The following is a 144,179-nucleotide window of genomic DNA, read 5'->3' as shown; positions in this document are numbered from 1 at the left end:
GGTGACCATCCCTTACCCTTTCCTGAAAGCAAGACGGACCATAGATACCCACAGGCTTTTGATCAATAAAGTCTTATTTTATTATAGCAGCAGATAAAATGACTTTTAGATAGAAACACCCAAATGCACTGCGTGAGGTGAACAAAGTGGAGATGCTTGCACACAAATACCATGTTTTCGTGAAGGAAGAGTGTGAGACAGAAAAATATGTATTTTTTTCCTGCAGCCTTGCCTGCTAGTCCAGCAACTGTGAGCATTGAAGAAACCCCACAAAATCTCCTCTGGGTCGCTAGGAAACTCTCTTCCTTCAGCATCTTGGAGGCTTTGCATTAGGTCTGCTCCAACTGGAAAAAAGCTGCTGTATTTCTCAAGGTGCCACAGTCACCACCTGTGCTATCAACGCCTCCATCCCTGCCTCCTGGGCTGCACACCCAGAGCATCTCTCACAAGCAGCTGCTTTTTACCCAAGCAGATCTCCCTCCATCCCGCAGTGCCCACCTTGCTGCAATGCTGTGGCCAGGAGGACACAAGCAGGTGCGTTTCCTGGCCACTGCCAAGTCACACCTTGAAAAAAAGTTCCACTTTTGTATAGAAAACCAAGCAAAGCAAATGTCCATCACAAGGAGATTGGCAAAAAAAATCTGCAAAAATCATCAGGTGAGGAAAGACAGACTTACCTGCTCTGTGACGGAAGGGGTGGTATTTTCATCTGGGTGGGAGGTGGGGAGAAGGGAACTGTTTCTATCAACTCAAACTGATTTGCTGAAAATGCAAAGTAGCTAATAAATCCTGAGATAAAACACTCCTGGTAACAGGGGGTGTGTTTGGACACCCACGAGCAGGGCAAGGCGGTCCCTGCGAGAGTGTCTGCATGTGCCCCACTGTTCCAGAACCCCGTTTGCAGGATCAAAGATGAAAGGCATGTTTCAGCTAAACAGAAGAGGACATACATCAGCAGTGATGACTAACCTTTTTAAAGCTAACAAAACACTAGCTAACACAACACATTGGATCTTGCCTTATGACATGAGTATTTTCAGAGTTTTTGCAAAGTTAACCAGAAACAGCTAGATACAGGCCTGTGCCAAACAGGGTTGTGAACAGCTAATAGCCGTGAGCCATGTGAAAAAGGGGCTAAAGCTCTGCTATTCAGGTAGAGCAAGACAAAGGCAGATCCTCTGCAGGACTATCAAGCCATGCAATACAGCTCCTGGACCACATTCAACAGCAATATGTAAGCAAATACTGTCAAAAGCTTTTCACTTCCCTTCCTCCCAACGTCTGTAAGATTTGCTGCTCTCCCCGTCTAACTGTATGGGCTGGGGCAACAGGTCTAGGAGGAGTTTACGCAGGAACGGGCTGAAAGAGCAAAGATGGGGGTGAAGGAAAGTAAGGGCTAAGTTGGCATGGAAATGAAAGCTGGACCGCTATCCTGTGTGCCCAGGGGCACTTCCACCAACCCACTGACCTCCCCTCACCCAGCTGCTTCCCATACCCAGAGCCAGGCCACTCCAGCCAGCCATTCGCCCTAGGAGAAAATCCGCATTGCCCGAGTCCCTTTACAGCAATCCCCAGGCTTTAACTAGTCTTTCCCGCATTTGTAAGACAAGATGTTTCTACTTTTGGAATGCAAAAGAAAGCCTATTGCCTTTAAGATAAAAAGTCTGACCTGCATCTTTCTTTTGCTCAGTACCTCCCATACTGGTAGGGATGGAGCAGGATAACATTTTGAGTCTGTGTAAATACTCTGCTACCAGCAGCTCCCCAAACCTATCTGCTTCCTATCAGCACTTTTTAGCTAAAGAGTAACTGTCTGCCTGAAAAAAACCATTGTCCCTCACCGCTATATAAAAAGCAAGCTTGCTTGTGTTTACCTTGTGGCAAGTGCCCCCTAGTTCTGTTAGTTCTGGGAGACAACATCTCTGTAAATAGTTTAACCCCTTCTCAAGCCAATTAAAACCATGAATGAGATGACAAGTTTTCACAGCCAGTCTCACAAAGCAGGCTGACATCTTGTTAACCAGCACAGTATATGCAGTGGCTCCAGAAGGTGCTGGGAGACCTAAGGAAGCTCTGCGGCAACTCCTGTTGCATCCTTTCACAAATCCCCTGTGGCCCAGCTTCCCAGGCTGTCCCCCAGTCCCCGAGGCTCGGACTAAATATTTTTGCTCCCTCACGAAGCTGTTGTTGGGATGAAATGTGATGAGGTATGCTGAAATCTCATGGAAAGAGCTGCAGATTTGTAAAATCTTAGTTTGTATTTGTGACTCTGGCTTATGTAAATATATAACTGCAATTAAGTAACACAGTCAACCATAAACTTTACCTCTGAATCAGCGCATGGGCTATGACCCACAAATTCCACACAGTGATTACAAAATATCTAATGAACTTCATCTAATAAACAAGTGTTAAGTAATTTACTAAATGTCTGATAATATAAGAGTAGGATTAGGAGGGGCCTTGGCAGAAATTCCAATGGCTTTGCCTCCTTCACTGCTTCCCATCACTTCAGAGATAAAGATTATGGTTTCTAGGGTAACTAGACACACACAAAAAAAGAACACATTGTCTAATTTGGTTTCCTGAGACTGTCAGAGCATTGTTGAGCCAGAAACATAGCCTAAACATGATTATGAAAGAGATTTGTAATTTATTTAACCACTTGTTTTAATTCACAGTCATGCCTTATGTACATTTTTAGTTTTAAGGGTAATTCTCATATTTAAATGTACAGTTTCTAACAAATAGTGACACTTTAAAATGCACAGACCATTATTAAAGACACATAGAGGACAGATGGTCCTGTTGTGTATGTGCATATGTTACCACTGGGGGAGTTTGTACTTTGCTTCATGCCACACCCACACATAAATGTAAAGATCTGAATAAACATATAATTTTCCTATTATATTTATGTTTCTGTATGGTTTACGTGCATACACATACACAGATGATAGACCAGATTACCATTTCAGATCGCAGCCTTTCACACTATGGAGGGGAGTAAATCATGCAGGTCTTACAGAGGTGTAAGGGCCAAAAGTGATGATATGCCAGTAAAGTTGGGGACTAGTGACCCTTTAAAACAAGAAAGACTTAACTTTTTCTCATTTGGTATTTGCTAGCCAAGGGTATGGGCACATGTATGCATTCCCACATGGACATTGAACTGTCTCTTTGTGCACAGCTCCGCTCCATCTTCTTTTTTTGAAACCAGAAGGAGAAGACACCATGCTGCTGCTGCAAAGCCCGCAGGACACTGCCACCTTCTACCTTCAGGCACACCAACCGTTCTTCACCCACATGGGCACTCCTGGCCTCTTCTCTCTGCACTTCCAAAGCTTTGTGTCATGGCATCTGAAGAAGCAGTGTGTCTCCACCTCTTCAGGACCCATCTTTTCCACTTATCAAGGTCAGGGTGACTCAGAGACAGCATTCCTTCCTCCACCTTCAACAGCATTTAGGTTACTAATGCTGGGTCAGACAACTTCCACCCAGTTATCCAGGACCTACTCCAACATCCCAGCTGGGACGACAGAAATATATTAGACTGCACTCAGGAATGTTCCCAGGCACTGGAAGGTGATTGTCAGTTCTGCTAAATTGTTTGAGCAGCCCCGGCATGTTTTTGGCCCATGCAAACTTACACTCCTCTGGAGCATTCCTGGGCAGGGTTCAGGAGCCAGAGCACTTCAGCGGCCACCCCAAGCAGCTTGCGTGCAGCCACCCTGTCTTGTCAGGATGAGGGGCTGCTTGAAGAGCTCATGGCTGTTTCGTGCCAGCTGGCCTCAGTGCCAGAGACCGTTCCCAGGCATGTTCAATTTACTAGTACAGGCAGAGCCTTTGAGACTTTCCCAGGTCAGGGCTGATCACCCAGGTATGCTTCATGGAGCATACTCAATGCTAATGAGCTGATTCCTTTCTAATAATTCAAGGCATTTAGTATTCATACTTACCATGAACAGAGCCAATGCCTTGCAGGTGTCTATTTTACAGATTATCAGCTGTTTCAAATCTAAATTTAATTATCTATTTTAAATTCTTACCATAAATATCAGACCTCCAATATGAGAAGTCTTCCACATTCAGAGCCAAGCAAAGGAGTTTGAATCCATGACCAAATAAAAGTCATCCAATAAGTAACCTGATGCCCTAAAATGACACCAGTGAGTCACTCTACAGCAGTCTGTTCATGCCCAGTGCTGCTGCAAGCATCCCAGGCCCTGGTGAAATCCAAATAAAAAAAAACAACCCAGGTTACTGTCCAGCAAAGAGATTGCAATGAGCACTGTAACTCATTTAACCTGTGGGTCTGTGGGAAGGCTGATTTCTTCCAGTATCCTTCATATTTCAAGATTCTCTGAGATAAGCCTCCCACTCTCCCAGCCAAGACTGATTGCAAAGGCCTCAAACACAGCTTAACTGAACAGTGCTGAGGCCTGAAAGTCACTTAATACTGTGGCCCTGACTCTTTTGGGCAAATAAACACCCCGAAGAAACCTGTGACTTTCAGGGGGCAGCTGCAGGAATTTTAACAGAGGTAGATTAGGAGATTTCAGAAAACCTAATTCTTGAAGAAAGTGATACTTCTTGCTACTGCCTGGCCTTTCTATATCTCTGCTAAACAAACACCACAATTTCATTTCCAGGGCCAGGAAGCCAGGTGCTCGGTTACACAAGTCATGCTATACAGGCTACTGATGGCAACTGAAGCATCAGCATCCTCGCTGCACTGTGCTGACCTGTGGACACCCCTCTTTTACTTCCTCCTTGAGAGCTGTATAGGCAAAGGGGTGAGATGGTAGGTAGTAAAACAACCCAAGCAAGGAAGAAAGGTCCTGTTCCTTTGCTCGAAAGCAATGGATGCACACTTGAGGAAAATCTCTTCTAGGCAGGACAGCAGGTCAGTACTTAGCACACCTGAGCAACCGAACCTCCAAGGTGTGTGCATGAATGCCCCTGCATGATGTTATTTTAGACCTGGACAGTGGTCAGCAACACCATTAGGCCAGAGAGGTGCTAAGTCAACATAGAAAATCAATAGCATTTAAAAAAAAAAAAAAAAACCCACAAAACAACCAGCCTGTATACACGTAAGAATGTAAGTAAGCTTAAAAGATCAAAGAGTTTGGCTATATGTGTGCATTATATAGAACAACTGGAAAGTTTTAAACACAGCCAACATTTTTTGCCTTGAGAACAATTAGGAAGGATTTGAGATGCCTAATTCTGCTTCCAAGTCATATCAGGCACTAGCTAAACTGTACTGCAAGCACCAACAAACTTGCATTTCCTGTTCTTAAACGTTTTGAGGCTCTCCAGTTTTAACTGCTGAACTTTGAGATAGAGATCATAATAACAGCAGCAGAACAGAACAAAGAGAAGGGAAGTGCAACTGAAGCAGAAGCTTAAAGCAAAGCAGTAAACTGCATGTTGTCGATGTGCTTTTATTAAGAAGCCATGAAAAGGACATTATAAGGGATTCGAATCATTTGGGGGGGGGGGGGGGGGGAAGAGACAACACTTGAAATAAATGTTCCATGGAGAGAAAATCTCTAATAATTTATTGACCTTCGGTTTCACATTGTGGAAAAAAAAAAAAAGCAAGTTTTACAAAACCTTAAGATGTAGTGGCAAACAAAAAGACACAACATAGACAATTTTACTTCTTCACTTGCACAGTTTTCTTTTAGCACATGAACCACATCTTCAATAGCCAGGAAAGGGAACATTATTCTGCTCTAATCACTCTTATTCAGACAGGTCTCAGACCTAGAGAAAAGGGGCTGCACAATTATACCAGAAGAGGAAGGCTGTCCTTTGTTATATGTTTCTACAGCAACCAGCCTGCAAAATAAGAGGAACCTTCCTGTCTTATGCCAGGGTTTTTGTGTGCACTCCGCTGTGAACTGCATTTGCTTCAAAGTGTGGGGTGTTTCGCAGGACTGGAATGGTCAAGTAGCTAGCCAGGATTCCCACATCAATTCAAAGAGCAAAAGCCTAGCGTATTCCCTGCAGAGCCAGAGGCCCACCCTGACTTCAGCTTCCTTCAGCCTACACACAGGAATTAATCGAGGACTTGAAAGCAGACCACAACTTTGGAAACAGCTGCAGAAAATCCATCCCACTTTTGGAAGCTGCATGGCGCTACAAAACAGATTTCATAAGCTAAGTGGTTAGATGCCGTGCAGCTTCACGGCTAGACTCTAATCAGCTTCACAGAGAAAACAGGTCTCGAACCTGTATGCCCTTATTCAAACAAGGGGGACCTTGTTCTTCGCTTCCTTGTACCTCATGCAGTCACTAGTGCCTGGGGAGAGGTCATGCAAAGCACAGGGAGTCTGATTTTATGGCTCCCTTTGCACTCCTGGGAGTAATCCACAAGATGAAAGGCAACAGCAATCCAAGGCTGTTTGCTTCAACAGGGCAACCTGTGCAAGTACAGGGATATGGAAAGGAGACCTACCCTATCTAAGACATTTTCCTATTGCTTAAAAGCCATATAAGAGAAAAGAACCAATGCGGGGGGGGGGGGGGAGGCTATGGGTTTAAACACTTCTTTAATCTATCATTTCAAGAAATCAGTTTAACCAGAGGAACTATACCTGTTCACATCTAGCTGGGCCTCACCCTTTAAAAAACTGCTAATGCCATTGCTAATTAATCAGTGTTCTCTCAGTATTCACAGAACTCCATATACTCTATTTCTGAAATGTAAGGGTCTACTCCAAACAAGTCAAATGCAAGGCAGCACAGAGAAACTTCCAGTGACCAGTGTAAAAACTTTCAGATGACAAAGCTTTCACAAACACAGCTACATCACCGTCACACAGAGAAAGGCAAGCATCACCAATGTGACTATTTTTGTTTTGCATGCACGCATGCAGCTCTTTACTTATACTGCCACACACACCAACCATGACTGAATGTGCCAGTTAAGTTGGGCTCCAGAAACACTTAGGAAAAAACACAATACGATACGTGCTTCATGACAGGATCTGGCAAAGAAAGCACCTGTGAAACATAAGCTTCTGAAATCCAGAAGAAAAAGAGTAGCTTCATCTCCGTCTCAAGACCAGACTCATAAGAAACAAATTTATTTTAAAAAAAATAAATCAAAGTTCAGTTTATCAGGATTGTATCTGACGCTTCTGAGCAACCAAGTGTTTAAAGACACATCTGACTAAGGAAAATAAAAGGCAGCAGAGTTTGAGGGCTATTTTTAAGATTAAGAGGTTTGAAATTAATTTTCTATCCCCATAAGAATTTTGCTAAAGCACTTGGGTCTTTGACACCTGGGCACTCAGATGATCATCTGAAATCCAGATGGATGAGGCAATCCAGTCAGTGCAAAATTGCTGCTCTTCTTTTTTCTTTCTCTTTTTTTTTTTTAACACTTCATCAGTAACCTATCTTGAGGTTTTTTGTTTTTATTCTTGAATCACCATAGTCCACTCATTCAGGTCAATGCGGCTATATTGTAGGTACCCCCCCCCCCCCAACCCAATAAATAAATAAATAACTTTGGACAATGACTTCATCTGGGCTTGGTATCCAGAAGCTCTTCCACAGTATCTGCGTTGCAATCAGGAAGCTGCACAAAGAGAGAGCTGCAAGAGATTTTGGCTATTTCCAGATTAGAAACTGAAAGGCATGACCAACAAATGAAATGTAGCAAGGACACCATCTACAAGACACACCACATGCAACCTGGGGAGCTGGTGGCCTGAGAAAGTGACCTCCATGGCTTCTTCCTTTAGTACATGTGTAATTTAAGATCCTGCCTTGTAATCCTTCCATTTCTGACTGGGAAGCCACCCCTCCCTCCCACCTCCAACTGTTACCCAACAGTTTTCTTTCTTTGTGCAGCAGAGCAAGTCAGCAATCACAAAATGTGCAAAACATACAACAATTCACACAAGCCCTTGCAACATGAAGACAATTGCAGGCATTGTTTCAGCATGCAAGCACTGAACAATAAATAACTATATCTACAACAAGTAATGTAACAGGAATGGGACAGTTTGAATTACTTATAAATACAGGGAGGAAAGGGAACAAGGAGCATTTGGGGGATGTCATTCATTCCCCACTGTTGCAAAAACATTTAACCACTGGGCTGTTCCTTATCAAGCAGAAGGTCACTCACTGCACACAGGACAATGCAACGCAGGATCCAAGAGATGCTGTGGGCACTGCCCACAGACAAGCACGCTCCGCTTAGCAGAGTTCAGCAGCAATACCGCTGTATCTTCATTCACAGTGGCATCTCGCTGTTTCAGACCTGGCCTGCTTCCCCTGCAGCTGGCGCTGGAACTTCAAACCACCACAAAGAGAGGTGACAACCATTTCAAATTTCACATATGAACAGCGGAGTCCATGGAAATTGAGTGCTGTGTGCTGCACAGCTCAGAGAAGTTCTGTCTCTTCTTTTTCTCCTTTGAAGGACTGATTAATATTGCCATTAATCCGCAATTACTAGCACAAGGACCAGATCATAGGTTCATCCATTCATATTTAAACCATGTGCTGAAGCACTGAAGACAGGTTTTTTTCCTCCCATTCCTTCATGTCTAGGTTAGGTAATTTACAAGGTGCAGATGATCTTCTTCAAATGCAAGAGACGCTGAACAATTTTTCTTCATTAAAACCGTTTCTCCAGATCTGAGGTTCCAATTCTCTTCTCCAAACAAAGGAGTAAACTAAAAGTGGGGGTGGGGTGGGGGGGTTGGGGAGAAGAGAGAAAAGACTTAAAGGGGTTTGCTGAGACAATGAATGTACCATAAGGTTTTTGTTAGATGTCGAAGAAAAATCTAAAAGCTATGCTCAGGATACAATCCAGTTGATGGGCTTTCCCACCCCACCACCACCTCAGTGCTTCTGTGCGATAGCCAACTACTGATAAATAAGCCAGCCAAGAACATAATTATTTAGGGTCAGATTGTGCCTTTATTATTCTACTAGCCTTACTCTGCAAACCATCCTCTTGACCCCAGAAAGATTGTTTAATTTTTTGGCTATAAATTCAGTCATTTGAAACCTAAATCAAACTGGCCCAATACAGTTCAACATGACGGGCTCTGCATCCTGCATGTTTCAACATTTCTGTGTTCCCCCAAAATCTTAAAGTTTTGTGGATTTGTTTTAAGCAAGCATAATCTTGTGCAACTTCTCTTCCTCAAAAGCCCACATGAACACTTAGTGTGAAGAGTTTTTGCTACCCCCAGGCCAAGGCAAACCTGCTTGGAGTAAAGCAGAAGGGGAGGCGAAGGTGTCTCACCCCAATGCCTCCGTTCACCATGAAGAATTCTGAATTGAATTTATTCACAATATAGAAAGGGACATATAATCCCCTTACTTAAAACATATCTGCTATTCATTAGAGCAGAAGTCTGCCTCATTTCTTTTCACACAGCAATTCACCACGCATCAATAATTCCATCCTAGAGTCCTTTATAAGAATTGATTATTCAATGAGAAATTCAGCCTTTGGATACTGAGATTGTGCTTTGCTTTTTCACTATGAAGCTGTATTAAAATGCCAGTTTCCAAACCATCATCAGCTCATCGCAGTCATTTCTGACAGCACTGCTAGAATTTTAGGAGGCAAATCCTACATCATTACAATGCAAAGGAGCTTCAGTGAGCTCACAGTTCATTTGAACATAGCACATCTCTCTCAAGCTGTGATGTCTAAGAACAACAGGGAACACTCACAGGAAACACCACAGCCTACATAACAGCCCAGAGCATCAAGCCTCTTTGCAACTGTGGGCTTGAAACATACTATCTTCACTATGTCTAAGAAAAGGTCTCTGCACTTAGTGTTGATTAGTCTTTTCTAGCCATTCTTCAGTGTAGCATGCCATTCTTCCCACTGAAACACATTATCAACACTGAAGGCAAAACAATGTTCCCTGTCATGGGATGAACTTTAAAAAAAAATTATAAACAATTCCAAAATGGAGGAAAAAAGAAAAGTTTGAGGAACGGGACAAAGCAGCCTGAAGTCATCCTAAAAGCTGGGGGCCACACAGCACCATGAAAATAGAGGGTAATCAGAACTCATTTCCTTTTTGTCCCTCCTACCCACTGACAAAGCAGCAGGAGTCAGTAGAAAAAAAAACCCTACTTGCTGGATGAGCACACAGCATTGGAGATATTTCAGTCTATGGCTGCGTTCAGCCAGTTATCTTGTGTGTTAGTTAAGCCAGTTATCTTGTGTGTTAGTTAAGCTAAAATAATAGCTTTTAACAAGATACTGCAGAGCAAAGGAAAGCTTTTTGCACCGTTATATTCTGAGGACTCTTTTTCAAAATAAAACACTCCCTCTCATGTACTGTAAACTTCAGAACAATTAAGTCAGTCTCAGAAGACTGTCAATTGACATAAGTCAATATTTTTCTTGGCACAAACCTGAGTCCAGGCATTCAACACTGCTGCTCTGATAACACTGAGAACTGCTGAAAGTCAGTAATAATAGAAATTAACTATTATTTGAAGATGTCAAGACATTGTTCACAGCTAGGAAGGAAGGCACTGCACAGAAATCAGGGCTTCCATCTGCTGGCTGTCAGGGGGTGTGATTACTCCCAGCACCCAGGATCTGGTTAAGCCTCAGGGCTTTGCCCTGCTTTCCCAAGAGTAACTCTGGGAAAAACAAAGCAAGGAGAGGAGAGAGGGCAGTGTCTCCAAGACAAACAACCACCTGAGACAAGAGCAGCTGACAGCACAACACAGCCCAATTTCACACTAGATTTCCACACTGACCTGCTGCTTTGCACGGGCCCAACCTCATATTCTTTACTCAAAGCCCCCAGTTGGCTGAAAGACAACTACAAGATGAATCCTCAGTGTACCACAGAGAAAGGAATTTCATGACTACCCTACATTTCTAGGTATATACTTCTATCTACTCTGCTTCAAAGACATTTGGGTTTCCTGTTTACTGCAACAGTCAGGCAAATGTCTTCAGATGCAAAAGACACCAAAAAAAAAAAACAAACAACATGATCTGTCCCAAACGGAAGAACCTAGGGAAGTCTTTATACACAAGCTGTTCGTCCTATTTTCTGGAGAACCTCCATCATTCTGGACTTCTAAGTAACGTAGATGCAAAGGCAGACCTCGTTTAATTACTGCAACTGTACTTATTTGCCTTGTTCCTTCTAACCTGCCCACCTTCATGGTTACACTGTTCAAATCCAAAAAGAAACTACCACTCACAAGGCATGGATTATTTAGGATTAGGCATGCCACTATATTTGTTTGGTTGGCTGGTGGTAACTGTGATTCTGTACTGAGGTCTCAAGGGGAGAGTGGAGGAAGAGAGCAACACAACACCAAGGGGAGTCTGCCAGATTTGTTGCAAAATACACAGATTAATAGTTCTGGAAAGTGTCTGTGATTTATTTTAAGTGATGTAACTCTAGAAAAGATAAAAATAAGGAAAAACTAGTAATAGTTGAAGTAACAGTTAGTAGTAAGCATGAAAAAACAGATTTGAAAAATAATATGTGTAGGTACCCAGATTTTTTTAGTGGGTTTTCTTCATGAACCTTTTCTCCCCTCCTCCTAAAAATCAGAAATTCACAACAACCAAAACAAGCAAGGCCAAATTCAGACTTGCTTGTGAGAAGATACAATGCTGAAGTTGCACTTGGTAAGAGCTTGGCCCATTATATATAATTAAATTGTTTTGGAACAGTGTGTGCTATAGACTGGTAATTATTTCAGCCAGTAATATTAATTACATGTCTTCCCGACACTATATCTAGCCCAATATATATGACCATATTGAAAAATCTGTATTTTAAAGTATATCAATGGAGCAAATGCGACCCTAGTCCATATAGGTGCAACCATGATGTCTAGATGAGATGGAAAATTAGGCCTGAAGTGCCTGTAAAACACCTTTCATAAGATAGCAAGTTTTCCCCCAAGGCTGTCTGCATGGAGAAAGCATGCTGTCTGCCTGGAAATTCAAGTGAATTCACTATCAGGTTTCAGATCAGAATTTACAGTATCTTTTTTGGGCACTGTTACTGGATATACAGAGTGACCTGGCCTCTGTCATCAGGAAAATGGCACTGAATCCTTGTTTAGCATGCGTTTAGTACCTAAACACAGAGCAGGATTAGATTTCCAAATTATGTGTGCTTCCACACGAGTAAAGGACTGCACAAAAATAACACTTTCAACATTGAAATGATGCAGGAAAAGGCCCCGTAAAGAGAAGTGGCTGCAAGATAGGTGCAAACTACTTCCAGCGTCTGGCTTTGTCACAGACACGGTGCCTGCCTTACAACAACACATGAATATATGTTTCAGTTGCTTCAGCTGTAAAATTGAATTGCATATACTCACCCTCCTCAGAGCTGCTGCTGAAAACCTTTGTGAAAAGCATTATTACAGTGGAATTCAAAGGTGCCATTTCTTACCTGATAATTTGTAATTGCAACATACGCACAATTATGAGGGGAGGTGCTTCCATGTGCTGACAAATGCCGTGGGAATTAATGAATAGGGCACAGTTGTTATGCTGTTCCATACATCTAATGTGGGATCATAGCAGTCCAACGTTTTGCACCTCTGAATGCCAAAGTAGCCTCCAACCACGTACAATTTGTTTCCAGATGCCACTGCATGGCAGCTCATTCGCTTAGCTGTCACATCTCCCACCTTAGTCCACTGGTATGTCTCACTGTTGAATTTATAAGCGGAGCACGCAGAGAATTCGGTATCTCCGCCCATAATAAAAATCTGGTTACCCAGAACAGCTGCAGCTGTGTAGCGCCAGGGCTGGGGGCAGGTGGCTGGTACTGTCCATCTGTTTTCACACTGATCATAGCACTGAACTTTGGGCAGCTTGTCATGGCTAACGCTAGTACCTCCAAAAGCAAACAGCTTAAGCTTTGCGCTAACTACAGCTGCGTTGCTTACTCCCTCTCGTAGTGGGGCAACCATGGTCCATTTGTTGGTCACAGGGTCATATTGTTCTACTTGCTTTAAGGATACTGAAGGGGAAGCTGGAAGGCAACCAGTTGCTGCGGTATGTCCTCCTACTACATACAAACAGTGCTTAAGTTCGGCAGAGCCATGACCAAACCTAGCTACCAGCATGGGAGCAGCCTTTGACCACTCCTCGTGAAGGGTGTCATACACCCACACATCTTTGGAGACTCCGTTTTCCGACCCTCGTCCCCCGGTGATATACACTTTGCAGCCTATGGCACAAGCGCTGAACTCTTTCCGTGGACTTGGTATGTCGGCCTTTGGAATTATCTCCTTTGCTTTTTGGTCCACCAGGTACAGCTTGTCACACATAAAGGTTTGGCCACCCAAAAGAAAAAGTGAATGACCAGTTTTGCGGGGTCTGGCACACAAACTAGTGACCACTCCATCATTCTGTAAGATCTTTAACTTGCATCTTATTGATTCTTCTACAATCTCTTTGCTTTTCCTTTGCTTGGTGATAAGTTCTTCCATGGCCACATTCTCCATAAGGTATATGGCTGGCAAGAGGGCCAGTCTCACAGTCTGCAATAACTCGGGCAGATAACAGTGACGCTTACTAAGGTCATAGTTGACCCAGTTGATAGCCGATTCATATACCAGCCTTTCATCTTCAGTTTCTAATTCCTCACTGGAAAGGAGCTGCACTACTATGTCTTTCGGCAGCTGGAGGAAGTCTTCGCTTTTACTGATACTCTGGAAGTTGCTCAGGCACATCCTCCAAGAGAGTTCATACAGCTTAGTGCACTGGTGAGCATCCGACAGCAGCAGCATGCCAAGACAGTTGGTGGGATGAAGGTTTTTCTCCAGAAATTCTGCACAAGCATCCCGAATGTCCTGAAACTCCAGCATGTCACCAGCCTCCAGCAGCGACTCCGCGTTCTCCTCGTTGATGATAACCCTGGAAGAATATGCATAGTCCAGAAGAAGCTCCAAGACTTCTGGGTGAATCGAATTATGAAAGTTGACTTCACTGTCCTGGCTCTCCTTCAGTCCTCCGCTGAACATTGCTTCGAAATAGCGGCTACAAGCAGCTAGAACAGCTCTGTGGCAGGGGAATGACCTGTTCCCAGCATGGAGAAGTACATCTGTGAAGAGACGCTGCTGACGCAGAAGGTTCAGGTGAGTAAGGACACTATCAGCATAGGACGACTTGTGGAACAAGTATATGTTTATGGAGCCAGTACTGGCCCTAGATTTGCGATTTTCATGCATGCTGACTGACATTTTCTTTCACACCTATAAACAAAGAAAAAAATTAGTAAGATTAGTGAGACAGTTAAATTCTTTATTAGTTTTACATACCAAAAAGTGTATCTATTATTCACTATGAGATGGGGAAAAAAGTCTTAATTTATAGATGAGTGGACAGAGAATTGCATCTACCTTTGGCATGTGTTTATTTTTTTGTAAGTTGAGTTTCATAAATGACATACTCTAAATTTGTTGCCCAAGAGCAGGTTTATCTTGGGAAACCTGATCTCCAACTTTCATAGCAATACAGTAAGCAAGTAAGTCAGAGGAGAAAGAAAAGGAACCAGGACTGATTTTCTCACCCTTCCCCAACCTAGACCAGCTGATTCATTACATATGTACACATGCACATGCTTGAAACATTCTCCTGTACTGAATCATAGCAGGAAGAGCTACCACACAGAATACCTAAGGAATGTCAAAAGCTGCATGGGGAACAAAAACCTACTAATCCCATTAGGAAGCTTCCCTTTGGTATAATGATTCCATATGCAACAGCAGAGAATTAAAAAAGGTAACTTCAAAATAAAAACCTAGCAACTATCATAAATTTACACTTGCGAAACCTTTAAAAAAATATGATGACTGAATTTTAGAGATTACATCTTGAACTCTGCCAGCGGCCGCCTATTATAGTGATACAGCATATACATGGGCAGAGTCAGCAGAAAAATGTGTTTTGACTATCAACTGAAGTTACCGAGGCATCGCCTCTGAAGCTACCTCGAGAGTCAGGTACTCAGAATACAAGCCATTGGTTCATTTTGAGGTCTGGAGTAGACATACAACACGAGACACATCCTATCCTACCCTATTCCTAACAAACACAATGCTGTTCGGTCCCTGTTTGAAGGTCAATGCTACTGTTACCTGACATGATACGCAGGTCTATGTATGATTACAGCAGCAAGTTTCCAGTTTTAATTAAGAGTCAGGCCAAAACAGTATGGAGTATAAGGAAAAGGAGGAATATTGGCAGTCATATAAAGTTAATGGCCAAGAAGCCACAGTGCAAGTAATAGGAGATGAAGCATACAGAGCCCAGTACAAGCTGTGGCTGTGACCGCTACTGTAATAATCTCACTTCTCTCTCTCCAAACTGCAGAGGAAGCTTGGAGAAAGAAGAGAACCAAACTTCCCTAATTACTATGATATTCACATGCCCAGAGTCCCTTTTACTGCACCTTCAAATAAGTAACAGGGCAAAAGCCCACAGGGGAAGCACCCAATGCTCAAAGTCAGAGCACGACCTGGGGCCACTTGTGTAGGTTTTTAATGTGGATATACTTCCTTCTCTCACAGACTCTAACATTTTCATATTACTAAGCATGTTTAAGCAGTACAGAACTGTACAACTCTATTCCCACATTTCATGTTTCAAGATGACACAGAGCTTTACGAGCCTCAAAAAAAATTTTAAATAAATACATGTATTTTTCTAGATTCATATGACCAGAACCTTCAACAAAATCAAAACCATATATGATTAGTTCGGGCAGCGGACTCCATTTCAGAACAACCGATTTGTGCATACGGAATATACAACACCTGCAGATTAACCACAGCATAGTCAGTACCATCCAGCTCGCTAGCTGTGCTAACATACAGAATAATTGATTTGTCACATCAAACAGCAAGTTTGTGACACACATTTCCCTTCAGTCCCAGAAAAAAAGCCCCTCAAACCAACATCAATTAAGGAACAAAGAGACACCTTACTGCAAAAGTACTGTAGCCCATTTCCTTTAATCTGGAACATGACTTCCCGATGAAACTTAACTGGGATTGAAAAGAACAAGCAACACAGCTCAATATACAATGCTCGATCCAAAATCCTCCAAAACAGAGAGGAATCCTTCCCATCAGAGCCACAGGGCAGAGTATCTGTCTCACTCTACCATGCAAAAGTTTGTAAAGTTATTTTACCAATGCTCCCTAGACCAACCTGTTAAATGCACTAAGCACAGAACAACTTAAGGAGGCTGGTACATCTTCACACCACATATCCTTTTACAAGGAAAATTAAACTACCTTTAATGCAATTGTATTGTCTGGCAAATACTCAGATGGCATTCAAGGATCCTGAGCACTAATCTCAGACTAAAATTACCCACTTAATCTATAGCCAAAAAGATTATACTGACCATATACAGGTTGAAACCTGCTGGAACTAAGGGATTACAGAAAGGGTCATGGCTTGAAATACTACTGCATAAACAGTTTGGAGATGCAGATGGGAAGATGAACCCTTTACTGGCAAAGCACCCCCTGCAAAATTTTAAAACTTTTCCAGGCACTTTATCATTTTAAATGCTATTATGATGGCAGCACAAAGCATTCACTGGATCTCTACAGATTGGCTTTCCTCACAGAGGACCTACTCCTGCAAGGTTTCCTTGCCAGGGAGCAGGACAGGAGCTAAACACCCACTGATCAGAGACAACAGAGTCACCAGGATATGAAGATGCTCATTGGCCCCCTGCTCTCCACCCCAGTTAAGTGAATGCGTAAACACCACAGTCTAGGCATGTCAGGATCCCTATGGAAACACAGTTCCTCTCCTTTCTCCCCCACATATAGGGGGAATTCAGAGTATACTGAAAACTCTCTTTTATCATCCACACAGAGTTCAGAAACAGGGCAGGTAAAGTTCACATCAGAGGCTGCAAACATGGGCGTTCAGATCTTTCAGTGGGCTCTGTACTCCTGCGAGTGCCACTTGCTCAGCATCATTCAGAATGAACCCATAACCACAACAAAATAGAGGCAAACATAAAAACCCCACCCTGCAATTCTGTGTTCGTTGGAGGCTAGTGAGTTACAGACCATATGCAGAGGGGAGGAACATATCACTGCGTGTTGCCCAAGCCCACCCACAGCCATAGTAAAGAACACCGCTGTAAAAAAAAAAGTTTAAGAGCCACTCTCAAACAGCTACTGAATAAGGCACTCGGCATTTCACCCCACTAAAACAGAAGACTTGGGGCTTTCAGTGAGGAATGCCATTTCTTACAAAGCACTTGCAGATTTCATATATGCTGGTCTTTAACTGTTCTAGTAACATTGCCTTTATCACCACAATGTCATCTATTGAGAAGAATTCAAAGTATGCCAATTTAAGATAACCTAACATATTTCCCCAAACAGAACAAAGATATATATCTATACATATCTTTTTCCTCCACTGTGGTTGCTGAGATGAGTTCACACATGGACTAGTTGAACAAACACCCTTACAAGCTCTTATCATAATTTACTAACAAGCAGTGTTTCTGTAAACATGTCCTTTTGCAGTTTCTGACAATTAACTCAGTCCAGAATCTTACAAGACTATTAAGATGTATAAATGACATCTCTGATTTCTGTTTGGTGTTGGAAATTATGCAAGCCTCAAATACTTCAGCAGAGGTAATTTATAGTCAGTGAGCAAATGTTCATCTTGAATAATATGAGTCAACTCCCTTCAGGCATTTTTTTCCTTAGAAATAATAATATTTGTATGTAAAAGACAAGAAGTGGTCAGTAAATTACAGATATAGATTTTATCGAGGAACAGAGGTTGAACCAAGACTTTGATTTATAATTACACTTCAACAGGCTACTTGTCACAGCAGCCCAGTAGTAAACACTACTTTAAGACTAAACGACAGACTCCCTGCCCTACTTCTTACCATCTCTGCAGCATGCAGGTCTCTGCCTAAATCAAATGAAAAATTAAGTATTTTCAAATTAGTGACACATCTGAGCCCGATGTAGACTCATTTTAATACGACTCTGCAATTACATGATGGTAATTGCGTTTTTGTTTAGAATCAGTGAAACAGATGAAGGAAAGGAAATCTGCTGACCATCCCATCGATTTAACTAACACCACTTTCAATTGCTAGATCTGCAGCGATACTATCAGTTTTGCAGAGCCGAATCCTGACCCTAGCTGAAGTCCTCTAGCACAAACTCAGTGGCTTCCTAGGACCTGCAGCGAAATGGAAAGCAGAACACGCTGCTCCTGCTAGGAATGCACTACTGCTCACCACATGGAGACAAAGAAACCCAACTCTAAATTCCCCCCAGTTCACTCCATCATAACGCCTAAACAACTCCGTCTCTGAAAAGAAACTTGCTGGGTTTCCTCCCAACCTGATAAAGAAACAATATGAGGAGTTAAAATGCATTTGGTTTCCTTTACAGAGCAATAACCACGTGCAAAAGTGTTTGTACCAGCGCAGGGAGAGCAGCGTCGCAGGCAGCTCCCGGAGCAGCGAGGCGCTCCCTCATTCCCCTGCCCTTCCTCACGCCCGCCGAGGGATGCTCCGGCCCTCCCAGGGCCCCGAGCAGGAAGCCAAAGCCCACCGGGGAGGCTAGCAGCCTTCCTAACAGCAGCCGGCACTTTCCGAGAACAGCCGCATACCGGAGACACTTGAACAGCTACCGCGGATGTCTACCCACCGGCCGCCCAGCGCCCCGCTGCCTGCAGAAGGGGCGATGGTCCCTGGCGCTCCGGGCAAAGCGGAGGAGGGCCGGGCTCCGGTTGCGCCGGGGACCGGCAGGGCAGCCCGGCTCCAGCCGGAGCGGCACCGCAGCGCCCCGCGGGCGCGGACTTAGCCGCGCTGCAGGCAGCGCAGACCCATGCAGCGCCTGCCCCGAGCATGCGGCAGCTCTGCCGCCCAGCTTGGCCGCCGCCGCCCGACTCGCCGCCGTGCGCACGGCAAGCGGGGCCGCCCCGCTTACCCCGCGGACCCGCGCTGCCCACCCGCCTCCCCACCGCGGCCGGCGCTGCAACAGGTCGGCGGGCACCGACTTACAGCAGCGGCTCCCGGGCGAGCGCGGACGTTCGTGTGCCTCCGCGGGCCGCGCAGCGCCGCGCATGGGAGGGGAACGCGGCTGCCGGCTCGGCGCGGCGGTCCCGTGGCGCGGCGGTCCCGTAGAGCGGCGGCCGGGCGGGCTGCGCTGCCGGGAGCCGCGCAGCGCCGGGCGGAGGTGGTGCCGCTGGCGGGAGGCGGGTTGCGGAAGGAGGGCGGGAGGTAGGAAAGAGGGACGGAAGGAAGGGAAGAAGGCGGCGGCTGCTGCTAGCACCGCCGGCCGCAGCTCTGCCCCAGCGGCGGCGCGGAGAAGGGGTATATGGGCTGGGGGGCGGGGGGAGCCTTTATGCAAAGCGGGTGAGTGACAGGCGGGGGAGGGACGGGAGGACGCGGGCAGCGCTCTCACATGGGTTGCCGTCCCGGCCGGGGGCAGGGAGGCTGCGAAGGTGCCCCCGCGCCGCCCCGCCGTGGGCTGCAGGACGGCCTCCCTTGCCCGCGGGCCGCGCAGGGCCGGGCCGGGCCGAGCCGAGCCGAGCGGAGCCGAGCCAGGGCGGTGCGGTGCGGCGGCTCCGCGGGGTTAGCCGGGCAGTCTCCCGCTGTGCGAGGGAGCGCCGAGCTGCGCGCTCCCGGCGTCTGCACCCCGCGCCGTAAGGCGAGCGCTGCCGGCGGGCCGGCACTCCGCGGAGCGAGGGGGTGTTCCGCGGGGGACACCGGGCTGCCGACGCCCGCGGCGCTCGGAGTGAATGGAGGGTGCGCTCCGCTTTGCAGACGCCGAAATAACTGCACGGGGGGGGGAAGAGCCGCGCGGAGCGTGCGGAACCGCGCGGAGGGAGCCCGGGGAGGAGCCGGGCAAAGCAGCTGCTGGGGAGCCCCTCCGCAGCGCCCCGAGAGGGCCCGAGGGAGCCCGGGGCCCCGGGCATCGCGGGGGGCCGAGCACGGCTCCCGGGCGCTGCTCCTCCCCGGGGCCGCGAGGCGCTGCCAGCAGCGCCGCGGGGCTGCAGCGCACCACGCTTTCATTGCGCTCTCAGGGGGCCTTCACAGAGCTACCGCTTCATAGCTGCACGCTGGAGTGCTACAGCAGCACAAAGCTAAGCCTGGCTCTAATTATTTGCCAATTAACAAAGTATGCGAAAAACGCACTTGTGCGAAAGGCCGATTTAAAAAATAAACATCTAGACATAACAGCAGTGTTTACATAATGGTATTGTGCAGCTCTCTACAAGAAAAGTACAGGATACCATACTAAACATTGTACGTATTGCTGATTTTCCATTTGCTAATACCATTTAAAGCAATGGTACTAGTCTAAAGAGGCTTCAAGGAAGATAAGAACAATTATTTTACTCCCACCAGCAGGAAACTCCTAGCTGCATGTAATAGTTTGGAGAATTCATTCATTCCTTATAATGAAATGTCACCCAAATTTCTCCTGTCAGAAAATAGCCCTGCAAACAATTCAGTAACATGCAGAGCGTTACTTGTATTCCTGTTGCTGGACTCCAGAGTCTGTAGGTAAGCACACAGTCAGCATACAGCGGGACACATCTGAAATTCCAGAGCCTAGTGGCATACACAAGCCTGGAGGGCATGGCTGAACAGGGAGGAGTAATTGATGAAGAGTAATTTGTTTCATAGATTATTTCTTTTTACAATATAGTTCGATTATGACATGAAGTATTGCAGATTTCAAGGTCTAAAAGTGCTGCACATCTGTGTGTAATAAAGTGTCTTTCAAAGCTGTTTAGGTGTGAGAAGCTGTTGGAAATTGTAAACGACCTTATGCAAGGCATATTCACGGACACCATGGGGCTAATCCAGTGCTCACTGGGGTCATGTAGCTCTAGAGGATTTTGGATTAGACTGTGAATGTTCGAGCTTTGTTGCACATTGCATTGTTCACGTTATGATTCCAGGTTTTTCCTTTCATCATAACAGTTCCCATAAAATGCATTGATACTGTTTTCTCCCATTTTTCCCCAACAAAACCTGCAGAGATTCCACCCAAGTCCTGTCCCCTTAGAGCTAATTCCATTATGGTGAATCTTCCATAGTCTGGTGTCAGAAAGTCAGATTATATCATCCTATGCAACTAAAAACACAGGGATGCATCACTTCATACAGTGTCAGGACAAACTTCAAACAGGCAGAATTATCACCACGAGTGGAAAACAGAAATGGTAGAATGATATTACCTAATCTATTGCTCAGCAACATCTGAACCGTAAAACTGATTTTGAGCATGGCTATGAGGTCTGGTCAGTGAAAAATGAGGTCTGTAGAGAGGACAACATACAAGGCTTACATGGGTGCCCACAGCACACAGATTTGGGCAATACTCTGCATGAACAGAATGAGGCAATAATCCTGTAAGAGAGCGACCAGATGAAGTACCGATCTTCCTTGTCCTCCATAAAACGAGGAACCTGTTGGAAGTTAATCAGGGCAGAATGATTGGATGAAGCTATACATCATCTGTTGGGGAAACAACTACACAGCCAGACAGCCCCTTCTGTGTGCATGTAACTCAGCACATATGCACTGTGTAAAGCAGTGCTACTGGTGGGAGCAGAGAGAAAAAGTGAAGAAAAAGTAACTCCATAGTCCTCTGCCTGTAATTCCACACCTGGAACACTTACAAACCACACCAGCGGTTCTCTTGAACATGCTAACAGGAGCTCCTATTTATGCTTAGGTGACAAAGAGCATCCAAAGTGCCTCTGCTCCTTTCTGCACAGGAGTTAAAACTAGGTAGGTCTGGCTGAATACAGCTTAAAACCTATTAAGAATGAGAATGCTTGCATGGCTAGCATGGAAAAAACACTCAAGAAATTAACCTGGTCCAAAGCAAATCTTTGGCCTGGTTTATGTTGGTCTAAGAACCAAGGTCACATTTAAACACAGTTCTGGTTAAGCCAGTTTTGTAGATGGGCCAATCTGTATTTTGACACTGCTGAAAACAAAGCTGGCTTAGCCTATCCCAGGACATAGTTTAACATGCCCACTGAACTAGTTTGAACATGTTTCTCCTAGTATTTGTATGCCAGGATAGATAGGATCTTTGAAGTGTTGCTAAATATCAGGATTTTATCACAAATCACAAGATAATTGGCCCTTTTCTCAAAGCCCCAGCTTCTAGAGTCATGTGAAATTGATAATCTCTTAGGGTTGGTTTTGCTGTTTGTTCCTTTTAATAAGTCTGAAAAAAATGACTGTGAAATGGGAGTGTGGCCTTCAAAAACAGAAAGCATGTAAAACCCCAAATATTTTCAGTTTTCATCTCTGGAGTTGTAAGTGCCACATTTGACTCTGAAAAAATTGGGGTAGCAAAAACTTCTTTGTTCAACTCAAATCCAGCTTGCTATGCAGAGAAGCACTGCTCTTTTAACTAAATGAGTTTCACCTTGCACTTTATTTAAATTGGTTTGGCTTCTGTGTTGAGACAAGTTCTTGGATCCTTGAATGTATAGCAAACTTTATAATGTGGCTTTATTGACACTTAAATCGTATGCAGGGATACCTATGTAGCTAAACCATCTTCCAGACTGTTCTAGCAACACCAGCAAGAGTTCTAATGCTGGCAGAGCTGCACCAGCAATATAATCCATTTACCAGCACAGATTATTTCATTCAGAAGATGGTAATATATTTTTGTTTTGTTTTGTTAGTATCAGCTGCATCTACAGTAGCAGGGTTTGCCAGTACAGCTATCTTGGCAACCCTTTTAAATGCAAACAAGCAGTATGTGCCCGCAGCACAGGCTGAGATCTCATTTTTAATGCTATTAAACAGCTGTGTCTTGGGCTTTTGCCTTGTTAGACTCTTTTTAACCACATTATTTTGTTCAACTGCTAAATAAACAGCATGGGGTTAAATGTATTAGTGTAATTTATCTTCATTCCTTCCTAATTTACACTTCGAATGAATTAATTAGAATGATCTAATTAACACTGTACAATAGCAGTACCAGTGCCAGAGATCTCCCAGGGGGATGGGGCCAGGAACACCCCTCAGTGACCCACACCTGCTTTTCTTATCATTTGCCTTCAATGGGCTCCTCCAGCCTGGCCTGCAAACAGAGGTTTGGGTTGATACAGCCCAATGCGGTACAATGCTTGTTTAGTGCCAGAGACATATTTAAAGTGTTTGGCAGGAGGTCAACATTCAACAGTTCTTAGTAACAATTATGCCAGCTTGCCCACTAGTTCTGGGGGGAGAAATCCCTCTTTGCCCTGTTCTCCTTTTTTCACCTCTATGTATGTTTATTTTTCGAAAGGATTACATTCAGTCAGGCTGGCCCTTTAGATGTCATTCCTGCATGGCATGGCAGCTCAGGCCGAAAATAAAATACCTGCTAAAAAATAAAAACCTGTCTAAAAACTAGCAGCACTAAGGGACAATGTTGGTGTATGTGACATGTAACTGCTCCTCTCAAAGATATTTATGTTGCCTCGGTGTGACAAATAGTTGTGAGATGTAAGTCCCTTGGCACTTGTAAAGTATATGAACACTGGCCATTTGAAGTCAGTGAGTTGTGCCATCATCTTATGTGTAAGAGATAGGAAAAGTCAGGCCTTGGTTTCTATTTAAGGCTGAATATATTTTGTACAAAAGATTTTCAGCAGGGTCAATTTGGCTGTAAAATAACGTTATAGATGTGGATAATGTCTGGAGTGAGAAAGATTTTCAGCTGAGGTTTCAGTCCTTAAGGGAAACCCTTGGAAAAGCCTGACTATTGCGTCTAGTCCAGAATTCACAATTCTGCATTATTCCAGCAGTATGTGCTTATACAGAAAAGTAGTATTGAGAAAAAAATACGTCTCAGACTATAAGAAGAAGCCATCCACTTCTCTTTTGTACATAATTCCTCTGTCCATCTTATCATTTTCCAATTTGTTTTGCTTTCTAATTACTCCCAAAAAAGTCTCTGCTACTTTACTTTTTGCCTGTTCCATATTGCCTCTTCACCCTCTTAGCAAGAAAAGTCATTCCTGGTCAACAAAGACAACAGTGATTATGACCCACTTTCGACCGGGTTTGATTAGCAAAGGGTCCCAATTATTACTGGTATGCAAGCCACTTCCCACAGATATGTGGACCAGCACAGGATTGGGAGTACCACTGCAAAGAGTGGTTGGTGCCACTTCTGCCATCACTCATGGCATCACTCAGCAAAAGTCTTAGCATCTCATTCATATGTTCATTGTCAGAACATTTCAATTCCCTGTGCATACCTTTGCTGTCTATTCCCATCTCTGAACAGTGACTCCACACAGGGACACTTCCTTGCTTCTCTCCAGGAGCTATCCCCAGTCAGTGCAGACTCCAGGCCTTACAGTAACTTCCCTTTGCTTCTCTCTTGCTAAGTAGCAGTGGCCCCCAGTGGTGACAGCTAAGCTGGCTTCGAATTTCAAGTTTTCCCAGTCCGTAATGAAAAGCCTCCATACTGTAATAGAAACTTGGCCTAAGCACTTGTGAATTACCCACATCTTGCAGTTCTGCAGGGACCATGGGCCTGTTCCTCCTGACCCCTTCAAGCCCCTGCAGATCTAAGCTTGGAACCAACCAATGCTGATGAGCCTCTGAGAATAGGGCTGTAGCTTATATTATTCATTAAATGTTTAGTCTTTAAGAAGGGACTAGGTAATTTAAACAGAGGACAGTGTGTCATCCAGGGAGACCCCAAATGATCTTTCATGCTAGTATTGGAAGCAGGAAAACAAAAATGTATTCATGCAAAAAAATAGCTTTGGCTTTGTAAGTACAGGAATACATATCTAAGCAGCTATTCTTACATACATGAATAGCACTACACATTTAAATAGAAGGTATTTAAGGACTTTTAATACTTAAGGACTATTTAAGGACTTTTATTCAATGTATTTAAGGACAAGGATTTTTTACATGAGATGGGAATACTTTGAGTCACTCAAATCTGAAAACACAGACATGAACGTCTCAAAAAAATTTCTTTTAGCTTGGGGACTTGTTACACTGTTCCCCTCACTTAGATGCTATTTTGCCCTCAAGTCAGAAGGGAACTAGCTCTTCACCTCTTCAGGCCTGCTGAAGAGTCAAGCCATACACCAACAGATGCCAGAAATAAGAAGGCAATGCATAGGAGCTGAAATGCCCTGACTGCATCACATGCTTAGGAGAGAGCTTTGCATTTCTTCAGGTGGATAACTGCAAACATGAGAGAAAAACTTTTTTTGCTCCTTCTGTTTTGCAGTACGCAGGGGACATTGAGCTAATCTGTCCTTATGGATATATAGGTAGATCAGGACCTTGGGTGTAAGTCCAGGTTGCTCACTTGCCAAAAGTCTATGTCTCATGCTACTATCATCCACTGTACCAAACTGAAGTGACAGCCAACAGACGTCTTGTAGTCATGCTTTCCATCATCATATACATACATCTTAGAGGACTAATTTCCAAACTACAGGCCGTGAGGTCATGGAAAGTGGTCCACAGAACCAAAGTAGACTGTAAAGTTTATATTGTTTCCAATTCAAAAAGTTTGATGATAAGAACACATGAGAAATTTGGAAGCTTAACATGGTTTGTTGGGGACCACTGCTTTAAAGAGACAGAGAGTACAGAATTTCCTGATTTTTATGGGTTTAGGACAGATCCAGACAAGTATTTTAAAGCAAGCTTGTTTGTGTAAGTATGGCTTTATTAATTTTCCTGCTGAACAATTCACCACAAACATCTGGAACAGCATTATTAGTAGTTTTGAGGCCACATTAATTCTGGATGTTCTTAAATAGCATTTTTACAGATACTTAAGAACACTTAAGAAAGGAACACTTTTGAAGGCTCTTGGCAGAACATGAGAAGGTTAAAATAGAGTCTCAGTTACCTAGTCTTATTCTGTGAAGCTTGATGATTGTGAGGACTAAGTAATCTGATTCCAGACATTTTAACAGAATGAAATGTGTCCTATGGAGTTGGTATTTCTGTGGTTTCAATCTAACTTTTGAACATGTTGCCTACAGCAGGGGTTGTTTCCCAGGCGTTCTTATATGCACAAGTAGTCTCAGTATCCTCATCAGCCTATGTCTGTTTAATGAGAAGGACTTAAAAGGACACATTTGCTTGTTTTAAAAAACTTGTTTATGTACTCCCTCGAAGCCTTTATTTGAGACTTTATTGTTCTTGTGTACAAAGGAAACCAGTGAATTGGATCCTGCCACAGAGCCCGTGTATTATACAAAGGTTTAAACCCTTCATGGTGTTGGTTTGAATTTTTTACATCTTTTTATAAGCAAGCCTTTGTAGAAGATGAATTCACTGTTGGTGCAGTGCTGGTGCATTTAGATCTACAGCAAAACATTTTTTAAAGAGAAAAAACAGTTTATGAGTGAAGAAATGTCACATCATAATAGGCAAAACCTTGCAAGTTTCACGTTCAGCAGTGAGGGAAAACCACATTTCTTAGGTGAACTGTATTCCAAAAAGGCCGGTTACCTCTCTGTCTAAATGTTAATTTGGACGATTTAGTTAAGCCCAAGTTAAGTAGAATGCCTTAAACTTGGAAGAGTGTGTAGTGTGGGCAAAGCTTCAAAACTTTCTTAATACAGTCAATGTAGCATTTACTCTGGTTATTGATTTACATCTTCAAAGCTCTGCTTTATTTTAGGTTAATGGAGTTTAATTAGAGATCTGATTGCTGCTGAAAGTAGTAAAAATGAAACTGTTGATGCTTTATTTGAGCTAAACATTTTCTGGTGATTTTCCCAACCTCCAGGACATGTCTGAACATGTTTTTACTTTCCTATCTGAAGAAGGAGCCACTTGACATGTCAACATATGTATATTTTGGCTTAAAGAAAAGACAGTAGTTTGGAAATACAAAAGACAGCTTGTGTCTTTTGTAACAGGTCATGTGTTAAAATGCAAAAGAAGTAATACATTAAATTAGGAAGAATTTGAAGTGCATAGTTGGAAGATAGCTATCTGATCACTTAGGCTTTCTTAAAGAAATGCATTTAAGGTTTTAGTTAACAGGCAATTTCCTTTTCAGAATCTACTTTCATCTGTATGTAAACTTAGAATTTTTCTTAAATAGAATAACAAAGCCTCGTGACTCACCACATCCAAATAATTGATTGGAAGAAACATCGGGTTTTCCTTACAGGAGTAATGCACATTCAGCTGTGGAAGCAATCACATCCTGTGCTGGCTAAAAGATCAGAAGATTCCCACTAGACATCTTTGAAATTCATTGTTTATTGCAATAAAATGCACATATCACAAGTATTTGGGATAGAAAAAATACTTGCAAGGTTTGTCATATCACAATAAACAGATGGGGGCAGGAGCTGGCAGCCTTAGGACAGAGGCCCTCACATAGCAGTTGTCAAATGGATTTTGTAGTTCAAAAGTAATAGTTCACCAAAATATCTAAGCAGATATCTCTAAGTGCTCAGTAGCTTGTGTGAAATGCCAGTACACTTATGGCGCACACATACACACACTAGCCTAGCCTATGGTACACGCAAGCCCAGCCAGAGCTTGTGTTTGTACATGTGTAGTCTCATTTTCTCAGCTAGAAACAACAAAAAAAAAAGAAATTTATGGATGACCAATTATATGAAAATTAATCAGATTTGGAAATCTGGCTTAAAAAATTTCTCAAGCAAATTTTACATGTTCATTGTTCATATGAAGATTGAAAATACCTAAAAACCTCAGTAAGTGTTAATACAACTGCCAGATTTTCATGAAAGCTGCGTGCATATGCAAACAGAATCCTAAAATTTGCCTAGAGGATTACCTGAGCTCCTATGACTAAGATACTTTGGAAAGACCTTCTATTCTCTTCTGCTCAAGTACATTTCAAGAAGCTTTCCTTTTGCTGGAGTTCTTTGAGATTCCAGTATGTTAAATGGGGAGAAATCTTTGAGGTACAAAATATCTGACAAAATTCATAAGTGGCTTCATCAGATGCCGTTGATTTTCACAGCTTACAGTCAGATTAAAAAAAAAAAAGATTTTAAAAAACGAAGAAGCAACATAGAATTCTCCTGTACGATTGACACATCAGATTCCATACAGTTTTTAAAAAATCAATAAATAAAATTATTTTATGTTGCTTCTCTGAGCAGGTCTAGTGAAGATGTGTTTCTGCAAGAGAGTTGTGTTGTCTGAGAGCAAAAGAGTTTTAAATTTTCTAGAGTTCCTCCCTCTTATTTCCTACAAATAACATTAACGTGTGAACTTCTAAAATATGCATTAAGTAATGTGGTGTGGTTTAGCTTTTTCATGCTAATGCATCTCAATAAACAGACTATAGAAATGAAAATACATTTAAAACACAGGGATCCCAGCCCATCCAAGTATAAGGCATAAAATTTTGTCCATGATCTTCAGAGTAAATTTAAACAAGGACTAATCTTTAGACTCCTTAACTTGTCAAATTCTTCCTTTTAGTATATCCTAAATATTCTGAATATTTCAGCATACCCTGATATACTCCTGCATGAGAAACAAGCTCAAAAAATCCAGTCCATTGTTTCAAGGGACCAAAAGAAAAAGATCCTTTAATAATGTATTACTACAAGATTTTTAAGAAGAGGAAATCTCTTCAAACCTTCATTCTTCTTCTAGTGTTATAGTTACAGCACCGCAAGTATTATCGTGGAATTACCATCACATTCAACTGTTTACATGCTTTAGATGCCTGTTTTTAAACCATGACAGTCGTCAAGTCTGGGCTGAGTTCTGCAGCCATCTCTCCCCGCTCTCCCTCCCAGTGAGGTGGCAGATGCCTGCCCCAAGTCAGCACCTCTGCAGGCAGGGCAGGACACGACCACCCTCCCTGTCTCTGGCTGGGAGACAAGCACGTGGCAAGAAACTGCCCAAAGCTTGTGAGAAATGATGTTAAACTCACTGTTTAGGCAATCCTTTATCATGAACAAACATCAGACAACTGAAAAGGGATAGGGTGAATCTTGGCTTTGTTGAAGACAGTAGACAGATGATCGGAGACGTGGTTTTGTCTCACTAATTATTACAGAGCTAGGCAATTATGCTTAGTGAAACACACATGCATTTATATTACCTAGGCTCACAAATGTAAAACTAACTCCACCCTTCCCTCTCTAAATAAATCCCTCCTCCCTCCTTTATTATTACTTATGGTACAATTACTTATTCTTTATAAACACATTCTTAAGGAACTCATGACAATGGTATTTTTTCCTTTCTTGTTTTCTGCATATATTTATTTCTCTCTGCACATTCCTGTCTTGCTCCATCTTGGCATAGTGCATTCAGGCTGTGTCCTAACTATTAACAACATACATTTCTCTTAGCTGCCCTCCTAGCTTAGCAGTATTTGTCCATAAAGGTAAAAGGAGCTGCAGAGAAGGGAGCCTGCCAATTGCACAGCCAAAATATACTCAGTCACACCCTGGTAATGAACTGATTTTGGAAGGATTGCACAGATTCCACCCTGATAGGTTTTGGTACCACACCCCCTATCTGATCCACTTATTTCAGTAAATCCCACAACCATGAAAAGATAGGTCTGACCTGTTAATGCCGGCAGGCATAGTTGTCCACTCTACCCTGATCTGAACCAACAGATTAATTTGAAAGTTTCTGAAGTACATTTTCTCAACATAATTCATTTAAGAATAAAACCCAGCTCCTGTGAAGTCAATGGAGTTTTGCCAGTGAACGTCAACGCGTCTGCTATTTTATTCCTTGGCTTCCTAAACAGGAACTGCCAATCATGCTGTATTACACAGTAATTTCATTAGGCATCCAATCGTGCCTTCAGTGAAGTAGAGACAGGTTACCCTTTGCCTTTGCCGGCAACAGAATCAGGCGCCTTCAGCAAACCACCAAATTCTCTACATGTTTCTTGGGTTGGAAGACACAACTCTAAATGACTTCAAACAATTCTGACTTCAAACCATTCTGACTTCTGAACTGATAAACTAAAACATTATGCCATCACATATATGTAGTATCAAACTCCTGTCTGCGGGCCTATTTTCTGCCTTTTTTCCCCTCTTTCAGGACATAAGTATTTTCCCATTTCCTTCTGAATAGCAAAGCCTGTAAACCAGACATTGGTAGGTTCTATGTTATATCATTCTGCACAACTAATATGAAGTGTCACAAAACCAGAAGATAATAAAAAAATCCAAATCTAATTTTTCATCAGAAAATCAGCTTGAGCTTTATAAAAATGTGTAGTTACTACTTCAGACTCTTTGCCTAGAGGTATGTATTTTTGACTGAGGTGTCTTTTTGTCTGATTATTTTTTAAAAATAATAAATCTACATATGACAAAACATATGGCTAATGATATTAGGCAATCTTCTTAAAATATTGGCACCTTGGCACAGCAGCTCTTGGCAGAACTGAAAGCAGTAGACAGGTACAGCTTTAAACTGTCTTCCTTTCTTTGTTTCCCTTTCTCCAGTTCCAGCTACAGCCAAGGCAAAAAGCTACCTCCAAGCTTCTTTTCACAGTGTTTACATTCAATAGCCCTCGGGGAGGGAAAGTAAAACAATGGCAGTACATGTGTGCTACTTCAGGAACACAAAATGTGAGTAGCACAAATCTCTTCCATCCAGGGGTGTGCTTTAAAGCCATTTTGCACTATCAGCACTGGCAGACGCAGTTCTAAGCACAGTGTGCCATTTGACTGGACATTCCCTGTACCCACACAATTGACTTTAATGAAGCTGGATTTCTAAGCACTCTTCTAAGCTGACCAAACATAGTGTTGAAAATGATAATAATAAAAGGCATTATAGATTAGTATAGTCTATTTCTGATACCATTTATTCATAGCAGTACTATGAAGAACATTTACACAAAGTATCCCAGGTAATATGAGTAACTAATGACCACAAGAAGCAGGAGTTAAATAACATGATCTGACCACTTCTTCTGACAAATTAAACTGCAAATACAATACACAAGCCTTAGAGCTCACTGAACAAAAGAGATTACTTACAGACTGCCAAAAAAGAAAGCAACATCTGTTACTAGGGTCTATACAAAGAAAATATTATTGTTTAACTGCAATCAAAACCATTCTGCAGCTCTTAAAATCCACAGTTCACTTTAAATTTTTTTTTTTTTGAAACTTGATATTTTGTAAGGTTTTCTTTATCGCTTAAAAAAAGCTTTTCTCCAAAATATTTCACAATAAATCTTGAAATTCTTTTCAACAGGTCTTACTCAGTATACTGAGCAATCCTGCTTACAAATGCCTTTTAGTTATATTGTAGTAGCTCTTTGGATCATGAATCAGTGTTTAGTCATATCTTTCTTTGGGACTCTCCATAGTCATAGCTTTCAGATCACAACTCTCAGGCTTCACACTGTACTTGTAAGTGAAATTATCACAATAAATTAAATATTCACAGTAAAGATTAGGGGTTTGGGGATGTGTGTGTATCAATAACTACACTGATTATGTATTAAAGGATCGATGATTCATTCATTTTATGAATACACAGAAAGTTTAAAAAATTTCAAATCTGAAGTCTTTCTCATATACACAGCACTTTTAATTATAAACTCCATAAATTCCATAGAATTTACTCTGCACCTCCCCATTAAGTGATTAAATTAATTTTGAGAGCTGAGATTCCTCAACTGACTAAAGTATATCAGATTATCTTCTTTATTGTGTCAAAATCATAGAATATTGGTTGGAAAGGGTCTTTGGAGGTCTCTAGTCCAAAGGAGGGTTACTTTTGCAGTTAAATCAGGTTGCTCATGGCCCTTTTGAAAATCTCCAGGCATATTTTGAAAAATCTCCAAGAATGGCAGATACTAACTTCCCTCAACTAACTGATGATGATCTTGCTTATACTGCTTAGAATGCTGTTTGCCTTCATTGCTGCAAGGTCACACTGCTGACTCAGGTTCAACCTGCTGTCCACCAAGAGACCCAGTCCTTTTCTGCAAAGCTGGTCTCCCACCAGTCAGTGCCCACCTTGTACCAAGGCATGGGGTTTTTCTGCCTCGAGTGTAGGACTTCACACTTGTTGTTGAACTTGTTCCTGCTTGTTCTGTGGTTACAAGGTTCCATGGGTTTGTATTTGTCTGGCTTATTTAAGTATTTCCTAATTTGATCCTCCTCTACTGTGGGTAGTATCTCTCTCCTCCAAACTTTGCTAGTAGTCAGAGAAACCTTATTAGAATAGAACAGAACAGAATAGAATAGTTCAGTTGGAAGGGACCTACAATGATCATCTAGTCCAACTGCCTGACCAGTTCACGGCTGACCAGAAGTTAAAACATATTATTAAGGGCATTGTCCAAATGCCTCTTAAACACTGACAGGCTTGGGGCATCGGCCACCTCTCCAGGAAGCCAGCTGCAGTGTTTGACCACCCTCTCGGTAAATAAATGTTTCCTAATGTCAAATCTGAACTTCCCCTGGTGCAGCTTTGAACCATTCCCAGGCATCTTATCACTGGATCCCAGGGAGAAGAGCTCAGCACCTCCCTCTCCCTCTGGCCTTCACTACTGCACACCTCCTCAGGAAGCTGCAGAGAGTGATGAGGTCACCCCTGAGCCTCCTTTTCTCCAAAGCAGACAAACCCAGAGTCCTTAGCCACTCCTCATAGGACATTCCTTCCAGCCCTGTCACCAGCTTTGTTGCCCTCCTCTGGATGCATTCAAGGACCTTCACATCCTTCTTAAATGGTGGGGCCCAGAACTGCACACAGTACTCCAGGTGAGGCCTCACCAAAGCTGAATACAGCAGGATGATAACCTCTTTTGACCAGCTGGTTATACTGTGTTTGATGCACCCCAGGACGCGGTTTGCCCTTTTGGCTGCCAGGGCACACTGCTGACTCCTATTGAGCCTGCTGTTGACCAGCACCCCCACATCCCTTTCCGCAGGGCTGCTCTCCAGCCACTCCTCTCCCAATAGTACTTGTGTCCAGCATTGCTCTGCCCAGGTGCAGAATGCAGCATTTGTTCTTGTTAAATTTCATGCCATTGATGATTACCTAACGCTCCAGTCTATCCAGATCCCTCTGCAAGGCCTCTTGTCCCTCAAGAGAGTTAACAGCACCTCCCAGTTTAGTATCATCAAACTTACTAATGGTCCATTCAACTCCTGCATCCAGATCACTGATAACAAGATCGAACAGAATTGGCAGAACCTGGAAGGCTTAGCAGGAGATTATGCTAGTAAAGACTGAAATAGATAAAGCATTGGGTACCTCAGCCTCTTCCATGCCCTTCATTAGTAAATCACCTGCCTGATTCAGCAGCAGGTCCATGTTTTCCCTGGTCTTCCTTTTGCTGCCAATGTATCTGCAGAAGCCCTTCTTGTTGCACTTCACTTGCCTTATCTGCTTCAATACCAGCAAAACTCTGTTCTTGCTAATTCCATCCCTGCATGCCCAAGTGATGCTTCTATACCCCTCCTTGGTAGTACATCCTGTCTTCCACTTCCCATACACTTCCTTCTTGTGTTTGAGCTCAGTCAGATGGTCTCTGACCACACTGGTTTCCTGCAGTGCCTGCTGTATGTCTTGCATATTGGGGTAGCCTCACTGGCCAATAAAGATATCAGGCACAAGCAGATTGAGTCTACTTGAAAACAGGGGGGGGCAAATTTAAAAAAAAACCTGTTCCAGTTTGGGATTTGAGAGCACTCTAACATTTTGGCTTAGAATGATTTTTTTTTTCCTAATGGAACCACTTAATGTTGTCCCTCATATCTAAATTACACATTATGGCTGAGACATACTAGTGCCTTAGTCCCTCTGTCAGGGCTATAGATTATGAGTAAATCCATATGTGACAATTTACTTATTACTACAATCAAGGGGTTGACAGAAACACTGTTTGAGTCTTGGACTTGAATGTCAGGCCTTTTTCTCTAAGCCATGGTTTCCTTTTGCCTTCCTCAATCTCATTACTGAACAAAGCATGTATACCCACTCTGCTCATTACAGACTCAAAATCGGAAAAGGAGATGCAAATCCAGCGAGAGTTCTGAAAAGCTGAAGCTTGATGTTGAACCTGAATTCAAAGATGCCTGGCTGGAGGGATGGATGTAGAATATGAAAAAGTAATCTAAGCACAGTATTCTGGGTCTCCTGAAGCTTAAGAGTATAGGGATTTAGAAGAACTATAAAAGAAAGAGCTGAAATAGTTGAGACAGGAAATGATTCAAGAATGAATAAGATTTTCAGCAGAGGCAGAGCTGAAGCAAGGAAGAAGCTTGGCAGTGAGACTGTGAAAGGTCAGTGACATGCAAGCAAACCGTAAGGAGGGCAGCAGGCTGAAAAATCAGTTTGGGTTCAAGAACGGCTTCAAGATTTCTGGCCTTCACTACTGCAGAAGATAATTAAGCAAATTATTGCATTAGTTGAAGTCCTCTTACAAAGTTAAAAAAAAGATTTCATAGCTGCCAAGCCACCATCCCTGCAGGTTGTTCCTCCCTTTCAATAAAAGTTGAGAGAAGGTGGGATGCACTAGAACTGCACTGGTACTCTGGTACTGGCACCTGTCAAGGCTGGCCTCAGTGCACTTGCTTTAAAACAACCTATAACATATTTGGAAATACACATGTAGAGGATTTATTTGTTCGAGGAGATATTGCAGAGTAAAAAAAAAAAAACTAAAGAAGCTGTAAGAGAGATTTGACATTGATAGCTCTTCTACAGGTAATAATCATGGAAAAGGACATGGAACAGAAGGATTATAGCAAATGCAGAATATTGTAGGATCATCTCATGTAGACAGAGCTAAATGGGCTCAACAGAAATGGGAATGACAAATGAAAGAAAGTCATAGGTGCCATTCTTGAAAAAGCAGTGGAGATTCAGGCTGAAAATAGTAAAAACCTTAAACAAAGAAAAGGTGTAGAGGAGAGGACAGCTCAGTTACATGCTTTTCAGTGCTGTTTGGAAAGTAACAATGACAAAAGCAAGGTGGACAGGTTTCAGTGGAATCCCGTTTCCACCCAATAGATGTTCAGTTCACCTTACTTGAAAATGCTGTGCAAGACTGTAAAAATGAAGACTGTGCAGCTGGCGTTTATGCAAAGCTGTTGTCTTAATGAGAAAATGTGAAAGGCTGAAGGATAAACATAAAAGAATAATTATTTCATAGACCTGTAAATGTAACAGAACACAGTCCTAGAGAAGAAATAAACAACTCTTAGATCAAAGGATTCATAGATCACCTTCACTGGAGGAATCAGTAGAAATTTATTAGTTGCCTTTTTCTTTTTCTTTTTTTTTTTGAAGCCAGCTCACAATAAGTATACAGCTTAATTTCAACTTAAATTACATCTACAGTTTTCTGACAGATTAATTTGCTTTTTCAGGTTTATGTCTAACACACTGACAGTTTCTAATCAATAGGAGACAATTCCCTTTGAGAGTTATTAAAATATACCTTGCATTTAAATGCAATAAAAAGCATGACTGAACATGCCTCTGTTCCTCATAACACATAAATACCACATCTGGTCCATAAAAAACATGCATTATACAGAGGTTGTATGAATGCCAGATACATATTATTACATGGAACTGTTTTATCCATCTAGCCTAATTTCCAGATGTTTTATTACTTGTAGACAAGAGTATTGTCAAAATTGTTGCTGGAAGTCCATTTATTTCAAGAGGGCAAGGGACAGGGATAGCGAGTTAAGCTACAGGAAATGTTTGTGATATAGTTAATGGCAAGTCATGTGACTGAATCATCACTGCTATCATGTTTAAATAGATGCACTTAAAAATTCTATTTCAGACTAAAATTTCAGTTGACTGCATTTTAAATATGCACTTACTTATTCTTCCAGCAGTAAATGGCACATAATTGCAGGTAATATTTACAAAAAACAGAGCAAGCAACTAATTGAAATGAAATGGAAACCATTAGTACAAAAGTTGCTGGTAACTATAACCATATCCAAAAACATATCAAGCAGTTAGCTAAAAATTCTGAAGACATTGAAAACTGATATCCTTTAATTCCTCCAGTTTGGAATTGGGCTGTGGGATTTTTCTTGGTTTTTTTTCTCTGTAAGGAACAGAAGTGTGTTTTCAAACATTATTTGAAATGAAAGCAACAGTTCTCAAGGAGCCATATGACATCTGAAAAGCTTGTTTGGGTCCCCCACAAAAGCAAGGTTTCTAGTGCAATAGTAAAAGTATGAGGTAGAGGAGGGGATGAAAAGGCATGTAGGTGAGCGCATAGAGGAAAGGAAAAGCAGCAGACACTATGTCATAAAAATGGTGTTTCACCAAGATGTCAGAAGAGACAGGGCTAGGTTTAGTTTGAGCACAGCAAGGTAGAAATGAAGCAATTTTAAGAATGCCACTAGAAAGTAGGCACTAACGTAAGGGTTGGACAGTAGCCACTAGTTTTCCTCATAATGAAAGTACATTTCATTAAACGCAGGATTTGGTTCAGTGAAGTACAAGCTACACAGAGACGTGAAAATTAGCAAATGAAAATACACTGATTTTTAGAATATTTGGCATATCAGTGTGACATTTCTGATTTTATCCCTGAAAAAAACCTTAGAATTACTACAGTAAATTTACTTTACAATCCCATTCAAAATGGCATTATAACATGATCTCATAACTTCTGTTTCTAAGAAGTAACATTAACCCCAGGCTCTTTTCTGCCCTGTAACATTTCCTATACTGGCACTGAAAACCTAGAAGCTCCTCTCCTCAATTCATTGTGGGTCCTGTTTCAAATTACATACTACTTCTCACACCATACCTGCTTTTTTAGTAAATCCCGAGCAGGAGCACAGCCATTTAAAAAACCCCCAAACATCTCAATGATCAGGTAAAGGGAGGCTATCCTAATAGTGTCTCAGAGAAACCTGGAGGCTACAGTCTATGATTCTAAGGTCAACTTCCCAGTTAAGTGATTAATCTGACTGCCTCTCTTCAGATTTACTAAACACCAACACTTAAAACGGTTTACACTATATCCACTAAAAAGCCTAGAAAACATTTCCAAATTTTTTCAGATACATAATGGCTGGGAGGGTAAAATTAATTTCAGTGCTATGAATGCCACGACCCCATAACTTGTATTTACTTGAAACCCAACATAGACTGTAAACATGACCCAAGACTTAGACAGGACTCAAAAAATGGGAAAATATTCATCATCCTGTCCATGAAAAATATGATGGTTACTCCACCATCACTGATAGTTCCTCAGAAATCAAGTAAGGAAGATCATCAATAACATACCCTACTTCTCAGGTTAAGGCCTGTCCTGCTGCAGCCATTAGCCCTCCTCTCTGAAGACAGCTCCAGCGACTGACTCACCGATTAGCATTTCAGCAGGCCCCTTAAACCAGCCAGAAAACTTGTGGTTTAGTGTACTACCAGCTACAAGACCAGGACATCTAGAATTACAGATCGAGTAGCACAGCACAGGAGGTACTCCTTGGTAAACACAAGACCCCTTGGTGGAAGTGAATAGCCAGCTGAATGGCTTCTCAGTGTGGTCTGTGGCCAAAGCCAGGGGAGTTCTCACATCTCCTCTCAAAAGTTTTCTGTATAATGATTGAGATATCTGGGGTAAGACTAAGGAGGTAATTAATATTTCTCACTGTATGTATCAGCCTAATCACTAATGCATTCCCTCCCCTTTCTCTTTCAAACTCTTTATTCTCTTATTGTAAATGGAAAGCAATCTGGACAGAGAGCATGTCTGATTCTGCTTGTACAATGGATTGCTCAAGGAGGACAGAGTACACAGAAATATCCTGTGTACAAACACCACCAAGAAGAGAGACAATGCACTTGTGCAGTGCTGGAAGAAAAATATCCTGTACATTCTCTGCAATGTTTCTGTGTTGGAAACGTAAGTGAATTTTTCCTTTTTGGATCCCCCAAAGAAGCACTGGTTAAATTAATCTTGAGAATCTGCATGACTCCTGCTATTGAAAGTAAAAACAACTCAGCTTCTCTGCACTGCTAAATATCCTGACACCTCTAGGGATCCAGTCTGTCACTTAGAATATATCTATAACATATCTAACAGAATGAAATTAAACTTGACTGACTACAGCAATATAAACATATAATAGTAAGATAATTCAAAACAAGCAGCTTGTTACAAACATCACAAGACTTACACCTTTATGCTTAAAATGGATTTTTTTTCCAAAGCTAAGAACATAAGGACTATAAATACTAATAGTAGTGTTTATGTTAGGAGGTCTCCAAATACTTTGCAAAGGAGACACAGCTCTCCAAATACAATATGCTAGCCAAAAACATGCTAACAGAGCCAAAGAGATGGAACAATCCCAAGCTAAATCAGAACAGCTGCAAATTATATGGCAGGTAGAACTGGCCTCATCCTCAGTCTTCAGAGTAATGCATTCACCTGTGTCCCACTATCAATTTTTATTGAAAGCATCTGCAAGCTCTCACTACAACACTCTATTGTCTGAAAGACAAGTGTTGTTAAAAACAAAACAGTATCCTCAAAGTTTGCCCCTCTGGGGATTTTTCAGTATACTGTTACCTATATTATTGTCTAAAACATAGGTTATTCCTTTTGCAGTTCTCATTAAATCCAAGGAAAAAAGGATATCCCTCTATCTTTGATTTTCTGGACTAGAAAATGTGCCTGCCTTGTATGTACTCTGGGTCCTGTTTGCATACATGCTGTAATCCTAACACATGTTCTTGTTTCATTTTATAAGGACCAGTGGAAGAGTTTGTATCCACTGGCTTCTTTACTGCTCCATAAAGCATGCCTCTTCTGTAATCAAAGTTTGTGATAAAAATGAAATGAGCCTAAGGAGGCTAATTCATACCTCCTTCCTCCATATCCCCCATCCACTCCATCCTGTGTTAAGGAGTCCATATTTGACATTGCAAAAAAGGGGTTTAGGTTATTTCTTCTTAACAGACTACCCTGCATGCAGCTTGCTGCTTTTTGGGATCATAGTCCTGTTTTAAAATAATGGAAAATCAGTAACAATATGTCAGCAGTGAACAATACATCAGATCTAGTTTGGCAACACACTAGAACACGTTAGTGGTGGGCAACACTATCTGAGCTTTTGGACATAGAGATACCAAACAGATATCGTAACACAAGCATCCCAAACATTTTTGAAGCATCTCTGCCATTCACCTTTTGCTAACCCCTTTCTTGCTAGGTGATCTGACTGCTCTTGAGCAAGAACTTGACTTATGGGACTTTACCTCAATGGAAAACCTGGAGAACCAAGTGACACAGACACACTTTTTCTTCTCTTCTGCTCTCCCTACAAGACTTACTCCCCTTCCAGGACCACATAAGTGCAGCGGTAGCTCTGCTCCATGTCCAGGTCAGCTTTTCCTGTGCCCTACCTACCCCAGCACACCAAGGCACAGTCACAATGAAGCTGCAGGGTCTCTCTCTCCAGCTGCAGCGGCAAGAGGCACAGCATGGCCAGGTGGCATAGAGCAGCTGAACCTAGTTAAGGGTATCCAAGGAGGACAGAAGACAGTATCATTACGGTACTGTGCCTAATAACTTTGATGTCACACACATTTAACTCATTAATCAGTGCATATACTTAATTTAACTGTAGTGTATAGTACAGATCTACTGCAGCTGTCACTAAGCCACAGCAGCATTGATCAAAGATTATTGGCAGGAAAGGACTTCTGTGCAGAGTGGACTAACACCAACACCAGATGAGGTCAGCCACAGCTTTACTTGGCCAAGCTCAAAAGCCCCTATAGATGAAACAGTATGGCCTCTCCAGATAGCTTGTTCCAGTACTGCACCAAAGAAGTTACCAGGCTGTACTGATGCACAGGGCTATTCTACCCCTGCACACTTCTCGTCATTGAAGTTCATGAGTTTTCTGTTAGTCTGATCCTTAAGTTTCTCAAAGTCTCTCTGAACTGAAGTTCTACCTGTAGGCTTGTCATCCTCTCCTACTAAATTGTACTGTCCACAAATTGGACATCTCATCACAACAGACCCAGCATAACCCTCCCTAGAAAACTGGAACTCCACTTGAAACCACTGTGTGTGTTTGTTTAGTGGGGACTTAGTACAGAGTAAAATCATTAGGAGAAAGAGATCAAAACTTTTCCAAGGCCCCAGGAACTGAATTCATTCTAAGTTTAACATTTTCAGTGACAGCGAGGAGGGAGGCAGGAACAAAACAAGATCCACTCAGGTCCTGAGAAATAATGATTTTTGTTTCTTGCCTCTCTAAACATAGGTGATTTAGCTTTTTTGCTACTGGAAAATTCTTTTAGTGTCCTTAAAGGGCATGAGCTTACCTCTGCGCACTGAATTTTGCCCTGTCTCAGAAGCTGCAACAATTACACAATTAACTATTATCCTGCAATCTATAATCAGTAAATTTGAATGTTAACTACTTAGAATACTAGTAATGATGAAGTAGGCATCTGATTTGCATGGATTTCTTCAGTGACAAAATGCAATAATATTTAGTTTTCCATATATGCACAGCATGGTGGAGCTCAGCAAAAAACTATGCACGTGGAATCCCGGGGCGGTTTCTCGTCTGCACCAAAAGGCGCAGACGAGACCAATTGTTGTTTCCATCATGCCTGTAGTTCCACTTTCAGGGTGATGTCTCCAGCAATGAGCGCCAAACGCTGATTCAGTAAGAGCATAGCACCACCTGCTGCCGAAGACAAGGCTTCAGGGGAGGAAAAGGTTTTGCCATCTTTCCCCGGATTATTGCTAGGTTTAATTAATAAAAAAAGGAGAAGAAAGAAAGAAAAAAAAGAATTACCTCTCTATATAGACCTCATCCGCTTTGATTATTAAAGAAGTCTCCAACATATAAAACTTGCAAGGGTTCTGCACTTTGGACGTTGTGTGCAGACTCCTACTAGGTATTTCTGGGCCATTTCAATTATTCTATCATGTTCATATTCAGTGCTGACAAGGTGCTTCTCTAGAAAAGATCCCTTTTAGAGCTTGTACACACAGGCAGTTTGGTCTAGTATAAAGCAAGGGATGTAGAAGGATGTGTGTCTTCAATGTGTAATTTATTACAATGATGCAACAAATAAGTGACTAAGATGCTCTGACAGTAGTTTAACCTCAAACAAATGTACAGTAGTTATGTTTGTGTGGGTCTGCCTTTGGTTCATAATACATTAGCAGGTGTCTTCCTGTACAACACCTCTTCCTGACTCACCAGCCTGCTCATGTGGATGTGCTCTGCTCTCTTGAGATCTTAGAAGCCTGATGTCATCTCTCTGAAAAAATGCTGCTGTGCAGCCAGGCTTGGTCCACTTCCAGGAGACAGAGCATCTAACTAGCAAACTCGGTACCTACTCTATGTGCTATGCTGCCTTGTCATGTCACCAGCTAGAGCTATGCTGAGACCCTGGATTTTATTTCCCCCAGGAAGCAGCAAAGAGACAGGATGCTCTGAATGCTTAAGATCAGAAAACTTTTGAAGAAATTACTGTCTTGCACTGCTATCATAGCTATCTTGCACAGATGAACTAGTGGTCCTGTCTGAGTCCCCTCTCCCCATCTGAGTTGCACCGTCTCTATATATGGACAAAGAAGCTCTAACATGATTAGAACTTGTGCACTGAAAGACCTTTTAATAGCACATAGTTCCATGACTGAAGGAATGCAGTTGCAGGAAGCCAGACAGACAAGAGGCTGGAGACTATAGTGCATAATTGTGAGGAAGTCTGCCCAGAAGAAAGTCAAGAAGAACAACAATTTTTAAGGACAACTTTATTTAGCAGAAGGCCAGAACTACTTGAATGTTTGGACTGTAGTGGTAAAAGTTCTGGAGATCTTCAGGGAAGTGGTCGTAGAAGCATAAGAAATTCTCCTTCTACTTGAATAGTCCTTATTCCTCTGTGCTCAAAATAGTGACTCATTTGCTGACTACCTTGCCTCTAATCCAGTACAGCTCTACCATGTCCTAGAGTGCCAAACTGTGTGTGCAGTGATGGACAGTGGTCTGAGAAACCAGCAAGTCATGATCAGGCACAAATCATTACTCAAAACAGACTGTACAAGAGCCCTTACTCGCTTCAGCCTTTCCCCCGCTCTAATATCTCATTGCAGTCGCTGCAGACCAAAAAACCAGGGCTGATGAAACTAAAGACCCCAGAGCAATCTATTCGGGAGCAGCAGTTCTCCACCAGAATAGGAGACGCCATCAGTCTGAAGTCCCCAAACCCAGAGTCAGCACCGCTCCAGACCTCAGAATTCCCAGACAGCTGTGAAGCAAAAAGACAAATCAACAAAAGACCATGAGGAGTTTTATAGCCAGCCAGTAGACTGGAACATTTTCGCATCAGGCATATGCTGGTACTTTCTCCCAACATGTTTTTCACACCTTCTAGGGGCTTAAACACTGAAGCCACAGACTTGACTCAGTACCAGAATCATTCAGATTTTCTTGTATTCAAACGACGTAGCAAACACTGAAACACTAATCAGACAGTAATACACAGTGAGGCTGGCAGCCTAAACCACAATTCCCTTTACAAAACAATATGCGTATATTATATATGCTGTGTCCACAGTTTGCTTTGTAGCTGGTTCACATACTTACACTAATCACGTGTCTGGCATGTGCATCCATTCACAAACTGTTCTTGCTATTGTTTGAAGCAGTTTTGGCCCGTGAGTTTTCTTGAAGTTACATCAGTTAAACATCCTGTTTTGGTTAGTTCTCATCCCTAATTACTTACGTATGTCAACACCAATACCAGCATTCTCAGTGTGTAGCTCACACACAGCTCCTGTATAATCTTCTTCCATTTTGCAATTCTCCTCAGTCAACAAACAGACTTGAAGTCAGACAGTCCTAAGCCCATAATTCAAGCACTCAGTGGTCACACACAGGATTTCTAGGCCGTCAGGGGTTTCCAACCTTCCAGATCAAATAGGTGCCTGGATATCCCTGATATATAAAGGATGTCCTTAAAAATAAACCTGTACAAAGTTGCCAGGATAAAAGAGAAGATACGTCTGGCAAAACCTGGACATACAATCACCATACAGAAGACTGGGTATAAGCTAGGTTAGGAATTTACAGTGCAGCAAGTGACTCCCTGCTAGAAGTTTATTCCATTTCCAAACTGCAGGATCTTCACAACCTTTCCCTTTAGGAAATTAACGTGAGCAGCTACTTGTAGCATAAAATATCATCCACCTTACTCAGTCACAACACCTCCTTGTAGGCAAGCCCTTCAGCTGAGGTACCCTATGCCATTTACCTAGAGAGTAAGCTACTGCATATAAAGATTCAAGCTCATCTGCAAAGGATATGTACTACTCATACTCAAAGGATATGTTGCACTACTCATGTAGTGGAACAGCTGAACTGCTTACAACCACGGTGAAAATATTTACTTGTAATTTAAGTCAGTTTCAGTTAACTTGGGAATTTAGCTTAACTTGGAAGTGCAGCAAGTAAAGTATCACCTGGATTCCAAATAATGGGAAAGTCACACTTCTTGCTAACTCTGATAGATTTCTTTCAAAAATTAATGGACAGGCCTTTAACATACTCTAAAAATGTCTTCAAGAGACACCAGTGTGGAATTCCCAGTCTGGTGTCAATTCACACCCTAGTTTACTGGACAGGAACATCCCCATACATTGACCAGACTACAGTGGCCATAAAATATTACTCGGTGATAATAAGTCACTATTTCCTCTCTGCTGCTTTGTTATTTCTCAGGTAAGAAGGGGAGTCAACTGCAGAGACTATATGGTAAATTTCTTTGCACACCTGGAAACACTGCTGAGAGATCTCCAGTCACTTTGAAGTGACTGCTGTAGCCACAGAAGAATTGGAAGAACTGAGAGCCACCTTTACCACTTCCTCCTATAAAAGATACTGCTGTTCAGCCCTATTCCACCATTTTGGTTAGCAAGATGAACGTTTGAGACTCCTTAATGTCCAAAACTGCTTTTGTTTTTTCTCCTATTTAACACAGGGATGTGTGTGTGAAGGAATCTGTACAATTCTGTTGTAGAAGTCAAGCTCAGCTATATTCGTATCATGTTTTATTTTTCACTGTAGCAACCTTCTTCAGACCTCCCAGAAAAAAGGATTAGACTGTAACTAATTGACACGCAACTTTTACCTTAGAGAATGGAAAAGCCATCTCTGATAGAACCACAGGATGCAAGTTCCTTATCTGAATAATGATCCATGTTTGCACTTCTGAGTTTTTAAAAATTTCCACAAAAATGCAAAACAGTACTTCTAGTACTCATTCACCAGGTATGTATAAGCTATAAAGTTGTGTAAGTCTTTACAGGCATAGATAAGTGTACATTCCCATTCTACAGAGTTTACAATCTAAGCAAAAAGTCTACAATAAAAGAGGATCAAAATTCATTCCTCTCAGGAGCACGACATCAAATGTACAGAACAGGCTAAGGATAAAGCATGATAGATTTCCACATCCAAGACTTTGAGTTGATACTGGAGCACAGTGAGAAATACTCTCATTGCTTTCCTAGGTTGTCCTATGAATTAGAGGTATAAAGTAATAAACAATTCACAGATACTTTAAAATAGCATTTGCTAATCATAGTACAGTCTGGAAGCATAACCATATCTGTTATCATTAAAGTCTTAGCTATCATTTCATGTATCAGCCTACCTACAAATTTAAAAAAGAAAAACAAAATAGAATGATTCTTCCCCAAACTGTGACACTTCTTTAACCCACTGTCATGAATATCTAAAATAAGGTGTATCTCTTACCTGAAATCTACTTCCATTGTCAAAGCCTCCTTACATAAATGAGGTTAGAATGTCTCAGCTGAGTTGTTTTCTCCATCACTGTTCCCAACTGTTATGGCCCAATTTCCTTATTTCTACAGATAGCTGCAAAAGATTCCTTCCATCCTTCCTTCCTTCCTTCCCAGACTTCTGCTTCATCCACATTTATTCCATTTACTACAGCTCATCTTGCCTCTCTCCTCCAGTGCCAACATCCATATCTGATTCTCCTAAAAAGGCAAGTTAGAGACAACTTGTAATTCTGTAAAAGACAGAAAAGTTACTCAAGAACTAAATCCTACAGTGCATATTCTTCAGGTGAAGGAAATGACCATGCCACACCTTGCCACTTTCATGTTCTACTAATAACTTCCACTAAGAAAACCTTTATCTCCCAGACCCCTCCCCACAGACTAATAGGGAATAACACACCACATAAAATACCTTCTATTGGTGTCCTACTGTCCCCTGAGAACACCAGGAACCATTTGCCCTGCCAGTGCATGCAGATGTGTTTCCATCACTGACACCAGGGTTTGTCATTCATGTGGCAGAGGGGGGCATACCGTGTTTGTTTGGGAGGGGGAAATGGAAAAAAGCTCTTTAGGTAGTCATGGGGTATGGTTATGAGGTTCATAAGACAAGGTAACTAAAACATGCTGTCTGGCTAGGGAGCTTGTCATTTCCTTCTCTTTAATAATAATTTAAGTGTGGCTGTTTTCCCTGTACACTTCTCAATAAAGATTTTGTTTGGGGGACTAATTAATCTAAAGGAAGTTGCTTCATATTGACAACTGATTTATGCCACGCACATAATATTTTCTTTCTGCCTTGTTAGCTCTCTTTAAGGATCTGAAAGCATCAACTGTGTGTGCCTGGGATCCATTCAATCCTCCAGATCTTGTGTTCATTCCCTGTCAAGGAAGTACAGAGGAAAAGCACAGACACTCATCAGCCTCTTGCTGTCTAACCTCAGGCTCCATTCCACATCTCTGCAGTACTAGCCCAGTCTCTTTGTTGTTTCTAAATTTCCCCTTGATATGCTCCTTGAATCGACTAAGGGTTTTTTTGTTGTTTTTTTTTAAGAGCATTGTGCTGGTTTTGTCTGGGATAGAGCTAATTTTCTTCATAGTAGCTAGTGTGGGGCTATGTTTTGGATTTGTGCTGAAAACAGTGTTGAGAACACAGGGATGTTTTAGTTACTGCTGAGCAGTGCTTACACAGAGTCAAGGCCTTTTCTGCTCCTCACCCCACCCCACCAGCGAGTAGGCTGGGGGTGCACAAGGAGTTGGGAGGGGACACGGCTGGGACAGCTGACGCCAGCTGAGCAAAGGGCTATTCCATACCATATGATATCATGCTCAGCATATAAAGCTGGGGGAGAAGAAGGAAGGAGGGGACATTCAGAGTTATGGCATTTGTCTTCCCAAGTAACCATTATGTGTGATGGAGCCCTGCTTTCCTGGAGATGGCTGAACACCTGCCTGCCCATGGGAAGGAGTGAATGAATTCCTTGTTTTGCTTTGCTTGTGCACAGCTTTTGCTTTCCCTATTAAACTGTCTTTATCTCAACCTACGAGTTTTCTCACTTTTACCCTTCTGATTCTCTCTCCCATCCCATTGCAGGGGAGTGAGTGAGTGGCTGTGTGGGGCTTACTTGCCTGCCGGGGTTAAACCACAAGTATGAATCACACTGACATCTTCTCTCCTTGTGCACATGCTGGAAACAATTACAGTCCCAGCTCTGCAGTTTCATCAGTCTGCTATGCTCAGTGTAAACCCCACTGAAATTAGCAGGCCTCTGAAGACACCGATGTACTGGAGGACTGCAGCCTGCAGTCAAACATTCTTCAATTCTACGGCTCCCTGCTTATTCCTTACATCTTCCCTGTGAGCTTAGAACCAATCCCCGGATGTAATATAAAACAGGGTTACATTACAGCACTTCAGACATAATAGTGTCCAAAAATACCAATGCAAACTCAGATTGCTTGTGGTTATTAAAGACACTACAGTCAAGTTTCCTCAGAAAATGAGGATAGCACATTCACGTCTGCCTACTCCACCCTTCCACCCAGTAACTTTTAAATCCCAGTGGCCATTTTCAAGCAAAACTGGCAGAGAGGCAGATGTCTCAGAGATACCAGGTTCCTCCAAGTTTGTCCAATATACAAATGAGTTAAAGAAAGAAATTATACTCATGGACTTACACAAGGAAAGACTACCTGCTCTCTTTATTGATCATCAGAAAATCTACCCAGAGAAGAAAAAAGAAAGCAAAATTTATTTACATTAGTTTTCTGTGCACAGAATGGCTTATTTTAAAAGTAACAATAATAAATAAAAAGGTGGATATTTATTAGGTGACTAATAAATAGGTGTACTTAATTGGTATAGAACAGCCTTGCTCTACAGAAGCTACAACTACCAAAAACAGAACTGAAAGCAAAAATGCTAAGTCTGTCTATAGCCACCAGCTCTTTGGGATGGCCAGGCTGGTTAACACCTGTAAACAGCAGATTTAATTTAGTATCTTACAGCCCCCCAGCAACTTCAGTTACTCATCCTTGCCCTCTACTTCCCCAACAGAGTTTACTCATCTCTCAGTTGTGCCAAAGAAACCTATGAAATAATCCAGATTTTCTAAATATGCCTAAAAAGATGAACAGAGGTATGCGACATGAACAGCGGAGTCAGCACAGTTGAGGAGACAGTCACACCAGGCAAATGGAAGGGTGTATGTAACAGGCAACCCAAAACCTCTGCTGCCACTTGAACAGCGAAGTGTAACAATTGCCTCTGAGAGGGCCAGGAAAGATTGCAGTGCCATTTCCATATATCTCATGGCATGCTGGGGGGCGGGAGGGGAGATGGGCAGGCGTTATGGGCTGTGTGCCTGATTGGTATCACATAATAAAGAATTGCTTTTTACTTATAGCATGACAAGATTAAATAACATTCTGCTATGGATAGCCTGCATCAAACAGCTTCCATCAAGCCTTCACGGTCCAATTGCATGGATGGGCACAGCATACGACAAAACCAGGATGTTTTGTGATTTCATTCCCTTCAGATGGGGTTCACAGTCTAAACAGGCCTGGCATAGTCCCAGCCTTTCCCCTATCCTGCCATTTGTTTCCCCTCTTTCCAGTGTGCCATCACATTTTTTGGAGGGGGGCGAGATTAGATCAGCTCCCCAGACCTGCTGAGTGTGATCACGTAAATCTGACTGCGTGACCAGGAGATGCGCTGGGGACACCTGCAGCTGGCACTCACCTCCTCTTAAACTGCTGTGCGGCCCAGCCCTGCAGTGATTCACTAAGTGGGTGAGGCACCAGCGTTTCCCCGGGGAGCCTTCTGGACAGTCAGAAGAGCTTCTCCTCCAAACTTGCAAAGTGACATAGGCTGAAAGGGGAGCACAAACCCTACTCAAGAAGAGGGTTTTTGCTTCTTGGTAATTCTACAGCAAGACATCTGTGTTCTTTGCAAACAGATGTAACCTTCGTTATGAAGACACTCTTCTTTTTTTCTTTAAACTTAAGAGTCTATTTCATAACCCAGAGCATATGACTACAGAGTTAACCTTCCACACAAGGAAGATTGCCAAGGGACCAATGGCTGGCCGGCTCCCCAGTTACACTGCGATAACAGCATGCAGGTGTCAGCTCCCTCATCGCTATGGATTTAACTGGCGCATCAGCCAAAGCAACAGCGATGACACTTCAGTGTTTGCATTAACCATTCAATTAGAGGTGGCTTAAAACCTGAATTCCTCCCCACTGTGACTTCCAGCTTTCAAACGCTTGATTTGCCTTCTGAACACTTCACAACAACTTTCCAAAATTTGTACTGGGATCTGTCAAAACACCTAGTTTGTTTGGTTAAAGCTTGAAATACTTCAGTGCAACTCAGACTTCTGCTTATTCACAATATAGTTTGCAACGCAATCTGCAGAAAGTCTGTTAAAAAGTAATTTCTGCTGAGACTGAAATTGTTTTGTAGCGGTACAAGAGATGCGCTAGTCTTCCCGTTATAAAAATGTAACCCAAATCAAGACCTTTCCCTACGGAAATTAAACCGCTCAAAACTCCTGACCCAGCAACGCTCCCTTCTTATTCCTCCGAGCGGTTTCACGAGCAGGACGGCTCGGTAACACTGAAGGCGGAAAGCCCTCAGAGGAGCGCGGAGCGCCCTCCCGCTCTGGCGGGGGCCGTTTCCCTGCCCCCTCCCTGCCCGCGCAGCCGCGGGGGCCGTTGCGGGCTCTGGAAGGGCCGTTGAGTGGCCGCGAGGAGCCGTTGCCTCGGCAGCGCCGCGAGCGTGCTGCGCGGCGAGCGGGCACGCAGGCACTGAGGCGCGCTCCCGAGGCCCGCCCCCGCCGGTCCCGTGACGGCGGAGGCGGGGCCGGGCTGCTCTTCCGCGGGTCGCCGCGGGCTGACGGGGCTGCTGAAGCCGCCGCGCCATGAGCAGAGCTATGGGGCTGGCCGGGCTGCTGGTGGGGCTGTTCCTCGTACCCGCCGTGCTGGTGAGCACCAGCCTTCGCCACGGCGCCCCGCGAACCGAGCCCATGCCAGAGCCGTCGGAGTGGGAGCTGGCGTCGGGCGCCGTCCCCGAGGACTCGCTGTGGCCCCTGCCGCAGTGGCTCCGCACGTCCCCCCGCCAGCTGCAGCTGGCCCCCGCCCGCTTCCAGCTGGTGCACGGCGCCGGCTCCTCGGCGGGGCCGGCCTGCGGTCTGCTGCAGGACGCCTTCCGCAGGTGAGGGGCGGCGGGGCCGGGGGCGCGGAGGGGGCTGCAGGAGGCGGCCTGGTGGCGGGAGCGGTTACCTCAGGGCCCCGCCGGCGTCTGTGCTTCCCCGGCAGGTACTACGAGTACATGTTCGGGCAGTCCCGCCGGGGGAAGCGGGGCCGCCGGCCGCTCGGCGCCCGAGCGGAGCCCGAGCTGTCGCAGCTGCAGGTGGTGATCGAGTCCCGGGACCCCGGCTGTCACAGCTACCCGCACCTCGCCTCCAGCGAGGCCTGTGAGTACCGCGCATAGCTAGTCACCGCCTTCCTCTCTCCTTCCACAGCTTATACGGCATCGTTAGTGCTTGTTTTCCAGTCATGTGTCCAATGTGAAAGCCAGCAGATTTTTTTTAAGGAACTGGAAGTCATAGCTCACTGAGGCACTCGAGAACATTTCTCAACAGTGGCAACCAGCAGATAATTCTTGCTCTTAATGCTATGGGAAATCTCAGCCCACAGTGAATCATGAAGCTGGTTAGAAGTGTAGCCTATGATTTCTGCAGTTTAGCTAGCATTCAACTCATTTACCTGCTGCTATCCTTTCTAGTGGCTATCATTAAGAATCAGAGGTATTATGCTGTGCTGTACCCAATTATGTGTGGTGAGATCTGTGTATAGTCAAGAGATCATCCTTTCTTTCAGTACAGCATGTTGAGTTCGCTCAGCTGGCTTTGCTTATTCATCTGCTCTCTTTAGAAATAACTACATTTGAATTGAAGCTACCTACACTGGCTTATGTACATGGTATTTCAGGTTTTCCTGGAAAACCAGAAAGCGTTAGCTGAACTTCTTGTTATTCATCTTGCAGTATTGTAAATCCACTTTCTTTCTATCAGTAGATACAAAAAAGGATTAAAAACATGATGTTTATATTGGATTTGTTCTGCTATGCTTCTTTAGTTCTATGACTGAAGTCCAGGGTGGAGAAGTACTCTAAAATCAAGTCCTAATCATCAGAGAAGTTTCTTAACAGATATGAGTTGGTAGTATTGCTTTTTGTCTGGGCAGGTTAGCACAGAATTGAACATATTCAATTCATCTAATTCTGTATTGAGATAATCTTCTGTACTAGGCAAGGCAGTTGTTTGGTATCCAGGATACAGATCCTTAGAAAAAGATCCATTTAATCTTAAGTCATACGTCTGCAGCAGGATTAATTCCACCTGACTTGTGATAGAATGTACTGATTTTAACTTTACTCAATCTTCTTGGTACATTTAGCCAAGTAGTGCAATTTTTGTGTGCAAGTTTGCCATACATTTAAATGCAAATAAGGTATAGCAGCAAAATTGCTAATGCTTTAGAATTTTTCTGCCACAGTCAGGTTGTTATACTGCTTTAGTACTAGTTGAACTTTGAACTGGTTTGTGAACTTCAGATTGTAACCAAAGCTCGTTCTTCTCTTCTGTCAGGGAATCTGTCAGAACATGTTATTTTTAGATTGCACTGTTCAGAACAGTCAGAGTTTTTGCCTCTGCTGTAGGAAAGGAGTTTCCTGTTACAAATAACACAAAGTTTTCCTCATGTAGTAGGCTGAGCTCTCCTGAATTCAGCAAGGCTTTAATTTTCTACTTTTAATGGGATAGCTTGTCAAGGGAATGAATGCTGAAATATGTAGTTACTAGTCGCTTGCTGAGCAGATTGAGCAGTTTGGCTCCTTTTTTTTAATAGAGATAGGATAGTCACTGACTGATCCATACTATAGCAAGAGTATTGGATATGTAAGCAAAGTACAAGTTCTCTGCCCTTCTCCCTGCTAGCTTCTTGCCTGCTTGTGTAAAAGTTTCCAAATAGCCATACAAAACTTGTTGTTCTGTGTTCATTGAAGATATGATATATGTTCAGAAAAAAGCCTGCTGTCTTGGAATTAAATTCCTGACTGAACTACAATTTACCACAGAAAGACCCGCGGAGATTGCAGTAGTCTTCTAAGTTGTGTTTCTTACCCAGAACGTCCAGTATATGCAATCTGTGTTTAGGTTAAAATGGAAGCTTCAGGTACTTTCTTCATGTCTCTGAATGGCTTTTCTCTGGTAGTTTAGACAAATGTTTGAACTGTGTAACTTAAAACCAACCATTCTTTCATGCTGAGGCAGATCCAATAAATCATTATACAGCAATTTACCCCTCTGATTTTTTTTCTCTGCTGCTTCAAATGAGCGACTCTAGTCAGTTTATTATTGCTTTGATATTTAAATAATAATATAAATCTATAGATTTATAGATATAGTGTATTTTTATACATAGATGTGACTTTTTTTTTTAAATTAACATATTTAAAACATATTTGTTTCTTCACTAAAATTTACTCAATCACCTTAAATGGAAAAATGAAATTATTTTAGCTTTTTTTTTTTTAGTACTTTGTACTGTACTTCAGTAATCAAACTTAAGGGAGGATTGTTATGGATACTTTCAGATACCGTTCTTCATTTTACTTACCTTACTTCATCTCACTGCCCCCGTACATGTGCTCATTAGATGGTGGGGTCTGATTTTTTTTTTTTTTGTAATTAGATCTTTATAGTAAGCACCTAACAATATTATTGACAAGCTATATCTCTAAAAAAATATGTAAGTGTAATCTATATAAAAGGAAGGTAAAATGAGAAGTAAACTTCTGCTGTTAGGTCTGGCTTAGTTACCCCAACCCTTATCACCTGTGTCTTAAATGCAAAAATATCACTTGGTATGTTTTAAATCAGTTGGGTGATACTTGGCTGGTATTCTGGCCCATGTGCCATATTTAACATTGCCATTACTAAGCACCATATCTGTTTTATCATCTTAATGATTAACTGTTGACTCTCTGACTAGTAACTTGCATTATTTCAGGAGCATGTAAATGAAAAATAGCTGCATGGTATCACCGTTAAAGACAGCATTGGTTGGAATTTAAAAAACAAAGGGAGACACTTGAAGAATCTCTTTAATCCTGTTAGCATTGTCCTGTCAATCTGTGCTTCCTTGAGGAATAACTTTTTTTTCTTTTCTTTAGATCATTTGACTGTAACTGAGCCTGTGGCTATACTGAAAGCAGATGAGGTATGGGGTGCTTTGAGAGGTAAGCTGATACTTGCCCTATAGAGCTATTTGTTCTGGGCTTATACAAACTCCATGCTAGGCTAAGAACCAGCTGACCACTGAGCCTTGTCCTCATTCAGTCTTTCATGGGAAGTAAGCTTGAGCATAGAGGCCAGAAGGATACTCAAATGTGTGTTGATCAGACCCTCAGTCCAGATGCTCAGCATCTCAGATCCAGTAGCACACGATAAGTGCACTCTTGCTGTGCCTGAAATCTGTCAAGCCAACCACATCCTGGGTGCAAAAAAGCTCTCTGATGTACAGTGTGAACAAGTTACTCTCTGACTGAACCTAATAACTGAACGTGCTGGACACATCACCAGGAACATCATAATGCTGAAATTTCAGTCTGCTGTTCTTACTGGAATGTTAGTCAAAATTAGCAGATTTTTCATGTTGAATTGGAAACTTCACCAGTTCCAGAAATGACAGGAATAGATGCATGACAACACCAGAAATTCCTACCTTACTGTCAGTAACTTCCATACTATTCAAGGATTAATTTGGTACAGATGAGCTGTAGTGCTAATATTCAGTACTTGTGTATGATGGAGAGCTTGAATGGTTCTCTCTTAAGAACTGTGGTGCTTGAGCAATTAAGGAAACTGCGCTAAAGTGAAAAACTCAGCTATAATGCATTCTTTCTAACTACATGAACGCCTGTAAATAGTTATGGTGTTGTTTTTAACTAAACCTTTAAGGACAAGTACTGGGTTGTACTCCAGATCCCTTTCTTGGATTTTTTTTTTCAGGTTTGGAAACCTTCAGCCAGTTGGTTCATGAGGATGACTATGGAAGCGTAAGTATAGCTATTAACTAAAACCACAGTCCTGATAACAGACAACCATGTTCTTTATTAGGTGCTCTTCTAGAAGCAGCAAGTCTACTAGTTTCATTAAGTATTTTTTCAGAAAACGATCCTTGGAAAGCTGTTAAACTGAGAAGTGAGTACTTCCTGTTGAAATGATGAATATAAAATGTGAATTCTAATTTTTAAATCTCGTTCTCATAGTTTCTTGTTAATGAATCTGAAATCGATGACTTCCCAAGATTTGCTCATAGAGGAATCTTACTAGACACTTCGAGGCATTATTTACCATTGAAATCGCTTCTTATAAACCTGGTAAGTGGGCAGTTTTGTATCATTAATAACGAAGGCTTTTTGTTGTTGTGTTTTCCCCCCTGAAGTAGGTAGCAACTGGAGCTGGTATGAAAGGAGAACCCATCTCCTCTGGCTGACTTCTAAAAGGATAGAGTGAACTTTTCTAAGTGAAGGTCAGAACGCATACCGGAGAGGAATTGAGTGGGCAGACACAATGATTAGTGAATCTGTAAAGGAGGCTGGGATTTGTGGTACCTTGGGTTTTCTGTATTTTCTGTTGCCTAAACCAGCTCATGTATTTCTTGGAAGCATATTCTGAGACATCTGACAGTCACTGAGTGGTACAGGGTAGACCTTGCAAGTCCTGGCTTCAGTGCCAGTGGTTGCAGGAAAATTCCAGTCTTTTCAATAACCAGGCTTTGGTAGGCCTTTCTAAGGCTGCTAAGAGCAAGCCAGTAATGAAGTAGTACAGAGCAAGGGGGGAAATCAGAAATGTTCATTGGAAGCTAATGATTTCTTTCACTGTGTCCCTTCAAAAAGAAAAAACCCCACAAATAAAAAAAAAAAAACAAAGATTTCTCTGAAAGGCTTAAGTAAGCACACTAAGAATTGTATACTCCCACCCTGATGGGAAGGTGATGAATTTGTGTGATCATAGCAGCCAAAGCTGTGGGTTTTTCTGTTTCGTACTCCCCTTTTCTGCTGGTGAAATTCTTGTAGCAGGACTTACTTGGTGGGTTGAAATGGAGAGGAGTCTTTGAGTGGAGGAACATGAAGTTTCCTGTCTTGTCTCTGTCTTGCGTTTCCAAGATCTAATAGTGTTAGAAATTTCCCTTCCATGTTGCAGAACTTTGCAGAGCAGGCTTAAGATGGGCAGGAAGAGAGTGCAGGTAAAAACCAGTCTTAATTTCTGAGGTCATCCTTGAACTGTGTTCAGAACTTGCGCCTCCATGATTATTTACCACTTGTATTTACCTTTAAGATCAGTCCCTGTTCAGCAAGTAGTGTTTGTGTAGTGTTTCATTTACAACTGAGGGTGCTTCAAAAATTCAAGTAGTTACTTGTGTCAATATTTCCTGTCTTTTCTAAAAGACAACAATGTCCGAAGGGTAACTTGACTTTTGGGACTTGCATGTCTAACCATTTTTATGTTTCTGTAACTGTTGCTCTTCTGTTTTCTTTCCTTAAATTATGTCTGTGTCTCTGATGCTTTCCCAGAGCTACATTTTATGACACTTTGATGGTTTAAGAACAAGTGCGCTTTCCCTTCCACCTCTGTGCCTGCTTGAATCTGGACTAACCTAATAAAAAGCAGCAATAATCCCTTCACTGACATGTGGTAATTAGATGCTTAAGGCAGCAGTTCGAGTACATTTCTTGTGTTCAGCTACTGTACTGTATGTCCAGGAAGGGCATCGTCCTAGAGGAAGGAGTGGCTGATGTGAAAGTCAGGAGATATAATTTTCTATGTGGAAAGATGGTATTTGATAGAAATTTATCAAGACATGTGGTAATTAAAAATTCTGCTGTCTAATAAAACAGATGAGATAATTTTGGGGAATGGACAAGGTATAAATATTCCTTTGGATTTGGTGGGAGTTCCTGAAGAGATTTTGTCACTTCTTCAAACACAGCTTGTCGTAAAAAGAAAGGGGGAGGGGTGGAAATAATTGTATTGTGGAGAGGGATTGCAACACAGTTGCTTCCAATTACTCAGTCCCAAACAATATAGAGAATACTTATTCCCTCTGCTTGCAGCACACAGCACTTGTAGTGACTCTTAAACTTGCATAACTCAGGGTATGTGTGTAACTGCCCATCTGGACTCATAATTCTAAAATAAGTGTGTTAATCTTGATTGTCTTCAAGTTCAAAAAAGGGAAGTACTGACAGTGTAATGACTGAAAACATAAGGGGAACACTATCTTCTGTGGGGAAAATGCATGGTTTATTTTGCATGCATTTGAAATGGATTCTGCAGAAGTCACTAGCGAGTAGGAATGTACTGAACAGTAGGAAACTCTCTCACGCTGTTTAGTTTTCAAGTCCAAAGTATTTAGGTAGAAAAGTATAAGCTTTTCTGTTAGCTGAAATAGCTGATGGTGCATACAGAATTACCCCGATGTGTTCTGAAGTGGAAGAAATTAATAAGCATTTATAGCAGTTCCCCTGCTACCAAGCAGTGTAGCATGATCAGATCAAGAGCTTGTTGGCAAGAGTGGTGCAAATAGATGTCAGAGGAATGGAGCAGTAATATAAACAGGCTGGTGCATTTGAGTGTATGCTTCTAGGATTTGGTGAAAAATGGTATGCTTTTTTGGTTTTTTTTTTTTTCAGTTGTTACTTTAGGAATGCAGGATATACTGGGACAAGACCACCTTTTTTGCATAGGTTTTCTGTGAGAGTGACATGCTTAACTAGACTGTATTGCATTATTTGTTACAGGATGCCATGGCTTTTAACAAGTTCAATGTTCTCCACTGGCATATGGTAGATGATCAGTCATTCCCATACCAGAGTATGTATTTCCCTGAGTTAAGTGACAAGGTGAGTAAACATCGTTGGAGCAGGGTGGGAGGGCAGAAATCTGGCACATATTTCATGAAAATAAAATGCAGAGCCTACCAATGGTTGAATACATCCTCCTTGGCTGATTGTGAAACGGTACCAGAGGATCCTGGTAGGAGGATCCTACCACATTTAGGATCCTACCTGAGAGTTTATGTGGACCATGTTCAAGTCTTCCTTGGTGGATGCATGGTAAAATGACCTTCCTAACTCTTCTGTGCAAATTTGCTCGTGACAGTGATCCTCGGTGTCTGCAGGCCTTCAAGGAGTAATGGTGTGCAAATAACCTGTTGTGGTGAACACTGCTTAGATTTCTGTTGGTTTGTTTGTGTAACTGGTAGACTTCCTGCCACTCAAACAAATGTAAGAGTTTCCTGTCAGCTCTAGGTTTGGAACCACTGCAGTAGTACTTTTGCCCTTTCTGAGATCTAGTTAACTTTACAAAACACAACATGTCTATAAGGGGTCCAAAAGTGAGAGGTTGTTTTCTAAAACAAATACAGTGCAATGTATCTCTTATTTCCTGATTCACAGCAGATTTTGCTAATTAATGAAAGCCATCATGAGGTTCTTGCTCAATCACGGTACAGTAGTAGGCAAATCAAGCATGAATAATTAAGTAGACTGAGCCTAAGCACAAGATTTGTGATCGTGTTTTAAAATGCTTGCTAGAATCTGACCCTCATGAAAATTATGTAGGCAGTGCTTGAGCAGATGCCGTGAAGAATTTTATAATTCAAAAATTGTAGGTATTGGATGGTGCAGTCAGATTATTTTTCCTAGTAATGGCTGTGGAGTTCTGTCCAGTTCTCTACTGACAGCTGGAGAGAGGGTGATGGCCTTTGTCTCAATAGCCTTCCTTTTGAAAGGCTTCTTGTTTACCATTGTCTTTTTTGAGTAACTTAGCTGTGGAAACCGTTTCCAGATTAATAAAGCTTAAGGTGCTATTAATCATGAGGAGTCATGATGCTTTTCTTATGTAGTTTGTCTCCTTGGCAAGAATCTGTTTCACCAAACTGTAGCAGCCTGGGTCATTTGTCACATTTGTTGGCTGTATGGGAGTGGAATAACGCTCAAATTCAGCATCACAAAACAAACATGCCCTGATGCTAAATTGGGCATTGTATCAAAACTGACAAGCAGAGGTGTTGGAAGAAGATGCCATTCTTTCTCATTTGACAGAATTTTTCCATTAGTCTTGCATGTCTTGTTACAAGGGCCTTATGTTTCAGAACTAATGATGCAGAGGTGGAGAGGAAAACTAGCTTGCCTCTGTGCAGAAGAAATAAAAAATATATCTTTCAAAAAATCTTACGGAATAGAAACTAGCTTTTCTGTTTTCTTCAGTAACTGTGAGCTAAGGAGGAAAGGACGGTCTCCTCAGGAGATTTGTCTTGGCATGGGAAAAAGAGGTTAATTTTTGTTTGTGGTTTGGTTCCCCCTCTCACCCCCCGCCACTAGTCAACCAAAAAGTTCTGTCAGTGCAGTCACACTTATGATAAACCAGAAAAGGCCAACTTGTAAAACTGCTCTCCATTCTAAATTATAACACTAAGCCCAATTTTGTGAGCTGCTGGTATAACGTTTTGTAAACTGTCTCTAAATGTGAATACTTTACAGGGAGCATACTCCTATAAACACATCTATACTCCTACTGACGTCCATCTGGTGATTGAGTATGCCCGATTAAGAGGCATTAGAGTTATCCCAGAGTTCGATACCCCAGGACACACGCAGTCTTGGGGAAAAGGTATGTCCAAGAAAGTAGTAATGGTTAAAAGATTGTGGTAAGTAGGGTGTAGCAAGCAAATGAACTTGTTAAAAAGCAGCCTTTAAAGTGCTTTGAAAGGCCCTTGATAAGAGGTAAGCAAGGGGCAGACTTGGTGATGGTCATGTCCTTTACATGTTGGAGGAACTAAAGTGAACGGAGAAAGCTGACACTTCCTGTGCTGGATGTGTGTGCAAAGGCACAGATATATTCTGTCTGCCTTAGACTTCATGTTGTTGTTATCCCCCCATCCAGTACTCCTGAGTTTAAAGTAATAAGGCAGTGGCTAGAAATAGTGAGTTGCTGTCTCTAGAGTAGAGATTTCTGCTTTGGGAAGGTTCTTTCAAAGTAGTTGGTGTGTCTGTCTGTTAGTAAAGTGGTAATCTGCCAGTGTAGAAAACACAGCAAAGTTGGATGCTTCTTCACTCTCTATCTTCTGGGTGTCAGAGTAATACTTCTCTTAATAGAGAATGCTTGAATCCTGAGAGTGGTGGTGTTTACATGTACTCAAGGGCCAGGGAACCTTGTGCCTTAATTCAAAGCACACTGACTGAGATTTCACTGCAGTTAACATAAGATGGTTTTGACCAAACTGGAAATAGTAAAGATTTTTTTCTAGCACTTCATAACTTTAGCTTTAGCCATGGGACAAGTCTTGTGCTCATCCTGTGGGGATGTGGCCATAATGTCGGAAGATGCCTCAGGCTTTTTCTCACTAATTTAAAATGAGGAGGAAAGGAACAAGGCAAAAACTAAATTTGCTAAACAGTCTGTCTGAATCCTTCATCTCATGTGGTTGTTGCTGTTATGGAGCACTAATAAAAGCTAGTAGCTTGCCTGGTGATATGTGAGGTGGTCTACATTAATATTAAGAGCAAGGTTCAGCTCCCTTGCCTAAAATCAGTTGTTCCTGATAGCTTCTTGTATACTAGCTTTTTTTAATGTCATGCACAGGAGCCAGTCTTGGCTTTGCCTATGAACCTGGGTAACTATGCTTTGTTTGTGTTCAAATTAAAGACATTGGAGAGAAGTCTCAAGGCTTCTTGTTAGGAGGATAGTTGAAGTAATCTACCACTAGGGCCCTGTTTGGGGGAAACATGCTCAGAGTAGGAAACACACAGCCAGGAAGGTGCTGCTGCTGCAACCACAGTTTACCAAATAAACTGGACTTAGGAATCTCCAACCTATATATAATAACTTTTTCCTGTTTTGTTATCCTGGCTCATGTTGCCTCAGATATCTTGACTTAAGAACCAGTGCTTAGTTTTGATGTCTGTCTAGCCTTCCTTGCTTGTGTAGAGGTAAATTCCTAGCAGACTGAGGTAGGACATCTACCTTGAGCTGTATACCTCCCACCCACTTAGGTGTTAACAAAGCAGAGTAATAAAAAGAGAAAAGAGGCCTCTGAAGCACACTCATTATATTTGGCTTCCTTCCTAAATCCATTAAAGCTTTTTTATTCAAGTAGTCATCCAGAAGCTGTTTTTCAGGTATAGTGACATGTTCCATAAATTAGTGTGTGTTAAATCACAAATCTAAAAGTCAGAGTCCTGATTTCCAGTTAGAGGGTTCTTCAACCTTGGGCAAGTTGTTTTATTTCATCCTGTTTCCATTTGATTATACTTAGACCAGATGAGCACTTAAGTCATGAATATGAACCTTTTTAATATGGGTAACTGCCTCTTCCTGTTAGCATACCAACATGGAACTGAATATCCTCTATTAATTGTTTCTATTAGGTCAAAAAGATCTTCTCACCCCTTGTTACAGTGGAAAACAGCCAACTGGGTCCTTTGGACCTGTAAATCCCATTTTGAATACAACTTATGACTTCATGACTAAATTCTTCAAAGAGATCAGCAGTGTATTTCCAGATGCATACATTCATTTGGGAGGAGATGAAGTGAACTTCGATTGTTGGTATGGTGACAGTTCAAAGAATAAATATCTAGTGCCTCTTAAACTTGCCTAAATCCATCAATTCTGGAACTCAGTTGCATTAGACAGTTTTCACTGCTTAACCCAAAGATCTCCACTCCTACTTCTGTAACTATTTACAGGCACAGCATTTGTGATCCTCAACAAGCAAATGATGTTGTGCAGAATTTTGCTTTGACTAGTAGTTTCACAAATGTTCAGGTACTCTGAACGATTTATTTATGAAAATTAACCTGGCAGGAAGGAGAACTAGTGTGGTTGAAAAGTAGTATATAAGATACTTAATATTTAAATGCTTTGTGTTAAAGGAAAAGCAGTTCTTTCCATTGAGTTCTGCCTTTCAGAAAATCTGCTAACGTTAGCTATTACAGTACTGACTCTTGTGTGCTTGATTTAAAGTATGGCGTGTATTAATAGAGTTTTTCAATTGGTTGTGGATTTTGAATATTTTGGAGTCTCTGCTGGAGGAACTAATAATACAGAATTTGGAGCAGATCTAATTGGATGAGTATTCAAATCAATCTAGTTAGTATTTGTGTGTTCTCTTGAAACATAAAATCTGAACACTCAGGACTTGCTTTAATTTTTAAAAAGAAATAAAATTTCTGACAAATACTTTATCACAAAAGTGTTGGTTTGTTTTTGGGGTATTTTTTCCCAAATTCTTGTTGTCAGTCCTGCAGATCCCCTGGTACTGCTGGCAACCTTCCCACAAAGTCGCAGAGAAGCCAGGAACCCCAGAGCTCTTAGGAGCTTGAGGGAGCCTGCCAGAGACTGCTTCAGAACAGGGACTCCAGTAGTTCTACCAGACAAGTAGGACTATTGGCTTTATTTCAAATCAGGATGAAACTGTTTCAAAATACCTAAATCATGTTAGCCTGCCACTTCTGCTCTGTTGTGCATTCCATGCTATGGCGTGCCTAAGGCATCAGCTAGTGTGCTGTTGTGCATAGGTGGAAATGGTTGGGAAATCTGGTTTAAAACAAAATTATTTTTTTCTTTCACTTGTTTTGTTGTTATTTAAGGAAATCTAACCCTGAAGTGAAAGAGTTCATGAAGAAGCAAGGATTTGGCACTGACTATGCTAAACTGGAATCTTACTATATTCAGAAGTATGTTGTTTTTTTTAATTCTTGCTCAGCTTTTCACAGTCACTATCTGAGGGTGGTGTTGAGGTGCAGATACTGAAGCTGATTTAGATTAGCCTATATTGCTTTCAAAAATTGCCATGTATTGGGGACTACCCACTTTTATTTTAATACACTGAATGTAAAGTTCACAGCTTTAAAATGTGGGACACAACAAGGATGTAGGCTAGTTCTACACACACTCTGAATGTATTGGGTATCTTAAACTAGGTATCTGCTGTAATGTCAGCACACAGGGTGGGGAGGAAAAGTCCTAAGGTTTTTGCAGCCATTTGTCTCGTTCTTAAATAACATGGATTTAGACACCTGTGTGAGTTGCTGGTAGTTCTGAACATCAGTTTGTGTTATTGCATGTGCATATCCTTATATGTGGGAGAACATCCTCTTCGAGGCAGAGCACTGAAGGCCAAAACCAGAAAAACCTGGTTTTTCTTGGTCCCCTATGCAGTGCTGGGAAAGACCTGATGTGCCTTAGGGTAGAAAACATTGCTAATTCGTGTGCCTGTACTGATCTCATTCAAGTTCACAAGCGTGATCTTGTTTCTAAATTCTAGGATTTTGGACATTGTTTCCTCCTATAACAAAGGATACATGGTCTGGCAAGAAGTGTTTGATAACAAAGTGCAGGTAAGATGGGAAAATAAATAAGATACTCTTGCATAACAGCACAATATTGTGGGAGGCTTACAAAGTAGACTAAGTAGTTACATTTGTGTCTCTTAAGAGTTCAGGCAAGTCTGCTGACTTTAGCAAGTCTCCCCAGGTGCAGGGCCTGCCTTGAAATTATCACTTATTGAACATGTAAAATGGAACAGGAACACCAGCATTGAAGTGCTTTCTAAAGGGGAACACAGATAATATAAATGCTTTAGAGCATCAGAGTGAAGGGTAGGGAAGTTTCTATGGGTTTCAATATTTTTTCTTTCTCACATAACTGTGTGTCTGGTCTGGTAACACCACATGTTCAGCTTTTCAGAGCTGGTCAGTAGCTGGTGCATGTAGGAACCCTCTTAAGGCATTAACTGTCTATAGTAAACCTAGTCTTCACTCTAGTGTGAACTTGGTTTAAAACCAGCGAAGAGCTAATCAGCTTTAGGCTGGGGAGAGACGGGGGATGACAAAAGTAGCTTCCAAAATGTTCCACTTCAAAACAAAATACCCAGTTTTGAAATCCATCATCCTTTTTCCTGATAACAGCAGTTAATATTGTCTTTAATGGTTTTGGTTTGGTTTTGTTTTTCCCCCTTCTAGCTGAAACCAGACACTATAGTTCAAGTGTGGATGGAAAACAACTATGCTCATGAATTGAGCAGTGTTACTGGAGCTGGGTTCACTGCTATCCTGGCAGCTCCCTGGTACTTAGACTACATTAGTTATGGGCAAGACTGGAAGAAATACTACAGCGTTGAACCGCTTAACTTCCCTGGTTTGTTACTTTTTTTTATATGCAAGTTCTGTGCATGAAAGTCTTTGGTTCATAGTAAGGTGTAAATGGAAAGAATAAGGCTATTTAGAGTGGTCATGCAGTCACCATGATCTGATACACTTTAATCAAAGGACTTTAATGTCAACTAGAACTCTGGAAAATTCTCAAATAAAAAAAATGCAACTTTCCACTTCTCACAGGGAAAAGTGTTACCTTCCTCAAGCATCTGGCACTGGTGCTTGTGTGAGACAGGATGCTGGACTAGGTGGACAGATGCATCATGCATTAGGGGCAGAGTTGTGCAAAATGGCTGTTGGTAGACGGACATTGAATTCATATGTTAGCAAGCTTCTAGAGCATTAGACTGTTCTAGAAAAAGACATGTTCTCTCCCTCTGGCTGAAGATGATACAAACATCTTATGCTTTTCCTGGGGCTTTCATTTTGTGCAAGGAGGTGACTAGGGAGCATACCTGACTTTGTAGGTTTTTCAAGGAATGTTCTGTGTGTGATAGAATGAACACTTTCAATCAGGACTGAAATCTCTGAAGAATGTCAGAAGGCAGAGGAATGTCTTCAGAAGGTAAAAGGTAAAATCCTTTCTGACAGAGAAGGGAAATGGGTTCTCTGGGCAAATTGCCTGGTGGTTCTCACAATCAGACAACAAGACTACAAAGATGTTAAGCTAGTGCTCAGCATAGATATTTTATATGATAAAACAAACAACTGAACATCGATCCTTTCTCAGTATTGGAAAACAAAATTGTTGATGATGCCCATCTTCTGGGCAAATAGAAATTCTAACTTTCTGCTTTGAATGCAGGATCTGAAAAACAGAAAAAGCTTTTAATAGGTGGAGAAGCCTGCCTGTGGGGGGAATTTGTGGATGCAACTAACCTCACACCAAGATTATGGTATGAACTGCTTTATCATTATATTTTAGAAAGCCTGCTACAAGAAGCATTAATTAATCCAGCAAGACTGTATGTTTACTGGTACCAGTGCTCTGTGCAGTGCACTGAGCATCTATAAAAATTGATGCTTCTGGATATATAAGACCTGGTATTAAAAACTTTAATCCATTCTTGGTTAAAGACCATACCTACTCTAAAACTCCGTATACCTTTACAGGCCTCGAGCAAGTGCTGTAGGGGAAAGACTCTGGAGCAGCAGGAATGTGACCAACTTGCAGGATGCCTATAAAAGACTGACTAATCATCGATGCCGCATGCTCCGGTAAGATTAATAGCTATAGTAAAGCTTGGTTCTCATGCCTTATAACCAATGGAGTTCAAGTACAGGCCTGAACTGCTGGCCTGGAAATGAAGGGAGGAGAGCTAGCAGTCTAATCTGACTATGAAAATGTCATCCCATGTGTTTTTGTATCTACAGATAGATGAAGAACAGATACACTAAGACAGGAATCCTAGAGAGTTTTGCAACTAACATTTTCAGAACTCATTATCTTTCTTCAGTGAAATACTAGAACTCATGTATGTCTCTTTCCTTTAAAGGAAAAACTAACAGCATGATTAACTTTTTTCACACAAAAAGGATATTAAAGGGTATGTGGGAAGAGTACATAGACAGGAGGAAAAAGTAGACTTTTAAAAAAAAAGTTGCTAACTATTTATTACAAATAATGAACTGCAGCAGGCAATCGGGTGGAGCTGTTTGCATGAGAGGTGAGCTTGAGCAAGCTATTCTTTCAGCTAGTGCCTTAGTGTAGGGACTGAAAGGGGTGGATAAGAAGTCCCTGATAAATTTTAATTCATTTATGACTACTGTAAACAAAGTCAGTTCATAACATTCTTCTCTACAGTTCTTTCCTAAAAGGTACCTAGACAAGTTACTGGTTAATTATTGCTAGTGCTGTCTTTGTTTATCTGCAGTTGTAGAAATGAGTGATTTCTAGGCCTTAAGTTCCCAGTTTGACTCCACTTTTAAAAGTATACAGTCAGAGCCTTTGAGGTTTTCCCAAATGCTGCTGCAAAGTTGGACTGCAGAAAGAATGCAACATGCCATTTAATTTCTCTACAAAAGTTTATGACAAGTCATTGAAAATCCCAGCAGTGTGAAGAACTATTTCAAGGTAGATACAAACCAGCTTTTTAGAGAATAAGATGCAATGGCAGTTACAGTCAGCACTTAAGCACTCTGCTCATGCTCCTGTAGATGTCTTAGCATGATTATCTGTCAGAACCACTGACTTTCAGCTTACAGTATAAACTAGCTCTTCAATTAATCAAGTTGAGTGACTGAAAGACTCTTAAGTTTTGACTTGTGGGGTTTATTTAAAGCTGGCTTAAAATGATGCTATAGGAAAACAGCTATAGGTAAATTGTGTTATCTCCCTCAGTCATGAGATAAATAGATACATTAAGAGTTAACAGATACATGTTAAAAACAAGGTTAAAGGGTTTTAAACTTATGTCCTATCACTTAGCAGGATGGTGCATCTCTTGATGGGGCTCAGAACACACTGATTACAACTGAACAGTGAAGTGTACAGTGGCTGTACCTCTAGGATTAGGGTTTTACAGTGAACCAAGCCATGCTGCTCCTCAACCTGGTTAACTATTGCTGCACGTCCATCTTCTTCCTTAATGCTGGCACTTGTATTGCTGTATAGGGAGCCATTCTAGATGACTGCAGCTGCTCTGGTAGTGCTAGCATGAGAGATGCTGAATGCAGGGGCAGACTAAGGATGACTCCCTGTACTTGTTGCATACTTTTCCCTTAAACTAATAATGAACAATTCCTGTTATAAACAGACTACCTTAATAAAAGGACATGTCCTCCTGAAAATGATTCCTTTTATATAGGCTTTGAACCAGAAAAAACAGTAGAGAAACCATTCCCTTTCCACTGATGAAATGAGCAGTCCTTGGAGCTGCAGTTCTGTTGCCTTTTGTGTATACAGGGCTTCCTTAGCACTGTGTGTACTCAAAGAGCTGATTTAATCAGTCAGGCTGTTGTAAAGTCTTAGAGTGTGGGCAAAGGACTATGTCCCTACTAACATTTTTATACATGGTATATACAGACCATGGCAGTTGCAGCAGGCCAAGGAGCCTTTCCAAGTAAATGAACAGCTCTGGCTTGCTCTGCAGCTGCATACCAGGGAGTGAGGGAATGGGTAGGTAGAACTTTTTGTAACAGCTAGATCATGGTCACTGGAAGAGAACAGTAGCTCTGCCTATACAAGGCTCAGGCTACTGCTCTTGAAATAGTACCATGAAAGCAGTAGCTGCTCTTCAGAACCAAACTCAGCTTCCTGTAGGATACAACAGCCCAAATTGCAAAGAAATAGCAATGGGAGAGGGGAAACAAAAAAGTGGGTGTATATTCCAGAGACCTGGACAACAACCCTGTCTTTTATGAAGAGTAGGTCTTGCTTAGGGGCAAGCAATAGTTCAGCTGAGCTATTTCATTATTCAGTTTCTTCCATTGCAGCTCTTAAGTGCAATTTAAACACCAGTATATATTATCTTACAAATCACTGTAGCAGTACTATCTAGCTCTTAAATATCCAAGAAGTGGACTTTTGACTACAACTACTTTAATTCTGAAACATCTTTTTATATTATCTTACTGCACCATTATAAGCTACAGGGGTTTGTTTGTTTTTAAAGCCACATGAGAACAGACTATTTTATTGTAGTGTTGCTGGAAAAAATCATGTTTAGTAAAACTGGCTCCCCCCAAAAAGGAAGGAAAATTATATAATTAGAGCTACATATGAAGGAAACAGTGTACAAGTGTCAACTGAGTCATATTTTCACATTCTTATGACTTCTATCCAATAAAAGCAATAGATTTTGTAGAACATTGAGACAACTAGCCCCTGAATTTAAGCTTTTCAACCTGTTTTCTAATATCCTCATACATCTAATTGAAACAGAGAACTGTACTTACCTGAAGTACAATCAACAGTAGAATAGGACCCTTTTTTACTCCCTAAACAGGCCACCTGTTATTTCTTGGAAGTAGTCTTGTTTACACAAAGATTAAAATAAAGTGCCAGTATGCCTCTTCCTGCCTACACAACCAGCCAGTCATTTGATTATAATAATACAAATTCCACTTTATTTTAACAGCCGTGGCATAGCAGCTGAACCTGTGTTTGTTGGATACTGTGCCCATGAAGCAAGAGGGCAGTAACTGCTGCAAAGACTTCTAGTCAACAACCTGAAGTGCCTCTGGGGTATGAAAATATATATACATGCAGTTTGATATTTGAACCAAGACTTAAAATTTTCACATTTAAAAAAGTTATTTGACATTCCTCTTGGAGTAAAAATGATGGGTTTTAGCTTTCATTAGAAATAGGGATTTGTCACTGTGAAATCCTGAAACTTGATACCAGGGAGTTACCAATTTCAGTTTCCTTACATTCTAAAGCTGAGGGAAAATAAAACTAAGACACTTTTTAAATAAAGAGCAAACTATCTTTTTATTTCCAAGTATTTTATTATTTGCCACTTTTCTGTATAACCAGATAATTGCAAATCAGAACTGACTTAGCAAATCAGAACCATTACAGCTTAAATCACTCATTCCTACAGTGCAAAAAAAATCCTCCCTCAACATATTCCAAGGTGGTAGGTAGGGATCACTGTCCTGGGAGAACTCTGCCTTTCTTGGTTTTTTTGCACAGATCTTACTCAATTTGCAGAAGCATCATTCCACTTATTTGCTAAAGCAAACTCAGGTAGAAGTTACACCCAGTCCTGAACTCTGGTTCCAATTAGTATCTAAAAACATGGGAAGTAATACTTAGTTGTACAGTTTAGAAAGCTTATTAACCATATTCTTTTATTCAGCTGAAACCAAATCAAGATACAGACTGCCAAAACTGTAAAGGTATTTCATTTATAGACATAAACTTCACAAACTTTACTTACTAAAGTAAGAAGCAGTCCTAATGGCACATTAAGGTGCACTCTGTGCTCATTTCTATGAAGAGGATTTGCATCACTTATGGCAGACATCTGTAAGATAAGAATTTGCAAAGCAGCAAATTGTGGTTGCATCTCTGGCTCAGCTGCTTTGCAATGACAAGGCTGTGCCAGAAGAACACAGTCTCTTGAACATTCCCTTTGACAGTTAAAAGCACAGTCTGCTCATACAGCTGCTAATTCATCATTTACCATAACCAGTTGGTCCCAGAAGAACATACTGGTGTACATAAACAGGCTCCTGAAGATATTTAACAGGGAGGGTAGAAAATATCTGTATTGTTCTACAGCGTAAAGCAATCACACCAACCCCATCCTCCTCTGAAGAAGTGCATTTTGCTCTTGACTGTTCAGGGCTTGATAACTGGCAAGCTCCAAAGTGAAGGTTGCTGAGCCTGATGTTAGCGAACGCAAAACTGTTGAGTAACCCTGGATAAAGTGCAGAACACATGTCACTCAATTTAGGATAAAGGAAGATAAGTTAGCACAGAAACCAGCTTAGGTCACAGAGAGAGACAGTCAGAAGTATACTGCAACATACTAGTAAGTTAATTTTTTAATATTACTGTATTAAAAGTGCAATACATGCACAAGTCAACCTAATAATACTTTTAAAAAAACTATTCTCTGTAAAACCTGTTTTAGCAATATTTACTACTTCTCTGACTTTGTTCCAGTTGAAAACATGTTGGTTTAACAATCTGAATCGGTCACAAAAACACCACTAGATTTGTAGACATGTGCCTCAGACCTTCAATAATTGAAATACAGTAAAATACATCCATTCCAAACTTATTCATCCATAACAACAGGAAAAGTGAACTGAAGCCTAATAGTTTAAGTATATAAAAAAAAATCAAACGTGCATTTTACCATTAATAGGATTCACATACCATCATTTCTGCTAGTGGAACAGCAGCAACTACAACTCTGTTATCTTGACGACTCTGGATTTCCTGAATACTACCTCTCCGTTGTGCAAGGTCAGCAAGTGCTGCACTGAGATGATCTTCACTTACTGTGATTTCTAGGTTCATCAGGGGCTCCAGTATTTGTATACCAGCTTTCTTCAAAGCCTACATGGAAGGGAAGGAGAGTTATGTTGACTCTTGATGGTTTTTTTTTTTTTAGAAAATTGACATAGTAAGTACTTACATAACTCAAGCTAACACTGCCTCTCAAATTCTCTACTTCCAAAAGCTATTAAGTCCCCAATGAGGGCATTACACTGTCAGAGAAGAACAATTACCAGATATTGATACACATGTATTTTCCCAGTAGTGTATCATGCTACTGTGTTCTATGGCAGCTTACAGTTTCACTGTACCTTTTGCATGCAACGGGAGACACAGGCTGATACCATCGTGTGGGAAGTGTCAGGATGCACTGTCAGTGATTGCACTGTCACATCTATATCCTGAACTGGGAATCCAAGCAAAGGTCCTAAGAAAAAAAAAAAATTTAAAAAAGAAAAAGAAAAAAGCACATTTGTTTTTCACAATATTAAGACACATACAAAAAAGTTTCAGGATTAATTTGGAGCTTCTCACTTTCCCCTCTCCTCCTTCCTCCCTCCAGTAGTCATTACTGGTCTTGTTCCTCCTTTTGTGATTTGGGACCTAGCTTTGCCAAAAGAGACAAAGGAATGCAGACTCATACTTTCTTATTCTCTTTACCAAAAGCACAGATAATTTTCAGAACCAGAAGTTCCCAAGTGTGCTCATCCATACAACCGTTCCCCAAAATGAAGTTATTTATGAATACATTGTAATATCTAAAACTTGTCTATTGAAACAAGACCTCATTGAAAAAGTAGTGAAACTTTTTGTTTAAGCAGAAGCCAGGATAACTTTTATATTTTCCTTTTCAACACAATGCAATCACAGCAAAGCCTGATAGTAACCCACTACCAAATCTGCAGGGTTAACTCAATTCCATGAGGGATGAACCACGTCTAGTGTCCTACGTACATCATCTCCCTCCAACCCAGGACTCTCAACCAGACCAAAAACTGTATTAGACTGGGTGGGAGGCCTGAACCACATCTGAGAAAAACAAACACATAGCTTTTTTTTTCTACAGAGAACAGGGCCAGATCTTTTTTTTTTTTAAGCACTTAATGGCATGAATTTTAGGCTGGAGACAACACAGTTCTGAAGTGTCTTCAAGGAGCATGAAGAAAGCACACAGTTAAGACTCATTCCACAGCCAGAGATGAGAGATGCTTTCCAACTCAAGAAAGCAACATGGAAAAAAACACCTCATGCTGCTGCTTCTAGAGTAATTCTCATTTATCAATCCACTGCCTGTTAATTTTACTGTAAGGGAGAGTTCTTTGGCCACAAGACATTAAATACTTCCTATTTTTAATCAAACATAAAGGACGCTTTTAGTCCTTTAGAAAGCCTATCCTTTGCAGTTAGGTAAGGCTTTTTACTGTATACTGTCATGGATTTAACATATTCAAAAAAATAAAAAAAACCCATCAATAACTCTAATAGAAGTATGGTATGTACATGTTGGCCTCTGAAACCACTTCCGTCACATCACTGTGGTTTACAAGATGTCATCAAGTAAACACCTTATCTCTTATACCATATTGAAAAGCAAACCAAAGGAACCCCAAGCTCACTGTTGAGTGACTGAGAAGAAATCAACCTTGAAACTAAAGGCATGCTGACTTCCATTCCTGGCATAGGGAAAGGAGTGTTTGGCAATTTTTTTAGTTAAGGAAAATTTAAGAATTTTGCTTTGCGTCTAATGTTAATAGGTACTATCTTTTAATTTTCAAGCCACCAAGGAGTTTTTCCTCCTAGAAACATTTTAAATTGCTTCTTACAGAAATATTAGACCAGTATAGTTGTATAGCACTTCCTTTACCTTGAATGCATGAATTCATGATTCCATTTTCTATAGCTCCTTGGAGTTCTTTAGGTAGCACTTCAATGACACTCGCAGCATACTTGACGATGGGTTTTGTCATTGCTCTCTCCCCTAACCTAGGCCTCACCTCTAACTCTGCAGTTACAAAGTGTCGTTTATCTCCTACTGTTTTATCCAATATATCTGCAGGGGAGGGGGAAAAAAAAAGTGAAGCAACCATTTGGAAAAAACCCCAATACATAAAATTAATCTGAAAGTTACTCATAAGATCATTTAAAGTAAATCAAGCTACAAAACCAGAAACAAGATGTTCCTTCTATTCACTCATTTCACCTGTAGCTTGGGCAGCATTTAGGATGGTTTCTCTGTATGCTATTTGAAGAGGTCCCAAATAAGTCTCAATTCCATATTCACGTTTGATTCGGTCATGAATGATCTCTATGTGTAGTTCTCCCATGCCACAAAGAATAGTCTAGTAAGAAGAAAGTTAAGACAGAAGAGGAAAAACATGCAAAACTCAGGTTTTAATACAAACCATTTAAGCAAGAACTTGCGTGCTCTTAATAGTCTCTTAGAAATATTTCAAATTCTAAGGAGCCTAAAGAGAAAACAGGACTGCTTTAGGTCATCTGACATAAACACCATATAAATGAGAGGGTAATTACCACTACCATGACCACTATAAAAAAGGTCGTCTTACATTATCTTAAAGACTATGTAATTTAAACTTTTTAAAATACAGAACTGTCAAAAACATGCAGAGCACAGGATGACTTCCTCTACTCTGTAAAGCACAAGTGCACAAAGCTCCATTTTAGTTTGATGCACAGAACTTTGTACATATATGATATGAACATTTACAGAGTCTTTTTTATTCAAGAAAATCTCAATATGCAAATGAACTAACTGAAGGGTGGTCTTGACAGTTCTAAAATAAAACTTGATTATAAGGTGAGCAACAGAAGATTCATCTTACTTGTCCTGTGTCAGAATCTAGCTTCACTTTTAAACTTGGATCTTCACGGTGAAGGCAGCTCAATGCATTATCCAAGTCTGTACATAAATATCAAACATTGTATCTAAAGATACTTCAGTAATTTGAGAATCACTGTGAATGTCTAAACATCACTTTCCTCATAAGGTCAAATCTTATTCTCAGAAGGAATCAAAAGGACCCTAGAGAAGCACTGATTTTGGCAAATAAAGTCAACTCAAATTACAAGCAACTTGCAACTTCTGATTCTCTCCCACAAATTAACTGCATGGTACACAGTGCTTTAATTTAATTATTAAAAATACTATTTTCAGAGTGATATTTTGTACTTGTATGAAGACAGAATGGAACCTGTAAGTGCTTCATCAAGTCAGTATAAAGTACTGCTCCTTCTTTACAGATAAGAAGAATTGTCAACTAACACTTATATGATTTGCCTAAATATTTTAAGATGAGTTCAACAGGAAAAGGTTCAAATGCAAATTATTTTTTTCTGATTCCCCATTATCTTCAGTGTTGAGGAAAGCAGCTACAGGTAGATAAACTTTTTATCTCTCTTACAGTCTTTGGAAAAAAACCAAAAAAACAATACCCCACCCCCCCAACAAAACATCCAACCCCCCCCAAAATAGGAACACCTTACAACCCAGTGGCCCAGCCTGCAGACATATTGCTCCAAATCTGCATTCTACCTTGCTCCATTCCATCATACTACACTGGTACTTGTCCTTCCTCCCCTTCACACCCAACCAAGCTCAGCTTTGTTGAAATTAAGATACAGAGTTTAAAGTATGTATTTCCAAAAAGAGTCAAATGGAACCAAGTTCTCTGGTACAGATTCTTGGGAAACGCAGCAAGATTACAGGTCACACTGCATGGGTGAACCCTAACTAGACACACAGAAGCCTTTGTAAGCAAAGACTTTACACCACAGAGTAAAACTGAGGGTGCTGACTGAAAAAACAACATGTTTCAAGGTTATTTGTACTCAGGACACTATGTACAGCACACCAGCATGTCAGCAGCAAAACTAAGCATGACAGTAGGAAATTAAAGTGCCTCTATCTCTTCTTTCAAAATGAAGAACTACTACTTTTCTAGACACAAAAACTAGAAAAGTACTACTACTAGTACTGCTTGACATAGGAATAGCAAAGGATACTGACAACCACAATGGAAAATATATCATCTGTGCAAAACACCAAAAAGAGCCTTATTAGATCACTGATTGATAAATTTGTGCAACTCGCTCATGTTAACCAGGTGTGTGTGGATTGGGGACAGCATTGTTCCTTACATAGGAGAATATGGTTATGCTTGAATATCTCATTTGTAGAATATCTGATTTGTAGAATATCTTATCATATTCTTAGGTAGCTTTGTTGTACCTTGTTGTTTGGCCATTGAAGGAGGTTCAATTGTACAGAAGAAGACGGGGTCAGGGATCTCAACGCCTGCCAGCAGAAGGCTCTCTACGTCACTGGTAGACACCTTCTCTCTCCCAGCATCCCTTCCAGCTCGGCGTGCTGCAGCTACTGCTGAAGCTTTTGATGATACTAGAGTATCTCCAGTGGCACTCTATAGATCACCCAGTGACCCACAAGACACAGGAGGGGGAGAGGACAGGATATGAAAAAAAAAAACAAAAAATGAAACCAGAAACCCTGACCATGTCTCTTCTCAACACCTCTTGTGCTAAACTCCACTTATTTACTTATTTATAAACAATTACTGTAACTTCTCTCTTCAAATAACTAAAATGATCTGGAAAAATTGTACTCAAATTTAGCCTAACATTTCTTTGTCCAGTTCATTGCATTTTAAATCTAACGTACCAGTCAAGATATAAAGCCACAAAGAACAGTATTGGTAAATGAGAATTTGCTTATGCATGCCAAAGTTGATTACACTTTAGAAAATCTGTGCAAATGAGATCTATGCAGCCTGTTCAGACAATAAAACACTGAATTAGTAAACTAATAGAAGCGAGCATGAAACAAACTTACTTGAGCTTAAGTTAAACTGTTGCTTTTGGGTAACTTACTTGGAAGATCACCCTCTTTCCCCATGGCATTACATTGTATTTTAAGAGTTCCAATATATATACAAGCTCAGAACACTATACTAAAATACACCTTCAGTTTTCAGTCCTTTCCATGTAACCAGCACTGCATCTCCCAGTTCAATTACTGACATTTGTACATTGTAATATTTCATTTTAGGAGGAAGTACATGTACATATACTTCAAATAAAGCAAGTTTACATATGTTGCAACAATCAAGACTACGTCTGAGATACAATACCATAGAAGTAGAAAGCACACTAGTGAAACAAGCCCCCTTACAGAATCAGTATTTTCCATTACCTGTTTTAACCCAACAGTAAGAGCAATATTGCCAGGCATTAGTGATGGTATTTCAATTTGCTGATCAGCAAAGGGCAGGAGCAGCCGGCTCATTCTCTCCCTGAAAATGAAGTTCTTGAATTACTCAGGACTTTAACAGACATTCCAACACTACACTAAACCACACCTCTATCTTACTCACGTGCAACTTTTGTTAATATTATATACAGCTGATTGAGGTTTCAGTGAACCTGAGTAAACACGAACAAAAACTAGTGGTCCACGACATTTATCATGGAGAACTTTAAATGCTAGGGCACACAGGTCATCCTTGTACCATTGTCTGCAAAATAAAAAGCACAACAAAAAGCTTACTTGTAGGATTAATCCACTGAAACTCACATTTACCTGAATTTCCACTCATTTAAGAAGCAATATGTTTCTTATTGTAATATTAATGGAAGCAGATTTTTAAGAAACATAATTTATACCAAAAAATATTAACCTAAGCAGTTCCAGCTCCAGTAGGATATGTAAGACATCATGTGACTCAGCCAATACTAAAGATGATCCCTAGACCCTAATTTTGTAAAATGGCAATATCCTCAGATTAAAAATAGACTTTGAACTCTAAAGTGCAAGTTTGACAACTGGAGATAAATGCATACAATTCCAGTTGCACTGACCAAAGCAGGTTCAGTACTCAAGTGTATTTTTATGTCCGCACATCTCTACTGTTATTTAATACCTAAAAACAGTAAACATTTTTAAAGATATGAATGCTTTATTGATATTTTTCGTTTTCTCCTTTTATGCTTTCCTACTTATTTTTCCTTTTTCCTGACCCTCCTTTTCTCCTTGTACTTACAGAAACTCATATGAACGCTCATTAGGTGCAGGCAAGTACATTGTAATAGCATCCAGTAATGGCTGCACTCCTTTGTTCTTCAGTGCACTGCCACAGAGTACAGGTACTGCTTTCTGAGCTAGCGTGACTCTACGGATAGCTGACCGTAACTGCAAAAAAGAATTATTTTCTGTTAACATGTGAACTACAATTTAGCCTTAAATTGCATTCCAGCCATCAGATATTGCTAACAAATCCCCAAAAGTTAAGAAGTATGTTTGCAAATATAACATCACTCATCCAAACTCCTTTCACTGCTTTTAATGAGCCCCAAACCATAAAACCAAATGTTTAGATGATAAAACAGAAGACACTGCTTTTAAGATTTCTAAACATTTAATACAGATCTGCAGCTGTTCTTGTTCTTTTTCTAACAGTTCTTTAAATTCAGAATGTTGTGCCTCACCACTTTCAACAGGCAGTGTCTGAAGATCCAAGCAATTCATAGCAGTTGAGATGCTACTTTTGCTAGCAAGAATCAGCAGCTCAGACACAAACTGCACTGACTCTACCTGGAAATTCCATTCACCTTTCCCTAAATGCTTTTGCAGCAGCCTAGCTTTCAAAAAAATCCTTCCTGAACAAAGGTACCCTACTTTTCAAGTTGTGCCTGGCATGTCTGAGAATCATAGTTAGTGTGTTATCGTATAAAATTCATACTAAGCTTGAATATACTTTATTCAAGTACTGTAAATTCATAGTACTGTAATTCACAGTACTGTACATTCACAAAAAAAGCTGGTGTGATTTCTTTTGTTGATAAAATGCACATCTGCAAAATCATAATCTGCATGTGCCAAAGGAAAAAACCCCAGCCCTTCAGAATAACAGCTAGTAAAAACTTGTTTATAATTCATGAAATGTAAAAATTACCTTGTCAGCTGGTATTAAGTCAAAATTTTCACTATATTCTCCTAGAATCAGTTCAGCAAATTCATCATCCAGATCTGCAACCTTCAACAGAATAGTTCTTTATTATTTGACTATATAGCAGTTCCACAGATAAGTCATAAATCGTAGTTATTTAGGAAATATAGCTAAGCAGAGCAGGAACAAAACCTTTAAAGACATCAGAGATCATGAACTCAAGTCACAGAAAATTATGGGAATGGAGGTTTCAAGAAAGGATGGGGGGGGGGGATCAAGTCATAAAGCTGCTGTCAGGCAAAATATCAGTGGAGAGAGAATGCTTGTACTTCTCCCTGAAACAGAAAAAGCCTACAGCCGTACAGTGACAGCCATGAAGGGTATAACTGAATGTTTGAGATCTGCAAACAAGGCAAAGTCTGACGTAAGCAGCAAGTAACCTTTGCGAGCCAACAGATACACAGCTGGAAAAAACAGACAAGCCTTCAGGGCATTTTGACCTTCTTCATGACAAAGGTCTGTAGGTCCAAGAGCTCACCTGTGTTTTCAAACTGTACCACTTAGCTTGCCAAATAAATTAACTACTCTTTAAACCCCGTCTCACATACACCCTTGCACTGTCACAGACTCGGGACACCCGAAGTGCTGGAGGGCACTTTGCCCCCTCTAGTGGCTACGACAGCAATTGACCAAATACTGAAATGAATCATGGATAAGCAATCAGAAGACTAATCAAGCTAATAGTTAAAACATGAGAGATAAAGCAAAGCATTCATTTAATTCAGTGAAAGCAAAGTGTGCAAGATGGCTGGTATTCGAACTACTACATTTTACAGTGTTTCTGATAACGAGTATTAATAGGATAGAAAGCATATTAAAAAAATATTTTATGAATACAAGGTTATCTCAATTATCACGCTCCTGGTCCATGCCTTCCTGCTTCAGGAAGGGCCCAGAAACCATAGGAAAAAAATCCCAACACTGTTCTTACAAAGCTTTCTATCTGACAACACATTTCTTAAGAGGATGAGTAATAACATCCCCATTTAAAACCTGGAAATTTTGAAAGCCAGATTGTGCATGTGTTTTATTGAACTCAGAGCAATATAAAATGGTTCTCTTCAATTCTGATGTTTCAGAGGAAACTGAAAGCCTAGCATCATCTGTTTATGCACTTGCACAATGTTATTCGAAGTCGTATGGAGGTTATTCGAAGTTTCCCTTCCAGCAAAACGGATCGATATCCGAGATAAACATAGTTGTTAACCTCCCATATTTTTGCTTACAAAAGTATGCATTCAAATGTAATCACTACTATACTTTTAAGTTGTATAAAAGCAAATCGAATTTAAAACAAAAAAAACACCAAAACCAACTTTTTACTTGGAGAAAAGACTTGCTTAGAGTCTCTCAAGTACAACCAACTCTTCCAATATAATTATATAAATTACACAAAATAATGTGGGACCTTAAAATGCCAGCTGCGGGGAGAAGGCAAACACTCTGGACAAACTATTTCAAATGTTCTGCACTGCTCAACAGCCAAATTATTCTTTTACTTCCATTAATTCTTCCACACTTCACCCCTCCTAAACTGTCAACTCTGCAAAACCTGGTATCAAGTAGATCAAGTTTCTACTATCTTTCTTAGCTTCGCAGTATGACAATTGATGTTAAAGAAATATTTATACTGTTCTTTTCTCATCTCTCCCATGGACTTTTTGGATGTATCTGAAACAAGATTTAAGGTGGGATTCAACTGCCTCTAACATAGTATTTAGTGCCATTTTGACTAGCCTGCAACATCCCATCCAGCTTCTATCTGCCACTCCAGAAGGGTATGGATGTCCTGTAGGTTCTGGGTCATATCTGCCAGGCCTCGTGTGAATGTCCCAAGTATCTTTTGGCATCTAAGCCAGTAAAAGATGCCATGTTAGCCAACTGAATGCTAAATCTGGTGTCCGCTTTCTTCAGTACCCTATTTATAAAGCAGGGAGTATTTTCTATTTTACGCATGTATTGTACAGCCAGGGAGTCCAACTCTCTATATTCAGCATGTTTTGCCATCACATATTAACATTTCCAATGTGCATTAAGCATCTTTGACAGATGGTAAGGAAGTGAAGAAAACTTGAAATTAGTTCAATGAGGACAAATGCAGAATCTTGCACCTGGGACAAAATAAATCTGATACAGAGTGGGGATCAAGTAGCTAGGAAACAGCTCTGCAGAAGTCAACCTGAGGGTCCTGCTGGACAAGTGAGCATGACTCAGCAGCGTCCCCTTCCAGTGACAAAGGCTAACAGCGTACCGGACTGCATCAGCAAGAGCACAACCAGTGGATGAGGGCAAGTGATTAGTATCCTCTACCCTGCACTTGTGGAGCTGCATCTAAAACACTGTCTGCTTTTAGGTTCCCCAGCACAAAAGAGACTGACAAACTGTGAGAAGTCCAGTGGAAAACCACTAAGGTGGCTGGAGGGCAGCTGGAGGCCCAGAAAGATGGGTTTGTCTAACTTGGAGAGGCTAAGGGAGGATGCAAATGCTGTCTCTTACTACTTGAAATGGTGGTGGTGGTGGGCCTGTGTCAGGGGAAATAGCCAGATTGTTCCCAGAGGTACACAAGGAAATGACAAGCAGTGCTGTTGGAGGTTGCAACATGATAAATTCCCCTTGGACAAAAAGAAATAGTGTTTCACTACAAGGATGATCAAGCACTGGGACAGGCTGCCTAGACAGACTGTAATCTCCATCCTTAGAGGCTTCAAAACTCAACTGAACAAGGCCTGAGCCACCTAATCTAATGCTGAAGTTAGCCCTGCTTTGAGCAGGTCACTGCACCAGACACCTCCAGAGTCACCTCCACCTTTCAGCCTATTTTTTCTACTGTTCTAAATAACGGTTTTAAATATATTATGTATTTACTTTAGAACTTTACTTGTTCTATTAAGGTATTTCTGGCATCCTGGACTTCTTGGAACAGGTTGGGATCATCAGCCTCCAGCAGCAGCTTTTGCTCAAAATTTTTTCCATCATCCAAATCAGAAGTAGGTTTCCAAATTATTTGTTCCTTAGTCACAACATCAGCCAGTCCTCTGAAGGTCTTGGCTTCCCCAATGGGCAACTGCAAATAGAGTGGAGATTTTACACAGCTGCAAAAAATTAAGAAAGGAGTTCCATTTGAAAGAAAGCAAATAAACATTTAATTTCTAAGCTTACCTGTAAAAGCAAAGGTTTTGTCTTCAACTTTTGTTTGATACTCTCAACAGCGTATGTAAAACTATATAAAAAACCAGATACTAAGTTACACAAAACTTAATGACATAGTAAAATAGGTTTACCATTCCTTATTTACTGCAAAAATTACTCCTACAATTACACAAAAATATGCATCTGCATAATCAAAGATGTATATAGTAAGTATTAACATAATTGGCTTGCTCTACGCTTAACAGAAAAACTTCAACTTGATTAGATATATTCTCTTACAAGGTTTTTAGCAATGATTAAAATAACTGCCTAAACACCTTGCCCTGTTTTTGTCCATCTTGTTCAAAAAGCAAATTCGTGGTATCTGATGTTTGTCCGCTTGCCTCCACACTGTCAGAGTTTGGGCCTAAAACAAAAGACAAAATGGAAACATTAGTGCTGATAGCTGAACTACCCTCCCCAATACTGCAGAGGGATCAAGTTCAGAGTACAGAAGGGAACTGTGCTAATGCATTGCAACAATCCCATATCTAGCAGCACAGATGAACTCCACAAGCAGCTTTGTCTCATCTTATCTCTCAGCTGTTGTCATTCCCCCTCCTTCACTAAGGGCACACAGGCATATGGGCAAGGGAACGTGGAGAGAAACTAAGCATTACAGGGGATATGTATGGAAAAAAACTCAGTAATGTAGAGACATAAGACTTTATTGCCAAGTTACTTGAGCACACATGGGCACGGATTTCTGTGGCTACACATACACTATAAACTACTGTGGTTTTGCTAGTAATCTGTGTACTGCTGAGCCATTTATGATACACATTTTTATTTGAAAGTTAAAACAGGTATATATGAAAATCAGTTCAGATTCAGAAACAGTCTCTTACCAATATACGGAAATAATGCAAGAACTTCCTACACAGTTTTCGAAAAAAATACAAGCAGATCTAATTTTTTTGTTGTTGGGGGTGGGGGCTGTTGCTCCGTTCAGGTTCATATATGATGGCACCTAAATGCTTTCCAATAGCAAGTTAAATAATGTGACTCACACTGACCAAGAGTTCTCTCATCCCTCATCTAGGAAAAAGGTATATCCTGTGGAACACAGTGATTTCACAACATGTAACTTTTCTACAGGATTGAACTACTCAAACATCTCATGCTATACAGTAAAATTCCAGCCTGCCTCCACCTTTTCTGCACTATGCCCCAAAGAACATGTCAAATAGGCCACAGAGGAGGGAGAAATTCTGGCTCAAAATTACTCATTTTCTACATGAAATCTGAAAATGCAAAATGAACACATTTCTTTCCACTGGTGGAGCCAGCCAGAAGCATTCACCTCAATCAATGTTTGTAAAGGACAGCAACGAAACAACACACCCCCCCGCCAACTTTAATGGGAATCCCACTTATTTGCCCCTTACTACCATGGAAATTCCTGTACACTACAGGACTTGAAATTAAACGCTCAGCTTCCTGAAGGTGAATTTTGATCAAAGCATCAAAAGAGATAATACAGAGCAACATCTCTGTACTATTATTATTATCTCAGTCTGATTTAAGTCATTAGACAAATTTTTTTTTTAAAATTAAATTTTTTAATTTGTTATTTTTACCTCAACACCAGCTGAAGCATCAAACACTGCTACTGCTCCATCCAGGACTCTCAAGCAACGCTCAACTTCCACTGTAAAGTCCACATGACCTAAAAAACAATCTTCCTTTTATACCATCATAATTCAAACACACAACAAGTCATCACTTTTTTTTTTTTTCTTTCTAAAATCATGTCAAAACAACCTTGTCTTCACTTGCAGAGAAATACACCCATCAGTCCTTGAAACACTCAAGATTGTTACATCACAATCCCAGAACTGAGAGCAATTTTGTGTGGAAATGTCTGAGCTCACTTCAAACAAGGTAGATTAGGCACCAGCAAACAATACTTAGCCAAAGGTGAAGAGAGCTCAGTATAGGCCTTTTTACTGACGCAATTAAACCAATTAAATATTGCACCATATTTAAAACGAAGACTTAAATTCTACAACACCCCATCTCATCTACTCTCCCCTAATAATGCGAGTACTGCTGAAGCGCAGTACCTGGGGTGTCGATCAGATTGATTCTGTAGTCCTTCCAGTGAAACGTAACAGCAGCAGACTGAATGGTAATACCACGTTCTCGCTCTTGTACCATAAAATCTGTCACTGTGTCCCCATCATCAACATCTGTGAACAAGAAGCAGGATTACAGCTGGGTAGGTAAATAATTCAAAAGCTGGAATTGTCTTGGAATACAGATGCTGAGAGAGATTTGGAAATACTGTCCAGTTTTATGTATGTATAAGCTACGAAAAATAGCCTTTTTCAGAAAATGATAATGCCAGCTAATTTACCCAGGCTCCCTTTCCAGGGAACAAATGCTCTGTAAGTCAAAGACAAGCAATTCCAACAGCCTTTTCATTGTTCTTCATCCTAGTAACACCACGAGAAACTTAAAAACCAAAGCAAAGTTCAAAATCATGAATAAACTACAGTTTTAAAAAACCTGCCTGCACTCATTGTATGGAATGTGACTGACATTTTAAAGTTTAGTAATTAAAAGGTAATTAAGTTAAAACTAAACATAAAAAAACAACAAACCCCAAAACAAACAAACAAGAGGTTGGGTTTTGCTTGTGTTTTGTTTTTTAATTTTTAATAAAAAGAGAAGCATTTCCACACTTTTAAACATGCAGGCCATGAAGTTCAACCGCTCCACAAGCCCAACATCTTCTACCAATCTCATACACAGTAGAGAACAGGAAATTAAATTTAAAAGGTCAAAAACTAGGACAAATGGAGGCTGCTGTGACCCCTTCAATCCTGACGAATTCTATGAGAGTTGTTGAAGTAAGGAATCCTTCCTGTGCTATGGCTTTCAAAAGAAATGGTTATATTTTGTTAATCTGGTTTCTTTACAAGTCAAAAGAGAACTAAAAAAACAGCTTTACCAGAACGGCCAATAAGCAACAAGTAAAACAAGGAGAACTTCTAATTAAATGTTAAACAAAACATAACACACTAAAAGAAAAATATGAACCTATGATCTCTCAAAGTACAACTGCCTTAGAACGTAATGGAAAGTGCATTAAAATTTCATTATATTGCAGCACAACTTTGGAACAACTGGCTTCCACGCCAAGTATTCCACCCGCAACCTCTACCTGCATTGCATATTTTTGTATACTATTAAATGTCTCAAAGCTACTGAAATACAAAAAGTATTTCTAACCTCCAAGTGTTCTTATGTATCCAGAATAATACAGCATTCTCTCTGTTGTCGTAGTTTTCCCTGCATCAATGTGGGCCATAATGCCAATGTTTCGGATTCTGCATAAAGCAAAAACATTGCTTTTACTGTGGTAATTTTTTTATTCAGTGATATGGTTATTTGCATAAACAATTAATACTCACTGAGAATAGCATAACAGATGAGTAACGTTTTTCCTCTGTTGCTTATCTGATACAGCGTACATTCTGATACTGAAGTATATTAGTATTAAAATGGTGAATTTTTTTCAGATCAGTAGTACTCCAGAGTTTTGGAACAGCTTTCCGTGCTTCACTTCAGGGAAAGGCCACTTCTTGGCCTCATCCTCACCCATCTGCCCTCCACACAGACAGAAGGAGCCGCTCCACCCTCTTGTCCATCCGAATCCCTAACCCCTGGTGCCTGAAACCACCCATTGCATATATACCCTTTCTGCCCCAAATCTAGCATCCAAGTTCCCATGAAGTTGTCCTTGATTCTGTTCAGCCAAGTCTTCCTTTCTGAGGTACCTCACCAGTAGCTTCCAAAACTGCTTCACTAGCTCTGTGCATCACAGGCCTGTGATCAGCCCCCATATTCACCATTAACGCTAGCTGAATTGGCCCTCGGGACAGAAGTAATCTTCCAAGGAAACTTGTTCCCCAAGCCATTCCGTTGGCATCTCAGCCCCTAATTACCTTGTCCTCATTACTAAGGCCCTCATCTAACACAGCTGAGTACTCCCATGAACACAAAGTATACAGCCCTTCCCACAGCAGTGGTCTAGTTGCCAAGAAATCCCTTCCCCCTCATTCAGCTCCCAGTAACCACCACGGATTTGGAGCTTCCCTAAGAGCTCAGTTTTCGTTCTGATGATGTGAACAAGAGACAGTCCAAGACCTCTCTGACACCAAAACTGTTCTACGTTGAAATGTCAGAAGGGTAAAAGTAAGGAAATACTAACTTTGACTTAGAACATGCACATGAACTATGCATGTGACGGGCATAGCAACAACCCATGACTTTTTATCACATCAATTGCTCTGATTGTCGGTGACATCTGAAAAATAAGCTAGCATGACATACCTGGATATATGAGGATTAATGACAGAACGTAGAGACTTAACATCTCCTGGAGACAAACAAAACAAAACAACAATTTGTAACACTGACCCTAATGTAGAAATGATAGATTTTAACTAAATTAAATATACTTAAGAAATTCCTAAAAAGCTTATATAAAAAAAAAAAATTCAGAGCCACAACTCATGACAATCTGTAGTCTTTACCACCTCAAATTTCTAAAGACATGTACTTAATTATCAATAAATCTCTCTTTCTCTCTCTTAAAAAGAGAGAAACTCTTCAAAACACTTATAATTTAGAAACAATAGGAAAAAGCCAACACAGAAAAGTATCATCAGCACAGTAAAAGCTTACTCTGGAGAAGCAATAACAAAACATGCCACAGTTCAAGACAACTGTAATGCCGATAATCATCTGAACTGGCTATTAGATAACAAATTTCAAAAGTAATTTCTCCTTTAAACACTGAAGCTAAACAGCGTAATTCTGAGGGAGAAAATGTAAACTGACCTAGGTTAAGAAAACATGGGACTGAGGAATTTTAAATCCATATTTTCTTGAAAGATATTTCCTCTCTCACACCTATTTAGTTGGAAAATAAGCTGTCAAGCTAAATTTTTATGAAACTAATCCGTAATTCAGTTACTCAAGGCATTTAAGTTGTGTTTCAGGAACTCATTTTCCTAGTACTTTAGTTTATCTTTGATAGGCCAAACAGAATTCAACAATATTTAAACTAACATTCCTTCACCATCTACAGATCATCCCTCTTACCAGAGAGACATTAAAGAGGCATCTTACAGGTTAACATCTTGATGAGGAGAAAGATTGACCTTGGGAGAAGCAAGGGAACAGGCTGGAAATTCACCAACACCACACACACACATCCCCCCCCTGCTCCAAATAAAAACTCCAACTAACACTGCCTTTTTCCCTCCACAAAATAACACATTAGCATGTTTGAGATTTCTTGCTTGTCTAAGTCACAACATATTCTTGTGTATGGAATGAAGCTCTGCCTCCATGTGACACACTGAGGTCTTTAGCACAGCAAAACTGGGGACAAATACAGTAGCCAGCAAGGACATTGCATAGACAACTACAGAGAAACAGTGATACGTAGCAACAGAGACTGTAGTGACATTAGCAACTGAGAAGAGTAAGTCACCTTCTCAGGTACATGACTGCAGCTTAAAGACTTTTGCTAAGATTCACTGTGTAGTGCTGAATCCATTAATATTTTTTTTAAAGGAGTTTGTTACCCACCAGTTACCAATATTTTCTTCCCGTCTCCACCTTGATGTAGAAAAAGCGTCCCTGACTCCCAACACTACCTTATATCAATCAATTTCCATTCAATCTCAGTGCAGCTACTCAAAAACCAGCAAAAGTTCCTTTTAACTGAAATTTTATTTTCCAAGTGTCTTATTTTTACTCTCTTTTATCCTGAGTCTGCAAAGAAAATACACTAACGATAACTTAAAACTTCTATTTAATCAGATTCCTGTCTTTCACCCCTTGTCCAACATGCTAGCTATCATGAGTTACTTGATAACCAATTAATACTTCAGGCAACTGGACAGGGCTTCCAGCATGCTTCACAACTGACCTGACTCCTTATACATCTGTATCTTTTCTTTTTTTTATTTTCCAAAGGCTTTATACCATACATCTACTGAGAAAAAAGCAGCAATACAAAACACTTCTTCTCAGTCCTTGAACCTTTTAACTGCTCTGTTTGTACCTCATACACCAAATTCTACAAATAATGACCAAAAGAATACAATAAAACACAATTTAGAAAATATTCTTACTCATTTTTAGAGCAATCCCTACTATTAAGAAAACGATTTAAACTTATACCTGGTGGAGAACTGTAGTTTCTTAGACTGCAGTTTTGCTGTGTCACACTTATGACTCTCATTTTTGTATTCCTGAAATACACAAGCTTAAAAGGAAAAAAAAAAATTTGTATTATAAATAATTATATTATAAATAATTTTATATTTATATAAAAATTTTTTTATATATATTTATAAATAATTTTAAAGTATTATAAATAATTACTTTGTAGGTAGATTTTTGCCAGCTGTAGAAAACTAAACTCAAAAAAATATCTACAGGAACTGATACTGTTGTTAGATATTTATATAAGCTCAAGATACCAGCTACTTGGAAGCAGAAGCATGAAGATGGTAGCACCGAGGTTTAAACCAAGTCCAACCCCAATATTATTTGAAGTCCAGTAAAACTCTATGACAGCATCAAAACATGTTGTCGGTAGCCACAATATTTTAAATACATCTAATTATTTGTGTAAATAATATAAATTTAAGAATGACAAATGTTAGGTAATCAAAACCACAGATTTACATTTAATTTTTCTGTAAATCACATTTAATTTTTCTGTAAACTAAAAAAGTTTACAGAAAAATTACAAATTAAGCTTTCACATTCTGACTTATGTGAAGTCCCATGCCAACATGAAATTATGCATTCTGTTTAGATACCAATTTTTAAAGGAAAGACCAAGAAAAAAAACTTTACTCAGGGGTACCCGCTTATTTCTTTTGCTTACAGAGAAAGTATCAGAATTTGGGAAAAACTTTACCTTATTGCACAAACTTGATGACTTCAACGCATTCACTGAAAATTTTGTCATAATTCTCAACATTCTGGCTCTCGTCTCTAGAGCTGTTCCCTGCCAAGATAAGAAAACATGGTACAAAACGTTTATGACAGGAAACAGGTAACTATACTACTTCCACATAAATCGATCATGAAACGTAACTGTTTTTCAAGTTAGATCAGGTTACTGTTTTTCAGGTTACTGCTTTGCAGGTTAAATCGGTGTCAGATCTGTAAAAATAACATTATTAAGCCTTAAAAATGTAGCATAAATGCATGCCCATAAACACTAAACGTATTTCTCAAAGCAATTCGCAAACAGCAATAAAAGAAAATACTAAATGCTACGAGCTTTTAAGCATCGCCAAAACCACTGCGACACAAAGCCCCAGTGCGGAAGCTTCAAAGGCATTCCTCGCTGGCTGCTGCTTTTTTAAGGAGACACCAACATCCAGCTCCAGTGACTTTACGCTTCGTGGTAAGAGTTTCACGATAAAGGGCAAGAAGCTTGCACACAGGCCCACTTCCACCCCCTCATCTTACGAGCCAAACACCCGTCTTCTCGAGCCGCCGCTGCGCTTTGCTGAGCAGGACAGCGCGACGGGAGCGCTGCCCTCGCACTGCCCCCGCACTGCCCGTTACAAGCCCACCCAGCCGAGCCCCGCCAGCCGCCCAGGCGGCCGCTCCCCGCTGGCGCTCCGCACGCCGACGCTGCCCTGCCTGCCGTGTTACGAACCGCTGGGACGTTGCTCCGTCGGCCCCCGCGTTACCTTCTGCCTCCGGATGAAGAGCCTTAACAAGGCCAAGCCTGGGCTGGCGCCGCGGACCCGGGCCCGGCCGCTACAGCCGCCATACCGCCGGAAGGCGCGCTCCTTCTTCCTTTCCCCGCCAGCCCCGCCACCTAGCCGCCGTTCCGCCCCCCCGCCCCGACCTGACAGACCCAGGAGGCAAGAAGCGCTGCTCCAGCCTCTCCCCCTCCGTTTTCCCCCTCTTCCCGGCCCCGCCAAGCCGGCTGCGTAGCCCTCGGAGGAGGCGGGCGGCCGCCTCTCCGCCGGGAGGAACCAAAGCGCCGCGGGGGAGCGTTTCCAGCCGGGGCCGGTTCTCAGTCCGCCCCCCCTTTTGGCTGCGGCGAGGCTGCTGGGCGGAGGGCTCGGCGGAGCGCTGGGGGACGCCGCGGGGCCGCCGCCATGGTGAGAGCCGGGGCGGCGGGGCGGGATGGGGGCGACGGGGCGCGGGACGGGACGGGGGAGGGGTGAAGGCGGCCGAGCGGGCCCCGCCGCCCCGCAGTTGAGGGTGCCGCCGTCGGGCCGCGGCCTGCTCGGGCCCCCGCCGCGTGTCCCAGCGGCGCCGGGCCTCGGTGAGGGTGCAGCGCCGGCCCCGGCCGCCCGGGCCTCGGCCGGCGATACCCGCTCACCGCGCTGCCTTGCGCCCACAGCCGCAGAACGAGTACATCGAGCTGCACCGCAAGCGCTATGGCTACCGCCTGGACTACCACGAGAGGAGGAGGAAGAAGGAGGGCCGCGAGGCTCACGAGCGGTCGCGGAAGGCCAAGAAGATGATCGGGCTGAAGGCCAAGCTCTACCACAAGCAGCGGCACGCTGAGAAGATCCAGATGAAGAAGACGTGAGTACCCGCCGCTTCTCTGACGCCGTCCAGTCATCCTGACGTTTGAAGGATGAGATGAGACGTTAATATCGTTGCAAAGAACTACTTATTACTTGGATCATATGTTATACCTTTGAATAGGGCTCAGGTTGTAGGAGATAGTGGGTTTTGCCACAGTGAAGACATTTCTGATTTCCTGTCTTGTCAAAGGGTGTTAACGGTTCTGCTCCTAAAACCATTCCTTACGAAGAGTTTTAATTTGCAATAGCAGTAAGTAATGTAATTGATAAAAATATGAATGCATTTACTTAGGGCTTTTACATTAACTGCTGTATTAGTGTACCAAGAGGCAGCAGGCATTTTTTTAAGTGTTAATAGAAAAAGCACAGTAACGTACACAGTGTTTGAGTAGAACATAAGGCTTGTCTTCCAAGATAAAGTACAATATCAAGCACAGATAAACAAAAGCACTTTTCTGGAAATTTTTCCTGTTGTTCAGAAATTGAAATCAAAGCTGTTAACAGTATTCTTTGTTGCTAATGAACTTAATATCCGTTCACCATGTTGTTTTCCAAGTGTAGACAGTTATTTTTCTCCGCTACTTGTAAATGTATTGGCTTTGTTAACTAGTTTGTGGACTTTTTCTCCCCCCTAAATGGCCTCAAAATGAATGAAACATGACCCCTTTTACACACACACGCTCCTCAGATTGGTAAGCATTGCCATCAAACCTCAGAAGAGCAGTAGTATGTTATTTTTTGTCAGAGAGGAAGGCTACTATCTCTCAAAGTGCTTGGCTGCTTGTTTTAAGTCATTCAGAAATTCCTTAATAAGATGCATGTCTTGTGTTCCTGTCTTGATGGGAATTGACAAGATTTTATGCACTGTGCAGTCTGTCAGTTGTTACATTAAGTGAAATTACTAGCTTACATTGCAAATTACTTAGGATTATTCCTTAAATATAAATACATACTTGTTTACAAATATCTCTTTAAAGAAAATTTTGAGCAGGCACAAGTTAAGTTAAAAGGATATATCTAAAATAGAGCCCTTTTCTTTTCTACTCTTAATACTGGTTTTCTTTCTTTGCAGCATTAAAATGCATGAAAAGAGAAATACAAAGGAAAAGAATGATGAAAAAACACCTAAAGGAGCTGTACCAGCATACCTGCTGGACAGAGAGGGCCAGTCCCGGGCTAAGGTTCTCTCTAACATGATCAAGCAGAAAAGAAAAGAAAAAGCCGTAAGTAACTGTATAAAAATGGCTATAAACTCTACAGGAGGGATAGGCAAGGAAGGAGAGGCGGTGGGGTAGCCCTGTATGTTAGGGAGTGCTTGAATAGTTTAGAGCTTAATGATGGTGACGATAGTGTGGAGTGTCTATGGGTAAGAATCAGGGGGAAGGCCAACAAGGCAGATATCGTGGTGGGAGTCTGTTACAGACCACCCAACCAGGATGAGGAGACTGACGAACTATTCTGTAAGCAGCTGGGAGAAGCCTCACAATCGCTAACCCTTGTTCTTGTGGGGGACTTCAACCTACCAGATGTCTGCTGGAAATACAATATAGCAGAGGGGAAACAGTCTAGGAGGTTCCTGGAGTGTGTGGCAGATAACTTCCTGACACAGCTGGTGAGTGAGCCAACGAGGGAAGGTGCCCCACTGGCGCTGTTGTTTGTGAACAGAGAAGGACTTGTGAGCCATGTGATGGTTGGAGGCAATCTTGGGCAGAGTGATCATGAAATGACAGAGTTTTTGATTCTTGGAGAAGTGACGAGGAGAGTCAGCAGAACTGCCACCTTAGAATTCCGCAGGGCAGACTTTGGCCTATTTAGGAGACTGGTTGACAGAGTCCCCTGGGAGGCAGCCCTAAAGGGCAAAGGAGTCCAGGAAGGCTGGACATTCTTTCAGGAGGAAATCCTAAAGGCACAAGAGCAGGCTGTCCCCAGGTGCTGAAAGACGAGCTGGCAGGGAAGAAGATCAGCCTGGCTGAATAAAGAGCTTTGGCTAGAACTCAGGAAAAAGAGGAGCGTCTACGACCTCTGGAAGAAGGGGCAGGCAACTCAGGAGGACTACAAAGGTGTAGTGAGGTTGTGCAGGGGGAAAGCCGAGCTAGAGCTCAATCTGGCTGCTGCTGTAAAAGACAACAAAAAATACTTCTTCAGATACTTCAAAAGGAGAGCTAAGGAGAATCTCCAGCCCCTAGTAGACAGGGGAGGGAACACAGTGACCAAGGATGAGGAAAAGGCTGAGGTACTTAATGCCTTCTTTGCCTCAGTCTTTAATAGCAGGGCCAATTGTTCTCTGGGTACCCAGCCCCCTGAGTCGGAAGATAGGGACGGGGACCTGAATGGAGCCCCCATAATCCACAGGGAAATGGTTAGTGACCTGCTGCACCACTTAGACACTCACAGGTCTATGGGGCCTGATGAGATCCACCCGAGAGTACTGAAGGAACTGGCAGAAGTGCTCATGAAGCCCCTTTCCATCATGTACCAGCAGTCCTGGCTAACTGGGGAGGTCCCAGTTGACTGGAGATTAGCAAATGTGACGCCCATCTTCAAGAAGGGCCAGAAGGAGGACCCAGGGAACTACAGGCCTGTCAGCCTGACCTCGGTGCTGGGGAAGCTGATGGAGCAGATCATCCTGAGTGCCATCACACGGCATGTAGAGGATAACCAAGGGATCAAGCCCAGCCAGCATGGGTTTAGGAAAGGCAGGTCCTGCTTCACCAACCTGATCTCCTTCTGTGACGAGGTGACCCGCCTAATGGATGAGGGGAAGGCTGTGGATGCTGTCTATCTAGACTTCAGTAAAGCCTTTGACACGGTTTCCCACAGCATTCTCCTGGAGAAACTGGCTGCTCATGGCTTGGACGGGTGTACTCTTTGCTGGGTAAAGAACTGGCTGGATGGCCGGGCCCAAAGAGTGGTGGTGAATGCAGTTTACTCCAGTTGGCAGCCGGTCACAAGCGGTGTTCCCCAGGGCTCTGTGTTGGGGCCAGTCCTGTTTAATATCTTTATCAGTGATCTGGATGAAGGGATCGAGTGCACCCTCAGTAAGTTTGCAGACAACACCAAGTTGTGCGGGAGCGTTGATCTGCTTGAGGGGAGAAAGGCTCTACAGAGGGATCTGGACAGGCTGGATCAATGGGCTGGGGCCAATTGTATGAGGTTCAACAAGGACAAGTGCCGGGTCCTGCACTTGGGTCACAACAACCCCATGCAACGCTACAGGCTTGGAGAAGAGTGGCTGGAAAGCTGCCTGGCAGAAAAGGACCTGGGGGTGTTGGTCAATTGGGGGGTTGTGGGGGGGTTCAGCTGCCTGAATATGAGCCAGCAGTGTGCCCAGGTGGCCAAGAAAGCCAATGGCATCCTGGCTTGTATCAAAAATAGTGTGGCCAGCAGGACTAGGGAAGTGATCATCCCCCTGTACTTGGCACTGGTGAGGCCGCAGCTCGAATACTGTGTTCAGTGTTGGGCCCCTCGCTACAAGAGAGACATTGAGGTGCTGGATCATGTCCAGAGAAGGGCAATGAAGCTGGTGAAGGGTCTGGAGCACAAGTCTGATGAGGAGCGGCTGAGGGAACTGGGGTTGTTTAGTCTGGAGAAAAGGAGGCTGAGGGGAGACCTTATCGCTCTCTACGACTACCTCAAAGGAGGCTGTAGAGAGGTGGGGGTCGGTCTCTTCTCCCAGGTAACAAGTGATAGGACGAGAGGAAATGGCCTCAAGTTGCACCAGGGGAGGTTTAGACTGGATATTAGGAAATTTTACTTCACTGAAAGGGTTGTGAAGCATTGGAACAGGCTGCCCAGGGAAGTGGTTGAGTCGCCATCCCTGGAAGTATTTAAAAAATGTTTGGATGAGGTGCTTATGGACATGGTGTAGCGGTGGTCTTGGTAGTGTTAGGTTTATGGTTGGACTCGATGATCTTAAAGGTCTTTTCCAACCTATATGATTCTGTGATTCTGTGAAAATTCAGATACTTACAATTACTTGTGACAATTACTGCTTAGTGTTGCTGATGCTCAAGTGACTTACAGCCTACAAGCAAAGTCTAAATAAAACCTGAAACCTTGAGTAACTGAGCAATCTAGGACAAAGCAAGTATATGCAGTATCTTGATTTTTGTAACTTTAAATGATAATTAAAATAAGTAGCTACGAGTTGTATAAAAAGTATGGTCTACCACTACACTTTCGGGAATTTTTACTTTATGCTTTGGTTGTCCCGTTTCATTTAGCAATGCGGCATGTAAGACTTTTGACTTTTTTCCCCTCCCTTCCAGGGAAAATGGGAGGTTCCTGTGCCAAAGGTCCGTGCCCAAGGAGAAACAGAAGTTTTAAAAGTGATTCGTACAGGAAAGAGAAAGAAGAAGGCCTGGAAGAGAATGGTTACAAAAGTTTGTTTTGTTGGAGATGGCTTTACTAGGAAGCCTCCTAAATATGAGCGATTCATTCGACCAATGGTAATGTTCTTGAGTAATAATTCTTTTGACTTACTGCTTTGAGTTCCTGTGGTGAGGAAGCTTTCTTCTATGATAATGCACTTGATTACTAGTGATGTAGAACATTCCTATTAGTTTCCTTGCAGAAATCTAAACTTCAAATAGCCTGAGGGTGGAGAGACGCCCCTGCAGTCACAGTCTGTGTTGAAATATCTCTGCTCTTACCCCTGTAACTCAGATGATGCCAGTAAACTAAAGCTACAAGCTGTCAAATTAGCATGGGAGGGTCTTTAGCAAAGGCACTTTGAATAGCTTGTAAAGTTGGAGGCTTCTTTTTCAAGCTGCTGTGATTGTTAGCTGCAGAAGCCAACTCTGTCCTTCTGGCTCATTAAGTAAGCTTGAAGCACAGTCATGACCATATGCAGGGGAAATGCTGTGCCTCCAGCCTGACCTTTTCTTACACAGCTGCAGGACTGGGCTCTAGCAGCCTGGTAGCGCACAGGAGGAAAAACTAGATTCACTAAGACAGTGTAGTTTTTCTATAAATACCTGTTCCTGTTTCCTCACAGGAATCAACAATCACTGTGCAGGCTGCCTGTTGGATCGTACCTCATTACTGTTTTGATGATCATCTTACACAGAAGCCTTGGATAGATTTTTGACACAGAAAAGTTTGTGGTACTTAACAGTGAAGTACCCGTAACAAAGCACAGGTCACTAGATAGAAAGTGCTGTAAGAGATGGGTATTTAACATTTTACAATATGTGAAAGGTTTTTCAGTTTTATAAGAAAAAAGGAAAAATTTCTAGTCTTAAAAACCAGTAGCACTGTTAAATGGATTACCATAAATGTCTCATTTCTTCATGGAACAGAAGCCATCTGAGGTAGCAAGTATTATTCTTGTACTACTACTAAAAATCAATATCCTGAAAATATACATGGAAAGCTTTATCTTGTCATTAATTAGGTTTTTAAACAAATCTGGCGTTCTATAGTAGGCAGATAGCATTCTGTATTCTAAGTTGTTTCATTCTTCCCAGTCTCTCAAAACATATAAACCTGAGGACATAAGGCCAAAAGTGTTAAACTAGATTAGTTGTGAGGGTTTAAAGCAAATATTAACTCATTCTAACACTCCTTATGCAACAGGGCTTACGTTTCAAGAAGGCACACGTGACACATCCTGAACTTAAAGCTACTTTTTGCCTACCTATCCTTGGTGTAAAAAAGAATCCTTCTTCTCCTTTGTACACAACACTGGGTGTAATTACCAAGGGTACCGTCATTGAGGTGAATGTGAGTGAGCTTGGCCTTGTGACACAAGGGGGCAAAGTTATCTGGGGTAAGTAGTTAAGCTAGCTATACTGCAGAACTACTTTTAAAAGTTTTAAGTTTTCATTGCCTGAGGTATTGTTAAGACCACATCCTATAGTCATAATTGACCCATTGTTAAATGTTATGTTTGGGCTGTAGCAGAAGCAACTACTAGGCAACTCTAAAAATGCAAGCTTTGAGTTTAAATCTTAGGCTTTCCATTCACACTTTCAAAATCAAATTAGGTGAAGTTCAGAACAAAGACTCAACTTGCTTGCTTGTGTCTCACATTAAGCAATGCTACAAGTCTGTAAAGACCTAACCATGTGAACTATGAACAATTGTATTACGTTTGCAGTGGAAGTTCCATGTAGAAGTATCTTCATAGGATCAGGCTGACTTCTTTTAACAGAGGGGTTGACTTGGACAATAGCAGAACCTATGAATTTTTTTTTAAAATCTACCTAGAACTCTAAATGATCTATTTATAAAAAACAGACTGAATGTAATATTTAGAGAACCTAAGTTTGCAGCTCAGCAGAAGGTAAATTTAGACTTCAAAAATGCATTTCAACTTTTGGAACAGTCAGGAATTCCCCACCCTTTAAAGAGACTTGTGGACTGAACTTGCAAACATAGAAAAATCTAATTTATTATATGAACTACTTGAAGCTTTTGTAGATGTTTAATTCACTTTTCTTTTCTAGGGAAATATGCACAAGTAACAAACAATCCAGAAAATGATGGCTGTATTAATGCAGTTCTACTTGTTTAAGTTGTTTGATACTATGCATTGGTCATGGGCTCCTGCAGAATCAGTGCAGTTTCAACAAGTTTAAGATCTCTGGAACCTTCAACCATTCAAGAGCATTGACCCCACCAGCTGGTGAAGGAACTTAAGTGCCAGAAATGACTGCTTGGGTTTTTATATTTATTATGTTTGCTCAGCTGAACACTGTCCAAATAAAGTGATCCAATTTTAATGTTTTGTTAATGTGGTATGGATTTGATCTAAATCTTCTTGGTGTTTTTACAGTAGCAGTTTCCTGGCTTTGATATATTGTATAAGTACTTAATTCAGCTCACATTCCTAGCAATGGGAAATACAGCCACTTGTCTCCCATGAGGCCTACTGTAATAGCTAAAGGTACAGGAGAACATACTAACTTGTATTCTGTTTCTGGGAAAGCAGAAGAGATGGAAGAATGCAGCTAGAATCTTACTGCAGACTGACATCAGAAATTAAACACTGATACTTGCCCCTGCAGAAGCGTGGGCTTGAGAACACACTAGCAGCATGGAGATACAGGGCAGGGAAGATAACTAGGACAACAGCTCTTTCCACCCCACCATCACCTCATGTCTTTCTCCCCTTTGCCTCCATGACTGCATTAATGGAAAGAGTAAGGGCTGGAGAGTGTAGCACTGTAGTTCCAGACAAGTGAACAGTTTCAGAAGTTTAAATTTGTGAAGCTGTAGGGGTTTTAAGATGTGAAATTTGAGAACAGCATGACAACCCTGATACTACAACTACTTGTAGCTATTTTAGTGGCTTTAAGAAACATTCCAGAAAAACTAGTCACAAGCATCAACTGATCAATATATGCTTAGCTTGCATCCTCAAAATAGAAGAAACAAAAGCTGCTTCTAAACTGGAAGCTTTCAGCAATGTTGTATACAACTGCATCAGTAGTCTTCTAGTCAAGAATTTGGTGGTAAACTTAGCACTATCTATCACTACAAATAAACATACTCACTATTTTATATTCCTACTCTTAAAAGCTCCTTGGCTTGAAGTAAAGTAGTTTAACAAATTCCAAGCCAAATCCTTATAAGCTTTCTACAGTTTGAGGGCACTCTTATCCCTCACATTGTAAGAAGGAAGCTTTCAAAACAAAACTGGTATTTCAGAAGCCAGAACATGAATAGGTTTGCATTGGGGTTTTTTTGCATTAAAAAAGGTTTCAGGCTAGAGTACAAATGCAATAAGCAGGTTGAGTAGCAGATTATAGAATCACAGAGTAGTTATAGCTGGAAGGGACCTCTTGAGACTGTGTAGTGCAAGCCCCCTGCTTAAAGCAGTCAAATACAGCAGGTGTCCAAGGGCCACATGCAGTCAGGTTTTGAGTATCTCCAAGGATGGAGACTCCACCACCTCTCTGGGCAACCAGATCCAGTGTTTCACTTAGAGTTTAAAATGTTTTATCCTGTATTCCAGTTTGTGCCCACTGCCTCTTGTTCTGTCACTGGGCACCACTGAGAAGAGTCTTGCTCCATCTTCTTTATAATGCCCGCCCCCCCCCCAGTATTTGTACACAAGGTAAGATCCTCCCAAGCTTTCTCTTCTCCAGGCCGAACAACTGCAGCTCTCAGCTTCTTGTATGACAGATGCTCCAAACCCTTAATCATCTTCATGACCAGATCATGTTTCAGATCTGGAAATTTGGCCAGGAAGTCAAGCTAGCTGCTTTTGTACCAGCTTTCTAACTTCTCTTGCAGTACCTGATAGAGGCAGTACTTTAACTATACCAAAGTCTTCTCCTCTTACAGGCTATTTTGTTAGTTTAACACATTGCCCTAGTCTAGACTTAGTAGCTTCCTATGATTTTTACTTCTTTGTGTGGTGACAAGTGATTTGAAACTAAGAGAGGGTCACAAGCCAGTAAGTCATTTGCTTGGAGAGAGGGAATTTTGTCAAAACAGATAAACCTCCATTTAAGTTCTTGTTGCTTTACCCTTTACTGCACATTAACAAGTAACATGAACAGAATACTTTAATCTACATTTTGTGCTACAAATACATGACTTGTTAGCTGAGTAACACAGTTGTTGCACTTAAGACATTTTAATGTACCACACTGTAGGGAGTGCATTACAGCATTTCTAGTTTGCTTCTCTATAGCAAACTACGTTAATAACTGCTAAGTTTACATCATCTTGCATAGTTGGTATAAATAGCAGAATGCATGCTGTAACATTCAGAACAGCCTATTCTATAGATTTTTTTATAAAAGCCTGATGCATAAGCTAATTAAGTACAGGAAATTGTTTTAATTGATAGAAGATTTTTCAATTAATAATCTTGGAGCTTTCAAAGCTCCTTGGTAGCAGACAGATTGTAAAGTGATGCTAGTTCTAGTGAACTGAACCACTTTAAAACATGCCTCCTGTATAGTAGAAAGGACTCAAATACTAAAAACCAAGGAAAAAAATAAATCACAAAATATAAGTTTAATTACTACTTCAAAACATTTCAAAGGCAGCCAAGACAGTACCAAAAAAAGGAAAAATTAACACTGTAACAAGACTTAAGTACAATACTCTAGAATAGCAACACATCCTCCAATAAGATTTATAAACAGGGTATCACTAGTTTAGAAAACATTTAGCCACATTTGTGAAAATAAATTTGGAAGTGTATCCTCTTGGAAATAAAATTTTAGAATGGTCACTTAAAGCAGAGAAGCTGAAACTTAGCCCTATTTGTTGCTATGTTTAACTTAGTAGTGTTGATGACATTGTAAATGATCAATTTGATTACTGACATCTACAAATGAAGTGGTATAAAAAAAGCAACAGATCAAGGTCAGACATAATTTCAAATAAGTTAAAAGCACTTTTGAAATAAGACATGTATACATTTTCATGTAAAGGGCTATGAAACATGAGAACAGCAAACAAGAATTCTGCATGAAATGAAAATAGAACAAAAGAGAACGGGAGAAGCAAAGCAAATCCTGCTAAAAATTAAACAGGCAGTACAGAGACATTTGAACAAATGTTGGATTCCAATACAAAACCATTTACCATTTAAGTGCAGGGCTGAAGTCACAAATTAGTGTTCTTTAAACTCTATTCCTAGACTAAATAAAGCTCAAAAATAATACTGCTTGCTTTCACTGTACACATGTCATTCCACAGCATGTTATAATAGCATTTAGTACAAACCTGTATAAAGTTGATGTTTTAATCACTGGTTGCTAGTGCAATAAGGTCTTAAAAATTCTTTAAGAGTTTGATGGTAGTAAGACAGGCAGTTAACAGACCAAAAAAAATCATCCAAGCTTAAAAGCTCGTTTTCCCGAGGTAAAACCATTCAGTCAATACAGTTGTCAGATATGTTCCCTTGCATTAATATAACAGAAGGTATAGACTATTAAACTACTATTCCAATGGCACAATCAGTACAGCAATAAAAACTATTAAAGTCAATATTTTGACTTTGCTACTCTGTATTTACTGCAAGATGATTAATGCCAAAGAAGTTGTTGCAGAAGAAATATACTGCACCCTTTAGTTCAAAGTACTGCTGCCATCACAATTAGAACAATGTCCAGTTTTCAAGACTGTACTGGTTATCAGAATTGCTAATTGTACCCCAGCTGCCTGCATTCTGTATGTAACAGTCTGGCCATCAGCTACTATCTCAGATATCCCAGATTTACAGAGGTATCTACTCAAGAGTATACTTAAAGATGTGAATTTAAGTTCAGTATTTAAAACTAACTCACTGAAATGAGATCAGAATTATGATTGTTCTCAGTAGAAACCAAGACTGACCTAATCTAATAATCTTGTAATATTTACGTATTCAATATGCAAATATCTTAGATACTAAACAAAATTGGTTCCAGCTTAGCCATGAAAAGTAAAAGCCAGATGAGTGACATTACCTTCTCACAAACACTGTTTCCGGACCACACAGGGCATACAAGCAATAAACGTACATATCAAAAATCCACCCAGAAGTAATTGAAATAACTGGTATTTACTTTTCACAAGCAAAAGAATCCTTGACTTTTTGAAAGTGGATACATTTGTATCAATTGACATATTCGGAAGATTACTCTTTAGTAAAGCTTGTTCTAAAAAATGGAAGATGAGTCACAATATACTGTATACAACCACCGTTTAAGCCACCAGCTCTCTCAAATCCCAAATTTAGCAATGCAATAGATGTATTTTCTAGCCACTTTTTTTTTTACACAATAGATCTCAGCAGCAAAAGAGAAGCCACACAGATAACAGAAGTTTTGTCTCATGTGCTTTATAGAAAATGCTTGATTAGTTTTAGAAATGCTTAAGGTTCACTTGAATACGTTTACAAACAATCATGAAAGTTCTTGAACTTTTATCAGTCATAGGGTTCTTAAGGAGTACCTGTATGTGCACTGATAGGAAGTTACAGCTACATACAATAGTTCAAGAAACCTGGATTTAACTCTAATCCCATGCACTCCGAATCTAAAGTTTAGGTAATACACATTTCTTAAAAACAGCTTTTTTCCCCGCTGTAAGCTGCTCTTAACAGATTAAAAAGGAGCATGGTACTTCATCAGCTGAAAGAAATAGTATGAATGTATCTTATACCATTAAAATATCTTATAAATACAGTTAAGCTATATGAGCATAAAATCCAAAACAAGATTCTTACATTAGCTTCATAGAGGGATAAAAGTTAAGACAGCATTGCAACTATTCAAGTGAACCTTGTACTCAGAAGTCCTGAACAGCAATTTCTAGATACGTCTGTTTGAGACAGAGACTAGTTCATCCATTCTGGAAAAGGCATATAGCCAGACAAACAGTGGTGTGATTTCCTGTTCTTAGAACCATTGTTCTTTCTTATTCCCGAGTTTTTAACCCATTACAAGAGGAGCTTCATTTACTGAAACACACACATAGCAAACTAAGGAGTAACTTACTGTATGTCTGACAAATTAAGTTAAACATATGGTTTGCCAGGAGAACCTCTGAAAGGAAACATGTATGAAGCACCTGTTTTTATTTCTGTTTGCATACATACCAAAGTTTGGTTGCTGCTTTTAAGAAAAAAAGAACTGGGAAGCTATCATGCCAGGGATTACACCCAAATTAGAAAGAGTGGGAATCAGAAGGATTTGCAAGCAACCACCTGCTGACTCCTAAAGGCATAGAAGTTTGGCAAACAAGCATTTGCTGAAACACCCACTAATATTCACACTAATGAATGTCACAACCACCTGAAATGCCAGCACTCACAGAAGTCACACACCTGGCAGACACAACATTTTAATAGTTACCCCACAGCACCAGCCAAGTATTTGGAAAACACAAAGCACCACTTCCATCCAGACCAAAACAAGATCAAAAGTTGTCATATCCTTTTCCTGTAGTGTAACAGCTAATCAAGTATCCACTCAACACATGCAAGTAATAAGGAAGGCAGTTCAAACTGCTCCATACATGTACTGAGTCTACACTCCATACACTCTGGAAAAAAAAAAAAAAAACTTAGGCTTACTGAGATGCTCACTTTGGAAGCTACAAGTAGTTAATTGTGTAGGCATCTCTTCACATAAAGAACTTCATTATCAGCACGCACTATGGCGGATACTGCACTGTTTCTACTGACCAGCTGTTTCAAGTGATTCTCATGAAAGACAGATGCTGCTTATGTTATGATCTACTGAGTTATACCTTCTTGTGTATTTTGATACCTAGAATCACAGAATCTTACATTCTTTTAATCTCATCTGAGAAAATCTATGGGGAGGGAACAAGAAGCGAGGAAGGATTTTTCTTGTTCTGCTTCTCTCCACAGTAGAGAACACAAAGTTATTAAAAAAACCAAACGCTAGAGTGATGTCTGGCCTCATGGAAGCCTATGGGAATTTAAGGGACCTTGATAGCGCCAGGATTTTATGCTGCTTTTTTCCTCCATGACTGCCACCTCAAATATGCAAACTGTTCCCTTTGCTAGCACAACTGTATTTATTCAGCATGTATCCTTTATAAAAGGAGGAGCCTAGCTGTTTACTTTCATACTCTGATGCAGCTCAATGTCTACTGGTTAAAAATTCAAGAAAACTTGAGGAAAGGTGATGAATCCCAAGAGGAAGTCCAACCCAGAATTTTAAACATGTGTGTCCCATGTCCCATATGGTTTAGTTACACCCTAGAGTTTTACACAAAATAACTTTCTTATAAATAGATGAATTAACAATCAATATTTCATTTTTAAGCTGGCTTTCCTTTTTTCTTGGGTGGACCTTTGTAGCCTTTGGCCTTTCTTCGCAAGTTTCTCCGATCTACAATGGGTACCTCAATTTCTGCTTCCTCAGAGCTGCTGTCAGCAGCCCGCTCTGCTCCTGTCTGCGTGTACTGATCCACCTGCTCAGACTCTTCTGAGTGCTCTTCCAACTGGTTCTTCTGTCCTTCCTGTACAGAAGGCTGCTGAAAAGAAACACCCTCAAGTTGAACCACTATCAAAGAGCTCTGACTCAAGGCAACAGGGGCCTCCTGTGAGTTGTGCCCTGCTTCCTCATTTTGATCTTCCACTGAGGAAGCTGGTTTGGGCAATATGTTTTCAGAAACAGATTCTTCTGCTGTTTCAGTTACCATAGAGTTGGGCAGGCCATTGTCAGAGGGGTCTTCCTTCGATGCCGAAGCAGCTACATTTTCAATGGTCTTTTCAGATTCTTCTTCTTCAGTGCCCTCCTCCTCTACAGATGTATTTTCTTCAGTCAGCATTTCTGAATCATTTGCATTTAAAACCTGCCAGGGGAAGGGAAGGGTGCCAAAACAACCAAAGGGAGAATTAATTGAAGATACAAGAGGCTGAACAATGACTGCCCCTAGCTAGCAACCTCAGACGATATCTTGGCATTCAGCAGTTTTTAATACTACATGTACAGTCAAACCAGTCTTTTCCTCCTTTTTGCATGAGACTATTTTGTGAACTGCATTTGATATCCAGAGTTGCTTCTCCTATTTTTTAATTCAAATTATTCAAAGGATTATTCAGGTACAGTAAAAACATTCTGAAATTAATCCCAGGGAAAAAAATAAACTTTTTTTAGACATATACAATTATCATTTTGCTAGCATATAAAAGTCTGCTTTTGCACTATAAACAAAACCCAGTAAAATCTGTATTCTAGAAGGGTATTTTATCAGTAATTAATTGCTTGTACACTTCATCAGGGCAGAATTACTATACAAAATAGGGATGTGGCTTTTCACTCATATCCAACTAATATTTTAGTGAGAAAGAGCTGTTTCATTACTGCCAAAGCAAACTGGAGCAGCATATCTTTCTTTTTGGTATCAGGCACCTATATGTCCCACTTCTGCATATTAAAACAGAAATGTTAGTATATTCTGTTTATGGATTTACATCATCTGGCCTAATTACTTCTCCCAAGAATTTCATATGATGGTAGGGGCTACTTTCTGTTACTTAACAAAAGAAAAAGCAGCAAGTGTACGCTCTGAAGGAAAGATAACTTAACGTTTTGTTTCAATTCTCACCTTCTCTGATACAGTGTCTTCTGAAGGTTTTGCCGGAGACTCAAGGATTATGGGAACAAACAGCGTTACAGGTTCCTCTTCTTGACTCTCAGACTGCAATTTTGATTCACCACTTAGAACTTCATTTGCTGTTTCCTCTTCGGCCATAAGTGAGGTCTTACCAGTTTCTTCTGTTACCTCACCATTAAGAGGTTCTGATGGAGTTTCCTAAAAAAAATTATCACATTCCTAAGTCAAGATTATGCCCAGCCATTGCTCCCCAACACTAGTGGGTGTATCTGTGATGTAAATTTGCAGCTTAATGTGGGAAGCAGATAGTACACATTTCTAGGTACCTGAGCTAAGAAGGCAGAGCTTAGCACAGAGTAGCTAACTTAACCAACGTCTTAGCTTGGTGGTGTTGTCACCAGCACTAAATTTCTGAACATAGCTTACATTTAGGAGCCAAGCCAAGAAGTTTTTATGCATCTCAAGCATACATGCTACAGTCATTCCTTAAACCCAACATAGTGTAAGATCCACTTTTCACCAATCAGTAAGAACATAAAACCCTGGAGGCATTGCTAGGCACAAAGGGTACTCAGATTTAAATTCGAGCTGTTAACAGGTTGTAGATAAAAGTTGGATTTAAACAAAGCAGGCAAGCTTTATGTGGAGAAGTAAGAGCCAACAGTAGTCATTGAAGCATACCAGCTATTGGCTTCTTCAAAGAAATTTTTTAAAAAAATTAGAGATACTGGATCAGATCTTGACCTTATTCCAGTACTCCAGCATATGTTGTCCTGGTTTCAGCTGGGATAGAGTTAATTTTCTTCCTAGTAGCTGGTATAATGCTGTGTTTTGGATTTAGTATGAGAATAATGTTGATAACACTGATGTTTTAGTTGTTGCTCAGTAGTGCTTACACTAGTCAAGGACTTTTCAGCTTCCCATGCTCTGCCAGGTGCACAAGCAGCTGGGAGGGGGCACAGCCAGGACAGCTGACCTGAACTGGCCACAGGGCTATTCCATACCATAGGACATCATGCTCAGTATATAAACTGGGGGCAGTTGGCCAGGGGCAGCGATCACTGCTCGAGGACTGGCTGGGCATCAGTCAGCAGGTGATGAGCAATTCCTTTGTGCATCACTTGTTTTGTACATTATCATTATTATTTTCTCTTCCTCTGCTGTCCTATTAAACTGTCTTTATCTCAACCCATGGGTTTTACTTTTTTCCCCGATTCTCCGATCCCACAGGGCAGTGGGGGACGGTGAACAAGCAGCTTTGTGGTGCTTAGTTGCTGACTGGGTTTAAACCATGACATATGTGAGCAGGAAAAACCAATTAAGAAAATTAGGTTGGTAGACAAGCTAGAAATTCACCTTACTGAAGATCCCTCGCACTCTATTGTTCAAAATAAGTATAATGGAATATTCCCTGAAACTAATTCTATACTAGCCTTAGCTTCTTGAATATACTTCTCAATGAAGCATTGGTACAAAAAATCAGAGTCAAGAGTCACATGGATCAAGGCAGCAAGGACCATATTTAATAGAAACTGCAGTTGTATTCCAAAATTATCTGCTATCACTATCACATCCAGCTCACCTCCTTCTCACTCTGTTTCTCAGGGGGCGATACAGGTAGCTCCGCTTCTGGTACAGACTGGCCCTCATTTTCAACATTTGTTTCCTCATCCTTCTCAACAGTATGCTCCTCAGGTACTTCTACTAAGTCTTCAGAACTTTTAGATGTGTGGGCAGGAAGTCCCAGCCTGCAGCAGGTATTAAGATATATCCTTTAATCTTTTTGATTAATACATAATTTTGGTGATCTCAGCAGGGAGATTCTTTCATGACCAGTTATAAAGTGCTATACCACATGCTTGCCATAGGAAATAAGAATCCAGAAAACTAAATACATCTAAAAATGGCTAACTTCTCATTAGGAGAAAAAGCATTGACTAGGAAAAATTGCTTTGGCAATTATAAAAGGAAGGCATCTATCTCACCTCCATTTTATGGGAATGAAAGTCAGAAATTTAAGTTTGTTATTTTAAATTTAGAAAGCAGTAATCCATTACATATTTGGAAGCCACAAAGGAGTGAGAAAGGAAGCAACTTCTCCCACCCCCACTGTAGGAACAGTTTAAAATTATGGAGTTATAAAAGCAAATATGTTTGTATAATTGTTGAATATATATATTACAAAGACCATGACTGGAAAAGAATTCAAGGCAATAAACACATCATGGCTGAAGAAGGTTCAAATCAGCTAGAGATTAAGTTAGCAAATAGCTAAAGATGAAGCTCTGATGCATCCGATAGTGTTACTACCCATCTCAAACATTCAGTTCTCATTTTTGAGATAAAACTTAGATGAATTGGAAGTGTTAGATACAAGCAAAGAAAAAAGTACATGCAATAGATTTGCAGGAGGCTGCTTCATGATCTTATAGTAAAGGCAGTAGTGGAGGGTTTTATCCCAGGTGCCAGTCTTGAGATGAAGGCACTCCATAGGACAAAGTCCCTGACAGAAGACCCTGCTGCATTTGCTAATGTGCATGGAAGGAGAGAACCAAGCTGACATCCTGCCCTGTTGCCATCAGGATTCCTCTTAGCTCTGCTCACAAACACCTGCTACACATCTTGTTCAAAGGAGCAGTGGCACCTCGTTGACTTCACTTTGCAAGGCCCAAAATACTGACATTCAATAACAGGCTAGCCCTCTCACATACCAACTAGCCAATTATAAGTAATAACAGGGCAAAGAATTTCTCAACCTGTGGCAGTGTCAAATCATGCCATTTGGCCTGTCTGAACCAGCTTAGGGCAGCACACTGACAGTGCAGGACAGCAGTGCTGCATCTCTGTAGTTCCACAGAGCAATTTAAACACAAAAATTAGGCTGTATCTAGCTGAAGACCTCAGCTTCACATGAAAAAACCAACCAAACACAACTAATTTTGTTTAAAGAAACCTAATGGAACAAGTCTGAGGGATTTCCTAGAAAATAATCAGGTTATCTTCAGTTCTTCAAAAGATGTCTTTGGGGTTGCAGTGGGTTTTTTTGGATGAGAATGAGAGGAGACACACACACTGGGGGGCAGGAGGCAGTGTGTGTCTATGAGCATACATATACTCACACACAGTAAGGGGGAGGAAGGAGCAATTACTTATTTAAAATAGCTGCAGTTCTGCTTTCTGGATGGAAGGCAGTGCAAATTAGTACTTCGGGCCCTATCTTGTATGAATTGTTATGGCACACAAGTGGTACAATTCTTCACTTCCCCACTTGACAATTTACACAGGACAACACCCTTTAAACTGGAGACAACTCCCCCCTCCCCCCAGTGTAAGTTTGGATATGATGGTTTTAAATCAGAATTTGTCTAAACAAAGGGCTTTACTTTGAAGACAGGTTGCTACCTATAACTCTTTTGTTATTAAGTGACAAGCAGTAACCAGCTTCCAAACTAAACAGATTTTATTTTACTACGATATGCCACCATAACAAGATGTCAGGAAGGGACACCTCCCCAAAGATCACACATAGCATTGTGCATACATGTCCAATTATATTATCACAAGAAACTATGCTGTATGAATACAGATGTTTTTACCTTCATGCAGACTCAGTTATAACAGAACATGCTCAGCCCTCACTGTTTTCTTATTGTTATATCCAGTATCTGCTGAGCTTTCAGAGACACTACATTTTGGTGCAATCACTCTTCAGGTGATCTCGATTTTCTTTCTCACATTAGGCTTTATTTTTAGTAATTTTAAAATCAAGCAAGTAGGAAGAAAGGAGAAGAAATACTAAGTAGCGCACTGAGACACTGATGTAGTTTGTGACTGCCCAAGCAACAAAATAAGAAGTCAGTAAAATATGGGCTCCTCTACCTGCTTTCTGAGACATGAAGAGCATTTTCCTCATTTCCTTGGGAAGTTTCAGGTTCAGATTGTTGGCTTTTCTTTCCTATCCTGGGACGTTTTAAATGACTGCTTCGTACCCGAAGGTAAACGGAAGTTATGTTAGGGTCTTAGGGAAAAAAAACACCAAAACAACAAAATAAATGCAAGTGAACAAATGCAATCCAAGATCTACATATAATTATTCCCCCTAATAGTTCACTAAATAAACTGAGTGCAAGTAAAACAGCATTTCATTGTGGTACTTTTTTCTGAATACACATGCATGATATCTTTACCAAGACTCATAACAATTTTATCCAAAGACCTCTGAAAGTTTTATGAGGCAAGGCATGTTTTTATATACTTTGCAGATGAATACTCTAAGATTGAAAGTAGTAAAAGAGCTTGCTAACCTATTAATCCACAGTAATCACAACAGTGATAATCAAGGTTATTTTTACCTGCAGATGTGCTTGCATGGACATGTGTTGATTCTTTACGTTTTTGGGAGTCAGCCTGTAAAGCAAAAGCAGAGCTAATGTTATTCCAAAAACTTCTGAACTGAATGAAATACCTTCATCTCCCTATCTGTGGTGGCATCTTTCTAAAGCACTATTTCATAGTAATGATCCTATGGAAGAGCAACTACAACCATTCTTAAATTAAGATACTTACATGTATGCATCTTATCTCTCAGATTTTTTTTTATTAACTTTATTACAAGGATGAAGATTTTTTCTGCATTTTACTTCTGTTCTCAACACAGAAGATTAGATTTGAAAGTAACTGTCATTATAAACAACACTACCAAGTTTTTTTCCCAACCATTCCGTTTATAACAGGTGTCCACATAATTAAATGCTAGAAGTCTTTTTTTGTTGTTTCCCCTTTCTGTATAACCCAAGGGACTATACTAGCTACAAAATTTAACAGGAAAGTTTTATTTTTATATTTGTATTCTCTTTTGTAGTCTTATTTTTGTTGTGACATGCAACAGACTATGGCAGCCCATGTAAAAAAGAGATCAGACAAGAAAAAACAGAACTTGGTGATACAGCAGTAACACAGGTTACATGCACTGTCAGCACAAGAGGCTGCTTATGTCAGAGTTCCCTCTCCCTAGAGCTCTTTTGCCTCTTGTTCTTCCCCACCATCCCGATACTTCCATTTTTTCTGCAAGTTAGCCGAGGAATCAGCAGTCAAGAACACAAATGAGAGAGGAACAGCTTCATAATATTCAAAGACACAAATATATTCATGACCACATATGTATATGTCGCTGAAATCTGGCTGATATTTCAAATACACACAAAGAAACCTGCAGTCCTTCTATATGGACAATGTATAACTCTGAATGCAAACCAAACACCTTCTGTTGTATTGAACTGTGACGTGAGTGTACAATTCTATAAACACTTTTCCTCATTCTCTCCACTCTTACAATGACTATACTGTTCAACAGCCTTTCTAGACAGTTTAATCTTGGAGCCAGTTGAAATATTGTCCCTTCTCTAATCTGCTAGCAAACAGCTTAAATTAGAGCCTGAGAGCTGTGGCACCAACCCTCTACATTCATGGGGACACACCACTCCCACTGCCGCCCCCCCCCCCCCGCAAAAAAGACCCAAGTCTTTTTAGCCCCAGCTTAGTTATCAGTGTTACACTGGTGGGAAGCATAACATCCACCCAAAAAGTAACAAAAGCATTTGTCTTTTATACATAGTGCAGACTTAAGCCAATTCAATTATAATGAGATGGACAAAAAGCATTTCTCATACTTTGTTTTTAGTAACAAAGCAATCAAAAAAAGAGGTAACAGTATGTGTACCTACACCTACCTGTGTTTCTAGCTCAGTCTTCTGTCCACTTGCTTCAGATACTGCTGCAGACTGCAAAAAGTGATCCTCTGCTTGAACACTCTTATGTTGTTTCTGTGAGGCCTCTGCTGTTAAGATTTAAAAGAGGAAACAGGGAAACAGGAAATTATAGTGCCTTTATATAACAATTAACCATTCAAAATATGATCTCACAGATCTCAGGACAAACAGAAATCTTTCTGCTAGTTTCCATGGGCAGTGTTCACAGAAGTCACTGAGGTACTTGTAGAGTGTTTGTTCAACTTTGTAAAAGTTTCAGAAAACAACAAAACAAAACATCCATACCTGCAGTTTCCAGCTTTTCCCTTTGCAACAGAGACATAATAGATGTTCTCTGGAACCAATATCCTGGTCCCTCCACTTCCCACAAAAGGTTATGATCCCCAGGGTACTTCTCAAGATATTGCTTAGAAGCTGAACAAACATAAGAAAAACCATTATATTATATATACTAGACACTTGGCTGTACCTCAGTTTTTAAAGTTTATCTGAAATCAAATTGATGTGCAATCTTCCATCATACACAAACCACCACAGAAAGAATGGTTCAACAAAACAGTTGAGTGAAACATACATAATATTGCTTTACCCTACTTATCCTTCTCAATAAATCCTTTCTTCAGGTTTAAACACTTTCCATTATTATCTTAAACCGCAAACAAAGATGGATGGGGTTTTCTTCTCCTCTAAGCACCCACTTCAGTTTTACAACTTCACTGGTCACTGTCCCTGCCAATCACAAGAGGCAATCCAGGATGGAAGGGCTCTTAGGCAAAGGACATAGTCAAGTGATTTTTTGTCACCCCATGTTATTACAGGCACCTGTGAAAAGCACTCTTTGGGAAGGCAAACACATTACCATTGCATGGTTTATCATCCACTCACTTTTCACTTCTGGAATATTTTCCTCTCTGCTGTCCCTTCATCTCTTTTCTCCCAACAAACATACTAAACATCCATGTGGAAAGGCATGCTTTGACATTATTCTGTAGTAGCTACCAGGAAAACTACCGTTTTCCACCTGATTCACTATTGATGCATAATCTCAGTGGACAAGATCTTTGTCATATCATTCCTTGACCAGGGAAATGGACTGGTCATTAAATTCTGCTCAAGACAGTTTGCTGGTTGAAGTCTAACAAACTAGGTCTAGTCAGATCCAACAACAGACAGTGGTACTTGGAAAAGCAGAAAATTTCCAGTGGTTAAGAAGGCCAGATGAAAATGTTCATAGAAGGAAGCTTGGCAAGTGGCCTGAGAGTAGAACAAGCCTTGAGAAACAGGGCAAATGAAATGTGCTTCTTGCCTGAACACAGCCCCAAGCAACATCGTTTCCAGAATGTATGTAATTTCTTAGATGACTTAACCTTCTTGGGTTGCTAGTAGAAGAGCCATAAGTGTCTTCCTTGTACATTAGAACTCTGCCTTTTTATACCCAAGTTAAAACATAGCCTAGTATGTCCATTTGACCAGAAGTTCAGAGAAAACATGAATTAAATGACCTTGTGAGGCTTAGGTGTGAGAAAAAGGTGCTACAAGGAAGATAGACATTAGATCACACACAGAAACACCTCAGCCCATTCTGGAGGCTTCAGGGGGACACAGTGGTAAACTTCACAGCAGAAGAAAGCAAATGGAAATCAAATAATCTAATCTCATGTAGAGGATTAAAAAAAAAAATCTAATCAGGAACTACTTCACCATCTTAAACAAATCAGGATTTTTAGCCTTCACTGAAGAGCAGAACATTTAATACAGGAACTGAGGATGCAGCCACAAACATGGAGCTTGAATAACAGCGCTCATTTGGACATGTAGAGGAAGCACAAAGAACATCAGAAGAATAAATTAAAGAGCTTGCCTGCATATGTGAAGGATGACAGAGGGTATCGTAGGCCAAGACGGTCATCAGTAAAGGAATCCACAAAGTCTTCCAATATGATTAGCCCAGAGTCTTTCCCACGATGTTTCTTTCTTACAAATATTGTGTCTAGCACTGGCAGCCTATAATTTTGACCACGATAAGAGCTACAAACACTTCCTGAAATCATAGGAGGGTAAAAACTGTCCATCAGTACTTCAGCATTGACATGCTGCAGCATGGATTTTAGCATATTCAAATAAACATTTTTATAATTTATAAAAATTATACCAAACTACATAATTGTAAGACACACAACATTATATTAAAAATTATAAAAATATTTTATAACATTCATTAAAAATAAATAATTGCTATCAGCCATTTATTGGCTCTTTGGGCAAGCTTCATAATGTTGTCAAGATATATTAATAGATTAATACATTAGCAAAGGTTTGTAGTACCAGAAAAGAATAGTAGAGATAGAAAGAAACAGCTCACTTTGAAATCTCACTATACAATTCCATAGGAAAACTATACTAAAAGTGAAGCTGAAAGAGGAAGGATGGGAAAGGAGACAATAAAATTCTTGAATTGCACTTTTATGTAGATTACATCACTCCTCAGGACAAATATGAAGACTATAATTCAGCTCTTGCTTAAAGACTAGAACAATAATTCCAATTTTTTAAATTAAACCACAAAAAATCCTAGGACACATCACATTGGAATTCTCCCATAAACACCACATTATCCACAATTAAACAAAGATGAAACTGACTGTCACAACACACAGGTACTTCAATATCAGAGGATTTAAAGGGTAGCTATGGACTCAGTGGTGACAAAGGGATGCTATATAATGGCATTAAGATAGCCCACCAACTCTCCAATCCATTTTCAGGCCCTCATTTTGAGTCAGTGTGAACTATGCCAAAAAGTTGCCCTTTCCTCTAACAAGGCCAAAGAGAAGCATACAGTTGTCTATACAACATAGTCTTTGCAGCCTTGTACTTTTGAGACCAATGAACATATTTATCTTCATTTTTCAAAAAAGGAAGATGTGGGTGAGAGGTTAGATTACTTGGGTACTCTTCAGGATACCAGTCAAGCCCCACCACTCTTTCCTAACCATCTGTTTCCAGAGGTGTCTTTCTCCATGTAGACTACTCATTTGTAGAATACAACACACAATCAAACATGGGTGAAATATTGATAATGCCTAGAAAGATTACCCTTCAATGTCTGCTAACTCGGGACAAGTAGATGAGAGGGCATCATGAGAAATATAACAAGTAAGCATGAGTACAGCAAAACTTGCCACAGTGTCCCCGTTCTAGACTAAAAATAGAATCACTACTCTAATTTCCAGCTGTAGAAGGCCACAACAAAAACCACTGCAATGTAAACACTACTTTGTGACCACCACACTACAACAATTTTGACATTAAAAATACTGAGACTTATTATGCATTGCATAACTTGTATTTCTTAAAAAAAAGAAAAAGAGACAATGAAGACAATTAGAACAAATTAGCTGGTTGCTTTTCTATCTTGACTGCCAGACCAGAACAGGTCAGCGACTCAGACAGTTTACTATTTTATTTAACTTTGTTTGCAAAGTTGTATATGTATGTTAGATGGCGGAAGTTTCCAGCAAGCCTCCAGTACCACCATTAATCCTGAATTAGTTAACCCGCTCTAGAGATGAAACAATGCCAGACTATCTCCTTGATCCAAATATTGATATTCTACAAAGTGCTATCAATGTGCTAACCAGCCCACCCAAATACTAAATTTTATGCAGAAAAAAATGAGAAACAAATTCCAAAATAACTAAAGGGAAATTATATGTTCTAGAAAGAGAGAACAACAACACAGAAAGTCTGTAACATTAATAACATAAACCTGCCAGCTCAATTGTAATCTCTGAGGGAATGCATGTGTGGAAGGAAAGGGAATCTTTTGTTATCACCAGCTGTAGCTGAATCTTATGCCTGTGAGCAAAGTTTCTATGCTGTCATACTATAAAATGTTTAAGTGATAATGACATCTGATTCTACAATCATTTCAGACAAACAGGATCTCTGCATTCTGGAGATAGGTCAAAAAAAAACAAAACAAGAAAACCAAAACACCAAGCACAGCCCAATCCAACCATAAACAATTGTTCTACAGGAAAAAAATTTAAAAAGCTTTCAGGTATACCTCATTTCTACAGTTTTAAATATATTTTGTAGAATATGAAGAAATCCAAGAACTTGCTTAGATTGCTAAAGCATGTAAGCATTTAAGCTAGAAATTTTAACAGCAATCTGACCTCTTATGATTTCAGGAAAACACCAACTCATTAGGCCTGCAAGGCTCAAAGTCTACTAAATACAATATTCTTCAAATAAGCTCCCTATCTCCCCCCCCTCTACTCCCCCAAATCCCACAATACTCAAGTGTTTTACCTCTAGGTTTAACAGAATAGAATCCAATAGCCTCTCCTTTTTTCCACATGATCTTAGCATAGTCATTGCTACCATGACAGAGAAATGGGATCTCATTTATTTCCATTTCTTGTGTCCGATAGATAATTCGATTCAGAACATAGAGAACAATCCTCTCTCCAACAGACTTCACCTAAGGAAATACAGAAGAACATTTTAGAATAGCGGTCAGATTAGTTAATACTCACACATCAGGGACCTTATTTTTCAAAGTTGCCAGTTAACACAGCTGCAGATGGAGTCAAGAGAAGCTATAAGTGCTAAAGCAGGATGAAGGTCTGGGGTTTGAGGGCAAGGAGATGCTTGGAAGCCATGGCAATAGGTTATGTATAAAGCACTACCATAGACAGGATATTTCACAACTTCAATGTCACTCCTAATCAATAGGCAAAAGCTGACAGAAGTGCTGGGAGTGGGGCAGTGGGGGCAATGTTTTGATTTTAACTCAAAACTCTTTTTGGATTTAAAAAACATTCACCAAACACAATAGCAGTACACCAGCCTCAGACTTCCCAGGCTAACTGGTAACTGGAGTCCTACAAAGGACAAATGATGAGCCTCATGGATAGCAGGACTTGGCACACTCAATCAGTGCTGATTGAGTGGCAGAAAACAGGACAAGATGCAGTGGAAGAACTAGTTACAACAGTTTGAGGCATGAAACAAGGAACTCAATATCCTTTTCTTTGTCCTGCAGGGTTCCTTTAACATATGAAATTTAATTTCACCACTATCTTACCCACTGTGAAGGAAGAATGGGGGAACCATGCTCTCTTCCCAATGCCCAGAGTCTCAGCTGCCCTACCCGTAAAGGATTCCACTTTCCTGATTTAATCACCATCCTACCATTAAGAAGCACATGGAAAACAAGGCTACATGCCAAATTCTCTAGAGTAAATTAAAAAATACAAAATAAAAAATCAGTGCCCAGATTCCATGAGCAGATATAAATTACACGCCTGGAAAAATACAGATTGCTAGTTTTGGAAGAAAACAAAACTCCATGCTACACAGGTGTCAGTAATGGTAACAAAGGTCAATGATGAGCAATAAAGCAGATACCACTCAACTTACTTTCCCAGACCTTATGTATTGCCACTGCAAGCCACAAGCTCCAGCTCGCCTCTATCACACAGGTTCCAAACAATACTTTTAGCTTACTAGTCTCCTGATAAGACCAATAGGTACAATGCTATGGTACATGCATTGGTACCAGTACATGCCTGGTGGCATGGTACCAGCATTGTACAATAGGTACTGCTATAGTACAATGTACCACTCTACTAAGACATTTCAATACAGCCAGATATGACGTCCTAAAGACTAAGGAAAACCTCTTAACATTGTTAACATCTAAATAGCTTACATACGAAGCTACTGTACGAGTCACTCTTGCTCTAGACACTATCTTTACAACCAAGTTCCCTTCCCCCTAGATCTTATTCCTCTATTCCCATTGACCTTGATTTTGATTTGAGACAGCCAACTCATTTCTGAATGAAATGAAAACATGTAACATCTCACATACTAGCTATTTGCCATTACTTGCCATTATCTTGAAAGATAAGAATAATTGCTAGGTGAATGTTGGAGCACTTTACCTGAAGAAGCCCCTGTCTAGCAGGGACAGATGTTCTCACAATGTCATCAATTGACCACCACTGGTCAGCAAGATACAGGGCTGCAGCTTGAAAGAAACAAGGGGAAATAAAAAGTTAGTGATTCTTACCATTCCAAAAGAAACATATTCATTAAAACTGCTAAACAATTAGAAATAACACTGTAGCAACCAAGTTAAGCATCTTCTAGTTGGCACTGTATTAATGCAGCTCTTACTACCCTAGCACAACAAACGTGGTGCTATACACCCCCCTATATGCAATGCTTCTGAGTCCAAAACTTGTTTAAGAACTGAGAACAATAAAACCAAATGCAGATTTTGTGCAGTATGACATACAGGAACCGTTTTTCAGACGTAAGCACTATCCTTCATCACTGTGCTCTAGCACATCCTTCCACTAAAAAACAGGCCTGCCAAGAGGAGTCCCATTCATATATGTATTTTAGTTTTGGGTTGCTAATGGATATTGATATCGAAACTGTGCAAGTTTTAGGGAGTCAGATGAATGTAAAAAGGCTGATGGCTATGTGATTAGCAATCAGGAAGAGTTTAATCTATGGGCATTTGTGGCAAACTTGGCCATCACATACATGGCATTAAATGGAAAGAGAAGGAAACATGGAGGACTGGAAGGGAAGGGAGACAAAAACCCAAAAAACCAGTGAGATATCATCTGAGCTAGAGCTATGTTAGGACCTAAAGCTAAAAACAAATTTACACTTGATGCTGATCGATCACTCCTAATAAAAACCATCTAAATTCATGGGCAAATTAATGGATTCTATGAATGCTCAAGTAAGTTCCTCTTGGAGAGGTGAGGTATACATAAAGAGATCAAGAGATACAAGTTGTACTTGGATTCAGATGAGCACCATGTTATTTTGCTACGTATCTTCTGAATTCAGTGGGTCCAGTTTTACTCTGATTAGTGTGTCAAGTTCTATCACTTGTGTATATGAATCCACAACAAAAATAATAGTATGAGAACAAGAACACAGTGAACAACAAATGCAAAAGTGGCAAAGTTATGAGCTACACTAGCATGAAATGAGCAAGGGCCTGGTTACACATGTATGTCACAGAAAAAGAAACAGCAACACAGAGATTAAAATCTTAACATGAAACCTGTGAGTGAGTCCCTTGGTGCAAACAAAGCAAGAACTTTGTGTGTCTGCTCTTCACCATAAAGAGGAACGAAGCCCACACTTGACAACCTAATAGGAACCTGAAACAAGAGTGTACAATACTTCAATAGACTCTGGCTAAAACAAATTTAGTAAGATATACAGCGAATGTTTAGCAGGGTAAGCAAGACAAATGTTGAAAATCGAGTACTTAACAGTTAACTGTAAAGGACAAGCACCAGACTCCAGCCCCTACTTTAGGCATTTCTTCCTAAAGGCAGACCACATTACAAAGAGCTCTGACTGTCAAGCTCTGGCAGATTTAGCTACAGTAATTTATACTGTTACAGCTCTCTGCTGTCAGCAGCTTGCATTCTTGTGCACAACTGAAGTTGTGCAAAGAGCCAGCAGTATGTTCACTTCAACTGTCCCAGCTGTGCAAGCTGTCAAAGCCAACAGAAAAACAAGGCATGCAGTCAAGCACAGAAAAACTGGCACAGCAAACTGCTGTTTGTTAACATGAGCCCTAGTGTGCTAAGGTGGGGAGGCTGGATTCAAAAGGGTTTTCTTCCCTTAAATTGCACAAATTTTAAGAATTCCAAAGTTGTCTGCTTCATTTCCCCTCAGAACAACGTGAGAAGGGTCAAATCAATCCACCTTTCAGGAGTTGAGTACTTTTGTAGAAATGCATTTTGATATTGAAATTCACATGTTTTCAATATTTAACTAATGCATAAAAACTAGACAGACATTAATGGTGTGGTAAATAGACTTGCTTACCCAGTTCAAGATTATGAGATGCTATGCCACAAACAAGGATATTAATACAAACAAGTATTTAGGCATACAGCACCTGCAGAAATGCAGGAAAGTACTCAAGACCCTGCTTCTGCCAAGGAATCTGCAGCACTGAGCTTTTGTTCCCACAGAGAATGCTCTCAGCTCACTTACTTTTCATTAAAGCTATACACCATTGCTTTTATTGGTACTAGTTCTAATAGAAATGTTCATCTAGACAGAATCAACATTGACCAACTTATCACACAAGGGATGAGTTTAAAACAAAGAGTCACAGCCAGCCTCTACTAGAAATCCCAACAACAGCAGGGAATATTTCAGATAAAAAGAAAATAATCACTTCTGAAATTAGTGAAACTTGCTGATCAAGAATTGAACCCAACCATGAAGAACACTGAAGGACTCAGATACAAAAAGAGCCAGTTAGCTTCAGTAAATCATTAACCCCTTAGTTACAATGATAGATATTTGTGACTGTGTGAGTTCGTGCTTTTTAGGAAAGATTTTAACTTATCAGTTGAACTTTTAAGTTTTTTAAAAATTACTTAATGCATACAGATCCATTGCCTAGAAGCAGCAATTACTCACTGATGCCCAGATTTAAACCCAATTACAGAATGAAAAAAAGTAGTGCTTCACACAAAAAGGAATTTGGAAAATACAAAAGCTTTACTAAAATAATTATGTAATTCAATAATTATGGACTGGATATTTTAAATTTTTTAAATCTACAAGTATGTCAAGAAAACTGGGACTAAGGTATTTGCTGGTTCTTACTTTGCCATGGCCTGGCAGAGGCAATAATTCAGGACAGTTTGGATTCCTGCGTCGAAGGCCAGACAGGTAGTCCTCTGCTGAGCTTTCCAAGTCCTCATGACTGCAGGTGTTCAACATATCCACAGGGAATGACATCCTCTTGAGAAATAAACAGCATTATTACTGTAGGTAGTTCGAGAGACACAATGCACAGTTTATCACATATTCCTACTAAACATGTAACTAAGACTGTTGAACACCCCTCCCTCTGCTGCTCTCTGGAGCCCTCTATATCCAACCCAGAAAGGAGAAATGCTCCAGGCATTTAATTAGGGTAGTGCCTATTAATACCCAGTCTGTAAAATACATGAACCCAATCTGTGTTTATAAGCAGAAAAGGATGAGTTTAGCCCATAGAAACCCCTAGACCCAAACGCAGCAGATTTCCAACATATAAGCCCCCTGTTTGCAGCACATGTACAATAGACCACATGCTGCCTTGAGGTGGCAGACTCAGTTATATCCCTCCCTGCTGACATTTTTGAGGCCACAGATTAAGCAATAAGTGGCCAGTCAAATAAAAAGTAAACAGCCCGAAAGATGACAACAAGGAAGAGGAGTTCTTTTATTTTTGAGACTTTGCATTTAAATCCATCTCTGAAAAAAACAAAGCATTGTTCAGAACTTCTCTCAACAACTGGCCAGTTAGTAAGCCTACCAGCTGCTTGTTTCCAAAACCATTGCAACCGTGAACAGGAGATGCTACAAGTTCCTTAAAAACAGGAGCCCACAACAGACTAAAACACTTTAAGGAGGTGACAAGACAAAAACTAAAGCACTGAAGACCAACCATAGTAGCAATAGCTCCTTGAAAGCTCTTAGATTCAAATTTTCCTTGTCAAAGCAGTGTCAAATTAAGATGAACAAGAGCTCCTGGAATCCACTGTGTGCTCTTCAGCTAAGGCTCTTCCAGGTCTATAAAACTATAGACAGAAACAGACCACTCCACTCCTTTCAAGCTACAGACCAAACTCTCACAAGCATAAGCTACCACAAGTTCATGAGAACCTGTTCTGGAGGAACACAGATCTCTTGATCTGTCTCGCTCAGCTTCCAGGAACTTGTCACCCAACTCTCAAACCCACAAAGCTTTTCGTAGTGGATTTACAATTCCTAGTCTTTACTATGGAGTCTTTTTTTTTTAAATTTTATTTTAAATCCTAGTCTCCAATGATATTTTTCCTGTATCTCCAGTCCCCTCCCTTTAATCCACCATTCAGTGCTCTACTGACACAGGTAAATCAAACACAGAAGAACTTTTTATTTCAACTCACCCAGTAGCAATTAAAAAGTCTGCATTTTAAAAACTTTAACAGCAACAATATACTACTAAGCTGCTTGAACAGATGAGGCTGCTCCTTGTAAAAAAGGAGATTTTTTTCCGTTAAAATTGAAAAACAAACTTGGACATGATTTCATTGGCATTTACAACTGCTAGCTTTAATGCTTTTGCTGATGAAAACACTAATGCTTTCTATGAATGCTATTGTTCAGATATGCACACACATTCCTCACAGCCATTTCCTTTCAAATTCAGCTCATTCCTTCCCCCTATCTGTTATTTGGATTTTCTCTTGCTTTCTCTTCCAGTCTCTCACATTCCTCCTGCTATTGCTCACTGCACCTTTCAGATGCTTAGCTGCATCTCTTAATTCTCCACCTGTTTCTTCCCACCTTCCAGGTGCTGCCCTTGTCAACAGGGCAGAAGCAGGCAAGGACACCTGACACCAGCCAACTCCATTTGCTCCTCCTGTTTGCAAACGAAGGGACTTCAAGAGCCAAAGGTGAGGCATGTGTGCTTTTGAACACAGCAGCAATGCACAGCAGCTAGAGAAGCTGCCGCCAGGGAAGCAATTAATCCACTGCTGTCCTCCTCACCTCTAGCAGATATGGTTTACCCACCCATATTACAGTTCTGAAACACACCAGCAATACTGTAGTACATGTAAACAGACTAGCCTGATATAAGTATGTTGCAAGAGGAAGAGAGGTGATGTGTGAGATTACATGTCACTGCTTCTACAAGAGCATGAGGCTTTAGCACCTGGTTAGCTGCAGCAGGCCAGGTAAATTCTGCTTTAAGGGAATACAGACACATGAAAAACATAAAATTTAATTTTCTGTATGCTGGCAGAAAGGGGAAACCCCGCTCCACTATTAAAGAAATACCTAAGTGCTTGGATAACTCTGAGAATAACAAATTGAGCTGAGCTTTCGTTATTACATGACAAACAGACAAGCAGGCCACAAGCTATAACTGAAAGCCTCTAGGTAATAATTCCTGACATTTTTTTAGAACTAAATAATGCAGGACCAAAGAAGAAAAGACGCAATAAGAAATTCAGTAGATTATCTGAGTTCCAACCACTACACCACTATAAAAATAAAAGCAACAACCATATCTTTGCTTATAAGCAAAAAAGACAAAAACGTCTTTTCTGCTAATTAATAAATTCATTGAATTACCCTCAAAATCATTCAAAGACCTCCTTTCTGTTTAGCTGTTTGGGTTACTAAACACTTTCATATAGCATACTTTGATTTTATCCACTCTCAACTCACTTTTGACTTTTCATCTTATAACATTTACAGAGAATGGGTTATGCAGAAAAAAGCCAATACAGAGCAATCTTCAAGACTGAACCAAAGAAAACCTACTCAGCATCCCTGCTAAATAACCATCTATCATTTGTACCATGCAGCAGATTAGACATGTGAAGTGACAAGCTCTCAAACACTTGTGAGATGTCATTTGTGTCACTGTTGATGAGATCAGAAATATTTCACAACATAAAACTTCACTAGAACCCTGAAGAAATCAGTAACTATACACAGAAAGTTATCAAGTTACATTAAAAGCATTAAGCAGGTGATGAAAGGAGAATGTCCCATGCCAATCTACAGCAGAGCATAAGGAAGTAGTTCAACAGTCTAAAATGCAAGCATCTTCATTTCAAAAGGCAAAATCACCTACCAAAGAGAAATCAAATGGCTTCCAATAGTAATAAGTTAATACATTTACCTCACAAAAACACAACTGGTTTGACAGTGTCTTTAACAAAGTAAAAATACAGACAGCTCCACATCTAGCCAGTCTCAAGTAATGCAGGAGAGAGAAAAAGGGAAAGAGAAAATAGTTCTTCTGTGTTCCTTGACAAGAGCATTACACATTTTTCTCTGCAGAGACAGCAGGAACAGCACAGGTCTCTGCCACGCAGTCCCTCAAGCCCCTATTTGTTGCTCTAAGCCCCCATGTGTTGCACGACTGTAAAACTGTCAGATCAAATCCTTGTCACACATTGTGGGACTGTGCTCTGCGCATGGGGTACCACTCCAATTGGTTAGCAGTCAGGTTGACCGAGCACATGCAACGTAGCCTTAAGCAACCAAACTCATCACAACCATTTGTACAAAAGGCATGTTAGCAGTGTGTGTTTGGAAGGGGGGGAATAAAATTTTTTATTTTTTTAAATGAGGCAAATTATGCTGTTCATGTTTCAAGTGAAAGAAAATAAATCTTACACTCTTCATAACCATATCATTTCACATAATAGTATTAAAGACTGTATGTAATAAACTCAAGTAAGCAACATTTGCTTTAATGTGGAATCGTATGACTTTCCCCCTTATCAACATTATGCAAGCTACTATGCGAGAAATGGCATGTCCTTTTTTCGGAACAGCTACAGCACCAGAGGGTAACAGAGATCAATTCAAGGAACACCAACAAAAACCACATTTAACAGGATGAGTGAACACATTCCTGTGCAACTGAGGCAGCTCCTTATTCACAAAATCTTTATTACCATAAGCATTAAGGTTAAAAGAAAATTAAATGTAGAATAAGTGGGCAACGTTGCAAATTGATTTAATTATAAATTATAGCTGCAACTCCTATTTCATCTTAGAAGTGCATGAAGGAGAGCAGCATGCAGCTGCATGCAGTACATGCAGCTTTCAGCTCACATATGGATTTCAGCAGGAACTGAGAGATCTGTTCATCCCCTTTTGGACCTTCAATACCAAGTGCCACAAAATAGCAGAAAGATAAGATGCAAAGCTACATTGTTCCTTACAGCATGTCAGAGGGCTTAAATATAGCTTAAAACTGGTTTTGGATGCCTTTATCTTAGGGGAATTGAAGTCTAAGTGCTTAGGCTGCTAGCCAAGGATTTAGAGGAATCAGGATGAACTTCCAGCGCAGACTTCATGTGAGCACAGACATGTTACTTGATCTGCCTGAACTCCTCATCTACAAAATGCAAATAATCATTACCTCAAAGGCACCAGTATGAGAAATATTTTACCGAGATCATGAGATATTTGAACACAAATTGTATCAAAATCTGACAAGTACTGGAAGCAGACAATTACTTACACAGCACAACTTAACTGCACAGCTCATTTTCCTTCTAAAAAAACCCACCAGACTGTGAGCAACCCACCAAGGACTTTTCAACATAAAATAACTGGGACAGGTAGACATGCCTGGTATAATATATATGTGCAAAACTAAACCAACAGTTATATAGCAGGTGAACAATCTTCAGATTTAAATCTCTGTTTAACCATAAATAATTATAATTTAATTAGGTTTGGGTTTTTTTTTTTAATTAAAATTTGAAGTTTAGAGAACAGACAATGGGGTGCTCAAGCTATGACCTGCAGAACTTTTCTGCTAAACCAGGATAACTAATCCAGCCCCAGCCTGCAGGACATGCATCAGGCCCAGTCCTGTGATGAAGTATTGGCCTACTCAGACAAAAAGTAAACCACAGTAGTACCTGACCTAAGCTTTAATCAATTTAAACAAGTGCTGAAGTATTGGATCACAGAACTCCTCAGGGACTGCCAAGCGTTTCTTATGAATCATCACGTACCTTGAACCAAGTTGTTCTATTGTAAAAATATAATCCTATCATGATCTCCCAGACTAGCTATAAGCTGCACCTGGGGTAGCATCATGTGAAGAGACATAAGTAACAAACTAAATATATATCTATATATACACTAGCTGCTGATGTTCCAGAGAGAACCAAGCCAGGACTGTGGAAGTCGTGAGCCATGCTCCAGAACCAGATCTGATGATGCACCAAAGTAGCAATCACCTTCTCAATCAGAGCAGCAGGAACATAATTTCCATTTTGCTGTGTTAGTTTCCCACCTTGCAATGTCCAGTTGCTGATTTGGTGAAAGCTGTGAAGCTACATAAAAGTTGGAAGAAAAAATAATTTTTTTGAAGTAGTATTTTCAGTCTTCTAGCTTCAGCTACAAAAAAAGCATCACATCTGCCACTGCTAAAATTGTTAAGTTCTACTAACACTAATTCTATTAACAGACAAATTACATAAATGTTTCTTGACTTAGACTACCAGCTATCACATACAGAAAACAGTTTCACTGCTTTTGTTTCTTCTTTATTCAACATCAAATACTTTCAATTGGGAGTGGTTGTTTTTAATTGTTTTTTCCTGTTTCTATCCAAATACAGTCTGAAATATTTAAATAAGTAAAAAGGTTGTTCATCCTTTTCTAATATAAAAATAAGTACATTTTACACCTATGCTAAGATAATTAATCATTTAAATACATAGAGAGAGTACCTATCTGGTTTATGAGTCCTGTAGTTTGAAATACATAGAGAAAACCTGTCCCATAATTAACTATTTAGACCACTACTGTAACAAAGCTTTTATGTTTTATAAATATCCTCATCTCTTTTAAAGCTCTATTCATTTTAATTTGTAATGTAATGTACATCAACTGCAGGAAGAGGAAGACACTTTAGGAAAGGGAAGTTGTTTTTTAAACAATAGAGTATATATTAGGATTTCTTGAAAACCATACAGGCTTGAAGAAACAACAATAATACACTATTTGATCTGCCATATTGAATAGACAACTCAAACCTTCATTGCTCAAATAACTACGTATTTCAAGGTAGGTTTTCTTAGGTTTTAATTCAAAAAGGTTTTTTTTATGTATTCCTAAGTGGTCTTCAAACCATTATGTGCACCATAGTATTAAGGCATATAAATATTATTTCCCTGCAGTGTGGATTTTGTTCACATTTTTAGAGAATATAGACATGTCAATCGAATACAAGATGTTGCCAACTCAAATAAATTTTCTCTGGTTTAGTTTTTTTTTCTCCAAAAGGAAAAAAGTCTTTTTAAACTAAAAATAGGAACATAAAACCCCACATAACATCTACTTACACCCTATAAAATCCCAAATAGAAAGTTCTTAAGGAAACACAGGGCAGTGGTCTAGCAATTGTTGTCAACATCCACCAAGAGCTCTGGATTAATATGCCAACCACATTATCCATAATCTGCTTGAAGCAGCTTATGCAGCTCTGGTTTTCTATCAGAGACACAAAACAAAGCTGTTGATTTGAATGCAAATAAACAAACAAAAATAATCAATCCTTTCCATTCATTAATTAGCCACTACAATCTAACTTTAATTTACTTGTATAACACAGAATTATAAAATCTACATAAAGGATCCAACTCCACAGTCCTGGTGTAAAACACAATTGCAGTGGAGATCAGCAAGAATTATGGTCAAAAGGTCTATGTGACTGGGTTCAAACAGTCTCCTGTCAAAAGAAACATTAACAAGGAAGGAAAGATTCCTCCACATTAAAAAGAAAAATAATTTGCATGTCATCTCTTTTCAATTAAAAAAATCAATTAAAGTTTGAAAAAGTGTATTATTTCATTAAAACAAAATACAGTCTTAAAAAAGTATTTAAAAGTTCATTCTACAATTAAATATATCCAGGATGTTCTAACATCTAATAAAAAAATTTACATTTGGTAGTTCTAAAAGGCAAAACTGCAACCAGAATGTACTAACATAAAACTAGATACTCTTAATGCAAGTATAAGCAACAACATTAAAGAGTGCTTTTAATCAACTGGTGGTTAGATTTGCAGAAAACAAACTCTGTTAACTACAAAATTATATGGCTTCAATGAAAACAGGAGACAGAAAACTTACCAGTTATCAAAACTGAGGTGATGGAGCATTAGGAGAACATATTATGCAACTTCACTCTCAAACCCACCTTAGGCAGGTAAGGTCCTTACACAGGTGCTTAATCAGACATACGCTTAACACCACTGGCATTTTGCTCAAGTGATTAAAATTAGGCATTTGATTAGGTAGCCTATTTAATCAAAAACTAAGTTCTTAGGTATACAAACTACTAACCTGTTATTTACATTTTTCCACAGTCTCACATTTTAATGAGATTATCATCTGGTTTCTTGAACAGCACTTTCTTCAGTAGAGAGTTTTGGGAAATTAATATGCACAAGTGTTTCCTACGAGGAAAGCGTGCCAGAGGTGTACTAAATTCAAATTCTGTGTTTGAGACTACTAAAAATAGCCACAATTAATAAATCTGAAAAATGAGTTTTTCTTAAAGAAACCTTTCATGCCTTCCCTTTCAGCTTCAGATTCAAGGTGAATATATCAATACAAAAAATGAAATCCATTCCAGTTGTGTTTGAAAATAAGTAACATCTAAAAGACAGAAAGATAGGACTAAGTGGGATTACTACTTCCTGGATCTGCCTCTCTGACATATATCTGATCTCTCCTGTGCTCAGCACTCACTCTTCTTTCTAGTCTCCCACTTTCCTCTATCTCCCCTTCACTACACAAGACAAACCCACATAGGGTCTTAAAAGATAACACCAAACCCCACACAGATACCCTTAATGACCCACCTTTCCTCTCTGGTCACTGCTCTTTCTCCCTTCCATGCCTCGCAGTTTAGAGCAGCTGTTTTGCAGTTCTCCAGCTCCACCCTCAGCCCCCTCCAATTTTGCTCCTGCACTTTATACCCCACAGCATCTGCTCTTAAAGATCTTCCTATAGCTCAGCACACATAGCCCACATTCAGCCTCCCTTCTCAGGTCGCTGGCCAGCTACCTGGGACACACCCAGCCATGCTGCTCTTGCCCCTGCTCATCTTCCACAACTCTGTGTCACTAGGTTTGCCTCCTGCTTCTCCAGGCACCTCTTCAACAAGGTGATAAGATATGCCTCCTCTCTGACTTTCTGCAGCTTTATTTGCCATTTGCTATCAGAAGACCATCCCCGACTCCCATTTGGTGCCCATGTTTCTTGGCAACTTGCTCAGTTTTTAAACCTTCCTCTAACATTATCCCTCCAGTTTGGAAGGGTCACCTCAAATACATCTAGTGATTTCAAAGATAAGAACAATAAAACAAGCCCTTCTCTTGACCATACTTAAAAAACCCACTGAATCTGGTTAGATAGCTGGTGGACTATCAAGCCTAACATAACTAACCTAACACCACAGTGAGACTGGTGTTGCAGTAACCCTATGCATGCATTTGCATCTATTTTTAAAACTCTTGGTTGTGCTGTTCTCCCCTATCCCCACAACTGGGGAGGACTTCAAAGCTGCACAGATTAGGTCAGCCAATTACAGACACATGTTAGCACAGTCTAATGAGTTACTGCTCATCAGCCAAACAATAGCAACTCTCTTTATGGCTGCTTCGAGAATATTCCACATGCAAATTCAAATGTAATGGTGACCATGGTCACAAACGGTGAGCAGCAGGTCATTAAGCTTTGCAATCATACCCTCCATACTCAAGGAGTTACTAAAACAGTTGCCTGAGCTACAGCTATGCCACATGAAGTCTGTGGATGTAATGGCTTTCAGCAGAGGAGCTGTAGGAAATTCAAGGGTTAAGTAGTGTTCAAGCTCTTTTTGCCTCTTTAAAATTATCTGTAGGTGTTTTTGTTTCGTTTTTAAAGTCACTTGCAGCAGGAGACCTAAAACTAAGAAAGCAGTAATTGCCTTGGTTTTGTGGGCAACTCAAATGAAAATGCAGAAAGGGGGGTAGAAATTAACATGGGATCCTCCCAGGAGTAAGAGTAAGTCACAGAAGTGAAGCAGGGAAAGCAAATAAACAAGACTGAAACAACAGATCCCTGTCAGTCAACCTTAAAACTTTCTTGCAGACCAGCAAGCACACAGAACTGAGAAGTTTGAGTCTGACTTTATGGCCCTATGGCCCATTTACAATAGCTTGAGGATCAGCATCTGGAAGTCAGAACTACATTAAGCATAACATATTTGGAACAGTAAGAATTTAAACCTTACTGTAGATTAAGAATTGCATTTTTTCTAGAAAGGGAATAGGCAGCTATCTCCAACTGTTATTAAAATTATCTTCAGAAGATGACAGATGGTTAAAAATTTGATGTTTAATAAAAGTGAATTCTGAATTTTACCTGCTATTTGTGCTCAGTGTTCTACAGTATCAAATTCTCAGCTGCACACAGCTGAAGGTTTGACAATGTACAACAAAATTATGAACTTCACAGGCAATGCAGTTTGTGGACTTGGCAAAACACAGTGGGATCAAAGAACACCAGAAGAGCAAGGGACACAGATAACTAGAAAGAACTTTATCTTGCCTTTCACAAAGGAAAGGTAGGGTGAAAGTCAGATGACAAGAATACCACAGTCATCAAGAACAATGTTCAAAGGAAGTAATCAGGGCTTTCAGACACCACGACTGGGCCACAGACATGATGAAGTCATTACTGAGTGTCAGTCTGAGCCCAGTCATTTTGTGAAGAGATATATCAAGCTACCATTCCAGGTGACACCATTCTCACAAATACAGCTGTAGGTGTAAGCATTTCCATATGTCCATGCAAAACAGCACCAGTACTTCCTCACCTTTACAAAGGCCACACAGACAGACTACCTCAATGTAGCTCACAGGTGGACTCAGCAGTGAATATGTTCATCTTCCTCATCCCATCTTCAGAAGGATGGAAAAAAGGCACATATGAACTAAAACTATAAGTAAACTCCATCCTCTGAAAAATAAGCATTCAAGAAACACAAATTCAAGCCTAGCATCAACATGACTAAGAAGCTAGAAAAGAGTCAGGCATCTTGTAGGCTGTTCCAGCTGAAGAAAAAAAAGTAGCAAGGTCTGGTATTTCTTGTTTATGTAGAAGTCCTGTTCCCAAAACAAAGGAAGAATAAAACATCAGAGTATTTCATTGCCCAGAGCCCTCAAGAATCTGTTCAAACATCAACCAACTCACATCCCTCTTCTCTAAGCTTTCCAATGGGACCACACAAATGAGCAGCAGCTCAGGGCACACCATCTTCCCCAAAATGAATTGCTTCTCCCCACTATCCATACCTACAGCCATCAGAACAAATATTTAGCAAATTCCTTAGCAGATAGAGCACATTCCTGAGCAGCTCTGTTTGCCTTTGCTTTCAGCAGTCTCATACTTGCAGATGGTTCATTTTTGTTTCCCACAATTATCTGGGTATAGCCACTGCTATTTTTTCAACGTATCACAGCTGCATTATAAAAAACCTAGCTATCAGTAAACATGTTACCACAGGACTGAAGTTCTATGTCTGAGAATGTTAGCAAGAATGTCTCTAATAGCAGAAAGGAATTCACACATAACATCCTCCCTGGTGTCATCCTGTCCTTGTCTCCATCATCAGCTATCCTGACATCCTTCCAAGAGCTTACACGATTCTGTGAATACACTGCATTTCCCCAGCTTCTCACTGTAATACACGTTTGTAAGATTCAAATTTCTAAGCTACACCTCCTAGTACCTAGGCTATCCTGTTATGGATGTACTTGAATTTTAAAAAAAAAATAACTTAAAAGCTTCAATAACTGATCTTCTCTAGGAATACAGACACTACTTGCCTGTTAGGGGTGGGTTTAGAACAAAGATAGGTTAATCATACCTCTGAACATATCACCATACCATACAAAAAACTGGAACAGTATTAGCACTGCTAACTCATTATATTAACCCTAATTAGTGTTCAACTTTAAGCCTAAGTTGCAGCCATCAGGTTGTTACCTCCTGCTTCTTCAGAAAAATCCTTTCTGCAGCTTCAGAGTAAAGGTTGACAACAAACTCTCAGTGCTGCAGTATCAAAAGAAATAAAATACTCCAACATTTTAAAATCCTTTTAAGTTGCCTGTGCTGCACTGTAATAATATTTACATTGTTATTGTTAACATGCCCAACTATTTTATCATTATCAACTCACAAATCACTCAAATTCCCTGAAGTTATGATTATTGCTGGCTAATTCTACAACAGGTGTGAGAAATGCTATTCAAGCTAGAAAGTCCTTCTATTTGCAGGATTTGCTATCTGCAAAAGAGCTAGCTAAAAGATTGGTCTTCTAGCAGTACATTTACTACCCTAAACCATTTCACATATTTAGACCTGGTATATTAGAAGTATAAAGTCAGTTGGGGATAATGCAGCATTCCATACCATTCAAAGTTCATAAATACTCAGTGCTTGGGAAAGGCCAGTGCAGCAGCAGGCTCACAACCACTGCTATGCTCGAACTTCTGAACAGGGTGTATTCTTCTAGCACTGCCTCAGGGGCTACTGGTTCGATAGGGACCACACCTTTACCAATTATTCTTCCTCTTCAGTGACCCACAGAAGTAAAGAAACCTATTTAACCACCCTTACTTCACATGTTTTGATGAAGCCTAGAAGAAAGAGTAACAGTGAATTCAATTTATCCTGGCCCATAAACAATTTCTAACCGTAAGCAGAAGGGAGAGATACTGGCACTGTGAATACACAGGTCCCCTGTTCTACAGTAATAATAAAATTGTAAGAAGTTATTTTAGCACAAAACAAAGTACAGGACCAAGAAAGGGACAACTCAGATTTGAAAACAAATAAAAACATCTAAAATGCTATTTTGAATAGCTGTACAACACACAGTTCAGTACACAATTCAGACAAATGCATCTTCCTACGTCTTCAATTCAAGGAATCATTTAGTACATATAGATGTATCATTTAAAACACTAGTAGGTCTTCCAGTTAACTTTGAAAACAAAGAAAGAGGTACATTAGTCCTGACAATTCTCACTAATTTTAGTGAGATTTTAGGGAAGATTTGAAGCTTGTCACTCTTTTGGGACAGTATTCTTTTACATCCTTTAGGAAGATAGTTAAAAGCTTCTTCGAAATCTCAGGCTCACTGGAGAACACCAACTAAATTTATAATGATCAAATAAATATACACTGTCACATCCCATTGTTCAAAGAAAAAAAAAGTCATCAATAGCAGACAAAACTGCCAGAATGCCAGAGAATAGCTATCAAGACACTGCATATGCCATTTCAGTCGTATTTAAAACAATGCAGTAGAGGAAATACATTAAAGCAGGCTTTTCCACTCAGTATTGTTTAATCCACACTGTAACAGCTGGAAGCAAAAGTTTGAGAGGAGGGCTGAATTTTGCTTTACTGATTTCTTTTTTTAAACCCATTTCTATTGTATAAAAAAGGTTTTCTGTTTTTAAACAGTTTACAAAATGATTACCCAAGAGACATACATTGATGAAAGCAGTTCTAAAGAAAAGTATGCACCTCTACCATAGCTGCCCCAAACTTTACATTTCAGAGATCAAAGGATGATTATGGCTTTCTAGAATATATAGCTGATACAATTTGATGACTAGGTTACAACATCATGAGTCTGGAGGAAGGTATTTATCTGTGAGGAAATGAGAAGCTAGTACTTGAATAGAGAAATATTTCAGAAATAGCAATGTGAAAATAAGCAAAAGTACACATTATTTCAGCTCTAATATTACTATTTGTATTTGAAGTTTAGAAACATAATTGGTAACACCTTTACTACTTACTTGTAGGCTACTACTACTTGATATTCATTGATTGGTATGAGATAGAGATTGATACCAATCCTTATTATACCTAATAACATAAGCAAGTAAAGGGCTCTTCTACTCTGATGAGTTTCTCTAATACCACCAAATTTCGTGTTCCTCTTTCAGTGATTTTGTATCAAACATTTCCATTTTTCACATTTAAAAATGAAAACAAAAGCATTAATAAGTGTCAGCCTTAACACTGAAGTGGACTTCCTCCATCTTTCCCTGGCAAAGATTCTGCACTGTAATAGGCATGCAATTACAACTATTTAAACCAACCTGCACAGACAGGATGTTTGGACGAGTAAGGAAAGTTTTAAGCTCATACTGAGTTGTGTTATCTTTACAATACTAATAGGCATAAAAAAACCCCAACAAACCCACAAGAAACCTGATTTTAATTATTAAAGTGAAGAGACTTTATCTACCTTAATATGCATACAGAAGAAATTAGGAGTACTTTCCAGGTAATTTCTCAGAATAATGCCTCTTTGTAAGGAAGCTAGTTATGAAACACTCCAAAAAGACTTGATAATGTATGTCTTGATCATGCATTGCTGGAGAAGAGCATATTGAAAAAGTACAGTAGAATCCCATTTTAATTACTCATCTTCCACAACTGTAAAGAAAGGCACTGCAAAACATTTGTTTCCATACAGAGCAGATCTAAGTAAGATCAGATTGGGGGAAGGGGAATGGGGAAGCAACTTACACACCTGTCTGCTATATCAGAGTCCTCAGCAGCTTTTCATTCATAAAAGTGTTGAAATTGAGATGATTCCTGAGGTTAACAACACCTGAACTTAAACATTTATAGTATAAACCACTCTCTGCCCTGATGTTTTCTCTCTATGAAACAGGTGCTAAAATGTTTTCTTACTAGCCACCATTAAGACAAGAAGTTCTTCAGTATCTAAATCAAGCAGCGGTCAATTAAACAAGAAAGGTTCTGGTGTGGTTAAGGAAACAGAGAGAAGATGTACTCAGTTCCATAGGAAGAGTTTGAAGGAGAAGTGAGACCAAAGCCACTCTGATCTGCAGCTATCTTTTATAGGTCCTCCAGTGAGGCAGCACTGATTTTATTATACTGATCACTCTGCTACAATACTTATTCCCCTTAAAAACTAGTGGGTTAGATATCAGACTACGACCCATGGTGCAGCCCAACACACAAACCAAGTATCTGCACTTAAGCAGAAAGAAGAAAAAGTTCCCTCCTCTCTCCTGCATGCACATACACAAAAAAACAAGTATCAGCTGGACAGCATCTCCACACCACAGGCTAGTTTTCCAAATTTCTCATTATTAATACTGAAAACTCCACAGCCCAGAAGAACTTAAAGATCACTCTTTAATGGTTTCCTCCAAATAGGACATTAATATGTATATAAAATCAGTAACCTAGTATATTTTGTTTTCCATTAAGGCTAGTAAAACCTTTTGCTTTAGCTTCCAGAGTAACCCACTTTCCCAGGCTGGATTTAACACTCCATAAGCAGGATAGCAATGCTATGTCAACAGCTATCTTCAGCAAGATGCTTTCCCTTGTTTTAAGAGAGAAGAAGCAACCCTACATCAAAATAAAACTCAAAAAACCTCACACACTGGAAAACAGAAGAGTGTGTGTGACTGTGCACATCCACATGTATTTGCACGTATACAGACACAGAGCCATCTTTTGTAAGAGGCATCTATTGTAGCATTCCAATTATTATTTTCACATATATGTGTAAAGGTATATGTATGTATAAAAGATCTTATATATGCGTGTGGCTATAACATGTAGATCGCAAAGCTACAATAGATGCCCCCCACAAAAGATGGCTGGCCGTAGCCAACACGGAGTGGCCTGGGCCAGAACTCGCACCAAACTTGGCATCATGCAAGCCCCAACCCGCACCCCGCGGAGGCCAGGCGAGCCGAGGGGTGGTGAGCCCGGACGAGGGGAGGCCGCGCCGGGCCGCCCCCCGCCGCGGGAGAGCCTGGCCAGCTCCACCGCCAGACAGAGCCGCCTCCCGGCCTGCCGCCGCTGCGATGGCCGCGGAGGGCGGCCGGGGCCGGGCGCTGCCCCAGGGAGGGAGCGCGGCGCCCGCGGGGGGGGGCGGCGGGGATACCGGCGGACACCTGGCGCCGGGGCCTGCCGCGGACGAGAGGCCGCGGGGCAGCGGCCGCTCCGGCCCGCACACCTGCCTCCCGCTGGGCAGCACGCTCCGCGCCCGCCAGTGCGGCGGGCCGGGCCTGCCTGCCTCCCTTCCCCCGGCCGCTGCAGGCGGCCGCCGAGTCCTCCCACCCGCCTGGCCAGGCCCGGCTAGGCTGCGGAGAGGCGGGACGCCTCAGCAGGTTACCCCTCACCCCCCGCCGCGCCTCACCTCACCTCAGCTGGCCGGCCGGGCAGCCTGCCGCGGCAGCAGCGGGCGAGGATGAATGGAGGAAGCGGCCGGGCTCCCTGGCAGCCCTTTGCAGCGCTCCCCAGCCCACCTCCGGCTGTGCCCGCTCCTGCTGCCCAGCGCTTTATACCGTCTCCCGCGGCGGCTTCCCCGCCCCTCGCCGCTGACGCGCTCCCGCTGCTATGCCTCGAGCCGCCGCCGCTCGCCCCGCTCCGCCCGCCATGGCGGGTGCCCGCGCCCCCGCGCCATCGCCCCCCGCCATGGCGGGTAGTGTGGTACCCGCGCCATTGCTCACCGCCGTGGTGGTTAGTGTGGCGGTACCTGCACCATCGCCCCCCGCCATGGCGCCTGGTATGGTACCTGTGCCATCGCTCACCACGGCGGCAGCCCTGGCACCTGTTCTATGGTCAGCCTCGGTGGCTGTGGTGGTACCCGCGCCATCGCTCGCCATAGTGAGGGTGGTGATACCTGCCCTGTGGCCCTGGCACACGGAGGGAGCCCGGGGCTGCCTTGGAGATCGATGGTACCGGCAGGGAGGAAGGAGCAAGGCCACGCGTAGTCTCCTAGCGCTGGGCAGCTCACCATGAGGCTAGGGGTGAAATATCCCCTGTGCAAGAAAGGTTGTAAGGGCTGCCTCTCCATCTCTGACAAGACACCTACACTGTGGGCCAGCCCAAGCCCTCACCACTGCTCCTGTTCACCAGACTGGGGGGCCAACTGAACTGAATTACTGGCAGGAGCGTGTTTTCCAAAGGAAAACAGCCAACTCTGTCCCCCAGTACTGACCGCCACTGGCCACAGCACCCAAGCGTCCACCCCCGAGAAGACCTGCATGCCAGGGAGCTGAAGAACAACAAAATCAAGGGTTCTTGGAGAGGACAGCACTCGCCCTTGACTCAGGCTATGCAACGTACCCCTCACTTCATAGCATATGATCCTTTGCTCTGAGCTGGGGATGTACTAGGTGCGTAGCTGTGGTGACATCGGCGGGACAGAGGAGGCTGGGCACAAAATGGGGGCAGCGGTCATTCCATGGACTTCTCAGTGCTATCTGCCAAAGACGGGTTTGTCACTCCAGGGGCCAGAGGAGCAGGGAGTCAGTGCATTAATAATGATTATGTGCATGTCCAAAATAATGTAATTTTGCTGAAACTATCAGATTACAAGAGGGGTTTTGGGAGACAGCATGAACAGAACTTTTTAAATTCAGTGATTACCCTAAAAATCCATTTATGACCAAGCTTTGACAAAGGTCTGTTGGCTACGGAAGAAGGATTTAATATGGAAATATCCTTTAGGTCATAGTAAAATACACTTATTCCATCAAGAAGCCTTGTGACCTCAAAGATCAACTCGTACAACTCCATGTAGTAGGACCAAGGTTCATGCTACCTTAATTTTTTTATCCTAATTAGAGTAATACTGATTATATACTGCACTTGCATTTCAAAGAAAGACAGAAAAATTTTTATGCGCAGTGTTATATAGTGAAAATTGTTCTTCAATATGTAGTAGTACAAAACAAGACATGTTAATGGAATAAGATTAGAATTTAACCCTGTCAGGAAATTCTTAAAATTAGTAACTCCGCTTCCTGTATTTTTTGCTTTCATGACAAATGAAGGAAAGAACCTAGAAATTGATTGTAGGTTTCTACCTTCATTTTTGCTGACAGTTTAATGGAAGGACCAAGAACCTTTGGTCCTTTTTTGGTGAAAAATTATTCATCCATTTTTTGTCATGGTTATTGACTAGATATTTTGAAGAAGATAAGGAGACTTTAACATACACAGTGTAATTTAATAAAAATATTTCCCTTCTTAGTTGCTTAGGATATGGATGTACTATTAAAATCCTGGTCATAAAGTCTTTTAGAAGAAGAAATAGAAAGACAGATATGATCTTAAGGCAGAGGAATAAATTCAGACATAAATCCTCCAATAAATTATTGCCTTCACAGGTCACCTCCAACATTGTTTAGAAATAGATTTCCATTCCATTTTCTTTTTTTTTACAGTTATTACTTCTTTTGTGTCATCTTTTATGTCTGGAAGAGCCTCCGTGCAAAACCTGCAAATAAATACGCACTTTCTGCTTTAACTTAGGTTGTGAGGCTTACAGAAATCTTGATGAAAGATGCTTGGTCATGACCAGTGCTTCTTCTGGTAATCCTGTTAATCTCACTGTGAGTTTGTGTAGCCATACCTTCTCTCCTATATCATGCTTACATTGCAAATTTTTAAAAGTATGTTCAACCTTTAATATGACTACTCACACCAATAACATTAAATATATGCAGTGAGGGATCTTATACATTACATTACATAGAACTGGGGTGATCCTCTGAATATATGTGCAATAGATTATACACACACACACACATTCCCACCTGCCACAAGGGGCCTTTAGGTCTTCTTCAGCATTTTGGATTGCCATGATAATTTTTACAGTAAAGACCACACCCCATCGCAGCCATGGTATTGTACAGGAAAAGGAGGTGCTCCCACAACTAAATACATTTGTAAAACCTTTGCATTGAAGAGAGAATGTAGAAGTGGAAGGTCTAGCATCTTGCCCTGTATTTCCACGTCTTCTGTCTCTGGTATCTTAGGGATATTGATGCTTCCTTAGGGCAATTGATGCTTTCCAAGAAATGTTGGATTGGAAGGAACCTCAGCAAATTGTCTGGCCCATCTTGCAGTGAGGCAAGACCAAGACTGGGAGATTATTTTTCTTAAATGTCCAGTGAGGAAGATGTCCACAGCATGCCTAGGTGGACTTCTAGATCAAAGTTTTTTCCAATAAAGAAGGAGTAAAAGGAAGGGTAGCGAGATCTCATGGTGTCATGGTCATGAATATCGTACGCTAAATGACAAGCATGCTGTGTAGCATGCTAAATACAAGCTTGCTATGTAGCTACAAGATACGCATCTGACCATGTGTTCAGCATAGCTTCTGTGAATTGTGCCCCAAACATATGTTCCAGTGACATATGGTGTACTTAGAAACGTAGAATCACAGGATGGTCTGGATTGGAAGGGACCTTTAAAGACCATGTAGTTCCACCCCCCTGCCAGGAGCAGGGACATCTCTCAGTAGACCAGGTTGCTCAAAGACCCATCCAACTTGACCTTGAACACTTCCAAAGACGGGGCATCCACAACTTCTCTGGGCAACCTATTCCAGTGTCTCACCACCCTCATCATAAAAAATTTCATTGGAATATACTCGTTAGCACATGTTACAGCTAGTGATCCTGGGACTTATCACTAGAGAAAATTAAGAATTTAACGGGCAAAACACTGGGGTTTACCAGTGGAAGACATGGATTTGACAAGTAAAGAACTGGTGGCAGACATTGCTGGGGAAGCTCTGGTGGCTACACACCTGTTGAAGTGCACAGGTAGGGCCAGCAAGATTTGGCAGCCAAGAAGGAATTAGTTGTTTATCACTAATGACTCTGGAGTGCCTAACCCATCTACAAAAAGGAACAACCTGCTCTTTGTTAAGATTTACATGACAGACGAAAGCATAACAAGCCAAGCATATAAAACATGCAAAATCACAGCCACTGACCATCTCTTTCCTTTCACTCCTAGAAAAGAGCAATCTTAGGGGTGTTATTAAATTAGGTGTAAAGAAAGAAAGGTGTAAAGAAAGAAGCATGCATCTTGCAGTTCCTTTTATTGACAGGTTCTTTTAGAGCACATCAAGCAGCTATGTCAGGTACATCTATCCTCCAGCTTTCTCTTCTTTAACCTCTTCCATCACCCTCCACAGCGTGGACAAATACAGCCTTGGCATGCTTTGCAGAGCCATTTTCGCTCCAGTAAAAGTGGTGCCATCTTGTTATCTGTATTGACGAGATATTTGGTCCATCCATGTGACTTATTAGCAAAAGTCTGTGTGTTCCACTGTGGTGGGTTGACCTTGGCTGCTGCCACATGACCACCAAGCCACTCTATCACTCCCCTTCCTCAGCTGGACAGGGGAGAGAAAATACGATGAAAGGCTTGTGGGTCAAGATAAGGACAAGGATTCATTCACCAATTGCTGTCACAGACAAAACAGACTCAACTTGGGGAAGTTAATTTATTGCCAATCAAATCAAAGTAGGATAGTTAGAAATAAGAACAAATCTTAAAACACCTTCCCCCCACCCCTCCCTTCTTCCCAGGCTCAACTTCATTCCTGACTTCTCTACCTCCTCCCCCTGAGTGGCGCAGGGGGACAGGCAATGGGGGTTGAGGTCAGTTCATCATGCATTGTCTCTGCTGCTCCTTCCTCCTCACACTCTTCCCCTGCTCCAGCGTGGGGTCCCACCCACAGGAGACAGTCCTCCACGAACTTCTCCAATGTGGGTCCTTTCCATGGGCTGCAGTTCTTCACGAACTGCTCCAGCATGCTCTGGCATAGGGTCCTCCACAGGCTGCAGGGTGGATATGTGCTCCACTGTGGACCTCCACAGGCTCCAGGGTGGATAGCTGCTCCACCATGGACAGGTGGACAACCTGTCCATAGATACAGGGGGACAACCTTCAGGTCTTCAGCACGGGCTGCAGGGGAATCTCTGCTCTGGCACCTGGAGCACCTCCTCCCCTTCCTTCTTCACTGACCTGGGTGTCGGCAGAGTTGTTTCTCTCACATATTCTCACTCCTCTCTCCCAGCTGCTGTTGTGCAGCAGTTTTATTTACCCTTCTTAAGAAGGGTAAATAAATGTTACCACAGAGGCACTATCACTGTCACTGATAGGCGCAGCCTTGGCCAGCAGCGGGTCCGTCTTGGAGCCGACTGGCGTTGGCTCTATTGGACATGGGGGCAGCTTCTGGCATCTTCTCACAGAATCCACCCCTGCAGGGCCCCTGCTACCAAAACCTTGCCATGCAAACATCTCATAACAAAGTTTGTTTCTCTCTTCTTATATTCCTGTAGTAAAGCTAGAAACATCTCCCTTTCTGGTCAGCTTATTCCACATGCAAAAGGATTTTTGTGTCATCAGAAGTTTCATTATCCAACAGCATGTAACAGAAATAACAGTTCCTAAGTTAACACCTCCTTTTCAATTTCCAATTTCATAGCCTGAAATCCCCCTTTTCCCTCCAAGTACTGTACGAGTTTTGCTTTCCCATTCTGAACTTGCCCCTACTCTCTCAAAGACTCCATGTTCTGTCTTCTGGTACGAAAACATTTTTGTGTGGCTATAGTAAGTTTTACCAGGAAGTGAAGATTTTTGGAGCATTTCGGGATTATTTCATAAGCTTCTTTCATCTGCATCTTCCATTTCTTGACAAAATCTTATTACTCCCCAAGTACAGAATGGGCATTTATAAGTAAACCAAAGGTGCTGTAAATGAGCCAAATAGAAAGCTTTCTCTTGTAAAAAAATGGGAAGGTGAGAATAAAATCTGGATAATTCCTCCTTACATTGTTTTGAGGAGTCTTATCATATATATGGAGATCTTCTGACCTCACGCAAGTCAAATTGCATTATAAACCACTAACATAGACCTCCTCTTGCACCATGTTGATACTGCAGTCAGATGTGTGACTGCCACACAGGCAGACATATTAATGTGCATACAGTGTGCAGGCCTTTAACCACGTCAGCTTTACTATTCATAGGAAAAGGGCATTAGTAATGCAGAGACCTGTAAATGTGTTCAAAGAAGATGCCACATGGAATTGTAGATGTAGAAAGTTCTCTAGGAGAGTTCTACCATCACAGAGCAACCCAAGAGAAGACACTTCACAAAGGCTGAAAACCAGCTTTACTATTCTAAGACTGCCCAAATTTGCTTGCTCAAACATGTAGATTCTTTATTGTTTCACCCTCCACATCTTCCACTATTAGGACTGCCTGCAATCAGTAGTCTGGCCTCTGCAGGATTCATATCCTCTACCCCGCCCCCCCCCTCCCTGTACAATGCTCTTCCTATGCAGTTAATTTGAAACTTGGCCTCACGGCCCCTGGCCTCTTGCTGGCCCCATGACTTACTGCTCTTTCTGGCCCCAAGGCTTATGGCCCCTCACAGCTTTCCTAATGCGAAATGAAATGCTGCAGCGGTCTCATCTGCTCTGTGCAGCAAAAAGTCAACCAGGCATTCACTAGTCCCAGTCTTTGGGAGTTAGAAAGGCCCTGTGCAGGGCACACATGGGAAGAAAGAAGGAAAAGACACAGATGGAAAAATTTGCAGTTAAATTGCACTGAAAAACTTAAATCAAATTTACAAGATATTACTTAAATGGTGAAGAGCAGAAAGAGTTAAGGTAAACAAGCTCAATTTATCTTATCTCAATGTGTAGTGACAAGAACAAGTTAGTGTGAAGCAATTCTTGGTGTGGATTTACTAACCTATAGTAACTACCCATGAGTGTACTTTTACCCAATGACAAGTATAAGGTAATTACAAGGGGGTTACCCCTTTCATTTTTTTAAAACAGAACAAATTTCTACTGCGCTTTTACCCTAACTTCTGGCAGAAATACACACACTTCCCTTGCACTTTAGAGATTTTTTCAATAAATACCAAAGCAGCTCTCTGTGGATCCTTTCAAATCTTTTCTTAATATGTTTTTTGTCTGTGAGAGCTGCAAATGCTTGATAGCAGATGGATAGATGCAGACCACTGATGGGCTTGAACCACTCCTTGTCAGGCTGGTCACTGTTGTGTCCCTGTTACTTCGTGCTTCTTCTGTCAGCCCATAAGCCCTCATGTTTCCTTTCTTATCATGAGACTGTCAATTCTCTGAACAGGAACCTTTTTCCAGTCATGGATAAGACCATTCCCCATCTACGGCAGGATTTACATTTTATGGCAGAGGTGAAAATGGAAGGGCAGCCTTTGTCCTAAAATAACACACACAAATTACCACAGACAAGCAGTAATCCTGAAGCCAGGATTTCATCCCATAGCTTCAACTCATCCAAAAGAACCATAGGTTGTTGTGCATGTGACAGGAATGTTGCTTATATGCTTTTGCAGATAAAAATGTCTCACAGCCTTGTTTTTTCACTTGTCTAATACAGTGATTTTTAACATGGCTATGTATCGCTGTGGGTTTGTGACAACTTTTAAAGGGTTTCGGGAGGATAACTAAAAAAAAAAAAGTTTGCTGTCCTTAGACTGAATTTTACTATATAGAAGTGAACATTGCAAAGTGGAGGCCTGCAACGTGGGAAAGAGTGACAATTGCTCTACCTGAACACATTTTTAATGTCAAAGAGTTAGAAAACATTAAACTCTTTCTTTCATCCTCAGATATTTATGTGTATTTACTACTACAAAACATGAATTTGGTAATTGTTCTGATTAGTTCTTAGCACTTTATTTGTTCAGGTATTTTTTCACTTGAAAAGCAGTGACCTGACCTACTGGACAGTCACATTTTCAGAAAGAAATTATTTTCTGCTTTTTTAGTCCCAAAATTCACAGCAAAAATTGCTTTTAAAATTCACTTGCAGTTCTGCCTATGTACCGCTTCTTTCTGTATGCTGATTCCCCCGTGGCTGGGGAGGGTGTGTCTGTACATCCCGATGCACAGGACAGTGGTGGCATCGGCACTCACTGCTGTGTGACTGTGCCTATGCTCTCCACTCCAGAGGAAGTGTCTGTGTGAGGAGAGCAGATGCTGCAGTGTCTTTCTGAAGTGAATGAATACAAATTTCAAGTCTTCATTTCTTGCAGTCACTACCGAATAGCATTCTGTGTGAGGCAGAAGAGGGAAGACTTGTTGGGGAGATGGTAGTAAAAACTTCTAAAGTTGTGTCTGGAAACCTGGGGAACCTCCCTCAGCAGCACTCTGAAGAGGAAGCACTTAGATGACAACAGGTAGGGAAGACTGTTTTGCAGAAGGGAAAGTCCCAATAAAGGCCAGAAAATCACCAATGGGCATGAAGAAACCTGTCACAGCTCTAATAATGGACAGGGAGTGGTAAGGTCACAGAGATAAGCATTTAAGACCGTTGTGGGCATGCAAGAGGGACAGAGAGGCTGTCTGACAACCTAGTTTTGTTTTTTACATCTTTTTTTTCTTCTCCATCTAATAGCAGCAAGCCCTCTCTCAGCAACATGGGACTAGAAGGACCCCCAGTCCATCCCTTTGTACTGAGGGAGGACTGAGCCTAGGCACAACTCTAGCAGATACTTGTCTAAACTTGCTCTTTTAACGTCTAGTGAAGAAGAACCCACAACATTGGCCTTGTAGTTGTAAAAAACCTTTCTTTGATGTCTAATCAAACTTCACATCAACGTAAGTCAGTTATTTTTTGTCCCTTGTCATTGTGTCCAGGAGCATGATTGATCACAGTCCCCTTACAGCCTAAGAGAACATTTGTATGTGCAGTGCTGTACCTTGTTTTTTCTTTTCTTCACTAACCACCCCATCCTTTCATGCTTACCTCAAGGATCATAATTCCAATCTTCTTTTCACCCTTTATTGTCCTCCTCTCAACACTGCAACTTGTCAGTATACTTTTAAATGCAGTACGCCAAACTGGAAAAAATATAAAAACTACAAACTGTAAAACTGATACTCTACCAGTGCAAGCAGACCAAAATAATTGCCATAGTCATCATTATTTCTGTTAATGTATCCTGGAAAATTGAAATGAGAGATTCTGACAGGATATAAGGAAAGTGTTTTTTAATGATGAAGACAGTCAAGCTTTGGGACAGGTTGACCAAACAGGCTGTGCAGACTCCATGCATGGAAGTTTTTACAGTGAGACTGCGTAAGGCCCAGAGCAACTTGGTCTAACCTCCTAGGTGACCTTGCTTTGAGCAGGAAGTTGGACTAGCGACCTCCTGAGGTCCAACCTGAATTACCTTATGGTCCTGTGAAAAGAATTGCTTCCCTGTCAGTAATGTACCATTGCTGACCCATATTCAGTTTGCAAGGTACTATAATACTTGGGTCTTTTTCTACGGACTGCTACCTGCCCTGTTAGTCCCTGTGTTATAGGTGTGCATTTGGTTTCTCCTTTCCAAATGCACTGCCTGTTCCTCTTACCTTTGCTCCCAAAGAGCTCCTCTCTGCCATTTCCTAAATTTGCACACATTTGCTTTTTCTGAGGTCCACTGATCATTCTGTTGCTACTACATGTTCTCCTTGCAAGAATCACTCACCAGTTTTTAAGAGCTTTCTCCCATACTGCAGAGCAACTGCTTTTGGCACCATGTTACTTGTGACATGCAAGCCACGTTACTTGCAAGCTTTTTGCTAAGTTGGCTTAGTGGGTCTGGAAGGGTCTGAAGCACAACAAAGGAGGGATCTTCAGCCTGGGATGCTCTGTGGAGTTTCCCAAGAAGCAGTAGTGTCTGCAGAGGTAGGTAGGGGCTGTGGTCTCAGTGATCCAGTCTTGAAGGTGACAACTTGAATTCCAGTCTCAAATTGATCTTCATGTTCCATTCTTTTCAAATTACACACATCCTTTGACGTTTCCAAATATCAGTCTGAGATTTTTACCCCGCAAAATCAAACATTCAAGAGGAAGAGCAAATGTAAATACAGAATGAAATGAAGCTGCTGGGTAAGTGACTCTGAACATGCCTTACCTTAAAATGCTATAATACCTGTAACTTTAATTCAGGTCTTCATTTTTTCAGGACAAACTCTTAAGGAAGCTTTGAATAGAACGCCCTCACCTGGGAAAAGGCAGATCTCAGGACCTGCTAAGGAGGATTTTTTGGCTTTCAGAGAGCAGCGATCTGCAAGAAACTGTTCTGCTTTGGAACATTTGTGATCAAGAACCCTACACCTCAATTTGTCTACAGACAAAGGAATTAAAGTTTTTTCCTTAAAACAAGGCTAATCTTTAGGGATATCTGTTCTTGTCATGGTTTAGCCCCAGTTGGCAACTAAGCCCCACACAGCCACTCACTCACTCCCCCCCGGTGGGATGGGGGAGAGAATCAGAAGAGTAAAAGTGAGAAAACTCGTGGGCTGAGATAAAGACAGTTTAATAGGGAAAGCAAAAGCCGCGCACAAGCAAAGCAAAACAAGGAATTCATTCACTCCTTCCCATGGGCGGGCAGGTGTTCAGCCATCTCCAGGAAAGCAGGGCTCCATCACACATAATGGTTACTTGGGAAGACAAACGCCATCACTCCAAACGTCCCCCCCTTCCTTCTTCTTCCCCAGTTTTATATACTGAGCATGACGTCATATGGTATGGAATAGCCCTTTGGTCAGTTTGGATCAACTATCCTGGCTGTGTCCCCTCCCAGCTTCTTGTGCACCTGGCAGAGCATGGGAAGCTGAAAAGTCCTTGACTAGTGCAGCAACAACTAAAACATCTCTGTATTATCAACACTGTTTTCATCCCAAATCCAAAACATAGCCCCATACCAGCCACTCTAAAGAAAATTAACTCTATCTCAGCTGAAACCAGGACAGTTCTGTAGTCAATATTCATGGCAAGCCAAAAAAAATCAACTTATTTCTTGATTACTAGGAGCAAGTAGAGATTTACCAGCTGTGTTCAGCATTCTACTTCTTCAGAGTGAATAATATTATGTAATTAAGTACTTGTGTACCTTCCCAGAGGCCTAGGAGCTATATTTGTTTTAATTCTTTATGTTATACTCTTTGTACAAATAACAGTTATATTATCCAGATAGAAAAGTAGTGGTTCTTCAGCAAGATTTTATTTTTGCTGAGAAATGTTATTTTTTGTGTATTTCTCAATTTGACTTTCATTCATACCATCAGTTACAAAATACGCAAAATACTTCAGTGAAAGATACTACCCAGGTAAATTCCAAACAGGTTCCAGAGCAAGAAGGAGATGCTGCTGAATTTCTTCTTAGTAGCTGGTATGGGGCTATATTTTGGATTTGTGCTGGAAACAGTGTTGATAATACAGGGATGTTTTCGTTATTGCTGAGCAGTGCTTACACAGAGTCAAGGCCTTTTCTGCTCCTCACCCCAACCCACCAGCGAGTAGGCTGGGGGTGCACAAGGAGTTGGGAGGGGACACAGCTGGGACAGCTGACCCCAGCTGGCCAAAGGGCTATTCCATACCATATGGCGTCATGCTCAGTGGGGAAGAAGAAGGAAGGGGAGGACGTTCGGAGTGATGGCGTTTGTCTTCCCAAGTAACCATTACGCATGATGGAGCCCTGCTTTCCTGGAGATGGCTGAACACCTGCCTGCCCATGGGAAGGAGTGAATGAATTCCTTGTTTTGCTTTGCTTGTGCGTGCAGCTTTTGCTTTCCCTATTAAACTGTCTTTATCTCAGCCCACGAGTTTTCTCACTTTTACTCTTCTGATTCTCTCCCCCATCCCACCGGGGGGCAGTGAGTGAGCAGCTGTGTGGGGCTCAGCTGCCTGCTGGGGTTGACCCACAACAGGGATACTGGGAAAAGCATGTGGGGGTTACTTAAGACCTATTGAAGGATATTTAGGGGAGGAACCAAGGGTGGGGAAAGCAAGGGATCAAGGTGGTTTGGGGAGGAACAAGTGTGGGAAATAGAGGGATAAGGGGATAAAAGGGGTGGTGACATGTAAACATGTTGCTGCTCAGCACGCTTGTCTGGCCATGCCCTGTACCTGGCCACCACAATCTGTCCTGTCTTCTCACTAAAATCCGTTTCTAAGCAATTTCCTGGGTGAGGGACTCTCTACTCTGCATGCACATGTGGGCATGGGTGTCTTGAGCGCCAGTAACTGGAGCAGGGACCACACGTCACAGGAGCCCATCCATCCATGGTGCCAGCGACTAGCATGAGTGCAGGTGTGCGAGCAAGTATGTGAGCACTAGCAAAGATCACACTGGACTAGGTGGTGTGGGAGCTGGGAGCGCGTGCATCTCTGAGTGAGCCCACAGAAGGAGCTGGCTACTGGAGAGATCAGGGGTCCAAGGCAGATGGTGGGGGCTGGGGTCAACTGAAAGACCCATTTGCATCTGTATGTGTGGGTGTCTGTGTGAGGCAACTGCAGACAAGAGGATCCAGGTGACACTGGGGCATCCATAGTGTGCTTATGTCTGTGAGTGGGGCTGCAGGCACTGGGGGCTTGGGGGGACAGGTGCTAGCAACTGTGGAAACTGAGGATCCAGGACCAGTTAGTGAGGGTCTCAATCAGTTACTGGAGCAATCTATATTTTGCTTATATGTATAGATATGTTTCCCACGAACTGGCCTTCATCCTGTTGAGCCCGAGAAGGGAACAGGATGAAGCCATTGGTGCAGCTTGCGTTTGTGTGAGTGGTGCATTTTCTGTTTGTGTTCATCAGTGTGGCCAGCTATGTGTATATGTATATGTATACATGTACTGCATGCACGTGTCTGTGTGTGTTTCTATTGGGACTACATACTCAGCCTCGCTCCTGGTTGGAACTGGGAGTATGGAGCTGCAATGGCTTCACTTCTGTTGGACTACCAGATGTGTCCTCTCCATTACAAGGTTTTGACACCATATGAATATTGTTTTCATCTCATTGCAACCAAAGAGTTTTTAATTTGTTTATAATAATAAAATCTTACCTTAGTCTCAAACTGCTTTGACGGGGAGAGTGTTTGGCTTCTCACTCCAATTCAGAAGAACAAGGATCTCAAATATGGAATTTTTAATGGGGAAAAATAATTCCTCATCACTTGTATCTCTGAGAGGCTCTGGCAATTCCAGAAAGGGTAAACAAATTACTAGAAATTTTGCACTTGTATATGCTTGTTAGGCTATACTTGAAATCAAAAAGAATCACCATAGATTGAACTGTGCAAACAACTCCATGGTACAGTTATGAAGCACTGCCATCTGCATATCTGATAATTTCAAAAGGCCTAGGATGACGTGAGGAGAATATCCTCATTTTACCTCAATCAGTTATTCTGCAAATGAAATGTTATTGTCCTAGTTCCACTGCAATTAAGACTTTGCTCATTAGCCCCAGTGAAAATTTCTCCTCTTACAACAGCCCTTGTGTACTATGATAAATGAGGAACAGACTGCTCTGATATTGTATTTCTGTTGAATGGGGACCCATACACAGTGGGGTGCCCAATATTCTCCTGCTGCTGCTGGAGCTGGAGGATCAGGCCATCATGAACACAAGCAGCA

General features: G+C 41.0%; 5 protein-coding genes across 15 annotated transcripts; 2 read left to right on the top strand and 3 right to left on the bottom strand.

The window, feature by feature from the left end:
- Positions 1 to 7,505: 7,505 nt before the first annotated feature.
- On the bottom strand, positions 7,506 to 19,350 carry ENC1 (ectodermal-neural cortex 1). The gene is made up of 3 exons (XM_072860076.1): positions 19,074 to 19,350; positions 12,444 to 14,256; positions 7,506 to 8,705 (listed from the first exon to the last, which is right to left on the bottom strand). Exon 2 carries the CDS (start codon positions 14,242 to 14,244, stop codon positions 12,475 to 12,477), a length of 1,770 nt encoding a protein of 589 aa, XP_072716177.1. The 5' UTR covers positions 14,245 to 14,256; positions 19,074 to 19,350; the 3' UTR covers positions 7,506 to 8,705; positions 12,444 to 12,474.
- Positions 19,351 to 49,233: 29,883 nt separating this feature from the next.
- HEXB (hexosaminidase subunit beta) lies at positions 49,234 to 73,006 on the top strand. Of its 5 annotated transcripts, none has more exons than XM_072858642.1 (15): positions 49,234 to 49,582; positions 49,687 to 49,844; positions 52,607 to 52,672; positions 53,445 to 53,491; positions 53,705 to 53,815; positions 56,240 to 56,341; positions 57,983 to 58,112; positions 59,870 to 60,050; positions 61,094 to 61,180; positions 61,771 to 61,843; positions 62,468 to 62,642; positions 63,465 to 63,555; positions 63,773 to 63,877; positions 66,739 to 66,845; positions 72,886 to 73,006. In XM_072858642.1, exons 1-14 carry the CDS (start codon positions 49,290 to 49,292, stop codon positions 66,800 to 66,802), a joined length of 1,683 nt encoding a protein of 560 aa, XP_072714743.1. In that variant the 5' UTR covers positions 49,234 to 49,289; the 3' UTR covers positions 66,803 to 66,845; positions 72,886 to 73,006. The 5 variants fall into 5 exon arrangements, with proteins under 5 accessions (XP_072714743.1, XP_072714742.1, XP_072714744.1 ...); XM_072858641.1 differs by having other exon boundaries at positions 72,850 to 72,989; XM_072858643.1 differs by lacking the exon at positions 72,886 to 73,006 and adding an exon at positions 68,482 to 68,604.
- GFM2 (GTP dependent ribosome recycling factor mitochondrial 2) lies at positions 67,105 to 86,699 on the bottom strand. 4 transcript variants are annotated; one of them, XM_072858636.1, is made up of 21 exons: positions 86,584 to 86,699; positions 85,797 to 85,886; positions 85,049 to 85,133; positions 83,186 to 83,231; positions 82,082 to 82,179; positions 80,911 to 81,036; positions 80,425 to 80,513; positions 79,123 to 79,211; positions 78,815 to 78,875; positions 78,534 to 78,719; positions 75,602 to 75,682; positions 74,690 to 74,838; positions 74,024 to 74,164; positions 73,843 to 73,942; positions 72,865 to 73,054; positions 71,459 to 71,535; positions 70,816 to 70,954; positions 70,480 to 70,665; positions 68,927 to 69,042; positions 68,493 to 68,675; positions 67,105 to 68,028 (listed from the first exon to the last, which is right to left on the bottom strand). In XM_072858636.1, the coding sequence occupies exons 2-21, from the start codon at positions 85,857 to 85,859 to the stop codon at positions 67,900 to 67,902; spliced, it is 2,334 nt and encodes a 777-aa protein (XP_072714737.1). In that variant the 5' UTR covers positions 85,860 to 85,886; positions 86,584 to 86,699; the 3' UTR covers positions 67,105 to 67,899. The 4 variants fall into 4 exon arrangements, with proteins under 4 accessions (XP_072714737.1, XP_072714736.1, XP_072714739.1 ...); XM_072858635.1 differs by having other exon boundaries at positions 86,550 to 86,688; XM_072858638.1 differs by lacking the exon at positions 86,584 to 86,699 and adding an exon at positions 85,977 to 85,995.
- A 30-nt stretch (positions 86,700 to 86,729) lies between these two features.
- Positions 86,730 to 94,163, top strand: NSA2 (NSA2 ribosome biogenesis factor). Its single transcript, XM_072858645.1, has 6 exons — positions 86,730 to 87,003; positions 87,249 to 87,436; positions 88,511 to 88,661; positions 91,707 to 91,886; positions 93,016 to 93,208; positions 93,888 to 94,163. The coding sequence occupies exons 1-6, from the start codon at positions 87,001 to 87,003 to the stop codon at positions 93,953 to 93,955; spliced, it is 783 nt and encodes a 260-aa protein (XP_072714746.1). The 5' UTR covers positions 86,730 to 87,000; the 3' UTR covers positions 93,956 to 94,163.
- A 2,229-nt stretch (positions 94,164 to 96,392) lies between these two features.
- Positions 96,393 to 131,221, bottom strand: FAM169A (family with sequence similarity 169 member A). 4 transcript variants are annotated; one of them, XM_072859793.1, is made up of 14 exons: positions 131,106 to 131,221; positions 115,926 to 116,063; positions 114,352 to 114,451; positions 113,207 to 113,292; positions 111,567 to 111,738; positions 109,111 to 109,290; positions 107,535 to 107,663; positions 107,211 to 107,317; positions 105,834 to 105,888; positions 105,361 to 105,499; positions 103,064 to 103,229; positions 101,473 to 101,679; positions 100,561 to 100,716; positions 96,393 to 100,395 (listed from the first exon to the last, which is right to left on the bottom strand). In XM_072859793.1, the coding sequence occupies exons 2-14, from the start codon at positions 116,058 to 116,060 to the stop codon at positions 100,180 to 100,182; spliced, it is 1,848 nt and encodes a 615-aa protein (XP_072715894.1). In that variant the 5' UTR covers positions 116,061 to 116,063; positions 131,106 to 131,221; the 3' UTR covers positions 96,393 to 100,179. The 4 variants fall into 4 exon arrangements, with proteins under 4 accessions (XP_072715894.1, XP_072715895.1, XP_072715891.1 ...); XM_072859794.1 differs by having other exon boundaries at positions 96,393 to 100,392; XM_072859790.1 differs by having other exon boundaries at positions 96,393 to 100,716.
- Between the last annotated feature and the right edge of the window lie 12,958 nt (positions 131,222 to 144,179).

This window comes from Ciconia boyciana, chromosome 4 (assembly GCF_034638445.1).
Source record: "Ciconia boyciana chromosome 4, ASM3463844v1, whole genome shotgun sequence".
NCBI lineage: Eukaryota > Metazoa > Chordata > Aves > Ciconiiformes > Ciconiidae > Ciconia > Ciconia boyciana.
The sequence above is the reverse complement of the archived record's forward strand: the minus strand, read 5'-3'. Positions and strand labels throughout refer to the sequence as shown.

Excerpts from the sequence above, each read along its gene's own strand:
- NSA2 (XM_072858645.1), top strand. Across the intron at positions 91,887-93,015 it reads AGCGATTCATTCGACCAATG|GGCTTACGTTTCAAGAAGGC; the intron begins GTAATGTTCTTG and ends CTTATGCAACAG. Across the intron at positions 93,209-93,887 it reads AGGGGGCAAAGTTATCTGGG|GGAAATATGCACAAGTAACA; the intron begins GTAAGTAGTTAA and ends TTTCTTTTCTAG.
- HEXB (XM_072858642.1), top strand. The coding sequence starts at position 49,290 with ATGAGCAGAGCTATGGGGCTGGCCGGGCTGCTGGTGGGGCTGTTCCTC. Across the intron at positions 53,492-53,704 it reads ATGAGGATGACTATGGAAGC|TTTCTTGTTAATGAATCTGA; the intron begins GTAAGTATAGCT and ends TCGTTCTCATAG. Across the intron at positions 62,643-63,464 it reads TGAACCGCTTAACTTCCCTG|GATCTGAAAAACAGAAAAAG; the intron begins GTTTGTTACTTT and ends CTTTGAATGCAG.
- GFM2 (XM_072858636.1), bottom strand. The coding sequence starts at position 85,859 with ATGTTGAGAATTATGACAAAATTTTCAGTGAATGCGTTGAAGTCATCA. Across the intron at positions 78,720-78,814 it reads CAAAACCTTTGCTTTTACAG|TTGCCCATTGGGGAAGCCAA; the intron begins GTAAGCTTAGAA and ends CTCTATTTGCAG. Across the intron at positions 70,955-71,458 it reads TAGATTCTGACACAGGACAA|ACTATTCTTTGTGGCATGGG; the intron begins GTAAGATGAATC and ends TCTTCTTACTAG.
- FAM169A (XM_072859790.1), bottom strand. The coding sequence starts at position 116,060 with ATGTCATTCCCTGTGGATATGTTGAACACCTGCAGTCATGAGGACTTG. Across the intron at positions 114,452-115,925 it reads CTCTGCCAGGCCATGGCAAA|GTTCCTATTAGGTTGTCAAG; the intron begins GTAAGAACCAGC and ends CTCTTGTTTCAG. Across the intron at positions 113,293-114,351 it reads ACCAAGGGACTCACTCACAG|CTGCAGCCCTGTATCTTGCT; the intron begins GTTTCATGTTAA and ends GTTTCTTTCAAG.
- ENC1 (XM_072860076.1), bottom strand. The coding sequence starts at position 14,244 with ATGTCAGTCAGCATGCATGAAAATCGCAAATCTAGGGCCAGTACTGGC.